Source organism: Sylvia atricapilla, chromosome 6 (genome assembly GCF_009819655.1).
Source record: "Sylvia atricapilla isolate bSylAtr1 chromosome 6, bSylAtr1.pri, whole genome shotgun sequence".
NCBI classification, from domain to species: domain Eukaryota; kingdom Metazoa; phylum Chordata; class Aves; order Passeriformes; family Sylviidae; genus Sylvia; species Sylvia atricapilla.
In genome coordinates, this window is record NC_089145.1 from 37,490,485 (window position 1) to 37,631,270 (window position 140,786).

Below are 140,786 nucleotides of genomic sequence, written 5' to 3' on the forward strand. Positions count from 1 at the left end.
TCAGTGTTTAGAACTGAGGATGAAAGACTGCACCATGTGCTTGACTTCCCTGCCTGGGAGCATTTGGAGTGTCTGGACTGAATTTCCAGATAGGCCTATGAAGAAGTTGTAATAACATTTCCATTGTCCATGATCTTCCAGTTTTCATCAAGCTCTGGGGCTCTCCTGGCATGGACACCATGGAGAAAGCTGCCTGTGGCTGAGCCTTGTGGTTGGGCTCTTGCTCCATCCTGGCTCTTTCTGCGGCAGCTTTTCCCTTTGCTGGGCCCTGTTCCCTGTGGAGAAATCCTGGGATGCTGCAGCAGAGTTCAGTTCCTTGTGTTGGACCCAGGTCCCTTCCTGCAGCCTCTGCTAGCACCGTGCCAGCCCCTGGAGCTGTTGGAAAGGCCATGGAAAAGCTCCAAGGGTTGGAGCCCCTCTGCCCTGGAGCCAGGCTGGGAGAGCTGGGGCTGTTTCCCTGGAGAAGAGAAGCTCCAGGGAGAGCTGGGAGCCCCTTCCAGGAACTAAAGGGTCTCCAGGAGAGCTGGAGAGGGACTGGGGACAAGGGATGGAGGGACAGGACACAGGGAATGGCTTCCCACTGCCAGAGGGCAGGGAAAGATGGGATATTGGGATGAAATTCTTCCCTCTGAGGGGCAGTAAGGCCCTGGCACAGGGTGCCCAGAGAAGCTGTGGCTGTCCCTGGATCCCTGGAAGTGTCCAAGGCCAGGTTGGACAGGGCTTGGAGCAGCCTGGGATAGTGGAAGGTGTCCCTGCCCGTGGCAGGGGGTGGAATGAGGTGATCTTTAAGGTCTCTTCCAAGCCAAACCATTCTGGGATTTCACACCTGCACAAAACTGCACTGACAGATCCAGCCTCTGTCTCGATTCCCACTTCTTGCACGGTGGAAATGGTGCTGAAGCCTCATGCAGGGCTGTTTCTCCTTCCCACCTGCCTTTGGCTGGTCCAGGCAGTCCTGGTGCAGGGACAGGCGAGGGCACTGTCAGGCTGCTCTTGTGCCACAAACCAGAGTGGGCAGAGGACAGAAGCTGCTGCTGCTGGTCTTGCTTCAGCAGAAGTGGCCTGAGCATTGTCTGCACGGCCTGAGCCATGACCTGACTGTGCTGGGAGCGAGGCCGTGAACTGCCCCAGCTCTGTGTGCAGGAGCCTCAGCTGGCTGCTGCTCCCATTCCACAGTGTCCAACAGCCAGGAATCACAGGGCCATCGGTCCTGCCCCTCCAGTATGTCACAAAGAATGGAGTGGGAGAGACTGAGCCTGTGAACCACGGGCTGCCAGGCCACCAGGGCCTGTGGGCAGAGCCTGCTTGGCCCTTTTCCATCCCTGTCACTCCGACACTGCTTCACTTTAATAACTCCATCCTTCAAAATACACTTTTTTTGCATCCTGAAATGAGCTTGTAAGGTGGCTTTGCATGCAGAAGGAATCCACCACCTGCAGAAACATTCCCCAGCACAGGAGCAGCCCTGAGCCAGGCTCACCCAAGAGGTTTGTTCGTTTACATGTACATTACAGAGGGATGTGTGTGTGTGTGTTGTGCAGGACTCCACCCCCTGCTCCAATGGAGATGCAGTTATTTTATGTAAGAGTATTTTTTTAGAATGGGCATTGCTTATTCCACCACTGTACAACTATTGCACTGTAACAGGTCTGGTCCCTGTGATGCTTTGAAGGCTGGAAATTCTTGTGTACTTTGCCCAGCACGGTGAAAAACAAACCACACAGAAATAAGTCATAAATATACAACTTTAAAAAAAATTACTGTTAAAGATTTATTGCAATAATACAATAAAATTTAGAAGAAAAAAAAAACCAAAATGAAAAACCAAACCATTTGTGTTTAGTTACATCTTAAATCTGGAAGTTGCAAGGGAGGGGCCGTGAGTTTCTGCAGGTGACAAAGCCACCCCCGGGTGTCCCACCCGAGACCCTGCACAGGCACCTGATTTTCAGCACTGGGCTGGGCCCCCAATATCAGGCTCTTCCCTGGCAGCCCAAACTGGCCACTCCAGGTCACTGGTGATGACCAGAAGTCCCGGCCAGAACTGAAATTCCTGTGTTCATGCTACACAAAATGTTTTGTAAACTCTCAGCTGGCTGCCTTCAAATATCTCTAATTACAGATATTCCTGCCCTCCCTCCCCCCCTCCCCGCCCCCCCAACCAACCTGGGAAACGAATCCTGGTGATTGCACTCAAAGTTTGGACGCAGAAAATTCTTCCTCAGCTACACATGTGCAAAACACTTTTAAAAAAACCACCACAACCTTGTGTTCTGTTACAAAAAAACGTTCCATGAAAAGCCCCACCCAACACATCTGAACACCCTCATGGTGCCCTTGTGCACTCTCAAGAGTATGACAGGGTTGCAAATAAATTATTTTGGAAAACATGGATAGGAAGTATATGGCTTAGAAAAGTTAATTGTGTTGGATTTTCTTTCCCTAAGTTCAGTGACAGTGCACGAAGCTGAGTCATGGCCTGACCTTCCGGGGCTCAAAGCACAAAGGCAGCAATGAAAAAGTGACTGAAATGCCTATTAAAAAACAACAACAAAAAAAAGGGTATTTAGATGGTGGGGTCCAGTGCAAAATCCACGGAGAAGCAGAAGGGGCTGGGCTGTGAGCCCAGTTTCCAATACTGGCGTGTGCTGGTTGCTCAGAGCTGCAGGGATAAAGTGCTGTGAGCCAACAGAGCCCAAAGCCCAGACTGGGCCTGGCAGTGGGGCTGGGAGCACTGGCCCCCAACAGGCTGCAGCAGCCTGGGGGCCTGGGCTGTTCTAAAACAAACCCAACTCTTGGAGCAGAGGAGTGGCAGGATGAGGGGGGTGGTGTCCGACAATGTGCGCGGTGCTCGCGCAGAGTTAAGGGTCTTTGGTTTAAAAAAAAAAAGGAAAGAAAAAAAGGAAAATTAGAAGAAACTACTGACAACAGATGCCCAAGCTCAGGGCTAAGGAGAAGCAGCTGCCACAGAGGGGTGGGTGGCACAATGATTAGCCAGGCCCCTGGCATGGGGCACATGGGTGTCATTGCCACACCTCCCTTCCCACTCCTCCTGGGTGGGGACAGGCAGCACTGGGCAGCCTGGAGAGGAACAGAGAAATCCACCATAAAACACCCTGTGAGGTGCTGGGAGAGCCAGCCCTGGGGCTGGGATCGGGCAGGGATGTGGCCTCTGTCACTATGTCCTCGTCAGGAGCCATGTCCCCACAAGCTGCGGGGCAGTGGCAGAAATCCTCCCTCGTGGAGGGAGGGCAGGAGGCTCTTCCCTTGGCTGGGCCTGTGGAGGAACTGTCCCAGCCCTAAATGTAAACGTTGGAAGCTCTGCTGAGCAACCCCGCTGTGGGTGCCCCATCCTGCAAGGCAGGGGAAGAGGAGGAGCCCTTGCACACCAAGTCACCAGTCAGCACCCACGTCCTGGGGTTCCATGAGCCAGCTGTGCCAGGGAAACCAAACCAACTTCTTGGCAGTCAGTAAACAACAAACCCCACCATGAACATACAATAAAAATAGGCTTAAAAACACACGTAGTGTGGAGAGCGTGTGACTTTACCAAACTGGCTTGAAATGAGGTTTTTCTAATGCTCAAAAGTGGCAGCATGGTGTGGTAACCGATGGATATTATTGCAACAATGCAATTCTGTATCAGCATCAAATGTGGGTCTAGCAAGAGAATATCCAGTGTTTCTTTGGTGTATGGTATTAAAAGTACAGAGCCTGCGTGCCTCAGCACAACACAAAACTTCTACACCTATCAGTGGAAACAGCATGAAACAAGCCAGTTCTCTGTGGCAAAACTGGATAAAGATTCACAACCAAATCTAAACCGAGAGCAATTTGCTGTGTGAATTACCTGTCCATGCTGATCATTTGTATTAAAAATATGGCAACAGAGATTAGAAAACATGTTAAAAATGCATAATTTTCATGTCCTGAATGAAAAAAATTTAGAAATACACGTTTCTGCATTATGCAAGACAGATTTAAAACACACACACACACAAAGGAAAAACCCTGTAAGGAGTTAAGAAAGTGGGAACTGCATTTGCACCACTGTTCAGACTGCACCCTGAGCAGCCTTCCCCACGCTCAGCTCGATCCAAACACTCCAAAATCTGTTTCTTCTTCAAGAAAGTAGAGCTGGAGGTTGCTGGGTCCTTTTGCAATCCTTGATGGACAGAACCAAGACACAAAGAGCCCTCGCGGGATCCATCAGGGGCACGGAGCTAATTTACAAAACGGGGCCGTCACAGTCATCATGGGTAAATAAAAAGGTTTTTCTCCGGTTTACAAAACTCGAGTCTGACCTTTCCTTTGTTCCAGGCACTACTTAACTGAACAGGTAAAGGTTGACTACAGCACAGTCGGGGAGGGGTTCCTGGCACAGCCCCCTGTGCCCGCTAGCGGTGCCCGGTGTAGGCCTTGAGCCACGAGGTGACCGAGGCAGCGGCGGACGAGATCATCCCGCCCGCACTGCTGCTGGCGATGGGCTGGGACACCTGGGTGCTCTGGCTCTGCAGCATCTCCACCTGCTGCGAGGGGATGTCACAGAATCTGGGGCTGGGCAGGTTCTCCCAGTCCGTGCCCAGGTCCGTCTCCTCGTCACTCACGTGCTCGTCGCCGCTCTCGTCTGTTTCGCCCGCCGCGCTGGGCTCCACGAACTCCATAGAGTCCTCCAGGTCGGCGCTGATTTCAAAGGGGCCGGACCTGCGGGTAAGCACACGGTGCTATCAGTGCCTCTGTCCTCTGAGCCCACAGCAGCCTGCTCTGCCACGGCCACAGCAGACATCAGTCAGCTCTGGCAGCTGGCAGAGGAACTGCAGAGGGAACTTGGTGATACTTGGCCGAGGAAGGGACAGGGTTCCAGACCACAGAGCAGGAACGGTGGGAGAGCAGTTCTTCTCTGGCAGGGATAGAGAAACACACACACAACAGAGAAAGCTACTGGTGATAACTCAGGGCTCCACTGGTGGGAATCTTGGCTTGATGTGGAGCAGCTTTAACTTCCAACGCCAGCCCTGGCCAGGCCAAGAGAGCTCAGCTCTGCCAGGCTGTAGCCTACAACTCACAGGTCTGGCACAACTCACCAGTGGAGACTTCCACTCTGCCCCAGCAACACCTCAACCTCTTTCTCACTCTGAGCTTGGCCAGACACTGGAACAGGCTGCCCAGAGAGGCTGAGGGGTTGCCCCTGGAGACACTCCACCCCACCACACAGAATCACACAGTGGGTCAGGCTGGAAGTCACCACAGTGGCTTATCTGGTCCAATCTCCCTGCTGAGGCAGGGTTATCCCAGAGCACAGGGCATGGGACCGTGTCCAGATGGCTCTGGAATACCCCCAGTGAGGGAGACTCCACACCATCTCTGGTCTCTGTTCAGGGCTGGGTCACTGCACAGGGAAATTCTTCCTCATGTTCAGGTGGAACTTGAGAGCATGAGTTCCTCTCGTTCCTCTGGTGCCATTGCTGGTCTATCTCTGAGGATAGAGCCTGGTCTGTCTCTGAGCCCTTCCTGCAGACACTGACAAACAAGGATCAGGTCCCCCCTCGAGCCTGAACAGCCCCAGCTCCCCCAGCCTTTCCTGGGCAGGGAGGTGCTGCAGTCGTGGGCATGGGCTCTGCTCTGAGCAGGGCCATGGGCTGGATCTCCGTGGTTCTGCAGGGTCCCACTTGTGTTGTGTCTCAGAGTTCCCTGCTGCCACTGCCTGGTGGGAGAGGCGATTGCATCCTGCCCCACTGCTCTGGGCTGCCTGCATTTCATGGGAAAAGGCTGATTCCCCTCAGCAAGCAGTGTCCCTGAATGAGTTCACTCCAAGCCACAAAAATGCCCCGTGTACACGAGCAAGAATTTGATGGAATCATGGAACCATTTAGGTTGGAAAAAATCCCCCATGATCACTGAGTCCAACCATTAAACAGTGACCATTTAACACAGGCAAGAGTTTATCCAGCCTTAGTGGGAGAAGGAGCCCAAAGCAGTGATTTATCATGGGAAATATTAATGCAGACAATTAAAGCTTGGTAAAATTATAAGCATATGAAACCTGCAGCATATAAAGGAGATTGTCAGGCAACCACAGGCTTAGGTATCTAAAGGAAAATAAAGAGAGCTGGTTGCTGCAAGCTTTGCAGCCAGCTGAGAAATTAAAGGCAAACACTCCTCTTTCATAATCTGTAAAGGAATGGGAGCACTGCCTCCTGGCAAAGCCTTTTGCTTAACAAGGCAACACAAGAAGGGAGTCATCAGGGTTGAGGCCAGAAGGGACCATGAGATCATCTCAAGTGACCTCCTCTCTAACAAAGGCCACTTGGTCCCACCCGTTCTCCCTGTCTTGAGCCCAGCAACTACTGCCTGATGACAGCATCCATTCCAGTAACTCATCCAGCCTTGAGAAGATGACAGAAGGAAACAGAATCCCCACCTTCATTCCTGTGGGTAGTTAATGTCTCTGCTAAGTGCATGTGCTGCATTGCAACCAGCTCAGACTCTTTGCTCCCAGTGGTGTCTGTAAAGGCATTCAGCAGCCTGGTGGGTATTTCATCCAATCCTCCTGTAACCCTTCCTTTTACTTTCTGGACCCAGTTGATGCATGTGGAGCTCTGTGACACCTGCACAAGTGCCCTCTGCAGCCTCTGGACTTTCAGAGCAGCTGCTTTCCTTTGAGGACACAACTCTCCATTTCCAGCACTCTATTTTCAGGCAAGAGGCAGCAAGCGCAGGTTTTTGTCCAAAATCTTTTACAAAGATGTGACTCCCCATGTCTCTGGGCTGAATCAGCAGGGATACATCCAGAGAAAACAAGGAAGTGGGAACAGGCAGCTCCTCTCAGTGGCACTGCAGGTTTTTGAATAAAACCACACCCATACAAGAGAACAAAAAAGTAGAAAAGTAGATTTCAGAATATTACTGTGTTTAAGGGGGGGAATAAAACACCAGGCACATTAAACAAATATTTGCAGACTGTCTTGGGCACAAGTGACTTGTGTCTGGGTTATCCCAATGGGGAAATCAGTGTAGTTGGCTTTCTTATATTTAATTTGTAAATAAATAAATAAATTATTAAACCTGGTGCATGCAGGCCAGAAGTGACATTCTTTTCATCGTGTTGTAAGCTGAGAGAACAGTTGTCTTCAATCTTAATTTACATATAAATTAATATTATTTATAGGGTCAGCTTTGGTCTAGGCAGTTCATTGACTGGAAGTATTTTGGGAAAGGTTTGCCTGGGATTCTTTTCAGGGTTTGTATTACTGGATGCTGTCAGGTATTTGCATGTTGGCAAGGGCTGGGCAGGGTCACACTTGGAGCATGGCAAAGCTGCCTGGCATTTGTGCTGCTGTTCCCTGGAGGGAAGGAGTTCCTGCTCCTGGGTGTAGGGGAAATAAGTCTATCATCAGCTGCAAAGCCTCCAGCTGAACCTGCCACAGGCAGAAGCACAGCAAACACACATCTGTGAAATTTAATTCCCTACTCAGGAGCCCCTTTTCCTGTCCAGTCTTTCCTCCTCCTGGAACTACCCTGATTTCTGTGCTAAGGACTGATCTATAAGCACAGCAGAAGAGAATTTCCCTCACAAGTAACAAGGCAAAGGCATAAAATCTGAAGGGATTCAGCCACAGGCGAGTCCATATTTTGCTTTTCTTACCTGCCCAAGTTCTCGGTGTCTGGGCTGACCAGGTACATGAGGTTCCTGAGGGTATGCAGGGGGTGCAACAGATCTAAATTTACATGCTGACACGGGGAAGGGAAAAAAAAAAAACCATAATCAGGTCCTGAAGGAAAACCAGCAGGCACAGCTGATATTTAAAAAGCTATTTAGAGATATCAAATGTACATCCTCCCCTACCTGAGAGAAGCAGAGGTGAAGGATATTAGCATTCAGCTTCTTCACTGCCCGTGTGAACCTGTGTCTGCTGAGATTCTCTCCACAGAATTCACTGTTAAAACACCACACACACAAAAATACACAGAAAGCAAAATGCTGTGAAAATACACTTAACTGGAGGCATCTGCATTCCATGTCCTAGCTTCCTAACAAATCCTGGAGTAAAAATCATTGCAGCAAACACTTGTTCAAAGTCTACAGCTAGTTTTGGAGTGCTGAGATTAATTTTAAACCTGGCAGGACTGTGAGCATTTAATCAACAAGCTCTGGCCTCACCAGTTTCCACAGGACAGGTAGTGTGAAGTGTAAGGAACTCAGATCCACCAGAGCCAAACTGCTTCAGATCTCCTTTAAAATCTTGCATAATTTCCTGTTCCAAACCTTTTCCTTCAGTGAGGGCTCAACACCCCCAAAAAATCACCAAAAGAGAATGACAGAATGGTTTGGGTTGGAAGGGATCTTCAAGGTCATCTGGTCCCAACCCTCCAGCCACAGAGTGGGAGAAAGCTGAAACCCTACACAACTTTTGTGCCCTCACTTTGACAACCACTATTTTAAAACACTTAAAAGAATCTCAGCAGCACATCTGGGACCCCTGGGAGGGAGTCTGACGAGGTCTGCAGCTCCTTCTGTGCAGATCTCAGCTGCTCCATACAGACACCAAAATTCTTCATCCCAAATGAGGTTTATGCAGTCCCCTCCTGGTGTTTTATCCCACTGGGAATTACACTGCTGCCGTGCCATATTACAGGATTTGTCCTACAGCACAGGAGGCAGAAGAGCTGATCAAGAGCTGCTGGATTGGGCTGGCATTTTGTGAAGCACAGTGGGTTCCAATAAAATGAAAAGTGCCATTCATGCACTGCCATATTTCATCTCTCATTTGAGGATGCTGAATATGTCAATTAGAGAGGTGTTATTTTCAACTGTGATGGTTGATCTCCCCCTCAGGAAGTAAAAAAGGAGGGAAGGACTGTTAACTGTGGTCTAAAATCCTGCTAACCCTCCCCTCAAACAGTCCAAAAATCCACGAGCCAACTATGTTATCAAAAGCTGCTCCAATTCATGACTTTGTTCCTCAAACTTAACTGATCTGAGGTCACTCATTCCTCTACTGTGTTTTTACTTGCCTGTTGCAGAGCTTCTTGGGAAGATTTACATCAAGTATGAGAGACAAAGTGTTAACAAGCTGAGTTGCATAGCACAATGCAGCACTGATGGTATGAGCAGGGTTATTATGTTCCATATCTGAAAGAAATAAAAACAACATGAAATCTTTGTTTTAAATGAAGCCTCGGTGGGTGTGTTAATATGCTCCTGGAGTCTACTCTGGAATGTCATTTCTAAGTATGGAGAACAGCCTGAATCTAGCAATCAGTTCCAGTGAAATCTGTCAGAAGTTGGAAGAAAATAGTAATTCTTGGAATTCCTGTTAAGATGATGACATGTGAACTGTGTCAAAACTGTGAATAATTAACTTTCTCTATTTCACTGTGCTGCACTTCATGCAAAAGAAGATTTTGGGAATCTTCTCCTGACATTTATTTCTAGCTCAGGGTGAGAACAAACAGACCAGTCTACTGCTCCTCAGTGCCTTCTGTTGCCACCCAAAGCACCTGGAGTGTCCCAGCTGCCTTAAACCACGCCTTGCCCCTTACCAGGCCCCTGTGTAGTCTTCTTCTCCTCCACCCAGCTGTAGTAAGCTGAGTAGTCCCCGTTGTTGGGCAGGATGATCCAGGGCCCCGTGATGCTGATGCTGGTGTCTCCGTTGTGGTCGTCACACACCCACCTCCCAGACAGGTACGTGGTTCTCCGAGCTTCTGCCAGCTTGCTCACAGTGCTGGAGGTCATGGCATTGTCACTCTCAGAGGACACATCAGCAGGGTCCCTGCAGGACCCAGAAGGGGTTGGAAAGGAGTGGTTGGAAACAGAATCAAACCTGTGCTTGGCAGGTGCTCAGTCAGGTTTCACTCAGGGCAAAGCGCTGGTAGGAATGCTCCTGCAAAACTCCTCAGTCCCAGAACTGCTTTTATTTGTTCTGGGGTTTTTAATTGGCTATTTCTGTAGAATTCAGGAATGGTTTGGGTTGTAAAGGACCTAATAGACCACTTCTGCAAAACTCCTCATTCCCAAAACTACTTCCATTTTCTATGGGACTTTAGAATTACCTGTTTCTGTAGAATCCCAGAATGGTTTGGTTGGAAGGGGCCTTACAGACCATCACATTCCACCTCTGCCCATGGGCAGGGACACCTTCCACTAGACCAGGCTGCCCCAAGCCCTGTCCAGTCTGGCCTTGAACACTTCCAGGGATGAGGAACCCATATTTTAAGGAAGTTTAACACTGGACATGGAGCTCAGATCTCTTAGTGGGGAGATGCAAACACCTCCAGATTCAGATTCTTCTGTCCTGGACCTCTATCTGTGAGTGAGAACACAACTCCTCCTCCTCCCCACAGAGACCCTAAGGGAGCCAAGACCACCTACCTTAGAGCGACACAACTCCCTTCTGGCTGCCTACAGCCAAGCAAAACGATCCCAAAAGGACAAGGCTGCCATACCTCATGCTTGTCTTCACCTCCTCCATGGGGAAGATGACTGAGGTCAGCTCCAGGATGTGCGTCCGCCGCAGGTTCGCCAGGTGCTCGTACTGCGTCTTCAGGTCGTAGGTTTTCTTCTCCACCAGGTCTCCCAGCTTCCTGTTGTGCCTCTGGATTTTCTCCTTCTTCTCCTGGTGCCTCTGAGCTCTGCGATGCTGCTTCTGGTTCTCCTCTTTGATCCTCAGCAGGCCCTCTGTGTCTGTGAGAACAGTAGCAGATGTTATCCCATGGAAAAGGAGAGCTGGGAGGTGATGATAGGAAAAGCTTGAGAAAACCTTTATTAATATTTATGGAAAACAAGATCTACGGCAGCTTAAAACAGAAAACCCTGCTAAACTATTAACATCTTCCAGCTGCTCAGTGGTACAACTTTTTAATCTCCTCTCAAGATCTCCAAAGAGACTGCAACTGGGATTATTCTTTCCCCTTTACCCAGCTATTTTTGGATTTGGAGCACAAAAGCCAAGATTTCCCAGTTTAATTAAACTCCTGAGGTGATCATCCTGACAGAAATAGCCTGACTGTACATGTTTGCATCGTGCTGGCCAAAAAGGCCCTGCCCTGCTTGCAGCCAGAATCAAGTGCAGATAGCATCTTCATTCACCATTCCTGGCACCTCTGCTGCTGTTACTGTGGGTTATTTGGACTTCACTCATGGATGTGCTCTCACAGCACTTGGATCCCAACAGTGCAGGCTCCTTGTTCCCACAGGGAACACGATCTAGCTTTACACTCACAAAATGCGAATTGTGCTCATGTGCTGAAGTACTGCAACTGCCTGGATTCACTCCACAAATCAGGCACGCTGAGGCTTGGAAAAATACCCTAGAAGAGCATCTTGAAGCATCCAAGGTTGGCCTGATGATCTTAGAGGTCTTTTGCAACCTTGATGATTCTGTGATCTGCTGATTTTGCTATAAAATAACTGGCTGTGGTAATGCTCCCACAGACAGAGAGTCAGCCACCTCTGTCTTTTAAAAGCCCAGGGAAAGATTTCTCATGCTCTCCCCAAATACATGTTTAAAACTCTCCCTGTGCCCTAGTTTGAAATGTGCCTGCCCCTGCAGACACAGAGGCTGCTCTCTCTGAACATCAGGAATTATTTCCAGTCATCTGATCTGCTGCAATCCATGGTGTGTCTGGCAGGAAGGAAGATCTGGTATGTGGGAGATGCAAAGTCCCAAATTAAAGGAGGTGAGAAAAGCTCCTTCATGCAGATAAGAACTAATAATCTTCAGGTTTCTATAACGTAAATAAGTGACCACTGGTAGAGAAGCAGTAGAAAAATCCACTTTTCTCTGAGCAATACCAGAATCCCTATGTGTCAGCTGTAATTCCCTTTCCTTTAAGCAGTCCTGTAACATCAACAGAAAATCAATTAACACTTGCACTCATACTCCCTAACTTTCTCTTTGCCTAAAGAACAAGTGACACAGGAGGAGGAAAACGTCCATCTGTTCAATTTTCACATTCATATTCAACTTGAAAGGCTACTTTTTCAGAGTGAACTCCCTTCCCTTGTTGCAGATCCAACAGCAATTATTTGGGAGCAGGGGAGACACTTGCACTCATGTTTCCTCTTCAGCAGTCCCAGTGCACAAACAATTGTCCTGCTCTCTGCACAGCACCTCAGCTTTATGACCCAGTTTATGAGGTGATTAAAAACCTGTCCCCAGGAGTATTTCAGGACACCACTGTGTCCCACACACCTGCACTGCCTGACAAATGCAAGCCCAAGCACACTGATCTCTGCCCAGAGAACTCTGCCAGATATTTGCAAGCCTGTCTCCTTGAACTGCTCTGCACTGAAAGAAGGCAAACACACAGGTTTTAAAACATTATTTTAAGCACCACCAATTATTGAGGTCTCCAGGAGAGTCAACTCCAAAAGCAGAAACCCAGTGTTCTAGAAATGGTTTTTATTTCAGAAAATTAAACCATGCCACATCCAAGAGCAGAGAAACAACCTTTTCACGCTTTTTAATGTGGCCCCAAAGTGACCAAGTTGGATCCTGATCTGTTGGCTACTCACAGCTAGAATTCATTTCTGGTCTCTCTCCAAAAGCAACTGGGCTAACAAGAGGTAGTTGGGCAATAGTCAGCTCAGTTTTTAGGTTATATCTAATCAAATTCACTGTGAATCAAGAGAAGTTCCAAAAAGTTGCAGAAGTTAAATTCCACAGAAGAGTGGGAAAATGGAGAACTCCACTCCCTGGTTGGTCCTAACACTCTGCCACCTTCAGAGCAGAGCATTTTGAGAAAAGATGACTTATTCCTTAAAGTCACACTGATTCCCTCTTCGCCTTCCTTCACAGGCAAAAGACAAAAAGTCATAATCTAATCTCCATAACAATAATCTTCTACCTACTGAAAAGCTTGCTTTTCTTCAACTTCCTCCTCTTTAAACCACACATGAATTTTCTTGGCTGTTCTGTTTCATTTCCAGTACTCAGACTTCTCCCAGCTGATTTGTATCTTTCTTAAATTGTTTAAATTGGACACCAGACTTCTACTGAAGCAACAGCAATACCTGGCACAGCAGGATAACTGCTTCCATCTTAAACACAGCACTGCTATTAGTTAACCCAGAAAGAGGCCTGAACCTTTCTGGAGCAGCACGAGATTGATAATTTTTATTTAATTTGCAATTCCCCAGATCCCTTCCTGCCAAATCTCACCACCATCCCCCATCCCAGGTTCATGTTTCTCTTTACAATATGTACCTTGATTTTGTCCTTTTCAGATCATGCTGTCTGTTTAGCTGCAGGATTCTGAATTTGGTCCTGGTCTCCACAGAAGTCATTTCATGATCCAGCCTGCCTTCCTCCATTCCACCCTCTATTCTACTGAGCTATTATGGGAAATACTGAAGAGAACTGGGCCAGGAACTGGCTCCTGCTGAGCTCCACCTGTCTCACCTCCTCAGCTTGACCACTGTCACCACTCTTTGAATGCAGCTTTTCTAACCTTTTGTGATGACCTTGCAGGGGTTACACCCAGAGCAAATTTTGTTTGATCACAAGACAGTTTCAGGCAGTGCCCAAATCCAAGTTACATGCAGCTTCTGCTTCATCCTCCACTGCATCACTTGATCTCCAGACGAGGGGTTGATTTGACATGAATATCATAACATAAATAACAAACCATGGTTTTGACATGAATATCACAACCAAGTGATGCCTATTTTTAACCACCTTATCTGTCAGTTACCAGCAAAGCTCCCCAGGTCTGTAACAGGATGCCTGTGTCATCACTTTGAGGTTCTCCCTTCCTGCACCCTGTGAAAGCAGGTCCTGTTCTCAGCTTCCTCAGACACCCTTGCTCCCTCACATGTTCCCAAATGCTCCACAGGCCACTTCAGCTTATTCCTTGGGTTCCATAAAGCAAACTAATGTGTAGCTGTCTGTTTCCCTTCCTTAGCTTGCAGTGTCATGATGTCAAATTTAACCTGGCTAAGCAGCTGATCCCATTTTCTTTGCAGGAAGGTGAAGCAAAGGCAGCAGTGAATGAATGCTTCAGACTTCTCAGCACTGTTATTTGCTCTCTTTTCTGCTAACACACTTGTCTGCTCCTTCACCTTTTCTTTTTCATCCATTTATGATTCTTACTATCCATCCTCCTTTTTAATTGAAAATAATTTTGTATCTCAGCCTTTTTGATTTTCCACCCCAAGCCCATGCTAATGCTTTATGACTCTTCTCAGGTTATGACTCTGCTTCTACTCTCTGTATGGCTCCTCTTGAATTTCAAGCCATAAAAATATCCCAGATTCAATCAATAGGCTTCTGAATACGCTTCCTCTACTTCCCTTGCATGTAGATTGTAAGGAGAGCTGCATATTCTCTTCTGAAAAATGACCCTGCAAATTTAGTGTAAAACAATCTAATGGGTTTCAAAAACTGAAGTTTCTGAATGGAGCCTACACCATATTTCAGCGACTCTTGCTCAAGTTGGATTTTCAGACAGGTGTGGGTTAAAATTCAGCAGTTTCACAAAATCTGTGACAGCTGCAGAGCTGTTTGGTCCTCTTTATCAGGAGGAAGTGATCAGAAACACTACACTGAATAAAGCCATCTCTAGGGACAGCCAGAGTCACAGGCTGCTGAGCATTTGCTCTTAAAGCTGTTGCAAAATCATCTCCATCCAGCTGAATAATGTCTGTTGTTTGCTAATTAAAACCCAACCATAAAAAGGCAAAAATCCACTCAGTGATTTGCCTTCAAGTTGATTTTGGAAATCCACCATTTTTAAAAAAACTAACGCTCAAATTCACCTCAATTGATTTCTCACTCTAAGGCACAGGGAGTTTTTCCACATCACAAAAGCACAGGCATTACTCACGTCTTGTCATTTCATCATTTTCTTTGCAAATGGTCTGTTTCAGCTGCTCAATCCTCATCTTGCAAGACATTATTTTCCATCTCTGAAAAAGAACATTCAGCAACTCTAGGGCACAAACGACTTCAAACACACTGAAGTAATGATTAACAACAAAGACAGCAGCTTTAGTGCAAAAGTAGCAGAATGCTCTTGAATGGATCAAACAACTAAATATTTCATACAGTGTTTTGTGCACAGAAGAATGCCACAAACAAAATGAGTGCTTAGTATAAAGTCAATGGGTAAAATAAGTTATTGAACAGATATCTAGAGAGAAATGAAAAATTCAGACAGCTTGGAACACTCTGCTGGCAGAGCCCATTCCAGTTTTGCTTACAACAGGCTCTTTGGGAAAGCAACACAATGCCCTCAAGGTAAACTGTAACTTTAACTATGAGATCTAGGAATTCAGAGAGTTTAAAAACCATGGGACTCTTGGAGCAACTCACCAGCTGATCAGTTATTTCTTTCCCTTCCATGGCCTTCAAAACACTAGAGGAAAAAAACATGATTGAAAGTTTTATGACTATCTGGACTCTGTCTGTCTCCAGCAACAGTGTGTTAAAAGAGACTGTTTCCTTTTATGAGAACTCTTAGCTTTTATGTCAATTTAACAAACACAACTTACTGTTTTTGGAATTCTCTCTGTTTGGCTTTAAGATGCATCAGCCTTTCTTTCTTGTCTGAAAACCTGGAAGAGATTAAATTCTTTTATTGATATTTTGCACAATTACAGCACTGTAAGTTGTCTGAAAAAGATAATAAAATTGGAGCTTGGGGATTCTCCAAACCTCAGCTATCTGTCTTCATCTTGGGAAGTTAATGGCTAAATGTAAAACTCTTGCAGAATTCTAGAGCATGTGTCTCACTGGAATTGCAACAGAACCACTAAGCTGGAGAAACATCTGAGTGTGGAACTATCAAACAAATAGCAAATTACTGCTATTTCTAGATTTATAGCTTAGCAAGATCAGTATTTTATGTGTTACAAAAGACATTGAGTACTTTAAAAACCTTCAGTCACTGGAGAAATTAGCAGTACTATCTCACATAGCCCATGACCAAAATGTCTGCTTCAGCTCTGCTTCACTGGATTCCAGGATATGGGAACTGATCAGAAAGGAAGTTTTTCAGGTTTCATCATTCTGTGTTTTCACCCTTTGAGTATACAGAAGCTACATTCTGCCCCCCTTATTGTTCCACAATTAAATTTATTTTCCTCTGCAACACGTAGAATTGACAATTCCATCCTAACAGAGCTGTGATATTTGCAGATGCCCCATCCCTGGAAGATTTCAAGGCCAGGCAGGATGGGGCATGAAGGTGCCCCTGCCTATGGCAGAGGTTGGAACTACATGGTCCTTAAGGTCCTTTCCAACCCAAACCACGTGGTTTTATGATTTTACCTTTATTTCATGGATATTTAAGCTTTATTTAGAAAGAATGGTACATTAAGCCTTGACAGGATGACATCTTGCATTTCCCTCTCTGTTACTCTGTCGATTTGATTTCAGGTAAAACTTCAAAAGGCTTCACTTTTTACCTTCAAGGGCTGAAATGTGAAAGCTTGGTGACTACCTTTGGATTCAGAGCACGTGTAACCACCCTCCCAAGATGACATTAGCATTAAAACAACAAAACCACTGGCTGCTGCTTCTGTAGTCAAGCAAAAGAATCTGTTTTCCTTCCAAAACAAACCAAAACCAAACGCAGGTGCTTGGCACAAAAGCCAGAGGCCACACGTGAGCTGGAGGAATGTGGTGCAACTGGAGCCCAGCTCTTCCTGTGTGTCCTCACCCCAGGAGTCACCGTGGAAATGACAAAAGGCCCTGCATGAGTCCCTCCTGTTTACCACAGAGCAGTGCACACTACTGTACCCCCACCTTTGGCTGCCACCAAAAATCCCCTGGCCCAGAAACACAGAGCTCAGCAGCCACACAGGGACAACGCTGGGGTAATTCGGCAATTCTTGGTTTCAGAGCTGGGCACAGACTCTGACTGAACAGAATTACCCAATTCCTGTCCATCACATCAGCAGAAAGTTGAATGATCTGTCAAAGAATACTGGAAAAAATGAAGTTCTGACTGTGGAGGGAAGACAGAAATATTTGTAGAAATTCCAGCTCACCACGTGCTTCGGCAGTGATGTCAAACAGCTCCTACCAACTTCTCTAGCAGGTTTCTCCTAAGCAAACATTTCCACTTCTTTATATAGCTCTGATTTCAATTGCATTGCATCCTGCAACCCATTTCTCTTTATATATCTTTAGCCTTTCTATTTGGCAAAGAAACAAACCTTGGGATGAATTATTATAGGAACTCCCATAAAATGTAAACTGAGAGGAGAGAACATCTCAAATTACCCATGAAATGTTTCTCTTTCCTCAAGTCTTATCACATTAAGATGAGATTTTATGTAGTTGCCTGGCTTATTTCCACTTGTTCATGATTAGAGAGAAGCAACCAGAGAGAGGGAGCTCCTAATCTACAAGAGCTGAGGGCACTATATTCACTATAACTCCCTTGCTGGAAAAAGTCACTATTCCTAACCATAACCTGTAGCTTGGAGAAATTAGCCAGGCTCAGATGTCACAATTACACTGTCTTTGGCTTTTGCCATCTGCAGACACACAAAGCAAAGCAATTCAGTAGTCTGGGAAACACACTCTGAGAATTTATGCACATGAGAGGCTGAAGGACACTCCCAGGAGGAAGAAGAACCTCCGAGCTGAGACCAACATCAAGACGCCAGCTCGGCTTTTGAATACACAACACATTACTCATGGAAAGAAGGATGTCAGTGACTGTTTTACTGGAGGACTTCTGGACTACTCAGCCTTAATTGTAGCTCTTCTGAAGTAATTAATCTTAACAGCTCCTCAGTCTCTCCCCCTCACAGATACGGGGTGTGATTTTTGCCAGACAGATGAAAAACTTCCAGTTTTACACTAGCTCTTCTAAAAATTAGCACACAAAATAGTCCCATGAAATCTAAGATAATTGGAACATGAAATTGTTTCTCTTCACATAAGTAAGATTCACAGGAAAACTCTAAAAATAAAGCACTGTTGGATACAAGGAGTAATGCTTGGTTTCTTTATATTTAACCAGGAAGATAATGATCCTTTCTCCACATCTCTAACACTTCAAAAAGATAAACGGGAGGCCCGAGTGCCCCCAAACACTTCCACATTCTGAATTTCTCACATCGAGCCACTCAGCAAAGCCCTTGCCATGACACTGCCCCAGCACTGGCTGATCTAAAATTAACCCAGGTTGTACTAGAAGGCATAAAGTAAACAAATAAATAACGATGGCTGTAAACAGCAGCTGAAAGGCAGCCAGTGAACTACACCTGTCCCTGCATGGCTTTGCCCTGGTGGTGCTTGATCACCATTTCAAACATCTCCCCCTCTCCCACGGCTCACATCACAAGAAATTCAGAGACACCCACAAAGAGCAAACAAGGAAAACTGACCTCTTCCCCACTCTTACATCAGTCATTCCAAATACTAATTAGAGAATGCAGACAAAATATTTCAGGCACAGTTTAAACATAATCCCCTTATCCTCAAAACCCAAGCTTTTGTTCCTACACAGCGTTCCTGCAGCCACTGAGGATATTTAGGTTGTTAACATTGTGCTATTCATACAGGTGTGCTGGTCCTTTAATTCATTAAAATAAGTTTGCTATTTTTAATGAATTGCACTACTGCAGTTCATCCACGGGAAAGTTCTCAGCAGCAGGAGAAACAAATCCTGGGGAAATGGAGTATGCAAGGAGGCCCCAGGTTAATACAACAGCAGTGACCCCCAGAGATAGAACTGTGATGCCCAGGCAGAGGAGGGAAAAAGAAAAAAAAAGAAGGGAAAAAAAAAAAAAGAAAGAAAAAGAGATTTAATCCTTGCAGTTAAAAAACACACTGTAAATATACAGGAGCTTTTCCAGCCACAGACAAATGGGGCAGTGAAAGCTTCTCAGGAGGATGCAGTGACAACTGTCAGACAGAAAAGCTGATCCTGTCTCATGTGAGAAGATAAAGAGGGTTTTCTCTTACACTGCTGCTTCTGCTAGTTTGGCTAAAGCTGCTTCTTTATGACTTCATTTTGCTCATGGGCAGACACTTTTTAGGCCTTGGTTAATACAGAACAACAGTGCTTTAACTCAAACAAAGGCTACAATTGAATTTCTATAATTAAACCTGATGTTTAGCCAAAAACTTAAGGCTGCAAAAGAGACAGGGAAAAAATCCCCAAACTTGGTTTACGTTCCAAGCTCCCTAGACAATCTTTTAATAAAATCTGCAGAAAACCCCAAGCAGCCTCACACAACTACACGTTTCCCACCTATTTTAGAAAGGCTAAATCCAGTTTGTGGTTCTACAACACAGAACGGGTTTTTTTTTTTATTTTATTTAAAAAAAGAGTAAGCCATCCAGTGACAGACTAAAGTCTCAGTTCTGCAAGCTTACTCACGTCGGCTGACAGCATTTCCCCACTCCCGTGGATGCTGCTGGGTGAAAAGTAACACTGTCCCCTTGTTTCTGGGGACACAAGGAGCCTTTGGTGCGAGGACACCACCACCCCACACCTTCCCAAAATAGCTCCAGGAATCACTCTCAACAGCTGCAAACGAGGGGACCAAGAAGACGGTGCCAGCCAAGAGCCAGAGCCATTCCAGACATGGCACTGAGAGACTTTTGAAGAATCTGGGCTGGGCACGCTGTGAGCAACAGCAATGGAGGAGCCGGCTGAGTCAGATCATGAGAAAACTTGTTTATGGGCATAGCACTCATCCTGCCTCCCTCAGAGAGAGCCACTGCTCCAAAAGGAGCAGGACGGCACACGATTAACTCAAGTGGAGTATTTTTTGTCATGCTAAAGTAGGGAATGTCTACGTTTATGGGTATACACACAAGAAAATGTTTATTCTCTTTGTTACACGCCCTCCTAATTTACTTAACGACTTAGAAAACTCCCATTTCAAGGAGTGTTGACGAAAATAGGGAACCCATTTGAAATAACACTAAACGGACCTCTGGGCCCTGAACTGCCTGCAGCTTCTGTGGCTACATCGACACGGACACATCTGCACCTGACTAAAAGCCGGGGTGACTTCTTATTAAACTAAATCATATTAAAACTATTATAATTTCAAGGCTCGCACCGAGGCTCCTGCTGTGTCCGCCCCCGGCCCTGGGGTGGGCCCGGCCGCCCCCGGCGCGTTCCCCCGCCCACACCCCGAGCCCCCCGAGCCCCGGGACAGCGGGGAAGGGGCACAACCCGGCCCCACATCCCCCGGCCCTGAGACACAGCCCCAAGGGTCCCCCGAGGCGAGGCGACCCGCGGTAGGGCAGGGAGAGGCCGTCCCCTTCCCCTCAGCGCCGCCGGTACCTCTCAGAGTCGCGCCCGTCGAAGAAGACGAAGTCGCCGCTCTGCACGCACTTGGCGCAGGTGAGGCGGCGGCGCGTGGTGTTGCAGAGCGGGCACCGCTCCACCGCCACGTAGAGACCCTCGGCGTCCTCCTCGGCGCCCCGCAAAGCCCCGGGCCCGGCCCCGCTGCCCCCGCCCGGCCCCGCGGGCTGCGGCCGGCGGCCGCTGGGAGCCGCCATGTTGGGCGCCGCGGGTCACGTGGGACGCTGTTGCCGGGCAGGGCATTGTGGGAAGGGGCTGAGGCGGCGGGTGGCGGCCGGGGGAGGGCGCGAGGTTGGCTGCGCTCGGCCGGGAAAATCCCGGGTTTTTATATAAACTGCGTCCTTTTCCTTCTGCAGAAAGACAGGTATCACCCCCCTGCCCTGCTCTCAGAGGAATGTGGGTGTTGTATTGCGGTTCATGGGGCTTCACAGCGGGTAGCTGTAGCATAACCAGTCCGTAACGCTGCTGTGGGGACTACGGCTGCCAATCAAAGTACGGCGGTGTATTTTTTCAGCAACATCCAAATCGCTTTGTCCAAGCAGCAAATACCGATTGCGACGCGGCGGGGAGATTGCCTCAAGCCAGGCTCCATGGTGGAGAGACGATGAGGAGTTAAATACAGAAGATGAAGTAGGGTTGAGGAGAAAGGAGCAACTCCCGTGGATCAGGGAAGGGACCTTAAAAATCATTCAGTTGCAAGCTGCTGCGCTCAAAAGGGACATCCTCTACTAGGCCAGGCTGCTCCAAGCCCCGTCCACCTCGGACTTGGACACTTCCAGGGGTCCAGAGGCAGCCACAGTTTCTCTGGGGACCCTGTGCCAGGGCCTCACAACCCGCCTTCTGAGTAAAGAATTTTTTCCTGACAATTAATATTTCCTAATCTGAGCCTACTCTCAGTTTGAAGCCATCCCCTCTTCAGTCTCTAGGACAATTAGAGGAAGACAGAGTCCACAGAAGCCAGATAACTTAAGCAATATCCCCATATCCCCCTTCCCAAAAGAAATGCAACTCCAACAAAACATTTCCCTCTCTTATTTTTTTTTTAAAGCATTTCCCAGCCTATATTTTTTCCCCTTCCCAGTGTTATCAAACACTAAGCAGGACCAGCACGGTAGATGTACAACCAAGATTGTTGTTTTTAAGACAAGAGTTACCACAGCAAACATTAACTTAATCAGTAGCTCAGTGAAAAGGCACAGAGCCCATTACTTATCTCGAAGGCTTTATCTGTACTTCTAAAGAGCACTAATTTTACCACTGAAATCATGTGGCAAGCTCTTAAGCAAAATGTGATTTCTTGAAGAGGGCTCATCTTAGATAAACTTCCACCCCCCCCTCCCCCCCCCCCCCCCCCAACACCTCAATAAAACCAGGGTGTTTTTACTTACAAAAGATTATTTTAACTGGAGCTCATCAGCTGCTACTACAGCACAAATAAAAGTCCAGCCCATGGCTATGGAAAGTCTCCAGTGTTAGAAAGCAAACAGAAAAGTAAGCCTGTGTTTAAAATAGATTAGAGTGTGGAAATCCAGAGTTTGACAGAGAAACTGATAATAGCTAAGACCAGCTTATCATGAGGAAGTGCACAAAGTTTTTCAAACTCTTTTCCAGAGAAGAAGGGAGACCGATATAAAAACACTTGTGAGAGACACATAACAGATACAGAAGATTAAGTCATGCCCTCACCGAAATCAGAAATAAACTTTTGTGGCAGCAAAACTCAGCCCAGCAAGAGCCTGTTTTGAGCTGAGCCATAGCCCATCCCGAGTATTTCCAGCGAGGATAGAGGAGGATTTTGGCCTGCGTTACACTTAAGTCATCTAAGAGCAACCTCTAGTGGTGTTTCCAGACAGGTACCACACCTTCAGGAGGGGAGGACACACCACAAACTGTTCTGGCTTGCTTCCAGGGGCTTTCCAGAGCAGCCATGGGATTGGCTTTGCACTGTTCCTGCTCTCAGCAGCACTCGGAGCAGGACAGCTTCTGAAAAGAAAGGCTTGAGTTCAAACCAAGTACAGGAAACCCCATTGTTTTGCTCCAAAATTACCAAATGAAATGCCATTGGATGAACTCCGGTTAAATAATACAGATAATTAAGTCATGAGCATCCAAGACTTCATATTTTCCTCAAACCTATTTTTAACAAAGTTCCAAACCAACGTGTTTTGTCTGCACTGAACTCCCATCATCTGAGGGCACTTCAGTAATACAAGTGGGGGTACCATTTAGTTAAAATCGAACTTGCCCCATGTCAAATTACATAATTTAATTAGTTCCCATCCACCCATAGATTTTCTAGGTGCATCCCAAATGTCAGGACCCGGAATGTCTTTGTGAAAGAAAATCCTGTATCATCCCACATGAGAGTTTAGCCAGCCAGTGAGGATCAGAGTGATTTCAGTACATGTCTTCTAAACACCAAAACCATCTCATGCAGGATTTTGTAAGCCATGCTATAGACAATAATATTTGTTTGGCTTAAACGTGAAATTATAACACTGCAGGAGCAATTCAAGACACTTTGAGCTGAGGATTCTGATTAAGCCAGATTGAAGTGCAGTGTGGATTCACCTGTTCAGCAGGGAAAGAGACACATGGCTTCTATTACAAAGTATTTTTAAGTGCCACTTCAATATACATTCTATTAAATAAATGCACTCAAGTGCATTTATCAAGTGTTTTAACTTGACAAAAGTTGTCAGAACTCAGGTGGATTACAGACAGATCATCTGAAAGAAAAGGACGTCTCCAGGCTATAGGAGGGCATCAGCATATGTGGCATTCAGAAATCAATAACTTGCTGAATAATCCACAAATGGGTCCAGGAATCCTCTTGGCTTCTGTTCCATGCACAGCAGCACAAACCCAGGAGTTATTCTGGATTGCTTTGTGAGCCATGTCACGATGGTTTCTTGAAACTTCTTAAAATGGGGTAGATGTTCTCAAATGCCTCATAGATTTCAGAACGGTTTTTTGCTCCTAAATGGACATTTTAGAAAAAAAACCCAAAACAAATAAACAAACAAAACCACAAAACCCCCCGATAAGTTAACAGAGTGCTGAGGGTAACTGAATGCAGTTTAAACCCAATAAGATTACAAACCATGAAGAAATCCAGGAGATTGGAAGCACCTTACTATTAAAAGCAGAATTTCTATTTGCCACCTTAAGGAACAATTTCTAGCTTGCTTAGCTTTAAGACTAGTTTTGTTTAATCTGTGGAACTAAAAAAAGCAATTTTCTGCTCTTGACAGGTGCAAAATATTGGCTTTGAAGAAGGAAAAAAAGCAACTGAGCACCACCATGGTGTTATCCGCTTAAGCATAACAGCTCTGCCTGTTCACAAGGTGAGTGGAAAGGTAGAAACAGGAAGTGAAAGGCCTTTATTTCATACTGGGAGTTGTTCCACAGCTTGAGAACTCTCCTTCTCCAGCTCTGAGAAGCAATTTTAATTTTAAGCTGTGTGTAAGGACAGCTTTGATTTCAAATCTCTTTCCGTGGTACTGTAAAAAAAAGCTTTAATACCAAGTCTTGCACACCAACTGCATTGCAGTGGGCAGGAAATTCCCTGCCAGCAACAGTACTCACGCTGGTCCAACAAACATCAGCTAGAAGAAAACTGCATTTAAGTGAACTAAAAGTGGAATTAAGCACTGCTCACGTTGAGTGTGTAAACCTTTTCTCATGTCCTCACTTGGATGTGAATAATTCATCTGCCTTACCACAGCTTTTACTTTCAAAAGTAAAGTTACTTTCTTGATTAGGGAAAAAAATAAAAACCTCCTCACAGCTCAGCAAATTCAGTTTTGTCATTTCAGCTGGGCCCAGTACTCACAGAAAAGGACTGAGTGTGCAGCAGGTCCTGAAGCAAGGGTGTTACAATTCGTGTACTCCAAAAAAAAGCAAGCATCAGTGGAGTGGAACTGACAAGTACGATTTTACTGAGCAGTATCATTTTACTGGACCTAAGAAAATTGTGGACATTGGAGGGGAAAGCATTTCAGCTTTGTCCTGAGCGCCCTGTCCTTCAATTCACTGAGCTCATTCCTGATTTATGGTTGTGAGCATCTCTGGCTAAGGCAGGCACTTCTCTTGCCCTCCACATGTCTAAAAGCTGTGTTGTGAAGATGAATGCCACATTCAGAGCTTCTGGGAACAAGCACCACTTACCTTTCAGTACATTTGAATAGAAGCATTTCCATGAGCTTCAGAAAATGATGTGTCAGGAGCTCAGGAATTCACCTTTTTTGACCTAGGATCTGAGGTACAGGTACCTGCTGAGCACACTGACTCAGCAAGGCCTTTGCCTCATGATTTTTTTGCCAGTCTGAAACAAGCTCTTAGATCTCCACCCTTTCCTCTGATAATCCCTACTAAATGTTGTCAGTGAAGTGTTTTAAGAAGTCTGCTTCCTGTCCAAGCAATTTTAAATTGCTTATTGTGAGGTTCTTATTTAAGTGCCTGAGTAGTTGCTGGCATGTCAATATCCTGTTGGCATCCTCTGCATTGGCACGTGGCATCAGGCTTTGAATAAAAAAAAAATACTTAACATGGAAATCTGAGACTCTACATATGAAACAATACAAGATTCTAGTGCAACAATACTGATGTTATCTGCAGAAAACACAGATAAGCTGCAGCAGCCATTTAAAAACCTCCCTGAATGGCTTTACTGTGGCAAAAGGTACTGATTTTTAGTCAATGTTTAATTTAAATGCTCTCTCAGAAAGTGAAGTAGCAGTGGGCTACAGACATAGAGAGGCACCACTTACCAGTAAGTACAACTTTTCCAGACACAAAGATAAGCAGCACTATCCTTGGTTTGACCATCTTATAAACCAGGCCAGGGAAGAGTTCGGGCTCATAGCTGTTCAAAGCAAGCAGGTAAGATTAATAAAATGCAAATGCTGCTTCAGTGTTGTATGAAAAAAATGCTCTTTAATTACAGTAACAGTAGGGTAATTAACCACACATTTTATCTAGCTGCTTTGAGAAAGGCAGGTCGGGTTTTGGACACCTGGAAGAGAAACCTGTTAAACCCAGCTGGAGCTGGTGGGTGATCTTCATGCTGACTTTTAAAGCCTTGTGAGCCACTTCTGATTTGTCATAGCATTGGAACCTTTATTGTAACCTTCAAACCCAAAGTCCTGAAATCATGGAGCGGCCTGGGTTGGAAAGGGCCTTAAAAATCATTCAGTTTCATGCGCAGGGACACCTTCCACTATCCCAGGTTGCTCCAAGCTCCACATCCAACCTGGCCTTGGACACTTCCAAGGATGGGGCAGCCACAGCTTCCCTGAGCACCCTGTGCCAGGGCCTTCCCATGCTAACAGTAAATCCTTCCTAGTCTGCAAAGAGCCCTTGTCAGGAAGCATCTTGTACAACTAAGACAAAGTAACAGCCAAGATAAATATTTAATGTATATCTAATTCCTAAATGAAATGCAAACTATTAGATGCTGTGCTAATAAAAGATAACTGAAATTTAGTTTTGCCAGTGCTGAAATCATCCTTTCCTGATGGCAATGTCTAGTTTTGAACAAGCTGATCTCACAGGCACAACATGGCCATCACTCAGCTACAGCTTTACTTCCAGTTCTTGGCTAAAGAACATCCAAACAGAACCAAAACAATATCCCAGAAAAACACAACATAGCTGCAATTATGTATTTTGCAAATGCAGTTTGGCTTCATGCCTGAAGGTTGGAAACCTTATCCCTGCAGACAGGAATCAGCTTTGCTGAGAGTTAAGAGCCCACCTTGGTATAAAACATCCACAGTGGAGTAAAGGCATAGACCAGGCTGAAGTAGCTGCAGACCCTGCTGCAAGGTGCCTAGGGGCTACACCTGGTTTCCTCATACCTGCTGAACTGCTGGTGGGTGAGAACCAAGCCTTCCAACTGGATGGGGAACCGCACATCACAGCTCGCCACCATATTCTGGATCTTGAAGTCCAAGAACCTGGCAGGGAAGCCGAGCTTCTGCACCACCCGCGCATATTTCCTGGCTGCCAGCCTCGACTGATCTTCACTAAAGGAAGAAACCTTTATTGTAATCTCCAAACAGCCCTCAAGTCATACAATCCAAGATGGTTGGAGCTGGAAGGGACCTTAAGGCCCATCTTGTTCCACCCCCTGCCATGGGCAAGGACACCTTCCACCATTCCAGATTGCTCCAAGCCCCATCTGACCTGGCCTTGGACACTTCTAGGGATGGGGCTTTTCACTGAAGAAAGAGTAAATGGGAAAAAAATCAACTTTTATTAGTGCTTTCCTCTGCTCTTGAAGTAGAATTCAGTTTATAGCCACCACTGTGCTAATCTGCACTCCAGAAAAAGAGATCCTACCACTCGAAATAGCAAAGCTCCATCCCCAGAACTGCTGCAGGGAGCTAAAAGGAGTAAGGCACTTGTTGATTCACTTTCCTGTGGTCTGGTTGAACCCACTGGAGATGTTTCATCACTCAGAGGTTCCCCTTTTGGGAGGTTTTCAGTTCCTCAAAACAGCTTCTCAGTGCTGATCCAGGAGTTAGACTTCAGGCACTAGTACAGTCACCTACCTGGGGTGGTGGCAGGGGCTAGAGAAGAGGTCTCTTAAGCATGAGTTAGTAAATTCTAATTGACTACTTTGGGATATAAAACCCAAGGCAGTCTCTCCTGGAGTTCAGGAATAAACTTTTGCTTTCCCCAATTCCTCTAGAGGCAGATGTGTTGACTGATGAACACAGACACTGAAGAAAGACTTGACAGATACAAGTTACGTCCTAAACACTTTAAAAATCAGTGAGAAATGCAAACAATCCCTTAACTTCTGGGGATTTTAGCAGCTTTTCTACTGATGTCTGCTCAGCTCTATCTAAATTCAGGGACAGAAGTACACAGTTCAGAAATTGCTAAGGTGCCATCATGAAGAGAGCAAGATTTTCAATGTAATTGCTTCACTTTTTCTTGCAATTATCCCTTTGCTAGATGTTTTAAACTTGACTTTTCAGACATTCTCCATCAGAATATATGCATAGCTGCAAGACCCAAACCTTTAGAGGGAAGGGAAAAAACAGAAAAATACCTTTTTGCTCCTGTGCAGACTATTTTTCCCGAACTGAAGATGAGGGCTGTTGTTCGTGGTTCCCTGATTCTCATGATCACAGCAGCAAACCTCTACAAATTCAAAGGAGGACCTGACAGGAATTAAGCTGTGTTTCTGTTGTTTTGCAACAATTAACACTTCCAAAGCTTGTCACAACACATTCGCTTTTTAAGTGTTTCTTTACCACCCTAAAGTTATTTTCCACCCACCTAGGAGCAGGAAAGTTAAGACCACAGTCACGGGACCACTGGGATCCATCAACACTGGGAAAGGGAAATGAGGGTAAAGCTTTGAGTCCAAGATTTACCTTTGGGTTATACTCTGCATTTCTGGCATGCAGAGCTATGTTCTTCAGATCCAGTTTACAAGCCAGGTTTACAGTTGACACGATATTCCTGAGGAATGAGGGAGGAATTTTCTCATTGCCCAGTCCAGCCACTGCAGAGCCACCCCCCAGCAGTACTAGCTAAATGTGGAGTCACATTCCAATTAATAATTGCCATCAACTGATTTCCTGTCTCTTCCCCACTCTAACACTGAGCTGCTTCTGGCAAAATTTAAGTAATTCAACCCGAAACTGCACTTTGGGATGGTATGAAGTTATTTGTCTCTGAATTATAATTTTGCGCGTCTTCCAAAAACTGCATCACTGAAGCCTTTCACAGCTTTGGATTCAACCATTACTGACTATTTAGAGTTACTACAGCACCTAAGGGAGGTAGAGGGTGGGTCATTTTCTACAGGTATAAACTATTCCAGAGTTCCTCTATCCTAGACAGGACAGCATCTTTTAATGAGGCCAGAGTTTCTCACACTTAGTTCTGTTTCTGCTTTTGAAAAAGCAAAGTGACATCTTTAAACCCCTGGAGCCTGCTGTCATCCTTCACATTCTCCTTCCTGGAAGAAACTCTGCCTTTCAAGTGTCTTCATATTTTTATCCAATATTGTCACTTCATTTCCTCCACCTCTCCCCTTCAAGAGAAGCAACTGCTCCTGTCATTTTTTTTTTTTTTGCTTATTTAAGACATTGCTACATTCTCCAAGTGACAAGTCAGAGGATCACCTTGCAGTTTAAGCCAAACTCTGACTGTGGTGTGTGCTACATAAACAATACATAACTTACTGCAGCTGAGGGACTATTCCAGAGCTCTCTGGAGGTGTTGTTGGAGTCATCGGAGGACACTCAAGAAAAGATGGCTGAGCTGTACCTGGATGTGACAAGCTGCTTTCATCCATGAAAACACCACTGTCCTCGTTACTTGCTAGTGACCCATCAAGCTCTTTTTGTGTTCCATGACCATCCTCAGAGAGGTTTTGTTCTTTGTTGTCTTGGGTGACATCTGGGAGAAAGCTGAGATCCACCGAGGAGAAGTCTGTGTGGAGCTCCTTGGACTGACTTAACTGGGAAGCAAACACCCCATCTTCAGCTGTTTGAATTGGAAGTTCTATATCATAAGGGCTCATAGGGGTGGACAGATGAGGACTAGTGGAGAAGTCATCCTTGAATTAAGAAAAAAGTGCCATTAAGGGTCTTGTATTAAAACAGTTACTGTAACTGGGAGAGTAAAATAAGATTAATCTTCAATGAGGAAGTCTCAGTAATTTTCCCCAATATGTATCTTAGCAAAGACTAGTTTTAAGATTGAAAGTGTGTCCTTTGTTTCTCTGTGAGTGTATAAAAATCCAGATAGCTTGTATAATGCATTTTCCCACCACAGTCCATGGGCACTCTAGAGAGCTCCTGGGATATCACAAATTGAGAAATACAGGTACAACACTGGCACTTCACCTTTCACAGCCACCATCACACCTCAGCCATGCACACAATCACATTATCACACTCAAGATTTTTGCCAAGGAAAACAGACAGCATTTTCTGGCTGTCTTTATCTCCCATTCTGTATATTATTCCATTTCCTCTCTCTGCTAGCAGGGGACAGTGTCAGCGTTGCTTTGTGCAACAGAGGGCAGCAGCTCACAGAACCAGCAGCAGTTCATTCTTCAGCTCCTGGAGGGCACCAGCCTGATTGAAGCTATAGATGTGAAGATGGGACTAAAAAAAGTCTCACCAGTCAGGAGAACCAGCATCCTGCCCTGCACCAAGCACACAAGTAAGCTCTTTCATACTAATGTCCTTCTTTATCAACTATTTATTATTAAAAGCTGTCCAAAAGCATCATCGCATTGATGAGGCAAGAGTTTCAGGACAGGATTTATTCCCTCTCTATTGAGGCATAAGCCTCTGCTCAGTAGAAATCCTCTTCCTGAAGGTGCTTTCTGCCAACATCCACAGCAGGTGACAGCTTGGACTAAAGAATCCATACAAGAGGGTTTGTGTTTAATCAGGCATTTTTAGGTTCAAGAGCCAGGAGGACTTGAAAAGTCCAAGCACAAATCAGAGCACGGAACAGTGCATAAAACTGAGGCCTATGAGCTGGCAGCAACTGCCTGACTCCAGCAGGAGCAGGATTTCCAGATCAATGCTGCCCAGCCCTGAGCTAGTGCTGCTCTCTTCTAAGTCAGTTCACTTGGCAACCCAGCCATGCACACAGGGAGATCTCAGCTCCTACTTTGCAGTATATTTTCCTGCAGACACTTGGAAAACTCTGACAAAGGGACAAGTCCTCCCAGAGAACCCTCACTAACCTGAATACAGATGTAATCAAGAAAGTATTGCCAACACCTGCATTTAAAACTGCTTCTAAAGCTGAGTTCTAAATACAGAGCCCCACAGAAGATCTGGTGGGGCAGGGTGCTGTTGAGTAAGTCTAGATGCTTCTTTACTCTTTAGAAAAAAAGGGTCAAATATGTAATTAACATATATAATTAAGTTACAAAAGAGTCAATGTGTAATTAAGTTACAAATAAAATACTACAAAAATACATCTACTTTAAATAGATAGTTTTCAAGTCAGCAGCAAGGGAAGGAAGCCACAGTTTCTGCAAGAATTCCAGGATTAGTTGGACTAAGGATTAGCTGTACAGGAGCTCATTAAGAAGGTTTTGTATGGACCACAATGTAGAAAAAATGGTACAAAAAGCTCCCTGTAAGTCTACTCACGTCATACTAATGGGCACCAGAGAATGAACATAACAGTAAAAACAAAAACCCACTCACAAACAAATGACCAAGCCAGTTTGTGATACATCTTAAAGAAGCTGATGGAGAAATGAGTGGTACATGGGGCTAGAAGTATCACACAGCTGTAAAGTTTTCAAAAAGTAGAGTAAATTGCATAGAACAGGTAGGAACAGGAAGCAAATTTTCATTTCTGCTCAGGTTTGCACCTAAGAGGCCTGAGGAAAAGCTCTGATAGGGTTAAATCCTGGGGAATATTTCCTTCATGTCAGACAGATGCTCAGAGGCTGCAAAAGGGGCACAAGACCATGTTTACTTTGGGCTGGCTGCCAAGGGTTATTGCTTTAGACTCTGGGTTAATTAACTTCACCCAAGGCTCCACCAACTGCATAGCTTTGGGCATCTCCCAGCAGCTCCAGGCAGGAAATTTCATAAACAGATTCTGTCTGAGATCCTCTGGTTTGGGGCAGCTTGAGGGGAAACAGTCTTTTTCACTTCCACTGCAGAAATCCCTGCAACTCAGGTAGACACAAATCAAACCCAGCTGCCTTAAGCAACAGACTTGGATTATTTTTTTTCCCTTCCTGCAGTGATATCACACATCTGCTATTATCAAGTCTGCCAACAAATCTGAATATAAAAATCTCACTAGCATTTGTAAAAGCTGTATTACACCTTAACACTTTATATACTTTGTGAGGGCACATTCAGAGGGCTTTACCCACTGCCACAGGAAGGTCTCTGGATTTAAACAGCTTGTGCTAAGCCTGTTTTCTGAGCTGAAAAGTAGTTTATAACAGGATGGAAAGAAGTTTTGTTCCCTGAATAACGATGATGCTCAGCTGCAGAGTGCAACCCTCTCCCAGTCCTTCCTACAACGACCTGAGATCAGGATAACAATTCCAAATACCGAAACAATGAATTTTTGCAGACATTTGCCAACCCAGAACGAGGAGATGCAAGCCTCCTGCCCTCTCAGTGCCCAGCCACACCAGCAGCTGGGCTGATCCTTGCAAGCAGCATCCCATGGCAAGGGTTTAAACCTTGATGCAGTCGCATCATCTCTCTTACAGGGAGTAAAAGCGACCTGCCGCTCCAGAGAGCTCCTCCCTGCTCCCAGCAGCTCCAGAACAGGGAGGAATCCCCCAGGACCATGGAATTTCTGGCTCAGCCCGGCAGGGATGCGGTACTGATGCATTTGGGGAGCGGCTGCAAACTTACATCCAGCCCAGCGTTGGTGGTATAGTGGTGAGCATAGCTGCCTTCCAAGCAGTTGACCCGGGTTCGATTCCCGGCCAACGCAGCCTTGTTTTGCTTAGGTTTACTCTCTTTTTATTTTCCCCCTCACTTTATTGTTTCCTTGTACCCTCACCTGCCAACTGCAGCTCTCCAGGTACTGCTCCAGCGGCGATGCGCCTTCCATGGGTAAAGCCACTGGCACAAATCCCTCAACACTGCTGCGGTCCAGCTTTTAATCCCCAGGGACAGCACCGGGGCCAGGTGCGACTTGTCAGCGGGCAGAGCCCATCACAGCTGGGAGCTTTACCCTCATCGAGCAGCCTTGGAACCTCTTGCCTGCCTGCACGGCTGTCTGAGAGGGTTTGCCCCGTCCTGCAGGACCAGACAAATTGGGGTGCTCTTCTCGTGTGCTTTACAGGGACCTAGAAACACAACTTGTCCTTGAGCTCCTCTGAGCCTGCTTTCCTCTGCAGGGTTGAAGAGAAATGGAGTTGGACCTGTAGTTTAGACCTTGCACAGGTGATGCTTTTTAGCAAGTGTTATGTGCCCCTTAATTTCTCCCACCTGCCTCATCGAGTGCAATGAGGAACATCTGGTCCTTCGAGAGGAACCCCACCCACTCAAAAGTGTAAACCTCAAACCAAAGGCTTTGTGATGAACTGGTTTATTCTCAGTTGGGCTAACTCTTCTTAGGAGGGGTGGGGAGAAGCCTTTACTCTTTATATTCACTGTCCTCCCCGTACAGGTGTTTCTCCTCTGGAGCATATTTCTACCCTCTGTACGTGATGATTCAAGGCCATTCCCTTTTCCCCTGTCCTCTGTGTGAGGCAGCACGTTCCCAGGAAGGAGCTCATGTTGTACCTGGCTGATGGGTGCTGTGGGACTCTCATGCTGCTGACACAGTTTGGCTTGGGCGCTGCTTCAGTCGATGCCAGCACTTGCTGCCTGACTTGTTCCTTATCTCCTGTCCTGTTGCTGTGTGGTGATGGATGGATGGATGGATGAGTGGATTTCTGTGGAGGCACAGCTAGGGACATATCCCTGTGTCTGCCTGAGCTGGTGGATGTGCTGACTGTTGTGATCACTGCACCTGTTGCTCTGCCAGACGGAACTTTGCTGTGAGATTTACTTACAAACAGCCAGCTGAGCTGAAGAAACCCTTTGGAAGAAGATGTCAAAGCTCAGACATGCAGCAGGTCCTTGGGAGGTGCTGCAATGCTCTTCTTGCTGCCCCAGAGGTGCAAAGGCTTAGATTAGTGCCCTTTATCCAAGGAACAGAGCATACATGGCTGATGAGCATCTTTCCCTCCTCAGCCAGCCTGCTGGGCTTGTTTGTGGTATTTCTGGGACTCACCTTACAAGTGAGTAGTAAAAGGTGCCAAATCCTCCCAGCCCCAGAAAAATCCAGCCTCAAGCAGGTTGATTTACATCACACACCCTGTCCTGGAGCTCCTGGGAGGCAAATCAGGCAGCAAAGCAAGGAGAGGACTCAGAGGCTGTACTTTGGATTAGGGAGGCTGGTGGAGCTAGTTTGGGTCAGCTCAGGATGGTTAAATCCAAATATCCTATTTAGGGCTGGTAGGCGATTGGGGTGCTTGCAGACAGCTCCTTTGTGGGCACAACAGGATGGGGTACTGAGGGCTGTGGTGGGGGGTTCTGCTCCCACCAGCAGTGCAAGCCCAGCCCTCACAGCTGCTTCCTGGACAGGGCCTGCCCTGTCCACAGAAATCATTGAATTAAGCTCAGGGATTGTGCTGAGTGGTGCCCTTGCAGTGACATCTCAGGGGGGTAGGGGATTGTTGCTTTCCCAGTGTGTGACACTATTGCTGTATTTAAGTTGGGGTGCTGGAGGTTCTCCTAGAGCTCCTCTGCCTGTAGCATTGCAGCTGTAGCCCGGTGAATTTCCTCAGCTAATTAATCCTTCATTGCAGAACCCCCTGGAGAGGAGATATGTTCATCCTACAGCCCCTGGGAATTGATTTGTCTGCATTTTGTGAACCTGAGATACAGAAGGTCAAATTATGGTGCTTAAGTGAGTGAGGCTACATCAGAGAGGAACACAAAATACAAATATCTTGATACTGGTGTTGTTTCTTGCTTTGAATAAAGACAAATGGCAGGGGCACAAGGAAGTGTTGAGATTTTGGGTGAGTCATGGAGTTTGGCGTCTAAGGTTAAATGGGTGAAAAAGATTATTTACCCATTTGAAGAAGGGAAGATGGTTAGAGAGCTGAGAGAGCACTGAGGATCCAGGAGTCACACTGTGTGTGCAATTCAAGCTTTCAGGGTTGCTTTGCTGTAGGGAAAGGGTTTTCTGCCCACTCCCCAAAGGAGGGCAGGTATGGCTGTGCCTCAGGAGGGCTCTGTGCTCACAGCCTCCTCTTCCAAGCTGGGCCCAGTGGGAGAGGCTCCATGAGAGGAGTGTGTAGAGATGGGGAGCCCCAGAAGTGCAGTGTTCCAGCGAGCAGGAGGCACCGAATCCCAGGGCTTCTCCCCTCAGCCTCCCAACTCCTGTGTCTGTCCTTCTTAGTCAGCAGAGGCATCGTTCTCTCTGCTCCTTCCTTCTTCAGCAGGAGACTGACTCCTGTCGTGGGTTGGACAGGTGTTAATGCAAAATGTACCACTTAGAGCTCATGACACCTACCTGCTTAATTTCTGATCGTCCAAGTCAAATAATGTTAGAAAAGGTAACTATTTTTCCCATGCCGATTTTGAAAAAGATTATTTTTCTCTCAAGCTGCCTGGGGTTCTACCCACCCCCTTTCCCTCCCCTCTATCTCTGCCCCCTTTCCTCTTTTCTTTTCCTCCCCTTCTCTTTCCCCCCACCTTTTAAATTCCTTTGGAAAGCAGCGGCCTCCTGATCCCAGCCCCAGTGGATCATGGCAGGAGTTCTCAGAGCAGGGAAGGAGCCACTGGAGGAGCCCTTCCCCACGTCCCGGAGAGGAGCCTGTGACCGAGTGATGAATCACCGCAGTGCAGAGTTACTGTAATGATGAATTGTCATGAGCCTTAATTAGCAAATTGGTTAATTTTACTTAGAAAGTTGATGATTAGCACGACAATAAGTGCTTTGTGTATTCTTTGTAAGAGTCATTCAATATCACTCTTCCTTGGATAACTAACTGGGGAAGAGTGTTCCAGAGAGCTCCTGCTAGTATGCCTCGATCAGCCTTTAAAAAATTTCTGTAGCAGGCACTGCTGCATCACCTGGACTCTGTAATCTCATTAGGGGATGGGACTAATCACAGGAGACTTCCTGAAAACCTGGAAGGGACAAGGAGCAAGTCATTAAGGAACCTCTGCCTGTTTAATTCATCAATGCTCTGTACAGCTGCATTCTATTCTAGTATGCCCTAAATGCCTTGCTGCTTGCTTTGAAGTTGGTTAATCTGGTTTGGCTTTATCTTATCTTTTTGAGGAGCCAGTTTGAATGAAAAGCTTGTGACTTGATGGTGTTCTGCTTTCTGCTCTCCTGAGCTTTATGCTAAACCTTTATAGCTGCAATTGTCTCAAAACAGTGGAGCTTACCTCAGGTGTAGCTTCCAATTCCCGGTGTTCTCACTGCCTGCAGTGTTAAAGCTCTGCCTTTGGAGCACGTAGAAGAGCAACACACAGCTGGACTGTGTTCCAAGGAAAAAAATCAATGTATTATGCACAAGATATCTCCAAATTCAGCACCTTCTAATTAGTCCAGGAGCCAGCACTCCTCTTTCAACAGCAGAATCCAAGTCTTGTTCCTTCTGCGTGATTTAGCCTTGTTTTGGTCCCTATGCCTTGGTTGCCATTGTGTCAGAGATGTAAATAGAGTGAGGTGCTGAGGGGGACCCTGGAGAGGGTCAGGGAGAGAAGCAGGTGAGCTGCAGTCAAGTCAGTGGGAGCAAAGGATCTGCATGGAGCTGGAAAAGCTCTCGAGAAATGCCTGCAGCCCAAAAGGCAACTCAGAGAGATGCTGGAATGCCTTTGGTCTGACAACTGTGACCATCACCCTCATACTTATCTATCCCATAATACTCCATTCCAGACCTGATCAATGCCTGGCAGTATCAGCAGATACTGGATACTAGGGAAGGAAAGAAGTTGCCATGACTACTCACCAAGTAATAGTGAGTAATTTGACTTTTAATTGTGAATTATTTAGCACCATCATCAGGTTATGCTGGTATAAACATGAACAGAATCGGGTCTGTTCGAGTTGATATGTGGGTCTAACTTGCCCTGTGTGAATCAGGAATAACCCTCTGGGAGAGTTGAGGTTACAATGGTTGGAAGTTGAGGCAGAATCCAGTGTAATTTCCCAGGTTTGCTAGGTGATGGGAAGGGCTATAAGTTCATATTTTACCCCTAGTGCTGTGTGCCCTCCCTGAATGAGATGATCAGCCCAAATCGCACAGTGGTAAGGCTGCCTCTTTGCTCTGGTTAAACCTGGGCTCTCTTACTGCCTGAGAAGGGCAGTAATGGGGGAATTTGATACTTTTTGCAAACATTAGTGGACTCTGGGCATTTGTGTGCTAATGCCTGTGCCTGCCATGCTCACTGGCAGGGACCAGGGTGTGTTGGCTTTTGGATCAGGAAAGAAAATCACTTCTGTCATATGGTAAACTGGCTAGAAAAGAGCCATTTTTTTCTGGCTTCTACAGCTCTATTATGTGCAATGGAGACACTAACTGCCCCCATGTCAGAGGATTGCTGAGAACCAGACCCCTAGAGGATTGCCAAATTCTCCACTGAATGCCAGAGGAAGAAGCACTGTAAGAAGAAGTCATCTGTCTTAACTGAAAGGCAGAATGGTGATTTGAAAACTGTACAGTTAACGTCATTTAATTTTCCTATCTGTGTCAGACAACAAACTGACTAAAGGAAGGCATTCTGTGTGTTGTTTGCATAGAAATCCACTCATCCTGGCCCAGCCTCATGTGGGGCAGGGCACAGCAGTCTATTTTTCATTCTGTGTTGTATTTAAAATGTGGCTAGAGAATTGGGGAATAGGATGAGGAAGGTTTTAAACATTGGCTGCCACCTTAATTGCAGCCTAGCAATGAATGGCTGCATCCTTTCTTGGACAGCTCCTCCATGAATGTCACACACAAATCCATCTGACACCTGGGGTCAGAAGTATTCTTCCATGCTTTTTGTTAAGTCATCTTTCCCACTTCTGTGCCAAAGGGTCTGGCTAAATTGAATTGCATTTAAATGAGGTGAGTGTGTGATGGATCATCTGAGTGCTGCTGTTTCCCTCCAAGTTTTGTGACAAATCTCTCTAATGCAAACACCGTGTCTCATACCTTGAACTCACTGCTGCAATTAAATACTGATCCTTTAAGCCTTGTCTGGAAAAACAATATAGTAACAGCAGTCCTGCATGTTTGCACAGGAAAGGAGAGGTGTGCACACAGCAGATGCTGGCAGAGCTTTGGTATTTCAGTTTGCAGGGGTCACAGTCACATTGGAGACACCAGCGGGTGACAATAGCACGTCCAGACCTTCAGTGCAAGCTCTCCAGGAATTAGAGCATGTACTGTGATGCCTTCACTGCTGGGAGAGCTGAGCTGTGACACCATCACAGTTTTTATCAGCTTATTGTACAACTAAATGCAAATACAATGAGTCAAAGAAGGGTACTGACCAATCACCGAATTCCTCCTAAAACTGAGTTTTGTCTGAGTGATCAGCAAGATACAATGAGTGACACAGGAACGAGTCTGCAGGGCACACAGCTCTGTGATTAGTCAGTTCTCATTACCTCTTCCTGCAATTAACGTCAGCAAATCAGTGCTCCTGAATCAACGAGGACCTCAGGAGAAATGAAGCTTCCCCAAAACGCTGCCAGATGTCAGCAGAAGCTCCAATCCCCTCGCCTTGATGGGTCTGTACTTTTAACACACATAATTAACTGTTAACACCGTCCTGTTTCTGTCACTCCAGCCCTTCACCCGTGGTCTGCTGAGAAATGCTGTTAGTTTAGCTGTGATGGAGGAGTCTGTGCCCACCTCTGCTGCCTCATTCTCCTGTTCTTCATCTCATTTCCATGCTCATCCCAGTCAAGCAGGAACCCAGTCTGAGATCTTTTTTGTTACAGCCTCATCACTTCATTTGGATCTTCCTCCTGCATCCTTGCTGTCTTTGTCTTTTGGAGGGATTTGTCTTTCCCTCCAACAGGTTATGGCATTTGGCTTTTATGGTCAGTCTCTGGAAGTGGAATATGAGTTAATTTTTCCTATACTATCCAAGATACTATAGGGAATATTTATACATGTATTTTATATATTTTTGGTATCTGTAGGCTGCGGAGGAAGCTCACTTGTTACAGTGCCCTTCATTACAAAGGTGTGGTTTTTTTCCCTCTTTTTTTTTTCCCCCTGTGACTTGTCAGGAATAATTCAATGCTGTGATTACTTTGGCCTCCCTTCAATGAGCATTTACCCAACTCATAAATACAAGAGTAGCTCCCCTGAACTCTGCTTCCACTCTGTTTCCAATCAGGTAGGGTTGTGAAGGTTTGCTCAGTGATGCTCGGTGAAAAATGAGGAACCCAGATGGGCTCATGTTTTGGGAGGATCCAGAGTTGGTTGTTCTCTGAAACCCAAATAGTGTTGCTCGGATCAATTAAGATTTGCTTATTAGCATTAAAAATACATTCATCCCCTGGTATTTCCATTTGCTCCTAAATTGGCATGGGCAGTGCTGCTGTCCAAAATAAATGAAGTGTGTGAAGACTGACAGTTTAAAGGCATTGAAGAATTTCAGACCTTTTACATCTCACTCGGCTTTCACCTAATTTGTTAATGGGTATGCTTTTCCCTGTGGGAAAATAAAGCTTTTCTCTCTGACATTTTAAAAAGGACCTACTAAACCTTCTTTTGTCCCTTTGGGTAAAATCAGTTAAATTGGCTTTTCTGGTGCATTTCTGTTTTCCCTAGACAAACTGAGTTGGTTCTTAAACCTTTCTGCCCCCCAGGTCTTATGAACAGTATGACAGAAACCCTTAGATACCTCAGAAGTCTAGGCACAATGTGAGCAGCTGTAGGTTCACTAGGGAGAGGCTTATTACTATGTAAAAAAAAAATAAATTGGATATATAGGTGAAGAGAAGAATATTTGCTCATTTTAGGTGTGAACTGAAATAGAAGCTTGCAGAGGGATGCACGGTGACTTTGCGACATCACTGGGAGTTTCTGGATCTCCTGGGCCACCAGAGAACAGGATGTCACATGAGACATAAGGATTTGTGAACATTTCCAAGTCTCCAGCCACCCTTGGTATACAGGTGTGTGTCACCACCAGGGATGGCAAACTGGGGACCTTGATGTGACACTCATTGCTCCAGGCAGGTGGACACATCCCTTGTGAAGCCTCACACAAAATACTTCCATATTAACCTACTCTGTGGTGGCAACAGCAGCTGGGATGGCTCCTGTGCTCTTTGATTTATCCAGACAGGCCACCAGGGTGTTTGCTGTCCGTTTCCTTAGGAGTTTGTCACAGCCTGACACACGCTGTTCCCGTGATGCCTCACAGAGCTCAATCAATGTCCTTCCCTGGCTGCAGGAGGAAAACGTGCTGAGCCAGCCTTGCAAACTGCTCCAGCCCTGGGATACCTGATCCTCAGGCTGAAAGAGCCCTCAGAGTATGAGGTCTGCCTGAATCTCTGTTTCTTTTTTCTCTCCATCTGTCCTGGTTTGGAAAGACAGGTGTCTGCTATGGAAGGCAGGAGCCTCCCTTGAAATGGAGAATGTAAACCCCCTTCCTCCAAATTATTTTAATTTTGAAATTAAGAGGCTTTCAGTCAAAGATATGGGAACAGGAATAACAGTTCTGTACTAGGAAAATTAAAAGAAAAATGTAGTAGTACAAGAAACTAACCAAACAAAAAGAAAACATTGACTGAGTCAGAATACGACCTGATACCCCATTGGTCAGGGTGTTGGGAGCAGTCCAATCAAGTCCTCCTGCAGTGACAGATGTGGTTCTGTTGGAACAGAGATGATCCTGTAGAAGGGTGTAGTTTTCCTCTGATGGTCCAGTGGTGGTGAGATGAGTCCAGTCTTCCTCTGGGAATCCAGTGGAAACAGGCTTTCCTGGTGTTCTGAATCTCAGGTTTTATTCAGGTAGGAATTCTTGGCTCCTCCCCCTGGGTGGAGCATCTCCCAATGGGATAATATAATTTTATCAGTCATGCAGTGAGGCTGGATGGCCCATGAACAGCAGATATCCCCTGGAGGTAGGACGAGTCCTGGAAGAGATAAAGAACACTGCCCCACCTGGTTTGAACAGCCGGTGATAGAATACATTCTTTTGGTTACATCTTGCATTGCAACCTAAGACACCATCTGTCCCTTCATATTCTGTTTGCTGTCCATCCTGCTACGTGACAGGTGCTGAGGAGGGAGATGTTGTGTTGGCATTGAGAAGGTTTTTCTTTGCAAAGGAAAACATCTTTGTTCCACAGGTATTAATGAAGAAGAGTATTAATTTAAAACCTGCCCTAGATTAATGTAAAACAGCATAAATAACCAGCAGGTGCTGTGAATGATGAATGGGAGACAAGGGTTTGGACTGTCACTGCTCCACCACACAGGGAGTATTTTACAGGAGACAAGGTGTTTTCTGTGTCATTTCTTCATTTGCTTTACTTAACAATAACCATTAACTGCCCACTCTTAAAAAAATCATCTTCTGCTAGGATGCTACCAAGAAAGAAGAGGACAATTTGAAAATTGCTTTGAAATAGCACTCTCATGGGAATTCAAAGCATGGTTATTATTGTGCTGCTTGGAAAGCTGCTTTTCTGTTCAGCTTCCCTGTGATCCCTTTAGCTCTATCTGATACTGAAGGCTTGAGATCTCCAGATTAGAAATTAAATTCCACCTCTGTGGCCCAGACCTGATGACCTGCTGGAGTCACAGCAAATAGGTTTTCCTTTACAGTGCTGCTTCCAGCTAAAGCTGTTGCTTTTTGGTCAAAATAAAACTTTTTTTTTTGAAAAACAAAATTAAAGCCATGTGATGCAGGTGTAGGAACAATAATTGGCTTGAAATTGAGTAGGGATTATGCAGAGTGATGGCAGGCCCTGATCTTGCAGGGATTTAGGCGCTTGTTTTGTTCTGCTGGCATGTGTGAGTACACAGTACAGTTGGGAGGGCTCTGTCCTGGGGGCTTTAGGGGAGGCTGTGGCATGGTCAGGAGCTGTGCAGCTGGCACAGCTGGGTGGATGCAGCGCTTCCAGCATAAGGAAGCAATTCCTGCTGCTAAATTTGGTATAAACCACAGCATTTCAGGGGTGGACAGGTGTAGTTTGGGTGTCTGGTACAGGAACAGCAGCCTGGGGAGGGCAGGAGAGGGATTTTCCCATTGTGATTTCTGTTTTATTTTGCAAATGTAGAAACTGGGAGTGACTGGTGTCAGGCCTGTGCTGGGGGTGAGGACTGAAAAGCCTCAAGGGAAACTGGCAGAAATTATGGTTTAAATGTGATCACTCTGAAGATGTTAGTCACTGAGATGGGCACTCACCTGTATGGGGGCCTCTAATTGTCCTGCTCATAGTTGGTCATATTTTGAATGTGATAAAATTGAACAGTACAGTTTTAAATCAAATTTTGGGCTTTTCAGTGCTCTGTTACAATGATGAAATCCAGAAATGGAAGGTGAATGTAGTTTATAAAGATTTTTTTTTTCCAGTGAGTTCTGAAACAGTTTTGAACAATTCACTTAATTAGCTCGATTTCCAGCAGTACAAAATGTGACCATGTCAATTTTATTAACAGCATATCTACATTGTGATAGTCTGGGAATTATGTGGAGGCTGGTAGTAGCCTGATGGATTTTCCTCCTGCTCACATACAATGTCATGGTTTAGATTGTTGGGGTTTTTTTTATTAGGAGCTTTCACTCTTCTTGTAAGAGTTTCCAGTGTCATTTTTGCTGACAGATGCTGCTTAGGACAGATTTATTTTTATTCCCTTACAGTTGAATTGGATCAAACGTCTTTTTCCATATAGCTCAAGTTTCCACAATGGAGTTACTCCTAGTTAACTGCTCTGGGAAGAAAATTGTAGTCATTTTTGTGACCTTCTTTAGCAGCAGTTGAAATGTTTTTTGGCACTCGTGCATATAATCTATTGATTTCCACTTCCTGTCAATTGCAGGGATTCATGATTATAAATAGTATGAAAAAATTTAATGCAAATAAAGAGAGGGAGAGAGAGAGAAAATCCAGCATTTGGTCTTTTTCTTTTTTTTTCCTAGCTGGATTCAGTGAGGTGTTGAAACATGCAGGGCGTTTGTTTCAGGCTTTGATAAGGATCTCTCATATTCTTATATAAAATGCTAAATTAACAATAATCAGCCCCCACGACTTACAGCCCTGCTCAACGCACAGCTTGCCTTTCTCTCGGGCTTCCTCTGAATCCACAGATCTGAGGGCTTTTTCTCTGTGATCTCAGAAAGGAAAATTCCTGACAAAACTAATGACTTGGGGCTGCTGCGGCATTTTAAAACCTTTTCTTTTTCCCCATGAGTGGCTGCCTAATGTGAGTGGGATTTTAGTGGCTGTTTGCATTATTTCCTCCCTGCAGTGGGGACATTCGGCACCATTAGCCTGCCTGGCTGGTCGGCACAGCTCTGGCTCTCCGGTGAGGTTTTCCTCCAGGTTTCCCAATCCACACACCTGAGATAGTTTAGTGCCTTAAGTTTTGGGTAATGGTGTCTGACATGGGATTTTAAAGCATTTGCAGGTCCTTTATGCTGTGATGTTGTGGCAAATCTGTAAGATGTGCAGGACCAGAGACTTCTGAGCTGAAATCCTTCAGAGAAAACTATGACCACTCAGCAAGGAAGTCAACTCCAGATCCTGGAAGGAGGAAGAGTTCTGAATCACAGGATCAGAGAATATCCTGACTTGGAAGGGACACACAAGGATCATGAGTCTGACTGCTGGCCCTGCACAGACACCACAACAATCCCATGCTGTGCCTGAGAGCGTTGTCCAAACACTCCTGGAGCTCTGGCAGCTTTGGGCTGCGCCCATTCCCTGGGGAGCCTAGGCAGTGCCCAGCACCCTCTGGGGGAAGAACCTTCTCTTGATATCCAACCTAAACCTCCCCTGACACAGCTCGAGCCGTTCCGTCAGGTTCTGTCACTGTCACGGCACAGAAATCAGTGGATTTGCACTCTCTGCTCTTCCATTGCAGCTCCTCTCCTGTCAGGAGAAGCAGCTCTGCCCTTCCCAGGTTCGTGGCTCCAATCTTTCTCTCTCTGTTGGCAGGACCCTCACCCACTGTCTGTGAGGCAGCAAATCCCATTCCTGGGAAGCTGTGGTTTGTATCTGGTGCCAGCTGGAAAACTCTACTGGACAAAAGCAATGAAACATCTGCAGAATCTGCTGCTGCCGAGCCCTGCCACCACCAATCTTGGAACAGATAATATTAGGAAGACTTGGCCTTACATTTTCACCTTGGAAGCGCAGGGTGGGGATGCTGCCTTTAGCTGAATCATGTGCTGCTCTCAGCAGCGGAGTGACCGGCCAGGATGTGCTGAGCCAGGGAAGCTCCGGGATGAAGCAGCAAAACGCAGTCTGGCCAGCTGATGTACAGTCACGCATTCCAAGTGTCCGGCCGCCTCCACACCCCCGTGGCCGTCCCTCCAGCGAGGCCTCGCCTCCGAGCCCGCTTCACCTCCCAGGCAAAGGCACAGCTTCCGTCAGCATCAACCTCATGCTGCTGCCTTTGTCTGCTCCGGAAAGTTTGGGAATGCGGCGGGATTGCAGCTGAGTGACACGCATGGCTGGCCAGGAGGGGAATGCTGAGCTCTCCCCGCAGCTCCATGCAAATCCTCCTTTGATACCAAGCGGGTGATATCTCAAAGATGCTATGGGACAAATAAACAAATGGCTTGCTCTGAGCAACATGGCCTGGAGGTCAAACCAGGCTCCTTATTGCCAGAGGTCAGAAGAAATGAGGGGAGGATGTGTGCAAAGCCCTGGGGTGATGCCAGCCTCCCTGCTGTGCTGGGTTAACTCCCTTTTTCCTGCTGCAGCCGGACCCTGTGGATACCCGACCAGCACCAGAACCTCCCCACAGCCACCGCTGGCTCTGCCGTCCTGCTGAGCCAAAAATTGTGGTTTTTCAAATGTTTTCCCCAACATGCTTGGGATGCCGGGAAGCTGGGAGCTAATGGCAGTCTCCCAGCGATGGAGCTAGACGGGTGCCCTCGGTGGCTTCCTGGGCTATTTCGCTGTCTCCAAGTAATTGACAGAGCATCAGTTTCCATCCCGTGGGTACCCACAGATCCGTGGTCAGCCGCTGAGCTCAGACAGGGGAAAGCAATCTGCCCCGTGAGCGCTTTGGAAAGAATCCACGTCAGAGGGAAGAAGAACTCGGGGCTCTAAGAAGTCAGAGCTGAAAAAAATCCAGTTAATCTCCCTCTCTGCAGACTCCACAGCCTGCTGGGATGTCACCGAATGAGCCCCCTGTTCTGTCTGTGCTGCAGGCAGGGCTGCCGGGCAGTTTAAAGACATTTAAAGGAAATTGAAGGATAAACCCTATTCCTGGTCATGAGGAGGCGTCTGGTCTCTTTCATGTCCTGGAGGAAGCCTTGGGGTGTGCTCTGTCTGCTTGCCTTGCGTCTCTGGGAACCCACACCCGCCCATTGTGCCAGCTCCGAGAAAGGGGGTGGAGAGGGATATGGTGGAAACTGGCTGGAATTGCGGGACTGGATGGGTGATCCCTGTGCCCGGTGAGTTTGGGCAGTGGGATCCCTGCATCGGGCAGGTCTGGGGAGAATGATCCCCACACATGGGTGGGGAGATCCCTGGAGAGAGCTGCTTGCGGGAGGTGATTCCCACGCTTGGGTGGGGTTGGCGTGGATGTACCTGTGTTCCTTGCGTGTGGGAAACCTGGATGGGAGGATCGCTACCTCCGGGAGGTCGGGGAGGGGGATCCCTGTCATGGGTGGGGTATGGTGGGGAGATCTATGAGCATCCACATCTGGGGGAACTCGGGGTGGGTGATCCCTGGGGATCCCTGTCTGATGGAAGACTAGGGAGGTGATCCTCAGGAACAGGTGAGGGATTGCAGCATGGGGGAGCTTGGGGGTGGTGGGATCCCCGTGTGGGGAGAATCTGGCTGGGTGATCCCTGGGATCGCCGTGCGGGGAGAATCTGGGTGGGTGAACCTCAGGACCGTGTGAGGGATCCGCACGTGGGCAGCTCGGGGGGCGATCCCCCAGCGCACGGGCGGGCTCCGGGTGATGCACCCACACACGTGGCACAGCCGGGCGTGCTCTCCCCGCTGCCGGGGCTCCCCCACGGGTGGGCTGCGGCCGGGCTGGGTGCCGGGCAGGGCCGGGCGGTGCCCGGGGCTCCCGGCCGGGGCGGTGCCGGTGCCTTTAACGCGCGGGGGGGCGGCCGCAGGCGCGGCGGACGTGCGGGGCCGCCTCCTCCCCTTCCTGCCGCCCGCGCCGCGCAGCACCGGCCGCTCCCGCTCCGTCCCTGCAGCCCCGGCCCGGCACGGCCCTGCCCTGCCCGCCGCCGTCTCGGTGAGTGCCGCCCGGGGAGCGCCGCGGGTCGCAGCCGGGCCGGGCCCTCCCGGCGAGGGGCGGCGGGCCCAGGCCGCGGCGGGCCCAGGCCGCGGCGGGCCCGGGGCTGCGGCCCGGCCGGGGGAGGGGGGAGCGGGTGCGGCCCCTCGCCGGGGAGAGGCCGCTGCCGTGGGGCCGGCGGGCTTCGGGGGGCTCCGGCGCTTCCCAGCGCAGCTCCGCGGAGCCGGGTGGAGCGGGGCAAACGCGCCGTGTCCGCCGCGTTCCCGGAGCCCGCTGCGTTAAACCGCCCGCCGAGGGGCGGCTGGGCGAGAATTGACGCCCGAAATGTGGTTTCGGAGCGTTCCCCGTGGCTGTCGGAGCCCCGGGTGAGGTTTGGCCGGAGGCGGGTGCTGCAGCGCCCGGGTGGCCGTACGAGCTTTAATGAGCATTGCGCTTCATTACCGCGATCTGGGCCGCCTCGGGTGGCCGTGCTGGTGTCAGACGCTCACAAATGCTGCACTCCACCCTCGTAGGTGATGTTGGCAGTGGTGTTTCGTTTCTGAGGTTGCCCGTGCCCTTTGGTACCCCGGTACGAGCTGTGTGCGGCTCTGTTAACCCTGGAGGTGTTTATGCCCCTATCACCTCTCCTCTACTCAAAGCTGACTCCCTTCTTCCAGGCTGCAAGTTATGGAGAAGGAAAGAGGAGTTAAGGTGGCAAAGCTACACCTTTTGTACTTAGCTGCCTTCAATTGATGAAGCATTTTAATTGAGTAGGTGATTATTAAGAGTAGCATAGCTTATTATCTTTTAGTCACTGCATTAGACAGTGATAAGTTTTGCTCTCTAGTGATGTGCATCCACCCGTATGCTTTAGGTTTGTCATTTTAGAACCTTCCCCCCCCCCCCCCCCCCCCCCCCCCCCCAGGCTGTGCTGTGTATTTTGAGGTCCCTGTAAAAAAAACCTCAAAGTTAAATTCTTGCTTTATGGAAGAGCAGCTGAGCTGATGCCCTGCCATAGCTCTTTTCTTTTTAAAATTCTCCCTTTTTTCCCCCCCATTTCCTTTGGTGTTTCCGTTGCTGCCCCTGTCCACCAACACAAATGGCATTTAGTTGACATAACTATTCTATTTGACATCTCTTTACCTATGACAAGGCAAAAATCTCTTTCTGGGCAGTCCAAACTGGTTGCTGCAAAAGTTGAGAAGGGATTCAGTTTTTGTGTTCCACCTCCTTTCAAATGTTTTTCCTTGCCTTTTCTCTCGGTGGATCGCTATCATCCTCCTGTTTGGCTTGGGCTGGAAATATTTCTCTGCCTCGTGGACCTCTTGCCTCTAACTGTGCTGTAATTTCTGCCCATGAACAGGCCATGCAACTCGCTTTACCACATATTTTTTCTCTTACCTCATATGCTGATGCTGCTTTCTGCATACTGTGATTAAAATAACTTTTGTGTGTAACTGCAGCAGTGAAAGGTTGGGGATGGGAGAGAAACACTAATTCTTTGGTAGAGTTATTACCAAACACCTTTTTTGGTAGGTTTTTTTCTTACCACCCTCCCCCTTTTCTAGCTGCTCTCAAGAAGATGCTTTCTGCTCTCAGAAATAGAAGCAGTAGGATCTGAAGGACACAATGAAATATTAATTTTATCCTTTATCTGCCCCCTCCATCACAAAACCCCTGTCACAGACCTGATGACTACTTTGTTTTTGAAACCCCTTTAGGAAAAGGGAAAGACTTGCTCAAACCTGTGTGAAGCTGTGGTGTTGCTTGGTTAGCTCTGTAACAGCTTTCATTTGCGTCATCTGCTCTTGCTGTTGGACATTTGGTGGTTATGGCTCAAAAATGTCTAATCATTCTTGACCTTCGGCACTGTAAACCTAGGGCTAAAAAAAAAAAAATCCCTTAGAAACTGGAATTCCTTGTGAATTTCAGAGGTGATGACCAGGTCTGTGATTAAGCTACACCCAAGACCCTAAAGCGTGAGGACACAGGGGACAGGACATGTGTTTTATTTTAAGCCTCAAACTTGCTTACTCCTAATCCCTTCCCCTGCTGCTGCCAAGGCACCCACCTCTCACCATTGACTTGGTGAGGCTTCAGCTCCCAAGTTTAGTTCCCTGGTCATACCCCAGTGACGTGCCGGAGTAAATAGTGTGAATGCCCCCTGTGCTGTCCTGGAGGGACACGGAGGAAGCAGAAGGCAGGGTGGCAGGAGGAGGTAATTCTTCATGCCAGTTCTTCACTCCAAAAGCTGTGGCAGCAACCCAAATCAAGTTTACTTTCCCTGTTTTTAGCACCTATCCGTGCTGTGGATGCCTTTCATAACACAGCTAGTTCCAAGGTGAAACTTGATCAGTTTATTCTTTCTCCATTTCCGTGGGAGAGCTGTTGGAGAACCTCCTTGAAGTCTCGAGCAGTTGCTGGATTTCCACCGTGTTCATGGCCTGTTTGTGTAATTTGTTTTTGGTTCTACTGTTGCCATTTGGTTTAAATGATTGTTTTCCCTCCCTGATGTAATTAGAGCAATCGGATCCCCTCTTGACCCCTTGTTTTCATAGGTTAAACAAGTCGAAGTCTTTAAGTCTCTTTGAGTTGTTCTTTTATTGATATTCTCAGGATTTCCTTGTCAGTGACAACCTTTTGCATTTACCCATCAGAACCTTTTTAATATAAAGGGAATTTTATGCATCTGTGTTTAGCTCTTAAACTTCCTGCTCTGCATTGGCAAAGCAGCAGGATCGGGCTATTTTTAAAAGTAGGAATATTTTGGAGGGGGCTGATTGCTGCACTAAGCTCACAAACTTTTTGACATTCCTTGTGTGATTGTTTCTGGCTAATGAGACAGGGAGTTGCTGGGCTAAATCTGTCCCAGACAAATCACTTCTTGTTAATGACTGTGCATAAACTATGGAGATGATAAATTGGGAGAATTACCAGCCCATGACTCCTAGGAATCTGCTTCTCCTCTCATCATTATACAAGATGTCCAAGCAAATAAAGCACATGGGGACTTTAAAAAAAAGAAGTATTTATTTATGTTTTTAGAAATGTAAAAGCTTCTTCCTGTTCGCATGCCTGAACTACAGCTGGTGGCAGGAGAGAGGGTACTTGGGAGCTTTGAAAACTTCCCATTTCTTGCCAGAATGGAGCCTTTAAAGTATTTTCTTACAGTGTGGGCTCTCTGGCACATTTTCCAGGCTGATGCCTGTGGTCTACAGTTTGGGAATGCATCTGTGCTTGCTGGTGTGGGCACTGTCTTAGAGACTGATTCTTGCTTTTTATTTTTGCCCCCATTTCCCATGATTTCAGAGCAGGAGCAGCAGCCCTTTTATGGATAAGCACCATGCATTGATCTGGACTCTGCTGCTGCTGCTTCCAGTTGAGGAATTTTTTTTTCCCTGGTGGAGGGAAGAAGCAGGGTGGATGCAGGTGCTGCTTTGAGATAGTGCACGGGCATCTGCAATTCCTGCCATTCCTCTGCAAGGGTGTTGTTTTTTGTTTTTTTTTCCCCTCTGTGTGAGGACTAAGTAGCACGTGGGCTGGGTTCCCTGCGTTTGAACTTGTCCTCTCCTGGTCACTGCCATGCCTGTGTACAGGACTGCTGCATCTAATTAGATTATATTAGAATGAATAAGTGAATCTCGATAAATGAGCTTACAGGGGCACTGTTGGGTCAGCTCAGTCCCTAAATATAGGTCCTGGGCAGAGAGCAGGCTTGGTGCAGGATCTCTCCATAGAGCAGAATTGAATAGAGATCTCCTGGGAGTGCATGAATTCCTCTATCTTAGCCATCTTGTCAGTCTGGATGCTCCAGTGTCTTGGTAGGAGAAATACCGAAGTCCATCCAAATATGAAGTTTCTTTAATTGAAGCTTGGTGTGGAGTTGGAAGGGGAAGTCATGGCAGTGGAAACTAATAATCTGAGGTGCTAAAAAGTGCAAATTTCATGATCCTTTTTAATGCTTCCAATTTAACTAGAGGTGAATTTTGCTTTTTTTAGGTCTCTTAGATACTGTAGAAAACAGGGAAAAAGAGGAACGGTATCTGTTATGTGAAAACTCTGGAAACAATCTCTAACACAAATAAAGAACATTATCTCTTTGCCACTGTGTGGGGCAGAGAAATCGTTTGGGTGCTTCAGGGCTTGAGTTTTGCTGTGGAATGAGTGGGGTGGGAGGGAGAGGAGAGGGGTGGGAGCTGTAAGGTTTGTGAGTAATCAAGAAAGTTACTTCTTTGCAGCTCTCCTCCTTTGCTGCAATATTCTGTTTTTGTGAGTCCTTTGTGACCAACCTGCCTACCAAGATCTGCAGCTCTAAATTGCTGTTACTGAAGAGAAGTAAAAGTAACTTCTTCCCCTTTTCTTCCCATGAAGATTTATTTGGAAGAGTAGCATTTTTCTGTTTCAAATGAAAGCTCATTTTTGCTTGTGAATCACTGGGGCTGCATTGTTACTTGGAGAAAGTGTCTGTAAATCATTCATGTGGACAAGCTACTCATTCTGTTGCACTAATAATCCCTATTATAAATAGTGTTGTCCTCTGCTTGAATTTACAGCTCTTTGCTGTGGTTGCTCTCAGGTGTGCAGGATTTTCAGTGATAGTGGAACACTTGGAACAGCTCTTCTTGTAGGTTTTTTTTTTTCTATTTCCATTGGACACTCTTCCTTCTGGCTGATCCCTCTGCCTGGCTTCCCTGTCTGGATCTGCTCTCAGCCAGGCAATCCTGCAAATCACTGCTCTGCTGGAGCTGCTGCATCACAGCTCCCCTGCTGCAGGAAGCATCTTGTAGCCCTTTCATGCTGTGAAGTTGAGGAAATAGAGCAAAACTCCTGTTTTCCTTCAAGTTGCAGTTGAATGACTAATGGAGCATCAGGGAAGATGTTTTTCTCTCAGAAGGGATGTGTTGATGTTATCCAGCAAAACACAAGTTCTGATTTTGGGATTACACCTATTAATTGAGTAGGTGACCTTCTCAGCCTGCCTGTGTGGTGTCCAGCTCGCTGAGCATGTGTTGAATGACCCAGGGAAAATCAAGCTGGAGTTCAGAATTACATGGGTGTCAAAGGCTCTTAAAGCCTGGTATATTTATGCCCGTGATTCGTGGTGCTTCAAAAAACAATCCTGCTCTCATCCTGCAGAGGGGAAGTACCTCAGTCCAGTGTTATCAACTTTTGCTTAGCTGCCAGGGCAATATAAACTCAACCCCAGTTATTTTGGGCTCTTTATTCTTTTACTTCCAAATCCCACGCTGCAAGTTCCTTGTAGAAGAAATGCTGGCTTAATATTGTTTTACAGTCTCCTGTATGGACTGAAAATGGTAAGCAGGGTATTTTATTTCGGGGTTGGGACAAATTTTAGTACATCTCGTTCCTGTCTGTGGTGTGAAAAGGTGTCTTTTGTCTGCCTGCTACCACACAGGAAGGAAGTTGTTGAGTCTGGGAGATAAAAGCTTTATCTCCTCCTTTACTAGGGACAAGCTGCCCACTCCTAGGCTGGGACCAGTCTGCTCAGTCCTGCCTGTAGTAGGGCAGAGGGGAAAATTTTCATGGGAAAATTGAGTGGACTCAAAATCTGTTTGTAAGTGTGTAGCTGTCAAGGAAGATGATGACTAAGTTATTGCACAAGATGCAGCTCTTCAGGGAGCTTGCCGGGATTGGACCGGATCATGACTGACTCATAATAGAGCCTATGATACCTGTCAGCTCCTAATTTTAATTATTACTGGTTTGATCTGACCACTGGCCATGACTACGTTTCTTTCCCAGCCAGTTTGCTGTGGGGTTTTAAGTTGGAAAGTCTACACACTTGATGACAACAAATTAAAAACTCCAATTTATAGATTGATTGGTTCCCAGGCCTTGGGAGGGAAGTGCTATGTGGCAGGAGTGTTTAAGCTGATATCTTGCATTTATTTGCCTCACATGGGTGTTCCTCCATCAGACACCTGCCCTGTGCTGCTGCCAGGCTCTGGCATGGCACTTACCTGCCCATTTTACGGAAGGGAAAGCAGAGGCCAAGCACCTGCAGGTGAAGATGCCAGGAGGTCACCTGCAGAGCAGAGCAGCTGGTGCCTTTTTCTTGGTCTCATCTGTGACCTGAACCCCTGGCAGTCAGCTGGTGGGTGAGCTGCATGGTCAGATAGTGACAGGACAAGGGGGAATGGACTTAAACAAAGAGAGGAGAGATTTAGATTAGATATTAGGTAGGAATTGTTCCTTATGAGGGTGGTGAGGCCCTGGCACAGGGTGCCCAGAGAAACTGTGGCTTGCCCCACCCCTGGAAGTTTTCAAGGCCGGGTTGGACAGGGCTTGGAGCAATGTGGGATAGGTGCTCCATGGCAGGGGGTTGGAATGTAATGATCTTTAGGGGTCCTTTCCCAGATTTTTCTGTGATATGTGAAATTGCTTTCCTGCAGCAGCCAGGACTGTTCCCACGTGCCCCTTTCTTTCAGGATCTCTTCTCTGGTGTGGGTGGGAGGCCAGGCCTGGCCCCAGAAAGTGATGTTGCTCCTTGCCTGCCAGACTGGTTTGAAAGGCTACCTTGGTGTTTAGTGCTGCTTTGCCCTCTTAAGTCATCACTTAATGTTGCAAGTGGACATCCCAGCTTGGCTTTCATGTAGGCATTGCCTTTAATTCTGTGTGAGGACCTAAAAACAGGTACAGGAAACCAGGTACAGCATCTCTGCTGATCCTCTCTGCTTCAGATCCAGGTGTACCTGAAAACATCATCATGGCTACAGCAGCTGATAGCCACTGGAGCTTTTACAGGGCATTTTCAGATCTGGGAATTGATTGGAGTTTAGGGTGCTGAGCCAGGAAGAGCCCTTTTCCCCAGGACTAGATGGGAACTCTTTTGCCTCCTTTAGCTTGATGTTCTCCAGGGAGACTCAGTGTCCTGCCCTTGGAGCAGGCAGTGTCTGCAGTTCTCAGGGGGTGTGGTGCTGGGAACTGGCAGAAAATGGAGTTTACAGGTCAATGCTGTATCTCCTGTCACACCTACTGACCTTTGCTTGCTTCAACACCTGTTGGCAGCACATGTGGCTCCAAACGTGATGGAAGGACAAAGGACTGTGCTGCTTTTTTTCTTCATGCTGCCTGTTTTTGTGTTTATGGCACTGATGGTGGAGATCCATTGAGCTTTACTTCTCCAAGCTCATGGAGAATTGTTTGCCCTGAAGTGTGGTAAGAGGGTGCCTCCCAACCCTGTCCCCAGCCTGGACAATAAGCAGCATTGTCCAGAAGAGAGGTGGAGATGGCATCTCAAAACCTTGGAAACCACCGAGCTGCCTGGAGGGTTTATGGAGGTTTTGTTAGGATTTTATTGGGTTCTCTGGGCTTTCCCATGGCAGCTCAATGGGAATACTGAGAGTTTTTCCTTGTTACCTTCACCTAAGGTCACTTCCATATCTTCAGCCTGTGCTACACTGCCACTAGGATTGGGTTGCGTGCTAAATTTAGTGAACCCTTTTGCAGCTTCGTGTATGTAGGTAAAACCAGAGGGGTTTTTTAGCAGTTTTTAAGGGGTTAGAGCTTGGTTCAAAATGCCCAGCAAGGCCAGGCTTTCTTTTCACAGGTGGCGGCACCTCAGGCCAGGTGTGGGAGGGTTCTTCTCTGCCTCAGTGTACTTCCACACAGGGATTCGCTGAGGTGCAGAGCCCGTGGGTGGGAAGGAGGGCTGTGAAGGCACAATTAGAACTTGCATAACATGGTCTGCAGTCTGAGGCATGTGAGAAGTACTGGTGAAGGGGTTGGGTTTCAGAAGTTTTAAAGGCTTGTGAAAATTCTTGATCATATGTTTCCATTATAACCATGCCTTTTTCGGCCCTCCCCCAGTCTTCAAGTTTCTAGCTCTTTTCCTATGCTGTTTGTGTGCCAAAGGAAGAATTTTTTTGCTTCAAGTCTGGTGTACCTATTTCTAAGTAGATTTTTTAATCCCTGCATGGCATTACAGGCTACTGGAGTAATAGTTTGAGATGTAACTTAAGTTGGAGGCAAATGAGTTTAGATCTGTGTGGTTGCAATGAAGTGTTTGTTCAATTCTTGCATGGCGGAGCAGATTGTGGGACAGCAAAGCAAAGGGAGTAAGAACGCAGAGAAGCATGAGAGAAATTACCTCAATTACTCTGCATTTCTGTTGCTGAGCATTTTTAGGCCTTTTTAACAACCTGGCATGTTCTTGAGTGCAATCAGTGCTGAGTGTGTTGGGGCGAGTATGTGTGCTTGTGTTAGGCTGTTTTGGGGGCAGAGCTCTGGGATGTTGGGTTCTTGACTTGAACTCAAAACTATTCAAATATGCATTCCACTGCTTCCAGTTTCTTTAAGAGACTCCTGGAGTCTTGGTTCTTATGGTTACAAGTGGAAAGAACCAGGAAAACTTTAGAGATGTGCTTTGAACACGCCTTTTGCAAGGCTCTTGTGTGGTGTTGCTCAGCCCTCAGAATTGCACTGTATGTGGGGTTACACAGGGAACTGGATTGTGGAACTGGGATCAGTAAGGAGGGTTACAGAATCCCCTGGGATCCTGCTGCTCAGAGCATTAGCAACCCTCAGCATCACTCACCTGGGGCCTCAACAGCCGCATGAGGAAGGTGGTAAAAGAAAGCTCCTTCACCATGTGGCTCAGGTGTCATTCAAGCGTTAAGCAAGTCTGTGGAGGAGCTGGAGCATTTCCCCTGCTGCTGGAGGGGAGTCTGGGCCTCTCCTCCGGGTGTTTTAAGAAGCAAATACTGCCTCAGGGTCTGCTGAAACACTGCACTGATTCCTAAGAACATGTGACCTTCTTAAGCTGCCTGCCAGAGCCTAAAGGATACGGGTGATGACACCACGAGGTGACACCAGCTGTGTATCATTTCTTCAGCTGTGAGTGCCTTCAGCAGACTGGTCAATGAAGCACAGAGAGGTTAACAAGGTGAAAAGAAGCCTTGTGGGGAGCAATGTGTGGTGCTGCTGTTCAGGAGCACATCTCCTTGTTGTGGAAGCTGAAAGGATGAGATCTCAGTGGAGCTGTAGCCAGTGGAATTCTTGTTGAAGTGCAGGAGGTGTTTTGGATGGATGATGAGGTGAGCTGTTAGTGCTGCCCTCGATAAATGAGATATGTGCAGTGTCTCAAAGGAGAGTAGAGAAAGGCCTTAACACTTCACCTGCCTCAGCAGGGAAACGACCACAGTTCAGCAGCAATTTCTAAAACTTCATGTTGTGCTTTTAAGTAGAGTTAGAAGTTCCAGATCATGATGCAATTTCTACTTTGAAATGCACTGGTGTAACTTGTATGGTGCCAGTGCTGCAGGGATCGCTTTTAAAGCCTCTTTTGTTCCTAAACCATTTTGAAACTTTATTTCTAACAGTGTCAATAGCACCATATTCTACAACATGAGGGATGTGGCTTGGGTATAGGGGTGCTGTCTTTATGCCTTCATGATAATTGAGGACAAATGTTGAAGGACAGCTTTGCTATGGAGCAGTCAAACTAAGTCATACCTGCTGTGAAAGTTTTCAAGATAGAACTTTGTTCAGCCTTCAGCTGGTGCAAATTTCTGCTGGAGCAGAAAGTCATAATATCGGTGCTGTAGGAAGCCCTGTCACCAGCAGGACCTTCTGTGGTCCAAATTCAGTCCTGAGCATACCTCTAAACATTCCGTGTTCAGAGGGTTTGTAAGTAGAGTGTGAACAATGCTTTAATCTGGCAAATTATTTTGAATTTGATGCACAGTTGAAATAAAATCCAACCCTCTTTGGAGGTGCCGTTTCTAATGTGACTATGGATTAAAACTCATTGATTGCTACCAGCAAAAGACTGAGATGAAACACAGTGCCTCTGCTCCATGCAGAGGCTGCAGATTGACCATTACAGCCCTGAGCACCTTGTTGGATTGAGAGTGTTTTCCAGACTTGCAGCCAAAATGCAGCCATGGCCCATTGCTGCCCATTTGTTCCCACGCCAGCATTGTCCTCTGGCTTCAGCCCCTCCCTACAAGGTGGGAGCAGAGGAAGCTGGGCAGGGTCCTGTTCCTTGGGTGCAGTTCAGGGCAGCAGAGCTGTTCGTGCACAGAGGAAGGGAGGGTAGCAAGTAATGCCTGCTCAAGCTGTTTGCATTTTCCAGAGTTTTTGTTTCTTTTTGACCCACGACTGGTGTAGAGTACTAAAAGTAAAAATAGACCTGCTGATGCAGTGCTTACCAGGCTGCGTAGGCTGAAGAGGAGGCAATTCCAGCCTCGTAGTACTCCCTAAATTCTAGTTTGGTAGTGTGCGTGTTGGTGATAATTTCATTTATGGTGCCTCTGTCAGTTTAAAAGAATTTTGACTTCTCTGTGTTTAGTCTCTCTTCCTCCAGCCTAAACTGAAGCTGTTCTTTTAAAATCTCAGGGTTGAGAGACTAACTGCATACACCTGAGTTTTAAACTCTCGGCACATTTGAAAATTTATTATCACTCTGTGAACTTTGGTTGTTTAATTGATGGATACTTCCCTCCCCCCCCTTCTTTTATTGTGCTGTGTGTGATGACAAAGAAGAAAGGTCTTCCCTGTTGATTCCTCTCCATTTGCAGCTGAAGAATTAACAAGACTCAGTCTGATGATGTGGTACAGCAATGCTGTTTCACTTGCTGCCTTCTGATGCTCTCATTTAGCTACATCTGTGCCACGTTGACAGTAATTTTGATACAGCAGTCTCACGTTTTCTCTTTAGAGACAACTGAAATCACTCAGCTGCTGAGACATAATGTGTGCAATAAATAATGTCTTGAGACTCCAGGTAGTTAGAAGAAACCACATGAAAGCATCTAGATCTGATACGATTCACAATCACTGAAGTTTTGATTTCCCTCTGAGCTAACAACTCTCTGCCTTGCAGCCTGTTCCCAGTGCAGCTCAATTTCATTTTCCTCTAGGAATTCAGATAGATGAGAGCATCAGTCTGCTGCTGGCTTCTCCTTTTGTCCATTGCTGTTCAACAATAGGATTGTTGAGTCACTGAGAGGTTAACGAAGCTTTTTTTTTTTTTTTTTTTTTTTTTTGTCAGTGGTCCAACCTCTTTGTATAGCTGTGTGGAACAGCACACTGAACAGAAATAATGGGAAAATCTTGTTGCTAGAATGACTGGGGTTGTCATTTTGTGATACCAGGGTAAAGGCCTGTTTAAGCTTCAGGCTTCTAGCTGTGCTATGGGGTGGGTGAGCACAAATCCCTCTGCAAGAACATTAAATATTAGTTTCTCTGTGTCTCCTTGCATCCAGCAGTGTTGGAGTGAGGGGAGGAAATCTGAACGATTACAGTTGGTTCAGCAGTAACTCCCATTTAGTGTTTAGAATGGTTTTGTTACGAGCCTTTTGGGGTTTGGCATTGGAAAAAGGGTGAATTGTAGCCCTTAATTATGAAGTGTGGGAACAATTGGAGCCGAACAGACAGGCAGCAGTCCAGCTCCTCTTCCTGAGCGAGCAAAGCTTTTGTGCTGTGCCATCCCACTGCACAAATGACCGTGCCAGGCTGTTGCTGGATTGATTGGTTTTGATCCCTTTTAGGAAGGGGTTTGGAAGCTCTAATTTTGGGTTTATCACAGTAGTCAGGCTCCTGCTCTGTTGCTCTAAGCATGCCTGTTATCGTGGCTGCCCCAAAGAACTTCCCATGGAGGGGAGGATTAAAAATGAGTTGTTAAATCCAGTTGAACTGGGACATCAGTTGCTTGGCTCGTGTGGGTTCAGTGACAAAGTAACTGCAAGGGAAGATGAGAAGGTGCTGTATTTTTTGTTTTGCTTATGCAGGGAATGGAGAGCTTTGAGGGGGAATTAAACTTGGGATGGGTGGCATGTGGGTGAGCTGTGACTTGCTGGATGTCACTTGGGACACTTTTCTTGCCCTGTCTCTTATCAGCTTGTGGCTGAGGGCACTCAGCAGAGCAGGGTGGCAATGGGATTTACAGGAGTGCTTGCTGGTGGCAGTGCTCGGAGAAACCCTCACCTTTTCCCCCAGAGCACCTCTCCAGGCTGGGTTTTCCCTACAGTTCAGGCAGAGTACACCTGTTATCACTCAGGCCTTGCTGCTGGCCCCAGCCGTGATTCCTTTCCAGGCTCTCATTCCAGCAGAGCTCATGCTGAAAAATGGAAAATACAGAACTCCTCTTTGGGACACAACTTCACTTTTTTTTCTTTTTTTTTAATTTTCCTCTCCCGGGAGCTGCTGAGCCTCCATGGCGGCTAGTGTATCCATGGCCCTGCATTCTCCTGTTGGGAATGTTAAAAATACCAGCTACAATTTTCCCTTTCCACATACCAAAATATATTAATGTGCTGCTGCTTTGATTAGTCATTTCCTCTTCTTTTGTTCCTTTCGCAACAGGGTAAAGGACAGTGTGCGCACACTTGAGTAAAATCTTGTCTGGTTAAGAAGTCTGAAGCTAAATAGATTCTCTTGGTTAATACCTGTCTTTGTTGGCAGAACAGTTCTGTTCTCATCCCTTCAATATACTTTAAAAATAAGTCTGGATAAAGTCACTTTTATGGTGTTCAGACTAAGAATATCTTTGTGTGATTTATTTTTGTAGTGGAAAGAAATTCTAATATGAAGATTAATATTCTTGCCATGAATTTAATATATTCTTGCAGGAAGACTTTTGATGATACATTGCTGTAGGAAATTTTCCAAATTCACTTACTTTGAGGTTTCTTGTCTTCCTCCTGTGCCATCACCTCCCTGCTCACATTCCTCCTTCCCTGAGCTCCTGTGAGACCTCATTCAGTGTGGGTGGAAACTTGGTGAAAGCAGCAGTGTGACACTGTTGGGCTGTGCATGGCTCAGTTTGGATTAGTTCTGGCAGCCTCTGCACCTCGGGGTGTGGGGGTACAAAGGTTAATAAATCCAACTTACAAGGACCTGCTGAAGTTGCCCTGAGTGACTTGCTTGCCCTTGAAGGCTGGGTATTTTTTGCTTCTCTATTGCTTTGACTGCCTTAGTGAAAAATCTGGGAGAAAAGCTTTAGCACCAGGTGGTCTGGAGAGCTGCAGAACAAGTGGTAGGTTTAAAACTTTCTTGTGTGTGTGGAGGAATTCAAGTGAATAAGCTAAAAAGCTGCCTGGCGAGTATAGTTAAGGGCGCAGCTGAGTAGAGAATCAAGCAATAAATTAAGACTGATCTCTTCTCAGTTATGTCCAAACTTTAGAAACACAACCCATAAACAACATGCCATCCTCTTTAGCAATCTGTGGTTTTCCTGTCGCTCTGGCGCCGAGGGCGTCTGCTGTGCCCTGGATTCAGATGGAGGACAGCTTGTGCCTGCCCGGGGAGGTGAGGCTTGGGCCCTGAGGGAAAACTCTGCTGCTGGGGATGTGCAAAGCTTGCAGGAAGGGGATTTTACCTCACTTGGGATGAACAGGCAGGTAATACACTCGAGGCTTCTCCTTGGCTCTTTGCAGCTCTTGTATATAAAAACCTGGGTTGTTGTGTTTTTTTTTCATGAGCATTAGCCTCCCAGTAGTCGGATGCCATTCATACTTTCACAGAATCTGCTCAGGGAGGAATAATAAAAAAAAAAGCTGGACTAAAGGGCTTTGCTTCTTTTGTTTCTGTCTCCTCCTATTATTTTACGTCTATTTTTTTAAATATTAACAAGAATTCACAATACAGGGATGTATATTTATGTAGTTATATTTGCTATATACACCGGGAAAGGGAAAAATGTTTCATTCCAGCTGTTTTCTCTTTGCAGATTGCTGTGAAGGTATGAGAGGAATTTGAGTACTGAGAAGCTACTGCTCATACCTGCTTTATTCTGTTATAGAATCAGGGAATGATTTGGGTTTGGAAGGGACCTTAAAAACCATCTTATTTCCACCCCATGCCATGTGCAGGGACACCTTCCACTAGACCAGGCTGCTCTAAGCCCCATCCATAACTGTATTTGAACACTTCCAGAATGGGGCAACCACAGCTTCTCTGGGGTACCTCTGCCAGGCCCTCACCATCCTCACAGCCAGGAATTTCCTTCCACACTTGGAACTGGATGTAAGGAGATGAAAGGGATGTAGTAGCCCTAAATTCCTCAGGAGATGTTCTTATTTTTTTGTTGTTGTTTTACTTGGAAGCTGGGGCTCTGCCTTGTTTGTGAGCAGAGGGTGGTCGGCTGCATTATTCCCATGGGTGCTGCAGACTTCGTTTTGAGATAAAGTAATAGAGCATGGCAGGGGTAGGTGCTGAATGAACATGCTTACACTAATGCAACTTCTTCCTGCGTCAGAAAGGGATTACGCTGTGTTAGAGTGAGCAAACCCAGCTGGGCTCAGACCTGTATTGTACCTGCCCTGGCTTTTTAGGGACTGGTAGCTGCTCCCTGAGGCTTTCTATGGGTCCAAGGTCAAGATTAGACTGTGAATGTCTATTTATACCCTAGACCACAACAGCTGTCTTAAGGCCTTTGTTGAGGTGCACAGCGGCTTTAAAGCTGAGTAAATGGCTTTGTGTGTGGTAAAGCTGAGCTGCCGTGGAGTGTCACAGCAACCCAGATTGTACAAACCGCTGTGAACTTCCCAGACAGCTAATTAGAATAAAAACAGGTGTGGCCTGGTCCCTCCCTCCTGTCCAGATGCTGGGTAGAAGCAGATTTCAGGTGTGGCTGTGTGTGTTTAATACTTTTGCCTGTCTGGCCCAACAGTCCTGGCTCGAATCTGTACCTGGCTTGTGCTTTTGGATGGACTCGTGCTGCAGGAGCTCCCTTGATGCTGAAAAACTACATGACATGTGGAACTGCTGCTCAGACTGGAAACCTAAACTCAGCTTTGGTCACAAGTCTGCTAGATTTGGCTCTTACTTTTTAGTATTATTTTGAGAAAATTCTGTGATCTTTTTTTAATGCCTTCCTATTTTGAGAAGTATCTCTTCCCAGTTCCCTGTGCATGGAAGCAGGTGGTGATTGAAGAACAAATGTCTGATCTGGTTCCCGCCTGCGTGGAGAGCAGGGAAAGGGGAAATGCTTACCCAAAAGCCTGAGCTGGCTGCTTGGGTGTTTGAATACCTCTCAAATAGTTCATGGTGATGTGGGCAGAGCATGTCTGTACATGAATGCGTGAAGGAAGGAGCTGGGGAAGCCTCAGGGACTCCTTGGAAGTAGTGATGGGAAGACTTGCTGAGTAATTCCTGCTGGAAGAAAGAAACCTTTGATTCTTTACGGGCACTTTGGAAAAGAATAGTGTAAAGATAACAAATTATCTTCTGAGTCTGGAGATAATGGGGGGGGGGGGTGTGTTAGCTGCTAGTGATTTAAAGGGGAAACTTGCAGTTTCTGGAGTCTGGTGGAGTCAAGGATGTTTTTCACTGGTCCTGATGCATGCTGGCTTTTATCCCATGTAACATCCTCTCACAAATACAAAAGAAATGTTTTGGTTTCCTAAGACTTTCCTGTGCTGAGCAATATAGATTCATTTAGGTTGGAAGAGCCCTGTGAGATCAAGTCTAACCATTCCCTCATTGCTGCCAAGGACACCACTAACCCATGTCCCCAAGTGCCACATCCTCATGGCTTTGAAATCCCTCCAGGGATGGGGACTCCATCACTGCTCTTGGCAGCCTGTGCCAGTGCCTGACCACCCTTTCAGGGAAGAAATTTTCCCTAATATCCAATCTAAACTTCCTCTGGTGCAACTTGAGGTCGTTTCCTCTTGTCCTGTCTGTTGTTCTGTGGGAGCAGAGCCTGAGCCCCTCTGGCTGCACTGTCCTGGCAGGGAGTTGTGGAGAGTGAGAAGGTCCCCCCTGAGCCTCCTTTTCTCCAGGCAAAGTCCCCTCAGCTGTCCCTGGTGCTCCAACCCCTTCCTCAGCTCTGTTCCCTTTTCTGGACAAACTCCAGCTCCTCAACATCTTTATTTTCTTGAGAGGCCCAAAACTGCCTCTAGGACTGGAGGTGTTGCAGCAGTGCCCAGCACAGGGGACAATCCCTGCCCTGGTCCTGCTGCAACACTATTCCCACCATCGGTGCATTTGTTGTGCCCATGTTTTGGTGAAACTAGTGGGGTGCTGCTGTGTCTGTGCAGTTTCAGGATGTTTGTGTGAGCTGCCAGGCAGAAATGAGGAGCTTGATTTTCCTGTGCCAACAGCAGGTGTGTGTGCATTTATCCCCGGCTAAACGCGAGGCTGCTCGCTCCACTTTCACTGATGCTAATTCCAGTCCTGGGCTTTATCCTACAGCCCAGGTGGTTTCAGGGCGTCAGCTGCTGCCTGGTGAATCCCTGCCCTGCCTTATCTTGTAGGAACTTGCCTGAACAGTCAGGCTGCGGTGGAACCTTAGGCAGGAGGTACCTGGGTGCTCCCTGCTGCTGGGACAAGATCAAGGACATCTGCTGTGTGCTGGTGACAAGGGGGTACAGCCATATTGTGCTCCCGGCTTCCTCTTGGTGCTGCTGCATTTTGTCAGGTGTTGGCTCTGAAGCCAAAACCCCCTCTGAAAGTAAAGGCTTTTGTTGAAGCAAAGCAACTCTTTCTGGAATTTAATAAAGAGCTTGTCTGTGTTAACTAACATCAAGCGACTGAGAGCAGACAGAGCCCAACAGATGGTACAAACAGCGGCATGTTTGGAATGGAAAATATTTACCTAGAGGGTATTTGAAGCACCAAGCTTGTGCTCTGCAAATGGCTTAATTGTATCAGTGAAATAAAGTGGGAGAGCGAGATTTATTGACAAGTTTTGCTCTGCTCTTGCTGTCAGCACCTTGGAGGGGGGTGTCAAGCATTGTTGAGCTTCCCTTGAAGAGGTCTCCTTCCTGGGAAGAGTAGTTTTAACACCTGAATGGTTCAGTTGGTGTTTTCGAGTGTCTATAGCTTTCTCCCGTGGCTGCACAAATCATGCTGTCAGGGCAAGTATTGAAATGAAAAATTCAGAGCTTGAAATGCTGTTTATTATGCTTCCACCCTCCAGTCTTAGGTTTGGGAGGATTGGTGTAAACAGAGCACAGAAATACAGATAGAAAACTAAAACTAAATTCTTTTAAAAAGAATACAAATAGGTAGGTTAAATTTTATCCTGAGTGATGTGTGCAGTTTGCATGCCACAATATAACAAGGTTATGAAGGTATTGGAGAGTACCGAAGGGCCATGGAAGTGGTGAAGGGTCTGCAGGGGAAGCCATGAGAGGACTGGCCAAGGTCACCTGGCATGTTCAGCCTGGAGGGGATGAGACTGAGGACAGAATTCATCCTGGTCTGCAACTTCCTGTAAGGGCAAGTGGAGGGGCAGATGCTGATCTCGTCTTGCTGGTGACCAGCAACAGGACCTGAGAGAGCAGCTGGAGCTCTGTCAGGGTAGTTATAGGTTGGATATTAGGAAAGGTTCTTCCCCCAGAGGGTGCTGGGCACTGCCCAGTCTCCCCAGGGAATGGGCACAGCCCCAAGGCTGCCAGAGCCCCAGGAGAGTTTGGACACCGGTTTCAGGCACGGGGTGGGAATGTTGAGGTGTCTGTGCAAGGCCAGGAGTTGGACTCATCCTTGCTGGGTCCCTTCCAACTGAGAACATTCTATGACTCTCTTCTGTAATTTTCTGATCTGCCACTGGGATCAAAACTCACAAAGTCGATTTAGACCTTCAGCTTTTCTGGCTGCTGAGTGCCTCATGCATGACTTTAAACTGTGCCGTTTGAAAAGTGACCCGTGAGAGGACTATGTGTGATCTTACTGGAAGCTGTGCCTTTTCTTTATGTAGGCGTCAGGTGAGGTTAATGTGCAATACCTTAATTCTCCTGTGAAAAAACTGCTCAGGTGCAGTCAGCTCCTTACTGGTGTTCTCTGGACTGGGTGTTTTTGGGAAGGCTGAGGACTGCAGGGGCTCCTTCCTTCCCAGTGTGGTTCATCTGCTGAAGTTAGCCAGGTGTTAATGAACTCAAGCAAGTTTGATGGGCTAAAATCCCTGCATGTTCCAACAGCTCTTTTGTGTTACACTGCAGCAGCTCTGCTGTCTTTTGTGTCTTGTCTTAGAGCGTGAAAAACCCATCTTGTTTTTTCAGTAACACACAGAGCTGCTTAAACCCCCCAAAACTAACTAATCTAAGCTGTAGTTTTGCAGTTTTCCCATAAATTGTACCAACAGTGATGTTAGATGAAGTTCCCTGAGGTTTTTCTGGCAGTCTCCCTTTCCTAAAGCTTGAGCCCAGCAGTGTTATAGTTGGGTAATACTCACGAACAAGTCAGAGAGCTGGTTGCTCTTGCTGTATGGATGTGGAATAGGCTTGGAGTGGCTGAACTTCTTATTTAATTTCATACCTTGCCTGTGGCAGATCTGGCTTTAGTTGCCCAAGTTGCTGGGCATCATCTCTGAAAAAGCTCTGGGGGAGGATGAGCTTGGGAGTGAAGCTGTTTTCAAGAGGATCCTCTTTGCAGCTGGCTGATACACAGTGTGCAGATTAGGGAGAACAAAAATAGTGTTATCTCTTTGAGGAATTTATTGAATCCAGATACTGCTCTGAGACTTCTTGCTGTGTTCCCTGTGACTGTTTGGTGTGAGTCTGCTTGCCAGCTTGAGAAAATCCCAAGAAAATATCCCAATTAAAGGAGCTGTTGCCTTGGCTAAATCATATGTGCTATCTCTTAAACTGCTTAGTCTTTCAAAAAAGGCACCTTGGTACCTGTATTTTCCCCCTTTAATGTTAGTTTTTCAAAGAGGCACAAATCCCTGAAGATTATGTGCATTTTGGGACCCAAGCATTTATAGAAGCTGTGCTTCTCGTGTGCTGGGGCTCAGCTATGAGTGACTCATTAGCCAGATGGAGCTATAATTTATTTCTATCTTCTCAAGTAAGTTAATCCCCTGGACCTAAACTGAATGAATATCCTGTGAAATGTGGTATCTGTGCAGGGTGAAACTTGAGATTTAAATTCAAAAAGGCAGAGTGTGGGTTAGAGAATCCAGGGCAGTGTGAACTGGCAGGGGAAGTCAGGTGCAGGCAGTAATAGCCCTCTGGAGTTCAGAAATTGTTATTTTTTTTCTGTGGCACGGGCTCTGTTCAGGGAACAAAAGTGCAATTCTTTTGTTAAAGGCGGGATGGGAACAGTAAGTGGGTCTGTGCACAGCCTGGGACAGATGCAGCTTGTTCCCCTTTTTCAGAATGACTAAAGGGGTGTTGTGAGGTCTGGAATTTACGGGTGAGACGGGAGCATGTCTGCAAGGGGGGAGCCTGGCACGGGTGCTGGGCTCTAAGGAACGTGATCAAAAGCAGGTTGAACATCAAATACGAAGTAAAAGTGAGTATTTAAGCAAATACTTTGAAATTTAAACATAGCTGAGGTCGCTGTGCCTCTGTAGGCAGGGGGAGTGCAGTGTGCTTGCTGCTGTGGGAGTGCCTTGCTGGGATTGTGGATTTGGGTGGGTGGGGAGCTGGTGCAGCCGCCCTGGAGAATTCACTGAAGGAGCTGTAAGTGATAGAAGTCCCATTGCAACACTTCTTAGGGGGAAATGCTGCCTCTTTTTTTTTTTTTTTTTTTTTTTTTGTGTGTGTGTGTGTGAGATTGTCTCCTAACCAGGATGGTGAAACTAAATGGAGCAGTTAAGCTGGTAGGTGAAGGTGTGTCAATGCAGCATTTGCTTTTTTCCACTTCAATATGATGAGTTTCTTCATCCTGTTTCTTTCTGCATGGCGTAGAATTTTTTTTCCCCTGTAGATTGGTTCTGTTTTTTCCTACGTTGCTTGTCAGTGTAATACAGAAAAATAAATGGAAATGATGGAACTGTTTCAGTAATTGTAGATTGTCAGACAACAACTGGAAATTGTGTGTGAGCCAAAACACTGCCAATTTACTCCATGGCAAGGATGCCACTTCATAAAGACATTTTGACAGGGGGTGGTGTGATGGATGTTGTTTTGTTATTCTGCATGGAGCCAGCAGCAGTGGGACCCTCCTAGAGTGAGTTTTAAATACCCTTGTTGGGCTGAGATGAGAAATTAGTGTATGGCCATCAGATCAAAACTTCTGCTTGCTGTTCCTGTGTGCTTAATCAACTTTAGTTACACTCTGAGACTTTTATTTAGATTTGGGGGGGGGGTTTGAACTATGCTTCCATGTGAAAAGCTGGATTTGTGTATGGAGTTCAGAGACCAGCTTTACGTTCCCCTGATCAGTCTTTGGGGTGGGAGCGTCCATGTGGCTCTTGTTTGTCTTTGCCCTGATGAGCAGGAGGGGGACAGGAGCAGGAATAGAGCCTGGGGAGGCTCTGGACCTCATCACTGCAGTGTCATGCTCCAGATCTGGGAGATGATCCCATTTTTGGTGGGGAGCAGGGAAGGGGACAGAAGCTTGGCAGAGCTTGTCCAGCTCTGAGATCAGACCTCAGCCAGTCCAGCACACATTCCCCACCCTGGCTAGCTGCTGTAATTCTGCTGTAATTATGTATTTATGGCTCCTCTGGAAGCAACTGTAGCTTTTAAGTGTCTCTCCTCTCTCAACAATCACTTTGTGGAGCATGTCCTGCCTCAATGGCCATTGTGGTGCCCTCCTGACCCACGAGCCTTGAACTTCTTTATCAGCACATATTACCCTGAGCCTGTGGTTTGCCCTGAGCATCTGATGTCAGATGCTGGGAAATGTGTAGGGACTGACAGGGTGTGACTGTCCATCCCATGAGTTCATGGCTGGCTCTGTGCTGGTGTCATCAGCTGGGCTGTGCCGGGCTCCTTGTGCTCGGGTATTTTAACTGTTGCAGTAATGTATTGTAATGATCAACTTAATTACACTTGTGAAAAAGCTGCTTAATTACATATTTACTTTGGGGATTAGCTTTTCCCCGTAAGCATTCAATATTGACTTTGGCTGAGACAAATTTTCAAGATCTGCTTCCTTCAAGAGATGACTAATATTAGATCACTTAGTGCAGGGAGCTGGATTTATCAAGTAGCTGTAATTAATCATTTTGAAAGCTCCAGCTTAGTTTTGAGCATCTGTGCTTTTTCTCCCCAAAAGACATGCTTTTCTTCCCATCCCTCTCAGCCCTTCCAAAACTTTCTGTGCTGGATGTAATTTTAGACCCTGTAATTTTCAGTGAGCTGTGTGCATGCAGAAAATAAATACAAACTGGGAGGAGACTTAATGTTAAGACAACTGATGAATAATTAGTGTATTGAAGTCTTAGTCTTTTATTTGGATAACTTAATAGGCAAATTAGAGTTCCCAAGCCTTGCTTTCTGTGCTGCTCAATGTGCTGTACAAATATATTATCACAGTAATCCCTCTCTGTCCAGAAATTATTCTATATAACAACTATTCCCTCTTGAACCAGAGCCAGACTCCACACCGAGCTCTCTGCAGTCTGGTAGGATGCCACAAGCCAGTTTGTGACAGCAGCTTCCAAAACAGTCAGGAATTGAGGTAAAACAACTTTAAATGAGTAAATCCTCTGCCCAGAGGCAAGGAGAGCCTGTCCTCTGCCTGCACCATGCAGCTTCTGCGTGGACTTTATTCCCTGTGCCCTCGGTAGGCACATCTGTTTTCATTTTTCAAGCAGCAGTGGAAATATTCTGAGAAACCTGGGTTAAATCCCTTGCCTTTCATTCCCAAGAGGATGGGCGTCCCAAGGGACACTCGAGTTGAAGAGTCATTTTTCTCGTGTGTAGAGGAAAATGTAGTTGTGGTATGTGCTTCCCATGATGGCTTTTAAACTGAGTTGGATTGGGAATTGCACTTGCCTAATTAGTTTGGATTATGTCTGGATTTTTTTTCAATATTAGGTGGTGGCTGGGGTTTTTTGGGTTTATTTTCCTTCTTAGAACAAACAGTCTGGAGAAGATTTGGATTCTTCCTGCAAAAATTCAGGTCTGTTCATAGCAGTCAGTTGTGAAATGGGAAAATCTGGCTTGCTTTAACCCCAAAGTTTTTTTTTTTAAACATAGTTTTGACTTTTTCTTTAACTCTGTGGTTCCTGCTTTTTTAAAAAGAAAATAAACACAATGTTTGGGACAAAAATATTGTTTTCAGCAAATTATCCTGGAATCATCTGGTCTGTGTAAGTGCCCTGGAAGTTTTATCTTTTGAACATCACATGTTCAAAATAAGTATCAGATCTCCCTGTTTCCCCATAAATGTGTGGAATTTTTGTGAGTGTAAAGCTGGGTTTTAGACTTCAAAAAGCAGTTTTGAAAATACCTGATTCTTTATGGGTGACTACAGTTCAGGGCTCTCTCCTGTCCTTATTCCACTTCTGAAGCTGTCATAAATCTGGGAACAAAAGGAAGGTGAAATTTAACTCCCACTTGCCCGGATAAGAATCTTAATTCATTATGTTTGATTCATGGAGGTGAAAAAAAAAAAAAAAAAAAAAAGTGGTGTTCTGCATATACTAGTGCTTTACTTCACAGCCTCTGGAAGTGCTGTCTCATGTATTTCTGAAACCAAAAACTTTAACTTTATGAAAGTGACATGAGAAGAGTGAGGAAGATGAAGAAAAGGAGGGAAGGGAATTATTCTCTCCCTAGATCAGCAGTCTGGCAAACTGCACTTCCTCCTATCCAGGCCAACAACTTTGAAGCGAGTGGTAAATGATTCCAGAAGCTGTTCCATGGCTGATGTAGTTTGGTAATTTTATTAAAGCTACTTTGAGGCTACTCTGTAACAATGAGAAATCTTCTTTTATTATTGTAATTGGTGGAGGAAATAACGCTGAGGGGGAAAAACTGTTCAAAACCTAATTTTTCTCCTTTTTTTTTCCTCCTTTCTCCTGTAGGTTTTTTTTAAAGAAATCATAGCTAAGAAAAAGCACAATGGAGTTTTATGAGTCTACCTACTTCATCATCCTCATTCCTTCTGTGGTTATCACAGTCATCTTCCTCTTCTTCTGGCTTTTCATGAAAGAGACTTTGTACGATGAGGTCCTCGCCAAGCAGAAACGGGACCTAAAGTTCCCGCCGACCAAGGCCGACAAGAAGAAAACCGAGAAGAAGAAGAACAAGAAGAAAGAGGCTCAGAACGGGAACATCCACGAGTCTGACTCGGAGAGTGCCCCTCGGGACTTTAAGCTGTCTGATGCCCTGAGCACGGATGAGGAGCACGTTGCTGCTGTCCCCTCGGGCGTCCCCGAGGCCCCCGCCGGCCTCAGGGAGCGGAAGAAGAAGGAGAAGAAGCATAAGGCCAACCAAGACGATCATGTAACTAAGGACTCGGAAGGATCCAAGTCTTCAGGCAAGAAAGTAGATCCAGTCCCTGTTACAAAACAGCCCACTCCACCATGTGAACCAGCAGCAGCTAAGAAGAAGTCTGGGCAGAAGAAGCAGAAAAATGGAATGGGTATCTGATGTTGCATATGCTTCTTGCACAGAACGCCAAAACTGTGTTCTGCTTTTTGCAAGGCCACAGAGTGTCTCTCACAACTGTTCTGCCTGATCTCTACGGGGCAAAGCTCCTTTCTAACCTTCTCCTTTTTTCATGAGCTACTGCTTTTTTTTCCCCCCTGTTTTTCATCTGGCAGCAGTGCTCTGGTTTTCCTCCTCCCTTCCTTGCTTTCTTCTGCTAAAGATGAAGTGAAACAGAGTAGCTTGTTCCTCTGCTTTGCTCTGTGGTTTAGCTGCTTTGCTCTCAAATCAAAAGTTTGATTACCTGAGATGTTTTTGCTGTGTGCATTCTGAGCCAGGCTGTGAAAAAGTGGAATCCTAAGAGTGGTTGCTCTGATAAGGGAGGACATCTCAAGAAACCTCATAGCAGTCTGCAAAATAAATCACTATTTGAGTGCAGGCTTAGTGCACAGAGAGGTGTTTGGTGGCTGATTCATGGATTGGTGGTTGATCCATTGCTGTCCACTTGCTACACCTCTTTAACTGAATGGAACTCATGGTAAAACTGGTCTGACTGTTGTGACTGAAATATCCAACCTAGAACAGACCAAAAACGCATCAGAATCACTTCTGACTGTCTTTACCGTGTCCTCGGCAGATGACATGTCTCACTGTGGTTGTCTTGACTAGGAATAGAAGTGAAAAAAGAATAAAAATACCCAGTTCTAGAAATAAATGAAACCCAAGATATTTACAGATCCTCTTGTGAGATGCAGGCACAGCAGGTTTGCATAGGGAGTGAGGAAAAAGAATGACATTGCTGCTTGATGTGGTAATTTTTTTTCTTTTTTGGAAAAAAAAAAGGAGAAAAAAGACCCACCCACTACCAACAGAGAGAGTATCCAATCTTGTTTGTGGGTGTTCTCCAAAAATCTCTGTGGCACAGTTAAAATGTGGTCTGCAAGCACAGTTCGGAGGGCAGCCACAACGAACTCTTATCCTTGATTACAGGAGCTGACACCAGAGCCCTGTGCTGTGCGTGTCACCTCTGACAAGAATCTTAATATAGCACAGGCTGTCCAAAATGATAAAAAAAAATTCTCACTAGAAACTGCTTTTAAAAAGAACAGTTCCCTAATGGGGAAACACTTATTTTCTGCTTCTCACAGTCCCAGTAGCTATTGGGGGTGTGTGTTTAAAGTGCCCAAGTGGGTTCATGGAGGGGTAAAGTGCACTTCTAAATAAAAAACTAGTATGGGTAATACGTGCTGTCTGTCACAGTGAAATCTGGATTGGAGTTGTTAAACTGTTCCTTGCATTGCCGTGTGTTCTGCTTGCACGTGAGATTTCTGTCCTAAAAATCACTGGGTGCTGTGGCTCTTGACTCTGCTAAACCTTCCTGTTGCAATCTCTCACCTGATTGAGAACTGTGTGTGTATGTGAGTCTGTGTATGTATGTATATGTGGATAAATTTGTGTTCTGATTTAAAAGATGTGTGTTTGTTTCCCTGGGAGTGGCCAATTTGGTTATTACAGATCTGCTGGTTGAAAAGTAATGCTGCGTATATACAGAAGAGCATATATTGTCTTAATTGTCTGTTGCAGATGATCAAGACAGTAGGACTGATTCTGTTGTATCTCCTGCCAAAAAGCAAGAACCAGTGCTGCTCCACCAGGAGATAAAACAAGAAAATGTGTCGGGGAAGAAGAAGGTCTCTGCAAAGAAGCAGAAAGTTGATAATGGTAAGAATTCAGTCTGTGACATTGCTCTGATAAACCTGACTGTTAAACCTTTTTGCCATCCATGCTTCAGTTTCTCTTTCTTTGGAAAAGGAACTCGTAGAATAGTAACTCTTTTGATTTGAAAAGCAGGAATTCCACATAGGGAAGATTGCTGAGCCTGAGATCCTGTTGAATTTTATGAACATCTGGTACCACTGGAGCATAAGATAATGAATGTTGTGAACCTTTTTGAGCTCTCTTGGATGCTTGAATGAGGAGTAATGTGCAGACTTAAGAGTATAAGCTGAACAGGCTCTGAGCAAGGCATGTCTGGAACTGCTGCAGTCATCTGCCCCAAACAAGATTGCAGTTTTTTCAGCCAGTTGCTTTGACCACATTCCTCTCTTATTGTCCTTTTGTTGGCTGGCTCTTGCTCCAACATAAACTGTTCATCTTTGCTGTCAAGGCCTTCAGTGTTCGTCATCCCTTGTTCTCTGCCAAGATGCTGCTTCTTGTGTCCTCTTGGCTCACTGTGCCTGTGTGCGTGTGTGTGTGTTTTTCTCTGTTTTTTTCATTTTTTACAATGAGTGCTGTTGTGTCTGGCTTTTGGACACAGTGTGACCATGAAGCTCTGTGAGGCCACCTTGTTAGCTTCTCAAGACTCTTCTCTGCTGGGGCAGCTATGAAACTGAGGGGCTGCTTCTGGAGGACACGCTGTTTGCCCACTGTTCCCTTTATACTTTGGTCAGGTTATCAGGGTGCAGATCTGTTGTGGGCCCTGTTCAGTCCAGGTTGGAGTTCCAAGCACTGTAGGGTTCCTGTATAATTGAAAAACTCCTGTATGGTTCCTGTAAAAAGCCTACTGATGAGGAACTTAGCATATAATCACCCTTTATGGATGTTCTTTTGCTTTTTCTGATGGAAATGGGTGCATTGTACTTTTTTATAGGCCACATACTTATCTGTACGGCAATAAATATCAGTACTAGCTCAACCAGCAGCAAAGCTGAGCTGTCAGTGCTATAGGGCAGTGATTTGAATGCAAACTGTCTTCTTTTCAAGCCACCTCTCCCAAAATGATGGAGTAAAAATCCTGGTGGCCACCAGGATTGGCCAAGACATGACTGTGGGTATTTCATACTGCAAAATGTCTCATTGATGCAAAAAAAGGTTTTGAAAGAAGGGGAAGTTAATAAGGAAAGGAAGAAAAATATGAGCAGAGCAACTGCAGTAGCTGCTGGCTGTTTCTGTTGGAGGAGAGCTCTCCTCTCTTCCGAGCTTGCAGTGTACCTGCAGGTGTTTGCTGGCTGCTTAACTGGAGAGACAGCAGGTGACACAGAAAGGTCCATCTGGCCCATTCTCCTCCTTTGACAGCAACCAGAATTTAAGAGTGTTTTATAACTGGCTCTCAGGCAGCCTACACTGATGCCCAAAACATTGCATCCCACCCAGTTCCTCCCCTCTCTCTGCTGCAGCCTGGCATCTGTTGTCCATCAGCCCTGCAGTCTGGGCTGGCTGGGGCAGTGATTTTCCTGTTGGCCCATGCACAGCCTCTGGCGTCCTGCAGGCAGTGTGGAGCAGGAGCTGGACAAGCAGCAGCTGCAGCTCTGGCTGTGCCCCTTGCCCTAAGTCTGTCACTCCTGCTCTCCCCTTGCCTGCTTTTGTCTCTGCTGAAGAGCTCTTTGGGCAGAGGCTGCTCCTCACCATGGTGATCCAGTGGTGTGGGAGTGGAGACCTGGGGCTGGGCAGTACCTCTGGGTAGCTCTCTGCATGTTAATGATGCCCAAAGCCTGCTCTGACAGCTGAGAGATCTTCATTAAGTACAGTGGAGTCTGCATGCAAAATAAGCTCGATTGCTGCCCTTGCTGCATGTTCTGCCTAAGTGGTTGTGTTCACAAGTGATGTAATCCATGAAAATGCTGGCAGTGAAGTGCCAGCTTTTAACAGAATAGGGACAAAAGGCTTTACTCATATTTTAGGGATGCTGAATGATTTCTTGCACAGCCACAAGTAAAACCATGACATTGATGCCACGTGCAACTTTCTTACTAAAATGAAATGAAAGTCAAACGCGAAGGTTCTTCTCTTCTTCTTGTTAAAATGCTGAAAGACAGCTTTGGAAGTAGAAATTTAATTGAAGCTATTAAATTGCTATGCATCAGAGACCTTTATTTAATGGACTTTAATGAGTTAAAAGACCTTTAATGAGTTAAACTGTGAAGGATAATAGAAATGGAGAGTATAACTAGCTATTGAGGTTAGAGATGCTTTACTTCAGCTCTTAATATGTTAGGCACCTTTTCTAAAAATGTTGGTGTCAGTTATTAAAAAGCTTTAACCCATCCTGTGGACTTATGATTACAGTTTTGGTGGATGAACCTCTTATTCAAGCAACTACTTATATTCCTTTGATGGATAATTCTGACTCAGGCCCTTTGGAAAAGCGTGAGCCAGTTGAAGTTGTAAAACACAATGTGAATGAGGGCATCCAGAAGAGCAGTGGCAAGAAACTGAAGAATGAAACAGATAAAGGTAAGAAACTGATCATTCAGTCTGTTTCTGGCACAGCTTGCTTGCAAACTTCAATAGGGAAAAGGGGAGGGGGATCCTCACTGATGTAATGCAAGGAGAGGATTTGAGGAAAACATTGTGGCTGCAGGATGCTCTTCTTGTGTGTGCTCATTTCTGCCTTGTCTTTGGCACTGTGGAAAGGGCTCTGTGCCATCTGAATCTTTTCAGCTCTGACTGGGCTTTTGTGTCCCCAGTGAGCAAAGGGGTGATCACAGACCACACAGATGCAGCGAAAGAGTTCACAGAGGAGAGTTCAGACACTGCTCACAGGGATGGACTCCAAACCCAGGGCCTTCAGCACAAGCTCTTGGAGTCTGCTGGAGGCTGGAAGGGCAGCCTGCATGCTCTAGGGCTGTTCATGGAGCTATCTGAGGCTGACCCAGTGCAATACAGAGTGACCTGAAACAGATTGTCAGTGGAGAGAGTCTGGCAATTTCTAGGGAGACTCCGAATTTTCCCTGCAGTGCAGCTGGAATTGGTTGGGGCAGGGGAACTTCCTTCATACTCTCCCACAAATGCCTGGAGTGATTAATGAGTATTGTGTTCTCCTCTGAAGCTTTAAATAGGCCTCTGACCATCTCATGGCCTGACAAACTTACTGAGCCATGAGGTGAGACCTCAAATTTGTGAGCAGCCAGAGAGAAGCTGGGCAGCTGAGCAGTGACACCCAGCTCAGGTTTGGGCAGAAGGCTGATTATTCAGCATTGCCTGGTCACTCACTTCACTCTTTGGAACCTCTCTTTTTTAGTCTTTTCTCCTAAAATGCCCCCTCGAAAGCTTCCTGGCAGCTCTTTAATTGGATTCCCACATTCCTGAGGCTCCTCATGTGCTTCTGGCCCAGTGGCTGCACGTTACTGTCCTGCAGCATCAAAGCCTCTCACGTGCAGCCGTCTCTTCTCATTTTCTCTGCACACTGTGACCTTCTCCATGAACTCCTAATTCTCCTGTGTCAGCTGGGATTTGCCCTCCCGATATAGAAATCTTGCCCTGCTCTAGTTGTAAGCTCCTTGGATGCAAGGGCAAGGTCTGTGCCTTCAGGGAACACAGGGCTGGGGCAGGTCCTGGCCCAGCTGTGATCAGTTCCAGCTCACCGGGCTGTGGTCTCAGGATCTTGGCATATTCCTGGTAACAGCATCACTGATGATGTCAATGCAGCACTGATGTGAGCTGAAGTGAGGACTAAGTTGGGTTTAGGACTAGGAGAGAGGGTGCTAGAATTCCTCAGCACTCCCTCCTCATGCTCTGTTGTTCAGTGATTTTATGCTTGATAATTTCTTTTAGGACGTAGTGTCACTGCTGCTTCTTCGTTCTTTGCTTCTTTTTCTGACAGATCTTTGGGTTTGATGTGTAACTTGATTTCAGGGGCATGTTTAGCATCTGTGGTGAGAAACCCAGACCTCTCTCCATGTTCTGTGGGATAATTTCTGACCAAGCATCACTTTTAAGCTTGTGCTTTTTTTAATTCTGCCCATCCCTTCACATGCTTTTTGGGCACTGATGAATATTTGGCAGGGATATAGGGTGCCTTGGTCTTGTGCTCCCATTTCCTGGAGTCAGAGGGCCACCTAATGACCTGTCTGTGAGCAGCCTGTTTGTGAGCAGTGTTTTTTTGTTAGAGAACAGTTCAGTTGAATTGTCTTTCCTTGTGTGTGTCTTTTTAAACACTTGGTCAGCCGTTAAGAGGGATCTTAACAGATTTATCTTCTTACTGCTGAACTCTTCTTGCAGCAGTTCCCTCAATCTAAATTTGGAAGTTAATATTTTTGCCTTCCATATATTGTAATCAAAAATGTGCCAGTTTTTAAATTAATTAACTTGTCATGTGCATATTGCTTGTGCAGCCAGGCTGTCCTCCAAATTGAGAGCTCAGTTTAAATTACTGTCATGATACACTGGAAAGGACTCCTCAATTTTTCACATTTATGCTATTTTTTTTCCTCCAAAAATCTGTGTTATGCTTTGTCTTCTTGTGAGCAGCACTATAAACGTTACCAACTGTGCAAACAAAGTGGTGGGATTTTCTCTTTTCCCAAAACTATCAGCTGGCAGATTGTTATCGGGTTTAAATTGGAGAGATGTTGTTTTTGCTGAGTGTTCATGACCTCTTGCTTCTTGGCATTTCAGACTGGAATTAAACATAATGCATAATGATACCCCATCACATGCTGTTTCAAGGCAAAATAAATAATTCTGTATGGAGTCCAAAGTAAATAAATCCTCCCTTCTGTGTTGCAGAGAATGCTGAAGTAAAATTCAAGGATTTTGTAACATCCATGAAGAATATGATCTTCTCTGAAGACGAGGCCCGTTGTGTAGTAGAGGTGTTAAAGGAAAAATCTGGTGCAATTCATGATTTCTTGCAAAAGGTGAATGACTGTGGAGTGTCGGGGGGAAGATGAAACTTATTAAACAAACAGAAATTGGAAGAGGTGCTGTCAGATCAGCTCTGTCAGCATTCTGTTGTGATCTGGGGACTCTGTCTTTGGAAGACACTCCTCTCCAGCTGCCCTGTGCTTGCCTTGCATGCAGGAATGAGCTGTCAGATGCCTTTGTGCTGCCATCTGCCATGCCAGGGGTGGCTCTGGCCACTTGGAAAGAGCAGGTATGGCCATGGAGAGCAGGGAATAAAGCAGGAATGCTGCTGCTGATGCATGTGTTTTGGCACAGGGAAGGATGGCCAGTGACTTTTGAGAGAAATCTTTCCCAAATGTGTAAATAGGATAAAGCTATGGGAGGAATTCAGAACAAGCTGCTGTGGCTGTGCACTTCATCAGCAAGTTCTGTGTTTTGCAAGTCTATACAATGTAGTTTGACTTCTTTGGATATTTTTCATAGGATTGTAGGGCAATTCAGGTTTGGGATCCAGCCTCATAACTTCAAGCAGGGCCAGCGCTGAGGTCAGCCCACACTGCTCAGGACTTTATCCAGTCTGGATATCTTGAAGCCTTCAGGGAATGGGACTGCAAAACCCCCCTGGGCAACCTGTGCCAGTGCTTGGCAGTTCTTTTTAACTCTTGTAGTCAAGACAGAAGAGAATGGTGTCCACCAGTATCTTATCAATGCAGGATCACACAATCCTTGGGGTTGCAAGGGAGCTCTGGAGGCCATCCAGTCCAAGCCACTGGCCAAGGCAGGGTCATCTGGAGCGGGTGACACAGGAATGTGGGCAGGTGGATTTGGCATGTCTCCAGAGAGGGAAACTCCACCCCTTCCCTAGACAGCTGTTCCAGGTCTCTGCCATCCTCCAGGGAAAGCAGCTCTTCCTCATGTTGAGGTGAAATTTGTGTTTTAGTTTGTGGCCATTGCTCCTCAGCCTGTTGCTGGGCACGCACCTACTCCTCCCTGCCATGACTCACTGTGGGTGTCACTTTGTGCTTGTCACATCCCGTGTGTCACACTTGGACTCTTGCAATCCTGTGTTCTTCTGCAGATGTCGTACCAGAGCAGAAATGCAGAACTGGCCTGTGTCAGTCCAGTTAATGCAATATACAATCATAACAACAATTTGGACAGGGAGGGGTGTTGGGAGTCTGTGCAGTCCAGCTGCCTGCCCGGAACAGGTACAACGCTGAATTCTGAGCAAGTTGCTCAGGGATTTGTCCAGTTGCATCTTGAAAACCTCCAAGGACCAAACGCAGTAGTGCTACCCTTGGAATGGTGTTGTCTGTTCAAGCAACCACCCAGCTTGCTGTGGTTTTTTTCTTTCTTTTAAAGGAAGGTTTGGTGTGAAAGCTGAACCTAACCTTTAGGATGAAAACGAGTTCCTGGTTTTGTACACAACAAAAAAAATGTGGGTTTCTGTAGGTGGAAGTGTGAATTGTGTTCTCTCTATAGCTTATGCAAGTTACTGACTGTGTGTTTGTACTGCAGGGTGTGCACATTACCACTAAAGGAGAATTTCCAAACAAATTCAGTGTCCATTTATAGGACTGACACTTCTTTCCTTCTTCAGTTATCAGACTTCAGTGAGGGAAGTCCAAGTAGTCCAACCTCCTCCTCAAAGCAGCACCAACTCTGAGGTTAGCACAGGCTGCTCAGGGCTTTATCCAGTCTGGGCTTGAAACCTTCAAGGGCTGAGACTGCACACCCACTCTGGGCAGCCATCACACTTCACTGAGTCCAATCCGAGCACAAACACCTGGAATTTGTGCTCTTTATTACATTTATTTTATTTGTAGGGCTAGTATGCAAGTAGCAGGACCATGGGGTTGTTCCTCTAGGTTTATTCCCTGGAATATCTCTGAAACTTTGTGCCAGCAGAAATGTAATTACATCAGCTGGAGGCTCTCCTGGGAAGTGGAAGGAGACACCAGATCAGTGTTTTCTTTTCCCTTCGTGGTGAGATATTTCAAGCCATTACATTTGTTGGATTATACCTGCTCTGAGCATGCACCAACTGATCTTGGAAGTCCTTCCAACCGCAGCTATTGACTGATTCAGCATCCCTGCATCTTTTCCCACTGTTTCTCTTAATGGCTGTTCTTTATTTGCCCCACTGCCACCACAGCAGCTCTCTTCCAATGGGAAGCACCTTAAGAGCCCATTTACTCTCTTAATTGGTTTCTATGCTTTGAAAATGCCTTTCTTTGCCTGGTGAAGTGGGATCCATTAGTGGCAGAGCTGGGTACCGTGGTGCAGATGGAAAATTTGGGGGCAGGAGGGGGTGTTTCCTCCTCTCAGGTTTGCTCTGCTGCCTTTTAGTGTGCTGTGCCATTACTTGTGGTTATTTTTATGTCATCCTGCTGCAGGCCAGCAAGGCTGAGACAGCTGCAGCTCTGCACCAGCTCCAGGACAAGGAGAAGATGCTCGCAGCGATGAAGGAGGAGGCAGCTGTTGCGAAGGAGCAGTGCAAGCAGCTCTCCCAGGTAAATATTGAGGTGTTCATGGGTATAGAGAGGAGCAGGGGTTTGTAGGACCAGCAGCCAGAAAATGTGGTTTACTGAATTTAGTATAAGCCAAAAAGTGCAATATTTTTACTGGAAAAGTTTACCAAGACACTACGTTTGATTTTACAATGTATTTATGCAATTTCTTTCCAGTAGTTTTTCCAGGGAGTTCATTTACTGAGACTTGTGTACTGAGCTTGTTTTTCTTGTCAAATGGTTACTTTTAAAGCACTTCCTTCACTGCAATGAGACTGTTCTGTGGATGCAAATATTAAATGTCTTTCCTGCAGTGGAGTTTTAATTTGGTCCATATTGTAGCATTCACGTGGCTGTGTGCTTCTAGGCACAACAATCATTGGTTTTCTTCAAGAAGGAAGATACAGAAAGTGCAGACTGCTTTCTTAGCACCTGGAGGTCCAGCTCTGATTGCTTTGGACTTGGAGGCTGATGCATCACTGTCAAAACCAGTTTATGAAAATTTACCTTTTTATGAACGTTTCAGAGGAAAACAGTTACGGTAGACCAAATAATGAGGCAGATACAGACTGAATTTTGGAGTATTGGGAAGAAAGATTTATGTGTTTTGGCTGACCTGGAAACACATGAGCATTAGATTTGGGAAGGCCATGTTGTGGGACAAAATTTGGGCACAGGAAAGCTGGGTGGCCAAAGGTTGGGAGCAGAGTGGCCAGAGGATACAGGAGTTGGGAGCCTTGGGAGATGAGAAGGGAAGAAGGGAAGTGGGTATTGTGGGAGGTCCTGGCAGGGCACAGGTGTTTACAAGTGGTATCAAGAGCTTTGGGATAGTCAATGTGTAACTGTATGGAGAAGGGCATGGTGATGTGTTTGGAGGGGAAAAAAAGAAACTGGCTCAGGACTGCAGAATCAAACTGGAGAGGGATCTGCTGCCAAAGTAGCAGAGGGAATGGATGAAGGAATCAGAGTGTGGGAAATGCAGATGTGGTTGGGGAAAAAACATCTGCAAAGTAGTGCTTGTAAAGGAGAGGCAGGAGCTGTTGAGAGGTAGGAGTCATAGGGGGTTTTTCCCATCTGGATTGGGGAAGGGAAAAGCTGGGAGAAAATGGATAAAAGCAAAGTTGCTGCATTGCTGAAGTATCAGGATAAACAAGGGATAAACCTCAGCTTGACTGATAAAAGCTCTTATCTTCCAGTTAATGTGTTTCTCTGAAAACACTGTCAAAAGCTAAAGGTGCTTTAAGGTGCAGAACAATTCCTGCAGGGATCTTGATAAAGATAATACCTGGAGAGGATAAATGAGAGCAAGACCTGAGTACCTCAAGACTCAGAGGTATTTGGCAAAACACAAACTGAGGAGAAATTAATCTTCCTGGGATCTCTGGTTCTGCCCTGACGGGGTAGCTGAGTTACTGAAAGCTGCAAGTGAATGGTGGGATTGGTGTAGGATAGAGGAGGCCGCAGTGTGTCTTGGTGCCTTTCTTTTAATTGCATCTTAGTTAAAAAACAAAACACAGAGAAAGATTTGTTTCAAGCTGTCTGTATTGTATTTGCAGAAGTGGCTTAAAACTTGTTTGATCTACAGGACAGACTAGCTTTTATTTAAACTAAAAGGTGAAAAAGTCTATAATTACTACAAGGAGATGGAGGGTATTCAGGCTAATAATTTAGAGTGCCTAAATTGTGTCAGGGCTCCCTGGCAATGTTAGGAGCTGTGTGGCTGGAAACACCTGAAGCTCGGGTGGTACAAATTCCGATTTGTGTGATGGGAGCTGCTGAAAGCTGCACTTAATGTTTTTGCTTACTGCAGCAAGTGCATTTATATTGCAGAGGAGCAGCTCTGTGGATTTCTCAGGTGTCTGAGTTGAATTACTGGCTAATAAAAGATTAAAAAGCAATGTGTATTTTCATCTGAAAGCTCTGATATGGCATCATGCTGGTGGGATTCAGGGCTTCTCTGGCCTTTGTAGTGTACTAATAGCCCATCTCCTGTGGCAAAGCTGTTGGCTTTGCAACCTCCTACAAAGCAATTATTTTGTTCTAAAGTGCTCTATTTTGCCATGGTGCTTTACCTGTGTTCTTCCATTTTGTTAAACTTGGGATGAAAATCTAAGCTTTGTCCTCTGTCATATCAGTTGTTTTAGTTGTTAGGACCCTGATTTGGCCAGACCTCATAGAAATAAGACTCCCATCTCTTCTGTGACAATGCAAGATCAGTGTTTAAACTGGCAAACTTTTTAATAAATGAGAGATTTGTGGTCATACAGGATCAGGTAAGGTTTGGGAAGTTTGGTCTGATTCTGTAAATTTGCTGAAGGAAGATTTGATGCTGACTTCGGTTTGATGGACACTTGCTGTGTTTCTAGTTCTCTTAAAGACTGAGCCTTCAGAAAGCAGCAGTGGGTGACTTGTTTCCCTTTTCCTGTCGCTCCCCACCCCAGGAGCTGGTTGCAGAGAAGGAGAGGAATGGTTTGCTCACGGCCAAGATGCGTGAGCGCATCAACGCGCTGGAGAAGGAACACGGCACCTTCCAGAGCAAAATCCACGTCAGCTACCAAGAGTCTCAGCAGATGAAGATAAAGGTAAATGCTTTGCCAAAACTGCTGGATGCTCATGCACAAGCAGATAGATGGGTGCTGGGAAGTCACCACAAAACTTTGTGGCAGCTTCCTGATTTGAAAGAAAGGCAGGGTGTTCTCACAGGTGACTTCTGTGGTGTGTAAAGCCCAGTGCTAGCTTAGTTACTTTTCCTTCCTGGTGTTCTGCTGAATTGTTATTCAATTAAAGTGTGAAGTCTAATTGAAATACTCAGCTTAAGGGAGCCACTAATGCTGATGATCATTTAGCAGCAGATAAATGTCTCTGAGATTATAGTACAGGATGACAACATAGCTAATACACATGAAATATCATTGCCTGAGGGAGTGCTTTGCTGGAAATATTTGAAGAGCAGCCACTTGTATTTTTTTAAGACTCTTGTTACTTTGTATTGTAATTGCTTTATGGAATGACCTTAGGAGGGTTTGTTTCATCAGATTAAAGAGTTTAGCTTAGAATTTTTGAAGGAAAATGGCCCATCTTATGTTTAGATTTCATTCTAGTCATTCTTTCCTGTGTGGATGTCACAGCATTAAGCCCAACATGTGAACTTCTCAACTTCAAAATTGTATTTTCTGTCTTGGCCTTTTGGAGAGTAGCATCTCTGCAGTTTTGGAGCAGAGGAAACCTCATTGAAAGCTGTGTAGATAACTGGACAAGGGGAGGGTCGTGCAGCTGGCTGGGGAAGTGGAAGGAGACCTGGTTACACCTGGGAGACTTCAGCAAGTGCTACTGTCCCAGACTGAGCTGGAGAAATACAAAAGATCCAGTTTGGTCCTGCTCCCTCTGCTGATGTGCTGCAGCATGGCAGAGGAACTAAAAAAGGTCACAGCTTCCAGATGGATGGGGTTTGCTTCTCTTGGGATCTTGTTGGCATTAAAAAACAAAACAGGTGAGGAAAAGAACCCTCCAGTAAATGTCCAAGGCCCAGCTTCTTACGTTTGTTGGGGCAGAACTGGAGGTGACTGCTCTACAAGGGACTGCTCCCTGCTGCTGTGGTTTTTACACTAACATTTATTTGGATTTTCCAATGTAAGAAGTGGTCACTGATGAAGCTGGGGTTTGGATTTGTGTCAGCCATATCTACAAACTGGCACTGATAAAGGAAGAGTGCTGTGTGTGCTTGAGGATTTTCAGAGCAGACTTTTGGGCTCCAAGAGCAGCTCTGCTATGTTTGCATATGCACAGTCCATTTTTTCTCTTTGAATCCTGTCTTCTGATTTTGTTCACACTCTTCTGAACCTTGGGTTATCAAGGCTTCTTCCTGCCTCAGTTTGGAACCTTGCTGAAAATCAGAATATGAGATGAGGACTAGCCTTTTGCAATTTGCCTGCTAAAATCTGTGTATTCTTAGTTATTTGTTACTTTTCCTGGTTTGTAGAAAGGAACAGCAAACGATGTTTATCTGATGATAATTCACAGCATGTTTGTTTTATTTCCCTTTGGAAAAATAATATATTGGTATTCAGTTATTGATAGATATCCCAGGTTATGTAGCTGAGCAATTGGTATTCTGAATAACATTTATGCAGTCTTTTTAAATGATAAAAAAAAGGTTGCCTTCATAAGGTTGATGCACTGGTATTAAAGGAAACCTGTGCTTTGATTTGAGTATGAGGGTCTCAGCAGCACAGTTTAATTTAAGAATTGGTGTGTGAGGAAGGAACAAAATTATTGTGATACCTTACCTACTTCTACAAGCTGCCTTTTTTTTTTTTTTTTCCTAATTGCTCCTTAGCTTAATTTTTTATGGAGTTGATCTTTCTTTTCCCATCAGTTCCAGCAGCTCCGTGAGCAGATGGAGGCAGAAATAAGCCACCTGAAGCAGGAAAATGGTATCCTGAGAGATGCTGTCAGCACTTCCACCAATCAAATGGAGAGCAAGTATGTTGGCTGCTATTTGGAGCTCTGTGTTTTTGAGCCTCCCCTGAAGAGTTGTTCTGGCTTCTGCTTCTTTTGTTTCCAAGTCCTTGGCTGTCTCTGAATTAGTAGTTAAGATGGGAACACAGATATTTTGGGCTGGACAGGTAGCTGGTGGTGTTTGCATTGAGCCAGGGCTTTCAGAACAAATAATTACCTTTTTTTCCACCTTGAAGCCTGAGCTTTTAGGCTGTGGTGCTGAGGCTTTAAGAGAAAAAAGTACAGGAGTGCACAGGCACTTCTGGTGTTTTTGGCAGGCTGTGTATCCTTCCCCTGGGGCTTTAGGAGATGTGCTGGTTGTTGCCTCTTGGAAGAACTAAACTTGAAATATCAATACCCTGCAGTTACCGATGCTGCTGGGGTGGCACTTGGATTTATCTGCTGGTGGTGCAAGTGTTTGGAGAAACAAAAACTGTCTTTTGTAAGTTCTGACTTGGGCTGCCCATTAGCTGGCAGGGAGGATTTTGTGCCTTGTGCAGGTAAAAGATGAGCACCCTGGTTAAGCTGTGTAGAAGACAAAACTGACACAATATACTCTCTCATATATTTGTTACTGAATGTCAAGTGCTCAGAGAAGGGTGTGGAATCCTCATTTTAGGTGTCCTGTTCATTTAAATGAAGCGCCATTGTCTTTCAGATAGTTATCCTGCAAAGGCTTTAACTCCAGCAAACTTGAGATAAAAATGAAATGCTTTTTCCTTGCTTAGACACAAGGGGAACCTCTTAAAATTCTCCTCTTGGGCTGAATGACTGCATCATCTCTCTCAGCTGAGAAAGTGCATCAGATACCTCTATAAGTTAGTAGTCAGACCAAGGCCAGGAGGCAACAAGTATTCTGAAGAAATGTGTGCAGTTATTATTCCAGGAGAAGTAGTCCTCAGCAAGCCTGAGATCAATAATCCTGTGTGGCAAGAGGAAAAGGATGCAAATCTCGATTCAAGACCTTTCCTTATGCTGAGCCTCTTTAGTTTACATCAGCCTGCCCAAATCTTGCCAGGCAGCTTGCAGACCTCTTCAAGGAGCTGGTGCCTGTGGCTTGTTGCTGACCTTTTGTTCCTGACCCTGCCCTGTAACTACTGACTTGTGCTGATGACCGGGAGTGATGGTTTTGCTGCTGTGGCCCGGAGTACCTGACCCTCATCCCTCTCCTAGAATAAGATAGCTTTGGGAGGGGAGAAACGCCCCAAACCCACCCTGTGCAGCCCTTTGGTTGTAAATACAGAACTTGGTGTTGACATTTGAGTAGCAAACCCCTGTGGGAATGTTTGTTTCCAGGCAGTCGGCAGAGCTGAACAAGCTGCGCCAGGACTATGCGAGGCTGATGAACGAGCTGGGGGAGAAGAGCAGCAAACTGCAGCAAGAGGAGCTCCAGAAGAAGAATGCAGAGCAGGCAGTGGCTCAGCTGAAGGTGCCTGGGGTTTTCTGTGCCTGTCAGGTTGTGCTCAGGGTTTTATCTGAGCCAGGATGTGAGGCATGTGGGAATTGCTTTAGCTGCTTGTTTCAGATGGGCTCAGCCAGCCTTGGGGTTTGTTTAATGTTTTTATTCAGTCCACTGGGTTTTGAGTGATTACAGACCTCCCTGTGAAGTGAAACTTACCTTCCAGGTAAATATCTTTTCAACATCTCCAGTTAAGCTTTTTATTTTGCTTTCTGTGAGAGTACATTTCCAACAGGAGTTGATACTTCAGAGCCATTCATCCCAGATGGCATTGTCCTTGTGTGGTTTTTATTTGAAGCTACATGCTTTTGCTGAAATATGTGCTTAATTTTTAATACAAATATACTTTTTAAAGAGTTAAAATGTAAGTGGACAAGCTTCTGGATAAATCTCTTCCTGTTTCTTTGGAAGAAAGCATTTTGATTTTTTTTTTTTTTGAGAAGAGAGGGTGTTCTTCCTTGATTCTGGATGAACCTCTTTCTGTTTCTGCGAAAGAAAAAGTCTTTTTTTTTTTTTAAGAAGAGAAAGTATTTTCAGCTGAGAATGTCAACCCAGAACTCATGATTTCTTTAATATTTGCGATTAAATCTTACATGCCGGAAGTTCTCCCTGCCTTTTGCCCTGACAGGTGGAGAATTGGTATCTAGAGTTGAGATGTTTTAATTACTGAGTGCAGATTCATGTGATGCTTGCCTGGTCTGGCTTCTGGTGTTAATTCTGAACTGTCAGGGCAAAGATGCTACATTTTCATATTACAGAAACCATTCTGTTAAGAGCCTATTATGAAATCCTGTTCACAATTTGCCTTTCAAATTAATAGGCTAAACTAGTCTAGGAGGAGGATTACAGAGCACTCTGTCTCTCTGATGTGCCCTAATGGAAACAAGAAACAATTTCACTTCATTGCCATATGTTTTGGGAATAGCACTGAGGAGATGCACTCTGAATGCTTCAAAAAGAAATTAAAGGTTAGACATTTTTTCATCAACTCTTTCTTCAATGTGAAGGTCCAGCAGCAGGATGCAGAGAGAAGATGGGAAGAAATCCAGGCTTATCTCAGGAAAAGAACAGCAGAACATGAAGCTGCACAACAAGGCAAGTATCACAGAATTCCCAAATAATGTTTACTGCAGTGAGCTGGCTGTTCCATCTGTTAAAAAAAAAAAAAAAAAAAAAAAAAAAGGCATTATTGAGTAAGTGTCTTAAACATAAAGCTCAGGTGAAGTCAGCCCTGCTTCAGCACCCTTGGGGAAAGTGTTTTGGGATCCCAGGTAGTCTGAATGCTGATGGGGGAGCTGAACCTTGTTAGAGTGAGGCTCTGAATCAGCCTTCCTGTTTACAGTGAAATTTTTTTCCTCCAAAGTTAATGATTGACTTCTGAATTAAAATCCTGACATTTCTGCTACAGATGTGCAGAATAAGCTTGTGGCCAAAGACAATGAAATCCAGAGCTTGCACAGTAAACTTACTGATACAATGGTGTCAAAACAGCAGCTGGAGCAGAGGATGCTGCAGTTGTTGGAGGCTGAGCAAAAGAGAGCTACTGAGGAGGACTCCTTGCAAATGCAGGTGCAGGTAGTACTTCTCAAATGTTTTTTTAAGGGTTTGAGGTTCTTCCTTTCATTTTGTGTCTGTGGAAACACAGAAATATCCCTGAAATGCTGCTTTAGTAAAGCTTTCCCACTGAATAAAGGATGAAAAAAACCCCTGTTTATGAAGTGAGACTTTGTGTGTGGTGCTTTGAGGAGGTGTGGGGCCACCTCACACCTTGAGAAGCAGTTGGGGCAAATCAGGAAAAGGTGCTGACCCCATTTCCCAAGCTGTGAAATGATCCATGGTGTGGGGAACACCCTGAGAGAGCAGCCAGGAACCCCTGATGTTTGTGATCTCCCTGCTCCTGGCATCAGGTCGTGAGAGGCAGCAGCATGGACATAACTCTTGAGGGCTTTAGGGAAACCAAATGGATTATGATGGAGCAGGGAATATTTTTCCTTTATACAGAACAGGTTCTGGTGCTTCCACTCCCAACTGGTTGGTTGTAGTGGGGAGAAAAAAAACATAGCATCTTTTGTAAAGTGTCTGACATGTAAATGCTGAACTGTTCTTACTAACATAATCATGGCTAAAAGCTAATCCTAGCAAAAGTCGAGTAGCTGCAGATCTCAGCCTGCTTTTCTTTCTGTGCTCTCTTACAAGGAGCTGATAGAGCAGAATGATGCTTTGAATGCTCAGCTTCAGAAGTTTCATTCACAAATGGCAGCCCAGGTACAGCATGTTCTCAGACTTTCTTTTGTAGTCATGACTTGTGAACTTTCATTAAAAGTAAGACTTTTTGTAGCTGGGTATGAGATGTAGTGCTGAAAGCAGAGACTTGTTAGCATCCTCTTTTCTAATGTTCCTTCAACTATTTTAAAACCTTAAGCTTCTTTTTTTGGGGGGGCAAAATCCACTTATTTCCTCCCATAGTGGCTTTCATTTGTAACTAAAGGTTATAGTACCTTATTCAATGTTTGTGGTGTTTTTGGGGGTTTTTTTTTATTTTTTTATTTTTTTTTATTATTTTTTGGGGGTTTTTTTGGTTTTGTTTTTTTCTTTGTGTTTTTTTTTTTTTTTTCTCTGTAGCTTTGCATGTCTACAATTCTGTCTTTTGGTTCTTTTGGTCTTTCTGCAGTCCTCCTGTGAACCACTTGATTGTGCTTTTTCCCTTGTGGTAGCTCCTGTGTGTCAAGCTGTCTGTTCATTTTAGTGCTGATTTCTGTGCGGAAGCAAAAAAAACCCCAAACAAACAAAAAAACCACCAACATCCCCCCCTCCCCCCCCCCCCCCCAAAAAAAACCCACCAAAAAACCCCACCACACCAAAACCCCACCAAACCTGCACAATGCCTTTCTCAGTTATTTTAGTCTTTAAAATTTTGGTTTGATTAGTTTGTTGGAGGCATTATTTCTGTTGTAAACACTGTGTAAAGCCTCTGGATAACCGGGGTTGCCTCCATGTAGAGGAAGGTCACAGAAATCAGCTCAGAAAGGCTTTGGGGGCACAAGTGGAGGCTGTTCCTATGCAGTTGGGTGCTGCCTTTTAATCATAGATGTGCTTGATGGAATTTGATTAAATTCGACATCAGGCTGAAAATCTGGCTTTGCTTCAAGTGCTTTAACCCGTTGGGTAAGGAGAGTAGTGAGGGAAGAGCCACTCTAGATTCACAGCATCTTTGTGGTCTGCTCCCCTCATCCCTTTAAGGGCTTCAGAAATAAATTCCTAGGGAAATTTTACATTATAGCTCTGAGTCACATAGGGAAATTTTACTTTTTAGCTCTGAGTTATAAAGGGAGGATGTCAGAGATATGTGCTTTCCCCAGGTAGCCTCAATTTGCCATGAAAATTCAGGGATGTATTTTCCACCATGGCCAGTGGGTGTGAAAATAACACTTTGGAGAAGTGAGCTGGGGCTGTATCCTGCTCTGGATGTCAGGGGTGATGAAACTTTTAGTTATTAAGACGGACCGGAATTGTGAACATGGAAGTTCTGTCACAGTCTGCAGAGGTCCCTTGAGGCCTTCCAAACCTATGTGGTGGATCCCTCTTCCCCTGTTGTGTGTGACAGCCTAGGGACAGGCTTTTTCCAGAGGGGAAAAATGCCACTTACTGATTTTGTGGTGCTGTTTCTGTTCACAGCACAACTCTTGATGCACTGGGCAGGGTTTGTTTGTTTATTTATTTTATTTTATTTTAAATTTGAATTTGGTTTGGCAGCAGGATGTCCTATAAAGCACTTAGTTCCTGGGAGGGAAGTGCTGGTGAGCCCCATGGATTGTTTGGATCTAGTGAAGGGCAAATAAGAGAGGTCTTTTTTCCCTTCATGTTGCATCAGGCCAGAGGGGAAGGGACATTGGTATGTGCTGGTATTCCATCAATGCTCCTTAGCCAGGAAATAGTTGGAAGCAACCTGTGCCAGTTTAAAATAACCAGCCAAATGCTATTCCTGGCTCAGTGGAGATGAGGATTCTTTGACTTGCTTTACTTCCAGTTATTTGTTTTTATTTTTCTTTTCTTTCCTCCTGCAGACCTCGGCTTCAGTCCTGGCAGAAGAACTTCACAAAGTGTGAGCATCCATTTCCTCTGGGATTTGGGAGGTGTTGCTGCCTTTCAGTGCTGCCACATTCCCTCCCCTCATGTGCAGAGCGTTTGGGAGGGACTGGTGAAGGAAATGTCACTGCCTGTGCTTTTAACTTCTCATGAAATCAGCTTGGGAGCTGGGAAACCTCTTCCTACGGATTTCCCTTCCATGTCTGGCCTCAGTTTTGGGGTCTGTTGTGGCTCTGAGCTGCAGAGAAAGCAGCACCTCCTCTGTTGTTTATTCCTGCCTGTGTGCAGGGTCGGTGCAGCGTGCAGGAATGTGCGTGACCATGAGAGTTGTTGTCATTTGGGCTGTGGGGCTGTGCCAGGAGGTTTCTCCCTCTGGGAGATGGACTGGCAGTTGTGTTTCAGAGCTAGGGAATGTCTCATAAATTTTTTGGCAAGCAGACAGCATTTAAAATGGAAAAGCTTTTGTACCCAAAGTGTACAGTCAGCAGGATTTGGAGTAGGAGCTGGATTAAAGGGCCAAGGGTGTATTTTGGGTTTAGCCTGATGCTCCCTGCACCTCTTCCACCCACATCTTCTGTGCTGATCTGTCACTGTTTCCCTCTTGTGCAGGATTGCAGAGAAGGACAAACAGATAAAGCAGATGGAGGACTCATTAGGGAATGAACGTGCTAACTTAACCAGCAAGGAGGAAGAGCTCAAGGTATGATAAAAGCCTGTGCAAATGCCAGCTGACCCAGTATTTGTGTCTGGTAGCAGCTTTTTCAGCTACAGGTCTGCTCTTCTAGGCAAGGCCAATGGTAGATGCTGGGAAAGCTGTTGATAAGAGAACTTGAGGATTTTCCTTCAAAAAATCCCCTGAAATTTCACCCTGGAAAGTGAAAGACTATCTGTGTATGAACTGCAAATACATTTCTTTTTTACCTTCCTTCAGGTTATGCAGAATATGAACCTCTCCCTGAAATCAGAAGTACAGAAGTTACAGGCTCTGACAAATGAACAGGTAAAGTTTTCATTTTCCTCCCTTCCCAGTACCTATTCTGTCATAAATGCAAATGCAGATCTGTTGGCTTTAAGCAAGCTCTGCTTAAGCACATTAATGGTGTGAGGCTTCCGGATTGGGCTAATATCTGATTCCCTGAAGTTCTTAGAGCTGGAGTGAGGCCTAATTCTTCCCCTTCCTTCACCAGCAAAGTCTTGTACTTGACTATCCAAGTCACTGCAGCATTTTGCTTGGTTGGTTTAGATTTTTCAGGCACTCGGGGTGCAGGACACTTCACGGCTGTGAATGTGCAGGCCTGGCATTTGCATACAAGATTCATAAACATCCCCCCAAAAAAACCCCAAATCCCATGACTCCCCCTGTCTCACCACAGAGATGTTTTAGAGCCTAACAAAATGCTGTCCCTGTGTTGCTGCTTATGTGGCCTGTTCATTACAGAAGTGGAAATGAAATGTTTAATTAAGAGATAATCCCAGTTGTCAAAGGAATCTCTTGGAGATGGTCTTGCCTTTGTATAATTGCATGCTTGTAGATTGGTGTTGTAAAAGTACATGAAGGCAAGCTTACCCCTTTCACTCTTGATTTCAGTCATGTGCTGGGAGGCCAAATGACTTGTTCTAGCTTTTTAATATTGTGGAATGAAAGGTTGATTGAGTCATGTGATGTATCCTAAGTCTGTGTTAATCCTCTTTATATCTAGGCTGCTGCTGCACATGAGCTGGAAAGGATGCAGAAAAGGTAAATAGCTCTGGGATTTGATAAACAATGTTTTATCAGTCGTTTATGTTCTTTTCAGTGATGCTTTTTGTAAGACTTGGATGGGGAAATGTGTTTTAACTGTTCTGTTTTGTCTCAGCATTCATGTAAAAGATGACAAAATAAGAACTCTTGAAGATCAGCTTCGAGAAGAACTCACTCAGATTTCAAACACAAAAGAAGAATTCAAGGTAAGATACAGAACAGGTGTTTGTGCTTGTTTTCAGTAAGTTTTCCAGTCTCCAGAGGTTGTGGAGCAACTGTAGAATAGTGAAATAAAACTGACCTTTGAGTGCTAAGGAAAATTTCAGTACTGTGCTTGTAAGGCAGGAGCAATGTGGGATGTCACAGTAGTAGCAGCAGACTGTGCAGCACAGTGAGAGGTGGGATAACACAAGTTAAGTGCTCTGTCTGCAGTTGTGGAGAGAGGGCTTTGAATTCTGCAAGAGGGGGTTGTACAGTAAAAACTGTTGTGATTTCCCTGCATTCCACCTGCAAATGTGCCTTTCAAGGCCTTGGTGCTGTTTTTTGGAGCCTTTGTTTGCCTGGATTATTATGCCAAGCCTCTGTTTTCTGTCAGACAGATGTAAAAATGCTTATTTTAACTCTGCCTCTTTCCATGATTTCTCAAAATGCTGCAGCTAAACTGCTGAAGCTTTTGTTCTGCCATCTGGGGTCTGCACAGCAAAGCTGCTGCTTGTTTCGGGGTGGTGTGTGCAGAGACAGCAGCTTAATTCCTCCTTGCCCTCTGCCACCTTGGCCTTTTTCTTCTGAACTTGGGCTGTTAGAAAGAGCCCTGCTTCCCAAGAGAGGTGCTGACTCCATCCCTTTAACTCCTTTAAAGCCTGTGGTGGGTGCTGCTGCTCCTCTGATGTTTCTGGTGTGAGGTCAGTCCCACTGTCACCTGGGTGAGTTTGCTAGTGAGGAACAGAGCGAGTGGGCAGTGGCAGAGGCAGGATGCTTTTGTAGGAGAAGCCTCTAGAGTCTCCTGGAGCTCTTTGAAGCAGGTAGTAAACTTGATTCTTGTATTAGAGTGACACTTTCAAAGAGGTTTTGATGAGTGTCCCTTGCCAAGGCTCTGTAGTTTCTTTAAGCTGTCAGAGGAGAAGAGGGAAGAAGTTTGTTCAATTAATGAAGTAGGAAACAAAGTACAATTTCAGTTCATTTTTTTGAATAAAGCTGATGGCTGAATCTTCAGTGAGGTGTGTGCTGGGTCACAGGTGCATAAACAATGTGGGAAGGGGAGTGGGAAGAGGTGGCTATCTGGGGTAAGTGGGCAGGTCTCAAGTTAGTGACACTCTCAGGGCTTTCAGTGTGGTGGAACATTATACAATAGTAGGTGAGGTGAAAATGAGTATGAGAAGGAAGATGAGCATCCTTTTAGTGTGATGGTTTCTGTAGTAACTGTTACCCAGGAAAAAGGCCTTACAAGTGTTGTGAATGGTTATGTGCTGTAATCAATTCAGTGCTAAGTAATGGCAAAAATCACCTGCAGGCAGTTCCAGCAGTTCTTGGGAAGTGAATAGAGAAATGAATGCAGATCATCATCATGGTGATGGTGCAGAAATCCACGGTGTGCTCTCAGCATGAATACTGCGTGCACTGCTCTCCTCTATTTGATCCCAAACAGAAACCAGACCAGTGCTGTCTAAATGGTTTCACCTAAGGAAATGCTGTTTTTTTCCCAGGCACATGAAAGAGGAAAAAGCCAGGTTCAAAAGAGTGCAATGCATCTAATCCTCACTTTTGCTATCCCTTCCTGCTTCTGTTTTCCCTGTAATGTTTTGGGGCTGCATCACAGAGCACACACAGGTCCTGCTTTTCACTTTTGTAAAGCACCAAGCAAGTCTTGAAAAACACAAAAAGCGATAACAGAAGAGGATTTTAAAATACTGTCTGTTAAGAGCTACTGTGACCATTGTATGGTGGAGAGGCTAAGTCTGTTTGTCCTTCCCAGCCTTCAGTGGGACCAAGTGTGGGAGCTGTGCTAACCTCTGTGCTGCTGGACTGCCAATTCCTTGCTGTGCATTGAGGCAGCTGAAGGGAGCTCAAAGAGGGGGTCTTGGACCATTTGCTTGACCAGATGAGTGTTTTGTAAGAGGCAGTTATCAAATCTTGACACGATGCTGATGCTGCTTTAGGAAGAAAATGCGTTTTTTTTTTTTTTTTTTTTTTTTTCTTTCTGAGCTGCTCACATTTGGTACTCTCTGATTCTCTGCCAGGGAATAAAGATGGTAACAGCTGAATTTCTCATGGGAACATAAGGACAATACTTTTGTTCTTAATACAGAAAAGCAAGACAGAGATGGAAAGGACTCTTTGTAGTCCTGTAGCTTCCAAAGAACTCCCTGTAATGACTTCTGTGCTATTTAATTGCCTCTTTGCCATTATGGAAAAGCTGTATTTAGGCTCTGCAGTTCTGAACTGATAAAGTGGCTCAATTTTCTTCCAGGTTCTGAAGGATCAAAACACCACTCTGCAGGCTGAAGTTCAGAAGCTTCAGACTCTCCTGTCTGAGCAGGTACAGCCAATGTTTGCTGAGCTTTTATCAAATATCTCCAGTGCGCATTTAATTTCTTCAGTATTTTTTGTTAACCCAGCTGTAGGCTGAGCTGGTTGATGTCAAAACCTGATGCTTTTTTAGGTGCCTTCTCTTCCATGGTGGGTCAAGTGAGGCAGTTGTGACTATCTTGTAGACCTAGTCAAGAGTGTCTGAATGAAATCTGGATTTATTTTTTTTTTCCACTCTTGAAGACTCATATAGCTTAAAACAAGCAAGAACTTATTTCTGCAACCACTCTAACCCTTGGAAATAGAAAACTCCTTACATTGTGATGTCTTTTGCCTCCTGTTCTGTATTTTTGCCCATGGCTCACCTGCTGCAGCCAGATGGGTGCTCACAGGATGCTGCAGGTTCAAAGCTGTTGTGTTGTTGAACTCCATCTCCTTTGGGATGTTCTCTGAGGGAGCCTGTGTGAACATCCCTGACTTTGCACCATTGTGAAATGAGAGAACTTCCTGAAACACTGGGAGAAGACTGACAGGACAGGGAACTTTCCCTGTACTCCTGCTAGTCAGGAGCTCCCTGTCTGGAACTGCTCCCTTTCCTCTGGTTGAGGACCAGATTTGCAGCCCTGGCTCTGGCTGATCTGGTGTCCTCATGTCTGAAAGACTGCAGGTGATTTTTCTTGGAAGCTGGTTAATGTTTCCCATCTGGTGTCTCTCTCACAATGTGGTGGTGTTGAGAAATCATAAGCGTTCTGCTGAGTGAGCCTCAGGTGGAGCTTGTGGTTCTGATAAAAACTTAAAAAGGCAGATTCTTCAGGTACTGAGCTGGCTGCAAGTTCATCAGTGTAAAACCATCAAGGCTTTGGGCTGGATCTGTTTCTCCCTTGAAACATTGACTTCTTTCCAACATCAGTTTTAGGCATGTATGCCATGAGGACTTTCTTCCCCTGCTTTGTTTTCCTTTCTGTATTAGTGTTGTAACCAAGCTTCTGATTAAGTTGGTGTTTTCCAGTTGTTTTTTAAATCCCAAACCATTATTCATCCAATTAATGAGGGCCCAATTTTTTTCTTCTTTATAGACAAACAAAGACTTGATAGAGCAGATGGAAAAAAGGTAAGAAACTTTGTCTTGAATCAGAGGCCAAAATAGAGATTTTGGTGGCAGGAAGGTTACTGTTGATAGCTAAACTGCCTTCAAAGTTAAACTCCATTTTTTCTTAATTTTTACTTTTTTCAGCATGAGAGAGAGGGATGATAAAATCAAGACAGTTGAAGAGCTGCTGGAGGCAGGACTCATCCAGGTGGCTACTAAAGAGGAGGAGCTGAAGGTAAAATCCCTCCTATTATCTTTTGATGGGGAAATAAAGATTAGGTGCTCTTGTGCAAAGTGAATGTTGGAGTGCTCATAGTTCAGTCTGAGTTCCTTCTGAATAGGAAAAGCACCTTGTGGAGATGAGGTGAAAAACTTTTTTGTAAGATGGACTAAGCATGGGCATCAGTGGGGTAGAATAAGTGCTTCTCTCAGCTTAGTCTTGGGCAGATTTTGCTAGGATGCCCTTTGGAATAATGAGAATATATTTCTAGAGCTGTAGATTTGGTTTAATCTCCACCAAATCTCCCTTTAGGAAAGGGTGTTTTGTAAAAACTTGGTATTATAAGACCTCCTGGGGTTTTTTTTGCTTAGCTGATAATCAGAAGGGTTAAGTGGTTTATAAACTAGCGACATTTCTGGAATGATGATAAATTTATTTCCTTCCTATTTATTTATAAAGAAGGTAGTGATGAGAAGCCTGGAGAGCCAGTGCAGAAATCCCTGTCTGTTTTGAGCTGGCTCTTGCTGGAAAGCTGTGTCCACCTGGGCCTAGCCCAAGACAATGTTCCCTTTCTTAAGTTGCCCAAATTCCAAAGGCATTGCTGACACCCCTGTCCTGGGGAGGGGTTGTAAACCCTGAGGTTACTGAGCAGCCAAAGCTGTGAGCACATCATAGACTCCTTAAGGCTGAAAAGGCCTCTGAGATCCAGTCCAGCCATTCCCTAGCACTGCCAAACCCATCACTAAACCACATCTCCAAATGGCTTTTCAATCCCTTCAGGGATGCTGGTGTTTTGCAAGTTATTTGTTTGAAATAATATTTTACAATTTTTAAATAATGCTGAGAGTGATGTTTATGTGTTTTTTATTCTTGAAGCACCTTTCTGTACAAAGGTAGCTTTGAATTCTTGTATATTTTTGTTGTTATTATTGAACTCCAGAGTAGGATCTAGACTGTTAAAGGCCATGGTGTTATATAACTTTTATTTGTATTCTCAAATTTGTGAGAAGCCTGTCAGTGGGAAAATCCCAATATTATGTAAATACATGCAAAGAAATGGGCTGTCCAGAAGATGGAGTGTAACACAATTGGTAACATTTGTTTTTCTGACCTCACAGCTCAGTTAGAGTGCTTGCTGTAGCTGGGCTCTAATTTCCTATAAATTGGTGTCCACTCCAAGTTATCCATGGTGAATAATTACTCTGCTGAATACTTTGGCTCCAACAGCTGCAGAGGGGGGTCTCTTTCAGACTTTCAAAGTCTTTCACTTATTCTAAAAGAAATAACTTTTCTGTCAAGCTTAATACTTTTTTCCCTCACAAATGAGGCTTTCATTATCTGTGTGTCTGCTTTCAAAGACCCTGCGAACAGAGAATTCATCTCTGAGAAAAGAACTTCAAAGCCTGCAAATTCAGCAATCGGAGCAGGTAGTACTTTTCATCTAAAACTTTTATTACACCTAAACTAAATCTGAAATAATATTGCTGTGGTTGCAAAACTCAAGGGAAAGAAGGTGTAGATGCCTTTGAAGCCTGTTGGCAAAGCATCCTGTTTGCTTTCAGCGTTGGTCTGGGAGCTGATGCTTCTGTCAAATATTTCCATTGCAGAAGTGTCAGAAGCAGGGCAGATGTACACGATGCAGTCAGTGCTGGCTGGGGGTTGGTTTGAGTTTGTCGTGCTCTGAAAGGGATGTGGATCTCCTTTTCCGAAAGCCTGGAGCAGCAGGCATGGCTGGCAGGCAACTTGTACTGCCTCAGCTTCATTGTGAATGTTGGAGCTTCCCAGTGTCAATCCACACTCTGCAGGTGTCACTTCTCCCCCTTCTCCTTGTGTCTGATCAGTGACACTGTCACAGTGTTGTCACTTGTGATGTGCTGATCAGGAAGTGCCTTTCCTTGACATCCAGCTCTGCTTGGACACCTCAGGAGGGCAATTAGTTTCTAGAAAATCATTTATGGAAGAGGGGAGGCACAATCACCCTGAAGAGATGTACAGTAGTGTCAGCATTAAAGGGTACCTGATGAAATGCTGCTCCTGAACCTTACCCTCTCCTGGTAAAGATAGTGTGGGTTTGCTTTTGTTTTCCTGGAACTTGCAGCAAGCTTAGTATTACTGGTTTGCCAGGAGCTGCAGACTGACAGCTAATTTTCTCAGGAGCAGCCAGATAAATAAAATCATTAGGCTGCTACATAGTTCATCCAGTGCCAGGGAGCTCCAGCTCTGTCCTCACCCCTCAACATTCACAGATTGTTTTGCTCTGTTCTGTTTTTCCTAAGATGAAGCTCTGTTTTTAACAGGTTTCCTTCCAGTCACTGGTGGAGGAACTGCAGAAAGTGTAAGTTCCTGCACATATTTCATTTGTTTGTTGATTATCTGTGTCTTTATTCCACGACTACAAGTGTATTGCTTCCCTGAAATGATTGGCTTTTAACTGGGTGAAGTGTATGTGCGGCAGGAAGCATTTTCATTTTTGAAACGTCATGCCAGATCAATACCTGCTGAAAATCCAGTTGCTTCTCTGCTAAGCAGTTAATTTCATAAACCTGCCTTTGACTAGCTGAGGAATTGCTCTGATTTGTCAGATAATCATTTTTGTTCAGTAGGCACTTTAAAAGGAGTGGGATTGTCCCCTGAGTGTGTGTTTTAAGTTGATAAATACTTTGCTGGAATGTTCAGTGAATGCTGATTTTAAGTGTGTGTCATTTCGGGCACTCTTGATATCTTAATTTGCATTTTTTTGACTGTGATAGTATTGTTTTAGCATGTGAACTACTATTTATGTAAAACAAGTTGGTTCTGCAGTAGTCCCGGTCTTATTCTTCCTGTTTGTTCCTCCTGCCTTGTCCCACTGTGGATCCCTGAGGCTGGTGATGGGATGTGTGATGTAATAGCAGAACCAAATTTTGTGTATTTGCTTGAGTAGCACGTTTTTATTCAGCCAGCTAATGTTGTTTATCTGCTCTTCTTAAGAATCCACGAGAAGGATGGAAAAATAAAATCAGTGGAAGAACTGCTACAAGCTGAAATCCTCAAAGTAGCAAGCAAGGAGAAGACTGTTCAGGTATCTCTGTGCAAGCCCTGCCTTCCTTTCTGTGTTGATGCCACGACCACATTTGTTTGTTACTGCCTGGCATTCTACAGTGATCAATTTGTAGCATCCATTTTTTTGTGGTGTTTTTGTGTTTCCATTGTCCAACCCTGTCTTGTTTTGTCATTGAAAAGGCTTTGACACAGGAAATAGAGGCTCTGAAAGAAGAAGTAGGAAATTCCCAGCTTGAGATGGAGAAACAGGTAAAATACTTTAGTGCCAGCAGTGTGAACCAGCCTTGCCTTGGATGTGCTGCTCACTTGTTTCTGTTCTGGTGTGTTCTTTTTCACTGGTGAATGTCATTGGGCAAGGAACTTTTTGATGCTGGAGCTACAGTGTTCTTGGCTGTAAAGCCATGGAAATGTGGGATAACTAGTGCTGTCCTTCAGAAACCACACACCTCTGGAAGCCTGAGCTTTTTGGACTATTAATATGAAATTGGGCAAGAATTGCTGTAGCTTAATGCATTGCAACATTAGCTCTGCCTGGGCACACCGTCCCTGCAGTAAACATGAAACCCTGGGACATCCTTGGGGGCTGGCAACTTGGAAATTTCAAGTGTTGAAGTTACTGCTCCTGTTGTTGGCCTTTCTGTATTGCTGGAGCAATACTACAGGCTCAGATAGTATCTGGTTTCCAGGTAAACCCAAGAGTGTTTTTTTCCCAGTGCCCAAGAAGAGTTCAGTCTTGGCACAGTGAGTTTTCCTTTAGCTGTCAGGAATGCAGGGATGGAGGAGTAAGGACTTTTTTGGCATGATTGCTGTCTGGCATCCCACGTTTCCTTAGGGAGGCCATTCTGCAGGCAGCTTAATCCATCGTGCTGTCAGGAAGTTTGCTTGTTTGTGTGGGTTGTGTTTTTGGTCTGCACTCTTTTCAGCCCCTTTTAGCTACATTGCGACATGTCACCCCCTTCTCGGTTTCAAGAGTTCTGTCCTTTTTAGGCAAAGCTTCACAGAATGTGTTTCCGTCTTGGGCTTTTCCTCCAAAGCAAATTTCCAGGAGCTGAGGGAGTTATTTGTGTGTATTTCCTTCCCTGGAACTGTCAGAGCCCAGAAAAAAAGAAGCAGTTTAGATTTGCTGTTTCTGGAATGCTCTGTGAGGCATTCTTTCTCCAAAGGTGATGTATCTGTGCACCTTTTGGTCTCCTGAAAGCAGAAGAGAGATTTTTGGGAACATTTGAAACTCCTGCCATGTTGTGGTAGAGGATTGACAAATAACCACTGTCAGGCTTTCACACAGCATTCAAAAGTAACATTCCCACTAAATCTTATGTCTTCAATCCATATTCAAGCCTTAGAATGGGAATCTAAGGGAGTGCTGACTTTTCAGAGAGCTCCCAAAAAGCCCTTCCTTATGCAAAGGTCTCAATGGCTAGGGATGATCTCTGTGGTTGGAGCTGTAGTTGCCAGTGAGATGATGGTCACAGCCATTCTCTGCTTATTCCTCTGTGTCTCCTGTGGGCCTGCTTGTTGTTCCCATTTGCACTGTTTCCTTTGCTGCTCTGGAAGTCACAGTTTAAATGTGGGGAATGTCAATAGCTGGAGACACTTGGTGCCTTGTAATTTAAAAAAAAAGTGCATTTGTGCTCCTTGCAATAAACGGTGCCTATTTTGATAAAGTGTGATAGCTTTTCCCTGTGTTTCTTCATAGAGCAATTGTTAGCATTTATGTGCCTTTTCCCTGTGCATTGAACTGAAGTGCTGATTATTTTCTCTAGGTGACGATAACATCACAAGTCAAAGAGCTTCAGACGCTGTAAGTGCAGTTGTTAGATCTGCCCTGGGCACCCCTTACTGACCCCTTAAATCCAAGTCAGGATGGAGGGATGTACACAAGGCATAGTTTAAAACCTGCTTTGGTAATACCTGAGCTGTAGGGGTGGGGTGGGGTGGGGATTGGTCAGTCCCTTGTATCCCCAGGTGGGGAGGGGCAAGGAAGTATTTTTGGATGAGGAGAGCACACATTTGTGAAACCCCTGCAGTGTGTCAGCACAGAGTTTGCTTTCACCTAATGAGCAGTGCCATTGATCAAGGGCATCTCCTGCTAACCCAAGCTGAAGTGGAAGTGTTCACACATTGATTTTTAGTAGGTGAATTGTGCTTGTACCTTTGATCACAGATGCTGTTTTTGTTAGGTGCTGCAAAGCATGGGATGTTTTATTTTCAGATGGATGAAAGAGCAGGGGGTTTATGCTATGTGTCTATGTTCAATGGCACAGGTTGAAGGGGAAGGAAAAACAGGTGAAAACCATGGAGGCCTTACTGGAAGAGAAGGAGAAAGAGATTGTTAAGAAAGGAGAATGTGTGCAGGTAAGTTACTTTAATATTCTGAAGGGAAACAAGTTCTGTTGCAGCATTTCTGGCTGGGAAAAATAAATTCACACTTCTAACCTTGCTTTTTATCTATCCGAAGGGTCAGAAGGATACAATTGCCCAATTAACCAGTAAAGTTCAGGAGCTGGAGCAACAGAACCTGCAACAGCACCAACAGGTACAACCTGCAGAGTGGATGTAGTTTGGGAATGCTGCTTGCTTGAACAGGAAGCTGTTTGTTCTCCTCTGCCTTGCACAGAGGATTTGCATTGGCTTCAACTTAGAGATGTTTTAAATCCTACTTGACAAAGCTGTTTATAATGCAGAGAGCCCACTAGTTCAGCTGTGTTCATCCAAAACAGGTTTGACATGGACAGCAAGTTCTGGGAGGTTTTAACTGGGGTGATACTGTGCATAAAGAGGAGCTTTGGTGGTCTGAAAGCCTTGGAGCTCACAGACAGTCCCGGCTGTGTCCCAGCCACCTCCTTGCCGGGCTGAAGTAGCATCTCTGCAGGGCTCTGGTCATGCAGGAACTTTGGCTATAACTGAATGTAGCAGCATCTCTTGAAGTGGTCAGGCTGTGCTGTGATTCCTTCCTGCCTTGCCCTGGGGCTGGAATATCTTGGCTTTTGATTTCCTGCACTGGACTTGAGAGCAGACAACTGGACAACCTCGAAGCCAGGTGTTACTTAATAGAAGAATTTTTCCGATGAGGTGGTATTCTGGCTCAGTTTGGGGTTTTGTTGATGGTAAAAGGAAGAGACTGAGTTGAACTTTTGTTTTGGGTGGCTGTCTAGACACAGGCATTTGTCCCAGGGGGAAGATGGAATGGAGAGCAATTGGCTGGTGTGAAGCTTGGGATGCTTGGTGTAAGCTCTGTTTCTGAAATCCATTATGTGTTTAGCTATTCTTGGAGCAATGCCTGATGCAAATTCCCTGGTATTTCTTTGGCGAGTGTCTTGCCCCTTCTCGTGCAAAGAGCTGCTGTTAATTTGAAAACCATGCCATCAAAATGAGACCAGGAATTACTTTTTCAGGTACCTGCTGCATCCCAAGTCCAGGATGTGGAGAACCTGTGAGTATGCAGAGTACAGTTCCTCAAGTGCCTGCTGGGAATATGCACTGAGTTTATCTTCAGTTGGAATGTTTGATTTGGTGGCAGGAATTTCATGGGCTTTGCTAAAATAAGCTGTTAGTGCCGGCAGCTGCTGCCATGCCTGGCGTCTCTGCCCTGAGCTGTGCTGCTCCCACACTGGGAATGTGCACCCAGGGCTCTATTAACCAGTGGAACTGCTGCTGCTTCTCGTGTCTAGTGCTAATTTCTCCTTCTGTTCAGCATGTTTAAGGGTTGCAGTGCCTGTGGCTTCAGTTGGTAGCAGCAGTGAACAGATCTGGTTTGTGCCGTTTTCAGGCTGAGATGCAATAGCCAATTCTCCAGCTCCTGTTTGATGGAGAAATGCTGCCAGGCTTTTCCTCCGTTTTGACTCTGTTTTGTCTGGCTGCCCCAAGTCAGAGGAAGGTTGTGTGAGGCTGCCAGAAAGGGCTCTGTCTTCAAAGCAGCTCCTATGATGTGCTGCTCTCCCAGCAGAGCTCCGGTACAGCTGGTGTGTGGCACCTGAAGCAGCCTCAACATACAAAATGTATTTAACTTCTGCTGCACGAACTCTCACAGTTTGAGTGTCTGTCCCTTTTTAGCATAAATTCTTTAACGTCTTTTTTTTTTTTTTCTTACTTTAACCCTTTCTCCTTAATTTCTAAACCATCTTTGCAGGTTGAAAGGGGAAGAACAACTGAAGAAGTTGAAAGCTATGGTGGAAGAAAAAGAGAGAGAAATTGCAAATCAAGTAAAACAGTTACAGGTAAAGTTTTGATAGAAACACCTTGTGTTGAGTGTGTATCTCTATTTATACATGAGTATATATTGCCTTTTTTTCTCTCTACAGGATGTGCAAAAAGAAAATGAATCTTTCAAAGCTCAAATACAAGAATTGAAGCAGGAGAACTGCAAACAGGTACAGATTCCAACTGCAGTGTTACTGAGTGAAGTCAAAAGTGAGTGGTGGTAGCTTGCATGGATGACATGGAAAACCAGGACTTGTACTGCCCATGGAAATCCAGGGGCACCTTTGGGGTTGGGTTGCACTGCGCCAGCTTTTCTAGCTGTTGCATTATCTGTTCCTGCTTTCTTTTATCATGTGGATTTGCAGCCTTGTGCTCTTTCTTCTGCCTGCTGTGTTCCTGGCCAGAGGAGGCTGCACAGGATTCCTTCAAAGGCCCAGAGTGCAGCTTTCTGCTGTTGCAGCAGTGCCTGGTTAACAAGGCAGATCCTGGTCTTTGCTGCTGCTCTGCTCCTAACACATCTCTGATCTCTTTGTAGGCATCTCTGGCTGTCCAAAGTGAAGAACTTCTGCAAGTGTGAGTACTGCCAGGAGCTGAATGGATTAGAGAATTGATTGAGTTCACTTAATTGCTCAGGAAATTTAGAAATAAATGCCAAATGTACAATATCAGAGTATGTGAATTGGCCAGTTTAAAAAAAAATTAAATTACTGTCTAATAAAAGTTGAGCATGGGAGATTTTGCTCACACTGCTAATCCTCAGGTGTAATCTCCTGCAGACAGACAGTGCTGGCAATATGTTGTGCCCACCAGAGAAGCAAGCCTTGATTGATGTTATTTTGAATGCATGCCAGCTCAGCTGTATGGCTGAAGATTTAAATGTTGGTGTTTCAAGCAGAAGTGACAGGCTTTTTTTCTTGGAACTTCAGCTTAGCAGAGGGTTGTTTGTATTATAAAATCATCTGGAAATCTCTTCCAGGGAAAATCTCGGGTAAAAGTGTATTATAATGGAGGCTGAAGCACATTAAGTAACTATATGGAAGCTAATGCTATATTGTGCAAAGCAAATTGCCACTGTCATACATTTTTGGCTTGCTGAATTATTTGTCTTTCAAGTTAAATGACTTACAAATTGTGGATTAGGTGAGTGAAAGGGAACTGCTCTCCTCCAGCAGGCAGTGCCTGTTCTGTGGTGTTGTACTGGCGTGGGCTGGCTGACTCTACCCTCAGCTAATGTGTTGCCTTCCCATGGCCTTGATAAATGTGTGCAGATGCCTGTAGTAGGCAAACAACAGCTTTACAATGGCTTTACTCAGGCAGAGTGGCTCAGGGAGCAGTGGGAAGCAGGCAATGCTGCCAAGTCAGTGAAAACAGCTTTTCAGAGAGAGCGTGGTGCTGGAAGGGGAAGGCAGCTTAGTGTGTGGGAAAGGGTGTCAGTGCTTCACTGGAAATTTCTTCAATGTCTTCTGACTTGTTTGTGGTTCCCTTTGTTCATTCAGGGTTGCAGGCAAGGAGAAGGAGATCGCCAGTCTCCAGAATGAGCTTGCCTCCCAGAGAAATGCTTTTGAGCAGCAGAGGAAAAAGAACAACGTAAGGAAATTCTTCCTGCACCACCCCAGAAACGTCCCCCCTCCCCAAAACAACCAAAGCTGTGTTCCCAGCACTCCCTGAGGCCTGGGGCATTTTACAGAGAGCATTTCTGACAGCTGTCTGCTGTATTGTGCCCCTGGGCACTCCTTTCCTCTTGGGAGTGACTCAGCACACCTAACCTCACTGCTCAGAGTTGTCAGCTCCTGGACAACTTGTTGGTTGGATGAGACTTGCTAGGGGACACATCCCACAGCAAGTTCTTGGATTTGGATTCAAACCTGGTTAGCCCTGTTCAGAAACATGTCCTTTGCCAAGGGGAGGGAGGCTGGGAGGAGGAAGGGTGCTGTGCTCTGGCAGAGTTCTGGTCCTTGTGTGTGGATGTGGGGGCAGGGATTACCTTCAGGGTGCTCAGATGTGGCTCTTCCCACTCCTAAGAGTGACTAATCCTGATCTTCCAGAGGAAGTGAAGAACTAAGCCTCACAACAGCTGCTGATGGTGCAATCTAGGTTGTTTATAGATAGAATTAAAGATTGTATCTTCCATCACAGAGCTGTGGAGTTACTTCCTTGTAATGTGTTACCTGTACAGGGCAGGGGAGTGTTATCTTTTAAGTTATAGGGAAGAAAAGTTGAAGTACAGAGTGTTTATCTCGCCTCTCTCCTTGATACCCTGTAAAATCCAATGAATACCAGGCAATAAGCTTTATTTCTTAATAGTCAGACAATCTAAGGAAAATGCACAAGGAAAATATTGAGAACTTTAGAGCAAGGAGTGCTGTTTAAGAGCTGAAATAAAGTAGAGAGGAAGAGGTTGAGTAGTCTCAGGAGACAGAGGAGCTGGAAAGGTAGAACAGAAGGTCTGTTTCCTGCAGATTCTCAAGGTCTGAATACCGTTTGTGCTGCAGGCAGAAATCTGGCTGCTGCTAAAGGCAGACGAGACCTGTAGGTCCCAGCTTTTTCTCAGTTTTATCCAATGTTGTGTTTATATCCTATGAACAGCCCTTCGGATTGTGGGCAAATAGAAGTGGTAAAGTAAAACTAGTGGAGGTGCTTGCTGGGCTTATGATGAATTTAAAATGCAACCTTTCCAAAACAGCCCTTTGCTAAAGGAGATTTGCTCTGAGGGTTAGAAAAAATTAAATCCCAAGCACTGTAATCTCCTCACTGCAAGGCCCCACCATCCTTCCTAGAGAAGAGCTGTGAGGCTGCTCTTAGCAGAGTTCTCAGCCTCTCACTGAGTTGTGTTGACATCTTGTGGAATACATGTTTGATGACCTTGCCAAGAAAGACACAGGAGCACGGCACCGTGACCTTCCCAGGTGGATCTGGGATGTGCTCACCCCTGCTGAAATCCCAGAGCCTCCCAGGAGGGCTGATGAACACCAAACCGGTTGTCTGTGGGTGCAGTGGAGAGAGCTGCAAACCCTGAGCTGTGTGTTCCCAAAATCTGCAGCAGGTTTGGGCTGAGTGAGAGCTGGTTGTGGGATTGGGGCGTAAATGTGCACACCTCCATGTCTCCTGGGTCCATGCTGGGTTCTGCACTGCGACATTCCTAACACTCTGTTGTGTAATCTGTGGTTTGGTGTCTGTGTTCCTCACTACTTTTGAAAACTTCCCTCTTTCTTCTTACAAGTGCAGTCAAAGTGTGGGGTCGCTGTAGTGATAATGCTCTGCAGTAACACTTGCATCAGTTTTGGACACGGGAGCAGGTTGGGCAGAAATTGGCATTTTTTCCCCCCTACTTTTCATTCAGGCTCTTCGAACATCACACTTGTTTCTGCTAGTGTATGTCATAGTCCCCAGCAAAATCACCCTGCAGTAACCAGCATTTAAATGCAAATGGTGGAATGTAATGCGAAATATTTCTCTGAAGTAAAAGCGAAAACAGTTTGAGTATTGGCTGAACTGAAATCATTCTTTCTAAAAATGATTAGGACCTTCGGGAGAAAAACTGGGAAGCAATGGAAGCATTGGCATCAACTGAAAAATTGCTGCAGGACAAAGTGAACAAGACTGCCAAGGTTGTAATGTTGACTGCTAGAAATGATGCGTTAAGCTAGAAGCAGATCTGCAGCTGGTTTTTTAAGTGAAATGGAGACATTTAACTTTTACTGCAGTTTAAATATAATCTCTTCTGAGTGATCATTCATATACTTTCACCTATGCTTCTTCCTGTTGTCTTTAGGTTGTTTGGTGGTGTTTTTGGTGGTTGTTTTTTTGTTTGTTTGTTTTTTTAATGGTTAGTTTGTGGGCATGCTGACTTTTGATTTCTGTTTGCATAATTGTTAGAGCTGTTGTGAATTGTTTCTGATTTGTGGGGAGCTCCAGATTAAAAGCTGTGCTAGTGAGCAGCCTACTTTCTTCTACTGGGCTTTGGCTGTGCTTGAACAAATCTGTTGGATCTAGAAAGAACCAGGACTAAATTATTATTATTATTTAAAAGCCTGGGAGCTTCTCAGAAAAATGGTGTGATCACAGCTGTGAATTGCCTCCTTGAAGGCATGTGAAGCTTGACAGGGATTATTGGACCAATGTTCAAAATGATATGGGGGTGTGAATTGCCCTGAAAGGAGCTTGTGTTTGCTGTGGGCTTGATTCAGTGTTCATTGCCACTGTCCTGAACTCAAAAAAACCCCAAAAACCAAAGCATCCAGCTGAGTCTAAGAGCACCAGGCAGGCAGGCAGGAGCAGAGGAGCTCTGGTTTGGGGTTGTGTGTCTGTCTCCACTCTGCTCTGGCCCTGCTAAAGCTTGCCCGCTTTCTCTTGCAGCTGGAAAACTTCAGCAAAAAGAGCCTTTTGCCACTTCATGATGGCTCCCACATTGCTGCCAACTAATGCACTTAGCACAGCCTCACCACCTACTGAACCTGCTCATGCCACCAATCCCTTGCAGCAGAGGAACTCTGAGCAGCCAGGCAGTAGCACTGATGTCAAAGGGAAAAACAATCCCAAATAGCAGTGAGGGATTTGGGCTGAAAGCTGCCCCTTCTGTGCAGTGTTTCAGGCTTTCTACATTTAAGTTTAAATGAGAGCCTGAGTTTTGTATGGCTAAACTAACCCAATCTGCCACAAGCACGTGTCCTGTGGCTGCTCTGCTTTTAATGTTAAATACAAGTAAAGACAGATCTATGGTGCCTATGGCTCTGGGTATTTATATTTGCTAAGCACTAACAAAGAAATCCTGGAAATTGTCACACAGCTCTAATAATTATCTCCCATTGCATCCAGGGTTGGGAGAAGAGGATGTAAGTGGCTTCCTCTTAAGTATGTAAAAGTAATGTTTAAAAGTCTTACTTTCTTGGCCTGGTTCAAATGTGCATTAACACAAAGTTTCCTTTTGACTTTAATTCTCTGTTTTTGATGTGATGTCATTACCTTACAGTGATTTTTTTCCACACCTAAAATGATTTTAAAAGTATGGATTAAAACAACCAAAAATTGACCAAACTATTTGATTTTTGAGCTCACTTAACTTGAGTGGCAGGGCTGGTGTGATCTGTGGATGCAGTTACTCAACACAGTGCAGTTTGTGTTGTGGACAAGTGAACAGTGGTGTAATTTCTCTACAAACAGGCTAGATTGGAGGAGAACTTCTGAAAATAAAAGCTTAACCAAGAACAAACACAAAGGCCAAATTATGAAGCGATTCAGTGCCCATTTCTGAAGCAATTTACTGGCAATTTTAGGGACTGTAGCACCTTTCTCACTTAGAAAAAGACTCCCTGGGTTAAGTAAATTGCTGTAGGCAGAGGAGAGGCTGTTGCCAGGTCGGTGGTGCCCAATCTCACCTGTGCTCTCCTCTTGCTTTAGGAGAAGCAGCAGCATTTGGAAGCTGCCGAGGTGGAGACGCGCCAGCTCCTCCAGAAGCTCTTCCCCAAAGTCTCTCTTCCTTCCAACATGGTAAGAGAAGTGGCTCTTCTTCACCTCCTGCTGGGAGTCAGGGAGCTCTGGTCCTGCTGTGCTGTCCTGGAGTGTTTCCTCACAGCCCCTATATCCCAAGGTTTTTGGAGTGGGGTGAGAGTGTTTCTTGCTGGTGATGCCTGTACTTGCACAGTGAAGCAAAGCTGCAGATAGGTTGCTTCAAGAAGTGTTAAAAGAGCAAAATAAAAGTTATTATCTTGTGATTTTTATGCCCCAACATCTGATTTACCTGTCTGTGTTATCTTGTGTCTCATGAGATAGTAAATTTTTAGGGATGGATAATGCCTTGCTGTGTTTGTGCACTGTCTGGCATGATGGGGATCTGTATATTCCCAAACTTTCCAGAGGAGCTGCAGTGTCTCAGTGACAGTTAATACAATTTAGGGGGTTTATTTTCTTCCCAGGCACCGATTTCCAATTTTATGTTTCTGGTGGCTTTCAGTGGTTTGCAGGGAAAATGCCTTTGGGTTCAGGTGGGGTGAATAGCATCAAGTGAGTCTGGAAAAATGGGTGCATTTCATTTATAACCTCTAGAGGTCTTGAATATTCATACTTAAAATTGTTCCTAAATGTTCTAAAGTAAAACTAGTCTTTAAAAAGACTTTCTGTAAGGTTATAAAACAACCCTCTTAGAGTTACGCAGCATCTGCTGGAAGTGCTCAGGGATTTTGGGAAAGGTTCCTTTGAATCTTTAAATGCTTATGCAGAGGCCTGACACTTGGAGGGAATCATCTGTCACCCAGCTGTATTTCAGCTCATCCAGGCCCCCCTGAACTGTGTGTGTATGTCACCATGTCGTGCTCCCGGGTTGCTGCCAGCTGTGTGGGGCACTGGCTGAACAACAACCATGGGGCTGTGTGTGAGTTCCAGAGACTTGGGGCACTGAGCCCCTGCTCCCTCAGCCTGCAGTGGGGAGGAAAGTGTCCTAAGGAGAGTTCTGCTGAGGCTATCCTCAGCCTTAACTGGGTGCTTTCCCAACAGAGCCACAGCGAATGGATATGTGGGTTTGAAAAGATGGCTAAAGAATACTTGAGAGAGGCTTCAGGATCTGAAGATGTCAAGGTAGGCACAAAAGATGGACAATTGGTGTGTGGCATAATGCATTTGTCCAGTATAAACCTTTCAATTTGTGCTGTGGGTTGGAAAGTTCAGGTTCACAGACAAGTCACAAGAAAATTGTTTTATATTAATTCTGGAGAGGTTTGGGTTAAAGATCATCCAGTTCTAATGCCCCTGCCTTGGCCAGGGGTGCCACTCATTAGACCAGGTTGTTCCAAGCCTCTTCCAGCCGGGGCTTGAACGCTTCAAGAGATGACTCAGCCACAGCTTCTCTGGGCAGCCTGCTGTTTAGCTATTTACAGAAATGTATTTGTATCTTTGATGAGTACCTTGTGAAACTGTAAGTTTATGAAATTGAAAATCCCATTCTCTTTTTTTTAAGTAATGGGGTTTTTTTTAGTAACTGAAAGTTTGTGATTGGTCATTGAGAGTAGGTGAACACTGCACTTGCTGTCGTCTTTTCATGGGTTGGAAAGACAGACCTGCCCAGGAGTGATACCAGCTTGTTGAAATAAGATGAATAGAACTGAAATCCATCCACTGAGATGTGACTCTTGTGGTGCCTTTCCTCCTTTGCCAGACTATGGAGCAGAAGTTGAAGGAGGCTGAGGAAATGCACATCCTGCTGCAGCTGGAGTGTGAGAAATACAAATCTGTTCTGGCAGAGACAGTAAGTGGGATGCCTGGTCACCTCTGTGATGTTCCAGCTTCCTTTCTTCTGCTGTGAGCTTTCAAATCCTCTCTCTTTTTAGGAGGGGATTTTACAAAGGCTACAGAGGAGTGTGGAAGAAGAAGAAAGCAAATGGAAGATAAAAGTTGAAGAATCACAGAAGGAACTTAAACAGGTATTTCTGAAGTTGTTTTTTTTTTTTTTTTTTTTTTCCTCAGCAGCCAGGCAGGTTCTGCTTGAAGTCACAGAGGGTGTCTGAGCTCTCTGAAGGCAGGTGTGGAACAGCCCTGGCTGCCTGGTTTGATGTGTGCATGACCAGAGGATGAAAAAGGTGAAGCTTGCAACACATATAATGGGAATGATTCCTCATAGCAATGGTATTTTGGTACTCTGATACTTAACTTCATGTAAAGGCTAGGTTTTCATTTTTGAAGGAATGTATTTCCACTAAAGAGACTGAAGAATGGAGGATTTGTTGATATGTTTAGGTTCATGCCACTATTTCTGTTGCCATTTTTACAGAAGCAAGAAAAATAAACAGCACAGGTATAAAGTCTTTGACCATTATGATATATCTTTATCACAGTCACAGAATCACAGTTTGGTTTGAGTTGGAAGGAACTTAACGCTGATCCAGTTCCATCTCCTGCCATGGGCAGGGACACCTTCCACTATCCCACGTTGCTCCAAACCCCATCCAACCTGGCCTTGGACACTTCCAAGGATGGGGAGTCCTTTGCAGATGCTGCAGGAAGCAGCCAAATAATAAGTAATAATATAAATGCTGATGGGATAGGAAGCCAAAGATTGAGTGTACAAATGTCCCATTAATGTGGCTAGGAATATATATTTTTCTGATCTTGGTATGTTTGACTATTTTTATTGAGCACATAGGTTTTTTCCCAAGTATATTTGTCAGCAGATATGGACTCTTTGTGCTAAAATTGAAGTATCATAGAATCATAACAGTTTTCTGAAAGCTGTTAAAGTACTGCTCAATCCATTATGGTCAACTAATTACACTTGAAATTGCCTGCAAAGCTTTCCTTTTAGGAAGGCTCTGTTGCTAGCAAAAGTGGGAAGAAAAAAGGCTTTTATGTTTCTTTTCTAATCTAGAATTAAAGTAGGTCAAACTGCTTTTTTGAAAAGTGATTTCTAAAGTATCTCTGCTTAGTAAGTTTGAGTGCCACTGTGTGAGCCTGGCAGCAAACAGATGATTTATAAACATCTTGTTTGAGGAGCTTAAAAAGACTGTCAGATCTGGAGCTATAGATGTGCTGCCATCTGCTGCACTTACACAGCCCCAAATAAGGCTAAAAATGCTGGGTTTGGGTACATGGATATGGTGACTATTCCCAGTCTGGGAAGGATATGTTCCTTACCATGGCTAATGGACAACTGGATTAGTGCTTATATTCCAAATCTTTCAGGCATGTGGGCTCTAAATATGTCAAAGAACTTGGGCTGGGAATAGCTAGGAATGGTGTAGACTCAGTATATTGAATTATTTGAGTCAACATTTTATTTTATTCGACCACTCTAATTTCATCCTTAGTATTCTTAGATCGTTTCTACAGTCTTGTTGTTTATGCAGAGTTTGTCTTAGACCAACCCAACCAAATATCTTTGTTTTTCCCCCCAACTGCAGATACGTTCTATGGTCACATCTTTGCAGCACGAGGTGGAGAGGTTAAAGGAAGAGAACAAAGAAGTTGAAACTGTACGTGCAGGTGGTTTTTTCTTCTTGTCCTTGAAGCTTTATGTTGTTCCAACACAATTTAGGCTTGTGCTGTAAACCTGAACTTCTCTCCTGCCAGTGGCACAGCCTGTGCTGCAGTTTGTTTGACCTGAGCCTTTTGGGGCAGTGTTTTTAAAGGGCAGAGAAGATGGGAAGTTGTTCTGGTTTTTACTTCTGTACTCACCCACTGGGGCTTTCTGTTGTGAGACTGTCTACAAGCAGTGAACTGCTCAGTCAAAGGCTTGATTCTTTCTCTTATCTTAGTTTTGAGGTTTAAATCTGCACGGTGCAATCACTGGGTTTGAAATGCTCTCTAAACGTCATGAAATATTTGAAAGAAATTTACAGCCAGTTATAAGTCAAGCAAATGATACTGCAAGAAAACACTGAAAACATCTGTTTTAACCCTGTTTTTCTGTTTCTAGCTTAAAAAAGAGAGAGAACATTTGGAAAGTGAACTAGAAAAGGCAGAAATAGAACGATCTACTTATGTTTCAGAAGTCAGAGAGGTAAACATTATTGTACAAGCTGTACTTTTTTTTTTTTTCCTCCCTTTTGGTTACCAGTTGGCTGGCAAACTAACCTAGTGCTTAGCCCCTGTGGCTGAGGAGTTTGTATGCTTGTGACCTTAGGGTAGAGCAGCACGCTAATAACTGAGCAGAAGAGAACGGGCATCCTAAGGAGACAAATCCTAAAACTCTAAACTTCATTTCAGCTCAAAGATCTCTTGACTGAATTGCAGAAAAAACTTGATGATTCATATTCTGAAGCAGTAAGACAGAATGAAGAGTTAAATTTGGTAAGAAGCTTGTTCTCCGTTGGGCACAAACCAGGCTCCCAGCATACGTATGAAGCGGAGACTTATTTCAAATCCTGTCTGTTCTGCTAACCTCTTCAGCTTGATATTTTTGTCCATTGAAATCATTTATGTAGTCTGACTTTTACAGTTTGTCTCTTTTCTCTGCTCCTAACAATAGCATGTCTGGTTCTTAAGACTTTTTCCCAAAGTCTGTAAGACTTTCATTCCTGAAACTTCTTGAGAAGATTTGCAGTGTAGGTATATGCAGCAGCAAATGTAATGTCCTTGGAGCAACAAAAATGGTGCTCTCATCGGTTTAACTGGAGGATTATTCTCTTGTGGAGTTTTTTTGTCTTCCTCAAAGCTTCTGAGGATGCAGCAGTGCTGTCCGTGCTCTGACTGTGCAGAGCCTGCTCTGTATGAACAGAAATTGGCCAGAGCCAAAGTTAGATTAATTCAGAGTATTCAGCCATTCAGCTGCTGACACCCTGCTGTGGCTGAATGGCTGTGCTGGCTCGGTGCTTGCATGTGTTACAGCGTGTTTGGCTAGAAATGCTTCCAGCCAATAATGCTCCTATAGCAGCTCTCTCAAGAAGGACTTGGATTAACAGCACAGACCTAAGGATGCATGGTTTTCCACCTTGAAGTCTTTCCTTTCTCACTTGTTTCAGTGACCTGTTTTTTAAGGCTGCAGGAGCAGTCGGAGCCTTCCTCTGCTTGTGTTTGGCCAATGCTCTCCTGCTTTTGGGCCAGAATTGGGGAGGGTTGTCTCTGTCACCATGTCTATGGGATGATGGGACAACCAGGCTACTGCCACTGATGTAACTGGGTTGAAATAGTTGATTTAGAAAAATAACCACCACCACAGTAACAATCTGCTCAAGTTAATAGCACACTAGCCTCAGCAAGCAAAGCCTCTCATTCTGAAAGCAAGGGAAATGGGAATTGAATGTGTCTCTTGGAGTTAATCAGTAAACGCCAACCTCTTTGAGGCAACAATTTGTTATGTCTGTGCACAAGAGCTTAAAAAGCTGAGCTCCCTGCTAGGGCAGCTTGAGTGCAATGTGATGGTGCTGTGCTGGTGGGAGTGTGAGGTGGTGTTAAACAAGCACCTCCATGCAGCTGGCTCAGGAATGCTATCCTGAGTGTGTGTGAGTGGCTTTTGCAGGAGGCTGAGGCATAGAAATAATTTGATTTCATAATAGGTTCCCCGCTATTTAAAAGGTAAGCAAGGAGAATCTGAAACTGCAGAGGAGCTTCCCCAAAATGTGTAAGCCCAGCATTCACCAGGCCAGGTGCTCTGAAGGGGGAAGCCTTCCAAGGGTGAGACAAATACAATGTGTAGGTTTGGAGTGGGTGAGAATTCAGGGCTCTGAGTAGCCCGTTGTTCCCTCCTTTAATCTCCTGCTGGCTTCCAGGAAGATTGACAGCAGGAACAGTGAACATTAGCACAGCACACTTCAGAGGCACAAATCCAACAAAATTGGCACTCAAGCTCCTTGTTAGCACTTCTGTTTGAGGCTCAAGCCTCAAGTGCTGTGGCTGGGTTCTGTGTGCTGTGTTGAAGAGCAATCAAAATATCCTGTAAAAAACTGTGTATCTTTTGGAAGGCTGCAGTTTAAGTACTGACTGCAGCCAGTACAAAGTATTCATCCCTCTTGACTGAAATAGTTTCAGTTTTTTGGATTGAATCTAAACACAATCGACAGCTTAATATCCCCCTGTCAGTGATTCATGCCTTGATGTGCCATTAACAGACTGGTTAAGTCAACATAGTTGTAGTAAGTGGTGCTTTATTAAGATGACAAGTAGAGCTTTTTAGTTTATTCAGCAGTAGAGAGACTGTTTAGCCTGCACTGGGAAGATGACAATCTTCATTTTTGCATATTTGCCGTGAATTAGGTTGGAGTCTGGGCTGACTCCCGTGATAAGGATGCTGGAGAGGCTGATGCTCTTCCTGGAATGGAGTTGCAAAGTTGAAACCACTCATAAGGAAGCCAATGCCAACCACGTTTTTGTCTTCTGTAGTTTCCATTCTTTACCTTTATCTTTACAGATGGAGCCTTTCTTCCTTGACTGTCCTTGTAAACCTCATCATACATGTCGACTAATCCAGTGTGTGCAGTAATTGTTAGTAAATCTTCCTCCCTTTGCAGTCCATGTGCACTGGGTTAATCCCTGGGACAGACAGATGATGTCTGTGTGTGTGAGGGAAACTGATCTGCTTTGTTACTGTTTTGCAGCTGAAAACGCAGCTAAATGAAACACTATCAAAACTCAAAGTTGATCAAAACGAGAGAGAAAAGGTAGCTGGTGACTTGCCCAAGGTAAGAAGAGACCCTTAGCCAGCTGCACATATAAATGTTAGCAAAACCCTTCAGTGTCTGTAGTTTTGCAGTGCTGAGAGTGATGATTTGAAGGAACTTGATTTGGGCTGCCTGCCTGTTATGGTGTGTCTTGCTCCACTGGCTGGGACTGTAAGAGCTCTACCTGCATGCCTGCAGAAATGATAAATCTGCAACTAAAACTTTAAACTGTTTGTTCAATCATTCCTCTTGAAAGACTCCCCTGTTCATGATCATTTTATGCCAGTAGGAACAAGTGGTGATTTGGGACTGACAAATAATGCTTTATTTAAAAGAAACCCCAGCCTAACAAAAAGCTCATTCCACAGTCCTCCACCCACACTACAGCCTGAGAGTTTTAAATCCAGTCTCAAATGGTGGAGGGTTGCAAACTGGTTTACACAGCATCTGTCCTTTTGCACGTGGTGACATATCCACTATAACCCAGGAGACTGCGAATCCCAAAAGTTAGATCAGTGTAAGTGTGATGGGACAAACAGGTGGGTTTCCTCTGCTTTTCCTCAAGGACTGCTCTTACAGTTGGAGTGGAAAATCTTGAAGCATGAGAGGTCTCAGTGCAGTCTGTCACTCCAGAAACAAAACTGTCATGGGAGAATTGATAAATGGAGATGGGAATAGCCTATGGAGTGGCTGGGCTCTGGCTCTAGACTCTGCAACACCTTGTTCCTTCAGCATCATAAGCAAATTGGGCTGAGTTCTTCTAGGATTGGAGTGGGAAATGCTGTTGGGGGAGCATATCATGTCCTGGACAGGGATAGATGATCACAAAAGCACTGGAGGAGGTGAGAAGCTAAAGGAAACTTGCTATAATAAAGAATTTAAAACATTTTTCTCTGGGCAGTTATGTTGGGTGTTGACATACAGTGCCAACTGTGCTGATGTCCATGGCTCATGGTATATTCTCCTTGTGCAAATACAGAGCTGGGGTTAGGATTTTGGAGACCTGCACTCCTGCTCTTGTGAAATTTACTGCATGATTTTTACCTGATAACTTGATGTGAGACTATTAAAGCTTCCCTGCAGGATTGCTCTCAGATGCAGACAGGCTGACATGCAACATGCTGATTGTGAGGAGACGTGTCAGTCTTAGCAAATGGATTGGTCCCTGGAGCAAATCTGGCGTAAAACAGATTTCCTCCTGAACACTGATTTCCTGTGTGCTCTCAGGGAAATGGGGGTTTGCTAATTGTTGTACCTTCCCTGTGTCTTCCTTTCTTTTTTTTTTTTTTTAATGACATCTTTCCCTTCTAGGCCCAGGAGTCTTTGGCAGCTCTCGAGAGAGAGATTGGGAAAGTTTTTGGGGATGCCAATGTTATTGAAAACAGCGACGTTTGCACAGACTCGGTAAGTGTTTCCTGCACCTCGTGCTCCACACAAATCTCAGGCAAAGTGGCAGCTTTGGGAAGTGAGGTCCAGCAAAGGAACAGGATGTTTGCTGCTGGTGGCTGATAGGGGCTTTATGAGGATTCCAGTGCTACAGCTTGTCAGGGTGTCAAGGATGCACTGGGAATTTTGCTGCTGTCTGGATCCTGACCTCCTTCCTGTGGCTCAGATTTGCAAGGAGGAAGGGGAGAGATTCTGGGCTTTTGATGGATTTTTGGTTTGGTTTGGACAAAAGTGGGGAGATCTCCAGACTTGTCCCTTCAAGAAGGGAAAAGGGTAGCTAAAACTAACTCTGCTGATGGCTGAGTGGGCTGAAAACGCTCTTGGGTTGGACCTTGCCGACGTCAGTAATGCCAAAGAAAGGCAGTCTTGCACAACCTGTAACACTCAGGCAGAGATTCTCTTGCCAGAACATGGTTCCTTCTGCTCCTCTGCAGCTGTGACCAAGAGCCAGGACTTGATTTCAGCTTATTCTGGCTCCTGGGAATTTGTGTTGACCTTGATGTGGCCCAGCAGTAAAATCTTGTTGAGATGAGCTTCAGCAGGGAGCAGCCCTGAGTGCTGTGGGTGGGTGACTCTGCAGACTGCTGGTGTTCTGTATCCTCCAGCAATAGCATTCCAGCTTTAGGGGCTGCAATTGGGTGGGCAGTTTCTCACAGTTTTAGGTGACTCACCTGAGCATGTGGGTTGCTGTTAGCACCTTGCTTGTGGAGCTGGTGGTCAGAGTGTTGCCCTAAAGACACCACCTGCACAAGAGGTTGGGTTGGGGCTTTGTCACTGGCTTTTTCCATCTCTGGGTAGAAGAACTTTCACACCAGCCTTCCAATAGCTTTCCAGAAGGCAGCTGGGAAGGGGAAGGCTGAAGGAGATTCTTTGCCAGCTCAGTAGTGTCAATGGAACTCAGTACCCATTTTCTTCTGAGGGACAGAGTGGAAGGAACTGCTGTCCTTTGAAGGGGGAGAGAAGCACTTGCTGACAGGACAAATAATTTGTATCTAAATCCTTTTAGTGCTGAACCTAAGTGGCTTTATCAGCTGCAAGAGGAAGCTCGGGGTCTTCTCAGGAAGGCTGCAGAACAGCCTTTGTAGTCATTAGCAGGAATGAAATGGCTTTTCCAGGCTAATCAGTCATGGATGCTGATGGACCCCTGCACTGGACTTGCCGAGTCTGAGCTGGAGGTGCAACTGGGCCTGTGAGACTCCAGATGTGCCAACCCTGGGTGATTCCTGGAGGATGGAGAGGGCTGCTGAGCCCTCCCTGTGTTCCCAGGGGGAGGCCAGGGGGTTCTGGTGCCAGTCAGGTGCTGTGTGTCTCTGTCTGCAGCAGGCTGGAGAAAGCCAATGCCCAGCTCTCTCTGCTGTGCCCTCATGGCTTGTTCTTGTAGTATATGGGGACAGTGATAGCATCAGCCATGGCATTGGTGGCTGCTGGCTCTGGTCACCCCTCCTAAGCTGGGCTGTCATTAGGTGTGCCCTGTGGTGGCCCAAATGAGCTTGTTTGTTAATTGCCTTAACTCCCAAAACCCCTCTGGCTTCACATTGCTCTGCTCTTGCTGCATGTGGTGGAGCCCAGGTTTCTGCCAGAATATCCATGGCTTTATTCTGAAGAGGACTGTGGAAAAACAGTCCTAATAAACCTGCAATTAAGCTTTCATTAGTAAAAATACATTAATTGTCTAAGCAGTGCTCTTGACAGGTAGCCATTGGCAGAGGCTGGAATTAGAACATTATCTTTTCTCCAAGCCTTTTCTGCTGCCTTTTTTTTTCCTCATTTTGAGGGGAGAAAAGGAAACTGTCTCCCCAGAAGCCTAAAAACCCAGCTCAAAATAGCTCTCAGATCAAGAAAGAAAGTCTTCCAGCCACTTCCACCTAGCAACAGTGCCTTTTTTTTTTTTTTTTTCAATGAAGGACCTGAAAACACATGCTCAAAAATGAACATATTTGTTCCTTCTGGGTGCTGGAACCAGCCCACAAAATAGAGAAATGATACTTGCATAAACCCTCAAACACACTCAGAATGTTTTCTTTAGACTCCTTTTCTTTCTATTTAAAAATAGAGCATTTGGGGTTTCTAATCAGCTGCTTTGTCACTTATGGGACCAGCTGATGACTAAAGGGGGCTTTTTAGTATGCTCTAAGGAAGTCATTTATATTCAGCTGCTTGCTTAGGCACTGAGCTTATTTTGAGGCTTATGTGAAATCTAATGTGCTTTCCCCCCAAATCTCAGTGCAGAACTCTCCATCACTGGAAACATATGTGTGAAACAGCAGAGGGGAATCTGTCCAGACGGTTCAGCTCCTGTTTTAGCTGCTGGGTCTGAAATCGCAGGGACTTCCTCACTGCCATCCTCTTCCTCTCTTCATCCTCATGTCCCAGACAAGTGGAGTCACAGAATCCCAGAATGGTTTGGGTTGGAAGGGACCTTAAAGATCATCCAGTTCCACATGTTTCTGAGGGTGGGGACACCCCCCACTATCCCAGGTTGCTCCAAGCCCCATCCAACCTGGCCTGGAACACTTCAGGGATGGAGTAGCCACAGCTTCTCTGGGCAACCTGTGCCAGGGCCTCACCACCCTCACAGGGAAGGATTTGTTCTGTATGTCTGACCTAAATTTCCCCCCTTTCCCCTGAGTCATGGAGAGCACAGGGCTGGGGCTCAGCAGTGCCTGTGTAAGGCAGCTGTGCATTCCTGGGTTAGCAGGAGCTGCTGGAGGACTGTGCTGAGCTAAAATCTGTTGGGATCTAGTCAGGATTGGCCCCGGGAGGATTTGGGGATGTGTCTATAATTCATGAGTGAGCACTGCCTGAGATTAGTGAGGTCACAAACCAGAAGGAAGACACAGTAAATGAGGGAGGGAGGAGGAGCTGTTCCCAGAGAGGGGGCTGGGAGTGGACTGGAAGGCTCCCTCCCTGCTCCTGCTGGTTCTGTGCTGCTGCCTTACTGCTGGTCAGTGCTGGATTAATTCATCTCCTGGGCTGCTAATTACCTTTGCCTCTGCCTTTCCACTTCCATCAGTCTGTATGAGACTGCTAAGCCAAGTCTCAGACTTGACAGACCTGATTTTCTACTTTAATAAGGGTAAAACAGGTTAAGACTATCCTAATACAGATCCAAATGATTTTTTTACAGTAGAAAAATGTTTACCAGTTGCACAGGAGTAAGAGCTTTGCTGGAGATTGTTTTGTTCTCTTGTCTGAGCCTGGAGTTGTTTCTGTAATGGTGCAGGTGCTTGAGTTTGATTTACTGCTCATTCTGCATTTCCAGCCAAATGGGAGCAGGGAAAATGGCCCTCCAAGAACTCCCTCTAATTTCCCTGGAGCTCTGGGGAGAGATTTGCACCCGCATTATGCATCAGTCTCATTCTGTGGGTAACACCAGAGTGGGGCTGATGGATGCTGAGCGCCTGCAAACACCTCTGTGCTCCTGTGGAGAATTGGCTACTTCTGCATTGCTGACACCATGGCAGAGTTGCTTATTTTTAGCTGTTCAATTTCAAGGAAAAGCTCTCCTGCAGGTGATCTGCATGTCTGTGTTCTGAGCTGAATAAGGAGCAGTGAGGGGTGTGTTAGATGTGGAGTGCTTTGTGTGTCTCTGGAGGAGTTAATCAATAAAGATAATAAAACAGGGATTACACAGCACTGTTAGCCCAGCAAGGCTGACAGGCAGGGAGGCAGGAGGGGGAGAGTCCATCTTCAGCTGTGACACTTCCTGATTACTAAACTGTTGAATTCCTAGAAAACAACGACAAAAAAAGGTATTTATTTTTATTTCAAAACACACGCTCAGCATTTTCATTTCAGCACAGGAAACTTTGTAGCTTGTGGTAGCTCGCATTTTTCCTTTTCTCTGTGTTTCCTGGTGCTTGGACTGCTTTGTGAAGCCCTCATCCAAGTCCAGGTGTTGCTGGGAAGTGGGAATTTCCCAGGGGTTTAGAGCAGAGGGTGAATCCATGGGATGGCTGTGGGTGGGGAAGGCTGTGGATCTCCAGGCAGCTGTTCCAAATGCTGTTTCACAGCTGGAGCTGCCTTGGGCTGGGGTTTTTGGTACTGCTGTGGGCACCATCCCACAGATCCTCAGTCACACCCAGTCCTTGGTGGCCCAGGAGTTTTGCTGTTCCAGCTGTGAGGTCAGAATCATCCCTGTGCACCCCAACCTGTGTTATAAACCATGTCTGTGGGGGGGTTCAACCAGGCTGGTGGGGAAATAAACCTTGAGGTTGCATCAACTGTGGATACCAGCACAATTCCTGGAAGCAGGGAGTGCTGGAGTCCCAGGCAGGGAGGGCAGGAGCTGGATGTGCAGGTGATTCCCTGCAACAGGAAAGGGCTCCTTGACTTTGAACCATGTTCTCCTTAAACATGGCCATAACCCTCTGACTGACAAGAATTGTTCCCATCTGCACTATGAGTTGTAATTTTATACAGAGAATCTAATTCTAGGCTTTCTTGGTAATTAGATTGTAAATGAGTTTTTAATGATTTCCCTTTTTTTTTTTTTTTTTCCCCCTTATTCCAGGAGTTGAGTGATAAAAGGCGAAACGTGGGGGTGAATCTTACCCAGGATGTGGGTCATCTCAAGAAGCTGCTGGTGTCAATAAGCCAAATGCTGTCAAAGGGATGAGGACACTGCAGCCAGGTGGGTCTGCACAGTGGCCCCCCAGTTCAGCTGCTGGGAATGCCGCTGGTGTGTTATGGTGGGACTTTGTAGGAAATGGATTTGTAGAGTGATACTGTTGTACACCACAGTGACACAGACTCCAACCTTCAGAAGGCTGAAAATAACTCCTTTATTTTTGGGATGTGTCTCCCTTTTATACTATTCTACACAGACCAATTCGATTGGTGAAACAAAGACAAACCTCTTCAATTATATTGGTCAGAGCATAGGGACATCAAGAAGAAATCCTTCCTGGGATTGAACTGGGAGCTGTTTGTCTTGGGAAGCAGCTCTGAACAAGGAGTGTCAGAGCTCCCTTTCATCTGCTGAGGACGGGGACTTGTATTCCTGATTCAGGTGGTTTTTATGCTCCTGCCTCTGCAATACAGGGACAGCAGAGCTGGTAGGGAGTACCTGGGTGTGCAGGTGGGAGGGAGGTGCTGCTGCACCTTGGCCCCTGCTCTGGGAAGCTGCTCCTGCTCAACCTCCACCACCCAGGCTCGTTCCCCTGGGCTTCCTCATGAGCTGACACCAGGAAATGCAAGCAAGGTACTGGATTTTCCCTTGGGAGGCTGCTCCTCTGACCTGGTGCTTTTGTGTTTCTCTTGCAGAGTGAAGTCATGGGGGAATCGTTCATTTGAGGATAGCAGAAGGCATTGTATTATATTTTGCCAAATTAAAGCCTTATTTATGTTTTCACCCTTTCTACTTCGTCAGAAACACTGAACAGAGTTTTGTCTTTTCTAATCCTTGTTAGACTACTGATTTAAAGAAAAAACCCAACTCTCTAGACACCTCCAGAGTTTAGTTTTATAATAAAAACAAACCTGTTTGGATAATTAGACCTTTACATTCCTGGAGAGACAGTAAACACATAATCTTTTATCTTATTTTGCTCAATAAAACTTGTTCAGAAAACTCCAACGTGGTAAAGTCACCAGTGGGAAATGACATTTTAATACTGATGTTGTACACTGTTTTACTTAATTACATTTTTGGGATTAGCTGCCTCTGACTTCAACCTCAAGTAAACACTTTTTTTTTCTTTTTTTTTTTTTTTTTGGTTGCTAATGTAATCAGTTTTTGTAATGGTGTCAGCAAATAAAGGGATGCTATTATTCAAGGTGTTCCTGCTTTCTTCTTTCAAGTGAATTTGGATGACTCAGGTGAGGTTTCCACCTCTCCACTCCCTGAAATGAGCATCAGGCTGCACCCACTGTGTTTGTTTTTGGGCAGAGGAGGCACCAGCTTGAGAAGAGGCAAACTGGGGAGGTTTGGCAACTCCTGAATATGTTTTTGTTATGAAGAAAAGGCATTAAGGTTTTAAAAAATACAAGAAACCCCCATCAAAGTGCCATGTAAATTGTGGTTCTGTCATGTTTTGTCCTTGGGAAAGGTCAGGGGGAGGAACAGCTGGAGACACTGGATGTGGCAAAGCCAGTTGTGAGCAGAGTGTGTCCATTTGCCCCAGATCCACCCCTGGATGGGAGTCTGAGGTGGAAGGAGTTATAGGAGAGGGTTTGGTTGCTCTACTACCTTGTGCTTTGTTGGGAACAAGAGTGGGGATGGTCTTTGATGGGACAGGATTCTCCTGGGGGCATGGCGAGATCAGGTGCTCCCTCTTCTGTGTGTCTTAGAAGAACCTGTCAGTCCTGTGGGATTCTGCAGTTGGCAAGGTGAGGGTTGGTTCGGTTTTTTAGAACACTTGAAGACACGATTATCTGAGGGAAGGCAGTAAAGCAGAGGTCAGTCGTTAATTGGGGGTTAATCGCAGAGGTGAAACAGATCAAACGGCTCACCCTGAGCTGTTCACACTCCTCTCTGCGCTGTTTTTTAGTTAATATTTGGCCTTCACCAGGCAGGAGGTAAAGAAGCCTCTTCCTTACATGCTTCCAGTGATCTGGATCATGCCAGGTCCTGCTGAGAGCTGTGAAATAGCTCAGAAGAGGGAGAAAAAAAATGGAAAATGTGGTTTCCTCACAGCAGGAGCTACCCCTGGTCTCCAGCTGTGGTCACTGAAGTGTTGTGTTCCGTGGAGATGTTATTCCATGGAGTTAAAACCCAAATGCATTAGCCTGACTTGTTACAGGTGTTTGATGTAGAAAGCAGAAAGGCACTCCTGCAACTGTAGATCCAAGGAAAACCTGAACCCTGGAGGGTCTCCACACTTTCCCGGGTTAGGGTCAGAGGCTTTAGCAGGTGTCTAGACACCTATTTTTGGGTGTAAGTGGCAGTTTGATAGATCCATGCACGTTTGACTGGTTTAAGATGATTTAAGAGCATAACCCAGGAGCTTCAGTGATGATGGTTTGGGCTGGGGGGTGTCCCTGTGGCTCTGATTCCTGCCCCTTGGGGGAGTCCTCTTGGCCACCCACGCTGGGAAGCTCCTCTGAAGCATCATTCCAATGGGAACTGGGCTCTGCAGGTACAAGTGATGTCCTTTTTTCCTTAAAGAGGTGGGTTTGCAAATGCTGGAGGTGTCTCATTCAGTAAATAAATGCTTTTGGAAAGGACAGCAGTGCCTGGAGAGCCTCTGGAAGCAGCCCTTGGAAGCCTGGCTGTGTCTCCAGGCTCTTGACTTTGTTGAGCTGCAGAGCAGGGGGTGAAGGTGCTGCTGCAGTGCTCAGCTGAAAAGGAGAGAGATGTGCAGCATCATTCTCTTTCTCTCTTGGAAGGAATTCTCCCTGGAGAGGCCAGGAGATCTTTTAGTTTTGAAATTTTAGCACAGGTTTTTTTATTTGGCTTTAGGGGATGCGCAGAGGTGTTAAAGGCAGCTGTGGAAAGATCCCCTGGAAAGCTCAGCTGAGCAAAGACTGCTCCCCTCGCTGAAGGGTGAGGAGAGGTCAGGCTGGTTCCCCAGGAGCACTGGGATGAGGGAAGGATGCTGTTTCATCTTGTCCTCTCCAGCCCTGGATAAAACACCACTCGTCTCCAATTTGGAAAGCTTTGCCTCGCCGGTTCTGTCACGGAGATATCCCTCCTGCTCTGAGCATCTGCTGAGAGAAAATGGGATGAGAACAAAACGATTTACAAAGTGTGGGAAGCTGATTGGTCAGTGCAAAGGTAGAGCTGGTGCTTGGCGTGTTCCCAGGGCCGGGAGCCCCCGGATCTCGCAGGGCTCCAGCCCTGGTGCCCGGCTGGAGAGGAGGCAGCGAGGAGGCAGGATGGTGTCTGCCCGCGCTAGAGGGAGACAATAGCTAATGGATACACGGATGCTTTTCTTGGAAAAAAGCCCAAAGTGGGATGTTCAGATGCTGGCAAATGGATTTGTTTGTTTGGTTGTTGTTGTGGGGTTTTTTGTTGTTGTTTTTGTTTTGTTTTTGGAGGTGATTTGCACTGGGTGAACCCGCGCCGTGCGAGGCGGGGGCCGAATGCTTCACATGAGGTGCTGCCTCGTCGAGCCTGCACCATCCGGGCTCCTCTTGCTCTCAGTTCATCATCCCTCGAAATGGGAATGGGGGTGCAGGGGAAGGCTCTGAGCTGTCTCCCTGGAGTTGTGCTGCCTCTCCCGAGTCCCCCGGCACGGCCCTCCCACCCTTTTCCCGGCTGTATCCGGCACTCGGGAGCAGCAGGTTGTTTACCCGGGAGCTACTGCTGGGTTTTCTCAGGCAGTGACTCACTCAGCTATTTATTCCTGCGATTAAAAAAGGAAAGCTCGTGCAGCTTGAATTCAACCCCAGATAATTCAGCTGATTCTGCCATAAAAGCCCTCTGCAATGACACAGCTCTGTGTTCCCCCCGAGGGTCCCCGTGTCCCCCTTGCTCCCTGTGTGACCTTCTCCTGCAGCTCTCTCAGGGATGGTTTTTAGTCTGGTTCATGCCTTGGGAAGGCTGACCTGGAACAGAGACTGGACAGAGCTAGAGAATAAAGCAGATATTTATTGAAAGGCCTCCAGGATACACCTTGGGCAGGACAAGGTCTGACCAGCACTACACCCAACGTGGATCCAAAATGGTCACAAAATGGATGACAAGTCACAAGGTCTCACATTTTTATAAGTTTTGGTCCATTTGCATATTGGGGTTTAATTGTCCAATTACAGTTTCAGGTTGTGAGGTCTCATCCTTCTTGTTCCTCCCTTCAGTCCACCCTTGTCTGTGCTTTTGGGCCTGAAAGTTGTTCTTGGTCTCCAGCAGGAAAAGGATTTGTTTTGTCTCCCTACTCTGTGAAGAGAGCTGACTGATACTTAATATGAGGCTCAGAACAGCACCCCTGGGCAGGACAGAGTCTGAAAACATGAAAGCTAAAGCTTAAGGCATCATGGTGGTCACCAAGGATCTTGCAAGGCTGGTTCTGGCTGGGCTCTGCCAGAGGGGTTGTACTGGGGGGGCTCTTCTGTGGGTCCTGGTGGAAGCTGAGTGGGGGGAGCTTCTGCTGAGTGGGAATTCCTAAGGGAGCATCCAGAAGGTGAAAACCACCACATTTCTGCCAGACTTCAAGGTTAAACATCATCTTCCAGCAAAAATTCTCCTCCATGACCCCAGACTGTGCTTTGTGCCCTAGCTGGAGAGGAAAGGTTTTGGGGAGAAAGCCTCTGGTGATGCTAAGGGATGTAAAGTCTCCAAAAGCTTTAAGACAAATCGGAGATGACTGCTGCTTTTCCAGCATTCAGACTTTCTCTCCCATCCCCTTGGAGATCTGTCTTGCTCTCAGAAATCCTTGTGGATCCCCTGCCAGCCCTGGCTGGGCAGTGGCTGTGGGGGGAGCAATGGGCAAGGGGTGCTCCTTGGAGGGAGATTTAATCAAATATCTTCACAGAGGCTGTCTTCTCTCCCAAACTCGCTTAAAATAAGGCTGGACCAATTCCTGAAGGCACAGATTTGCTGGGAGCTCTGCCTGTCACAGGGGCAGGATTAGAGCCCGAGAGGAGACAACCTCTGGAGCTTCATCTGGGTATTTTTCTCTATGAGAAACCTGTCAGTAACAGCCTTGAGGAATTTCTCAAGCCTGTGTGAATGACCAGAAGCACAGGAGAACCCATGGGAATGCCAAGGCTTGTTCAGGTGCTCACTGGGGAAGGTTACCTGTGGTGTGTCCCCTTGCAAACCCCACCTCGCCTTATGCTGTGACACGAGGATGTACAGAATGTCTCATTTCTGTTTGAATTTCTGTGTTCCTATTTTTCCAAGGGCATGTCTGGGAGGGTGCTGAGGTGGCTGCTGGCAGTGCCCCTGTCCTGATGTCCCCTGTGCTCGGGATGGGTGGAAGTTCTGCTCTCAGCTCGTGCATCCACAGCACAACCTGCACGTGGCTCCTGGGTGGCTGTTTGCAGCTTCCTGTGGGGATGCTTCTATTCTTGGAGTGGTTGCACCTAAAAATACATCTTCAGGCTCCTGGGAAAGCTGGCTCTGCATCATTGAGGAGCTAATTAAACTGGGGGAAATGCAGGCCCTCGAGCAGGGATTATTCCATGTTGCTGAAAATGTTGTGGGTTTGTTTTTATTCATTTTTGCAGCAATCTGTGTTCTCTTGCACTGCATGGGCAAGGTCCAGAGGTTCATCCTCCTTCTCTGGGAAGGGCAGGTTTGCACCTGGGTGTTTGGCCATTAATGCTTTGTTTTTGTGCAGCTGTGACCCCCCCTCCCCCAGACCCTGAATTTCAGCCCCACTCTGACGACCCCCTGAGCAGCCCCTCAGTGGAGAAGGGATGGGGTCCTGGCAAACAGTTTTAAATTTCACCCTGTGAATTTCTGGAGATTTGAGGTTAATATCCAGCTCAGATGTGCTGAGGGGTCTCAGTGGGCTTTGGATCTCCAGCTTGGCCATCAGCAATTCTTTATATTAACAAAACCACTGTCAAATGTGGCTGTGGGTCCTGTTTGTGTCACTGTGGGACCCAAAAGCACGAGAGGATGGAGATTCTGAGGGTTCATGGCCTTTGTGATGTTCTCACGGGACTTATTTGGGTAAAACACCCCTCACCACCTCAACCAGGCTTAAAGCAGAGAAAAGAAGGACCCCAAGACCATTTCAACGCTCACATTCAGAGCCAGAGTGTCCCTGCAGCACATCAATGCTGCCCAGGGCCATTCTGGAAGAACCTGATCTCTTCCTTAAGCAAATGGGCTCATCCTAACCCAACCCTATTGAAAACAACCTGAGCTGCACCAGGCTCAGGATATAATTCTTTAAAATCAATAAATATTTCAGGAGCAGAGGGAGCTGGTCTGTATCAGCAATGCTGGTCCTGGCTGGTCATTATTAATTCAATGGATGCAGTTGTAAATTGGCTGAGGAAGCACAACAGCTGAAATTTTAAGTGCTGCTTCCAACCCCACATGGCTGAGGTGATTTTCTGGATCTTCAGTGACTCAGAATAGGGCTCCTAGCCTTCACCCAGGTGTTAAATACAGCAGAAAAAAGGTTATTTTGCACATGCCTCAGTCTGTGTCCTTGGTCCCTGGGTGTATGAAGCTGTGAAGCAGGACTTGGACTCCCAAACAATCATTTGTGCTTTCTAGGATGTCTGTCCTAAATCTCTTGCTTTTGGGGCCCTGTAATGGAGTGAAAATCTTGGATTAAGGAGGCTCCAAGATGATGGCTGTGCTGGCAGGGTGGAATCAGTCCCTGTTCCCAACCCAACGAGGCATTTTATTACCCAGCTGAAACAAAGAGAAACTGATACCTCTGTCCTCTCAAAGGGCTTCTGAAACCTGATGAGGAAAACCAGCAAGAGCAGCCTGTTTGTTGGCGTGTATGAGAACACAGTTGCTCTCTTGAGAATGAAGTGTTTGTAGGGAAAAAGCCTGAAAATGGGACACTCAGGAAACAGGAACCTCAACATCTCATGGAATCACAGAATCATTTGGGTTGGAAGGGACCTTGAACATTGTCCAGTTCAACCCCCTGCCGTGGGCAGGGACAACTTCCACTATCCCAGGCTGCTCCAAGCCCTGTCCAGCCTGGCCTTGGACACTTCCAGGGATCCAGGGGCAGCCACAGCTTCTCTGGGCACCCTGTGCCAGGGTCTCCCCACCCTCACAGACAGGAATTCCTTCCTAACATCTGATCTCTCTATATTTTGTATTTTTGTATGTGTAATAGAATGTAAATGTCACCTCCCCTTACCTTGCTGGGGTGGGGCAGGGGCAGCTGGGCTCTGTGCTGGTTTGGGGGGATGTTGGATTGCTCTGTGACTCTGCAGCCATGTTCCCTTGTGGCAGAGTGCCCTTGTTCTGGCCCTCTGCCCCCCTGGGAGGTGTCCTTTGAAGAGCTTTGCAGCACACAGTGTATTTATTTTAAATACGCATTTATGTGTTGCAGCTGGGCTGGGAGGCTGTGCAGGCAGAAACACAAACTCTCCACAAAACTAAGTTTTCTTTGCCCTGGGATTCCTGTTCTTGCTGGTCAGGGTGAATTAAATGCGAATCTTGGGGTGTGTGACAGGTGAAATATGTCTCTGAGGGGTCCTTTCGGCAGCTGAGGCAATTTCACCCCCTGTAGCTCAGTAAAGGGTGAATCCTTTGGGACTAAGAGCAGGAGAGGATCTCCCAAGAGTGTATGTTTAACATGTCTTGTGCCAATAATGGGGCTCTGATCCCATATAGACACCATATCCGTATGTTATAGATAGATATGTCTCCACTTGTGTATGTTTCACCAATAAGGGGAGAAGTTCTGTGGTTCCAGGCCAGGTTGGAGGGGGCTTGGAGCAACCTGGGATAGTGGAAGGTGTCCCTTGCCCATGGCAGGGGCTCAAATGAGATGATCTTTAACCAACCCAAACCATTCTATGACTCTGTAAATCCTAATTTCCAGTTAAATCTTGCCTGAGGATGGCTAAATCCAAACTTTTTTTTTTCTCACCTTTTGCTTAAAATCCATGTTCCAGGCTAATCTTTTACTAACTAAATCCACCTTTCAGCATTAGCCTTTGCCATCATCCTGGTTCCCCAGGCCCTGCAGCTGACAATAAGCTGCTGTAACAGCAACCAGCATTAACACAAGGGCTACTCTTAATTACAGGAGCTGCTGTTTATCTCCCCAGCTCTGTTTGTTGCTGACAAAAGCCTGCTCAGGAGGGGGGTCTCTTGTTAATAAGCTGCGTGTGCACCCCAGCAGCGATATATTGATGTATTTTTAATAAATATTCTCCTTTAAAGGGCCACATATGTATTCTGGGCTAATCCTCTCATTACAAGATCGCGGGGCGGCTGCGAGGTCGGTGAGAGTGTGCCTGGCAAAGCTGGATTTCCTATTCATGGCTGGTGCCTTAGATCTTGTGCTCTCCTGAAGGGGAGAGATGATGAGAGCAATAACGACTCACTGTGCTAATTATTAGGCATCCTTGAAGTTTAGAGGATGGAGGTGCATCGCCTCAATTAAGAAAAATGGGGAGCGATAACCTGATAATAGAGAAGCCTTTCATTAATCAGTCCCCCTGGAAATGGGAGGCTCTGCTGAGGCTTCTCCCTGTCCAAACGCCTCCTTTAGGATGGGATAATAGGGAGGGAAGTGGGGATTAAATGTTGGGATGGTGGCCGAGCCTTGTCCTTGGCAGGAACCCTTCTAGTGGGGGCTTCACTCTGTGCCAGGTGGGTGAAGGGTGCAGGGGCCGCGTCCCTTTGCTGCCTAAGCTGGAGCAAACCTGGAGTTAGTGGGATGGAAAGGCACATTTAAGCCTTCTCCTCTCTGCTGTTTACCTTGCTCTCCCACTCAGGTTGCAGGGGCTTTAATTTTGTTAAAATCCGATTAAAATATTCTGTTACCATTTGCTCAGTGGCCGTGTACCAGCGGCTCTGTGTACACTGGGCATCTCAGGAAAGGGAGAAAGGGCTCAGACTAAAGCTGCTAAGCCTGCACAGGCCAGCAACCACACAGGCTTTGAGCTGCTGCATCCTGATTTTAGCCAGCAGAAAACATTCACTTATGTCTTCCCTACTTTCATCCTTTTTCTCCCCTGGAAGAGTCTCCTTTTAATGTGAAATCTCCTAGTCTTTTCTTCTGCTGACTGGGGAGAATGAGGCATCCTGGAGGTAGGGAGACTTTAAAATCAGGCTGGTTCTTTGCAGGATAAAGCATTCCTGGCTCTGTAACAGTGGTCTTCCTTTCCATGGTGGCTTTGGATGGATCCCATCTGCAGGTCGATAAAACAGTACCACAAATGCACAATTTTCTACCTCTCTCCCCAAACTGGCGTGCAGAGTTCACTTAGTGAACAGCATCTTATTTAATTTCCTGAAATATTTACACCTTGCATGGAGCAATGGTAAGGCTGATGCGAGTCCCTCAACAGTTTTAAGAGGGTTTGGACAGTTCACATCTCTTCCTACTTGGGTTAAAACTCCTTTGCTACCAGACATGGGAGCAAGTGGTGAAGGCAGCCTTGGCTTTGCAGGAGCTTTCTGCCTGTGGAAAGTTCCCAGATGGGACAAGCATAAGCCTGGCAGGGAATTTAGGGAGGTGTGAGCTGTCCCTCACCACTCTGCCAAGGCAGGAGGGAGGAGTAGAACCCCTGGGGGAGGTGTGATGCAGCCTTTTGCCTTTTCCTGGTTGTTTCAGTAGTGAGATAGAGGTTTCCCTCACCATCAGCTGGAGATGCATCACATGGGGAACCTGTCTTGGGGGATGCTGCAGCACCCACACCTCCATGGAGCTCGTTTTGGGGATGGGGACAGGACACTCATGAGCAGAGTTGTTCCCACCATCCTCTTGGCTTGGGATGCTGTTGAGGGGGAAACCCTGGGCGGAGAAATCACATTTGTGTTTGCTGTCTGCACCCAAGGGTGCTGCTGTTGGGTGCCAGGGGTGCTCTGAGAGTATTTGCTCCACCGCTGCGGGGTCTGAGGGCACAAACATCCTGCAGGGACGGGCTTTGGGCAGCACTCCCGTGTTTTGTTTTTTTTTTTTCCCCTCTCACCGGCAGCGAGGGAGCCTGGAGGGGAAGCATTGCCTGCTGTTCTTTGCTGAGGGGGAGGAGGTGGCGATGGGAATGACTCACCCGTCTAGCGGGTCCCTTCTCCTCAGCGCTGCTCCCACGCGGGAAGGCGATGGTTCCCCTCCTTCCTCGTCAGGGGAACAATGGAGCTGTGGCAGCTGTTCCCTCTGCAGCCGGGGGCTTTCAGAAATGCCTTCAGGGGGAGCAGAGGGGAACTCTGGGCGGCCACCGTGGCCCCCCAGTGCTGTCACACAGCTCTCAGCCCCCCGGGGGATCTGTGGTTTTGTGAGTCACCGAAGGGAAAAGTAAAGGGGGTTTTGGGAAGGGTAAGGACAAAACTCTGCAAGCCCTCTCCAGGGCCGGGCTGGGTGTAGAGATGCTCTCCCAGCTGCTGGTGGTCTGCAGCACGGGATATCCTGAGCCACGTGTGCTTTCCATGTGTTTAAGAACCATCCATGAGCTTATCCTGTCCCTTCTGGAGCTCCCCTAACAGCAGTGTCCCGAGGCAAGGAGATCCCCTGATCAAACGCCCACACTTGTCGGGATCCACAGGGATCTGCTAAATCCTGCTGGCCCTGTGCTTGCAACCCCAAACGTGATCAAAGCTCTTAAAGCCTGCAGGATTTGTTCCAGAAATTCCTGGCGCGTTCCAGCAGCTCCTGGGAACTGATTTCATATTTTGTACAAATGTTTCCTCAGCCCCTGTGAGCAGAAGGCGAGCGAATGGCTCGTGCAGCAGCTGTTGGTGTCACAGCTGATTTTAGCCCAAATTTGGCAGCTCTAAGCTCAGGGCCTGCCTGAAGGCTTCAGCTTCTCCATCCCTCCCAGCAGCAGGGTTTGATTTTTCCATGGGTTCAGACACCAGAATGAGTCCCAGAAGTTTGGAGTGAGTTGTCACCAGCAGAGAAATCAGCTTCAGCCTCTCCTCAGGGCTCCCATGGGCTGCTCCAGTCAGCTGTCCCAGAGGTTACAGGTGGTGGGTGATGCACAGCATGGATGCTTTCCACAAGCTGTGGGAGAGCCCCCCAAAGCTCCGGGTATGGGGACAGATGCAACAGGATGGGCAGTCACAGCTGAGCAAGTGGTGCTTGGCCTTGGGAGAACCCACTTCCCCATGCTTCTGCATATCTGAACTCCCAACCAGTGCCAATGGTGGCTTCCGCCCTCCTCCAGTGTCTGCTGATGCCTTGGCAGCATCCAGGCCCCTTTTTAGCTCTAGAACTTTGCCAGGGATATTTTGGGTTTAGAGGGAAACTCCTGGCAGTGAACCCCATCAACATGGTGAGAACACGGGCCACAGTGATCTGCTTCCCACATCCATCCATCCATCCATCCATCCATCCATCCATCCATCCATCCATCCATCCATCTATCCAGCCATTCATCCTCCATCTATTCCCACATCCATCCATCATCCATCCATTCCCACATCCATCCATCCCTCCATCATCCATCCATCCATCCATCCATCCATCCATCCATCCATCCATCCATCCATCCATCCATCCATCCCTCCATCCCTCCATCCATCCATGTGCTCACAGCTCTTTCCACAGCCGCAGTACCCTCTGGCCTTTTGGCTGTGTCACGCTAAGGAAAGGTGAGCACCACTATTATTCTCCAGATTAATTTTTTGGAGGGAGGCTATTTATGAAGCTGGCTGGAACTCGAAAGCCTATTGTGGCAAATAGTAGGCTGTTTGTGTGCATCCCTGAACAGGAGGGGAGTTATCCTGTCCCTATGACAACCAGCATTTGAATTAAGAGCCGTCTACTCGGAACAATTTGCCCTCACATGGTTCAGAGGAAACACTTTGAAACCCTTGTAGTTCCTTTCAATAGCCTTGATTGTTAGTGACTCCCAAACTTAATCATTAACAGGGGCTCTGCAGCAGATAATTGCTGTGCTTTGCATTTTTCTGCCCTGCACGTGACCGGAACAGCCCCGGGACTCTCCCTGAGCTCCTTCTCCTGGAGGAGGTTGGATGAGAGAAGTGGGTGGTGGACTTTTGGCCAGCCTGAAAAATTCGGGCAGTGCTCAGGAATGGATGGTTTGGAGAGGGAAAGGCTGAGCCCTGCTCTGGGGTGACATCCCTGGAGTTGACCACGGGATGTTTGGAAGTTTCTGTCCTTCCCTGGAAATATCCAACACCCCTGCCCGCATTCCTTGACCACGCAGAGACATGAAAAAGGGGTTTAAAACAGATCCTGGTGCTTTGCCTGATTGTAGGATTTGGTGAAGGCCAGCTGGGTGCTGACTGTCCTGCTCAGTGCCTGAAGGAGCCAGCCCTGGCTGCTCCAACATCAGCAAGAAAAATAGAAATTGAATATATAAATATATAAACCATAAATATGTCCTTCTGGGGCTTTTTTTTTTATTTTTTTTTCATTTGGGGGTGGCTTTGTGGGTTTTGTTGTTGTTGTTTTGTTGGTTTTGTTTGTTTGGGGTTTTGGGGGGGGTTGTTTGGTTGTTTGGCTGGTTGGTTTGTTTTGGGTTTTTTCGGGATTTTCTGGGGGGATTTGCTTCTCAGTTATCCAGGTGAGGAGAAGACTCATTTTGCATCCCACCCGCGGGATGCTCCCAGCAGGACCCAGCATCCCTGAGTGCAGCGCTCTTCCCCCAGCCACGGTGGTGAACTGGGAGCACTGGTGTGGCTCTGGCTCAGCAGAAGGGCACCCGGCAGCAGGCTCCTTGTCCCGAATGAATGGGATCTGCATTGTGCAGGAGCAGGTGGCAACAGCCTCATTTGCAATTTCTGTGCCTGCCACATGTCCCTGCAGCGGCAGGTTTTAACAGCAGGTTAAAAGAGATGGGGCCTGGCTGGCAGGACAAAAAGAAACAGGTTTGAAAGGGCCTCCTACACCTTCAAAATCTGCTTGGGTGGATAAAACATTCCCGTCTTTCCCTTGGCCAATGTGAATGAAGCAGCCTGGACTCAGCAGGTCAATAAAGCAATTTGCACCCTCGTACAGGGCCATCCATCAAGTGACATGATTACATCTCCACTGGTGCCAGGGTTTAATGTAAATTATGTCACAGTGATAGAAGTACCCGAGGATTCATTTCTTCTTGCCCCTCCCTGCATTTATGGGGAGTCAAGGGTAGCATTATCCCATGCCAGTAGTATTTCTGTTTAACATTATTGTTTGATTAAGGAATATCTGTGGCTTGTTTTGCCTTTAGAAGGGAAGCCCTGATGGTTTTTGGGCTGGATGAGTGATGTGTGTCAGCAGGGTGAGCATCCTGTCCTGTACCAAGACTGCCACATCCTGCCCCTGCCTGCAACTGCTGTGAGATTTCCCTGGGTTATCATGGATTCATAGGACGATTTGGGTTGGAAGGGACCATTAAAGTCCAAACCCCACAACAAGAACAGCTCTAGATAAAATCTGTGTCCAGGAGAGGAGCTGGCAGGGAATTTGGTCCCTACTAATTCAGAGAATTTTCCTTGCTAAAAGATGTTGGTGCCTCCTCTCTCCTTTGTTTCTTGATCTCAGTTTCCAGAAAACCTGCTCCTGGTTTATATCTCACCCACACATCTGGGTTACTCAGCCTGACAGGATCAAGGAATTTACAGAAATTCTCTTCCCAGAAAGGTCCTGATGTCCTGACAGGTTTGTGTGTTGCTCCTTCCCAGAGCCCAGCTCAATTCAGTGTATTGGCTTGTAGGGCATTGGTGGGGTGAGTTTTTGCTTCCATCAGCTCTAGAGAAATCACAAGTTTTATTTTCTTGGTTCCTTTCATAGAATTATCGAATGGTTTGTGTTGGAAGGGACCTTAAAGCTCATTGAGTTCCACCCCCTGCCACGGGCAGGAACACCTTCCACTGTCCCAGGATGTTCCAAGCCCTGTCCAGCCTGACCTGGGACACTTTCAGGGATGGGACATTCTCAAATTGTCTGGGCAACCTTTAATCTTCTTCAGCACGTGCTTTCCTTCCCAGCTGGGGAAAGGGTCTCAAATACACACAGCAAAAGATTTGGAGATGAGACATCCATGGCTTCTTTTGGCTGAGCAGGTTGGGGTCTCCATGCCCTGGGAATGGGGTGGTCCTGGGATGACCCTGATGGTCCCCAGTGAGTGTCTCTGGGTATGGGCAGAGCTCCCAGTCTCCTGAAGGTACATCCTCCTGTTCCTGTCTCCTCCAGCCCTCCTGATGGGGAGGAGTGCAGCCAGATGAGCCAACTCTTCCTCTGGGTGTGTATTTTGGGGTGAGAAGGGGCACAGAAGTCTTTTCCCCTGCCCCAGAGCAATGTGTGGAACTGGAAGGAAGTTGTTGAGACCACTGGGAGAAGTCAGGCCTGCAAATCCTTCCATGGTTTTACCTGCAGTGGGGACTAGAGATGGTTTGGCTGGGGGAGAGGGGTCAGAAGGTCAGAACCTTGAACCTGTGTTTATCTCCATGCAGGAACTGCCTCCTCTGCTCCCCTGTGCTCTCCAGCAGGGATGGCATGGAGCGCCAGGCAGCAGGAGCAGGGGAAGCCTCCCTGCAGCCCAGCCTCTGGCTGGGTGGCTGCAGTGCAATTAAAAGATTTTGACAGTGAGAGGCTTAATTATCTCTGGATCTCTAGGGCTGTGCCCACACGTGTGTGCTCTGCAGCCAGGCCTTTCTGTTGGATGAGCTGGAGTTTTGCCCCAGCTGCAAGAAATTCCTCGTGGGACTTGTTTGGTTCACGGCACCTGGAGAAGGTTCTGGGCTGGCTGGGGAAATACAAACCCTGTGAATGAAGCAATTCCATGGGGAGAAGGTGAATGCAATGGCCGTGCAGTATTTTAGGGACTTGAGAACCCCAAACCACCAGGGATGGTGATCCCACCACCCCCTGGACAACCTGAACCAGTGGCTATCCTAAGGGAAGGTCTCAGATTGAGCCCTGGCTGTCCTACCCATCTCCTGTCAAGCTTTACTAAATATCTCCTTGTCTTGGGTTGCAATATATAACCGAAAGCATGTATTCCATTCCCAGTCTGTTGAAACCAGTTCAAAAGGTGTTTTTTTCTTTTCACTCCAGGGGTGATGGGGTGGGTGTCTTCTGTTAATGGCAGCTGTTAAACCAAGTGGGGCCGTGTTCTTTATCCCTTCCAGGACCCATCCTCCCTCCAGGGGATATCTGCTGTTCATGGGCCATCCAGGCTCACTGCATGGCTGATACAATTCCAGCATCCCATTGGGAGAGGCTCCAGCCACGGGGAGGAGCCCAGCATTCCTGCCTGGATCAAACCTGGCATTCAGAACACCAGCACAGCCTGTTTGCACTGGATTCCCAGAGGGAGACCGGACCCATCTCAGCACCACTGGACCCTTCCCCAGGATCATCTCTGCTCCAACAGAACCACATCTGCCACTCCAGAAGGATTTATTTGGACTGCTCCCAACACCCTGACCAACAGGGTGTCAGGTTGTATTCTGATTCTGTCAGGGTTTCTAGGATTTTATGATTGTTTATTTGCTTTACTACATTTTAGTTTTTCTATTTTCCTAGTACAGAACTGTTATTCCTATTCCCATATCTTTGCCTGAAGGCCCTTAATTGCAAAATTATAATAATACAGAGGGAGGGGGGTTACATTCTCCATTCCAAGGGAAGCTCCAGCTTTCCCTGGCAGACACCTGTGATTTCCAAACCAAGATACTCATTTACTCTTGGTCCTTCATGATTTTAGATAGCCAACCCCAGCCCTGCACTTTTCAGGGTGTTTGAAGGTGTCTGGTGGGAGGGAATGGATTTTGGGCTTCCTGTGGCAGCCTAACAGGAAAAAAAAAAAAAAAAAACAACAAACAACTTGTGGCGAGACTTGGGGTGATTAAAACATTTCTCTTGGTTTCACTTACAAGGCACTGACAGGGCTTTTCCTTGCCCATCCTGCTCTCCAGGCTGGTTAGGAGATCGCCTGCAGGAAGACTTTTGCCTCTTCAACCTGAGCCAATTTTGAGTTATTAGGGCCACAAAGCTGCCCCTGGAAACACGAGGCTCTCACTTTCACAGCACCCAATGTTTTTAACAGGCCCAGCTGAAAACAAACCCCCTTTCCCCCTCCAGTGTTGTTTTGTGGCATTGTGGGATGTTTTTCCTTTTTTGGGGGGATTGAAACAGATATCCTTGGGAAGAGCTGTAACCCACTGACCTGGAGGAGATGCAGTAACATCCATGGAGCACCCTGCTGTGGGAAGGAATTATCCAGGGTCAACAGCCTGTTATTTTCCTCCCCCTCTGCAGCTGATAAGAAAAAGGAAGTTGTTATTCGTGTCCCTGGGACAGCCTCGTTAAATAGGAAAATAACAAATGGAAAAAGAACACGTTTCTAATGGTACTCCACTTTCCTGAAGCTACAAAACACCAGCTTGGGCTGCCTCTCCTGTCATGCAAAAGTGAGTGCTGCTCATCTCTTTTGTAGGGATGTGGGATTTTCCTGGTGAACAGGCTCACCATGTGCTCTGGGAACACTCCAGTCTTGAGCTAAATGCACTTAAGTCTCTTTTTGTTGGCTTTTTGTGGTACCAGGTATAAGCTTTAATGAGATTCATGGTGTTCCCAGCCCATTGCTCTCTCTTCCCTCCATTCCTCAAGCCTTGGGCAGCTCCTCCAGCTCCTTCTTCCTGCATCAGTGATGCCAAACTGTCATTACCTCCAGGAGTGGTGCTCATGAGGGATGGTTGTGTGCTTCAGTCACTCTGGATTTACCCTACAGCGACTGAAAATTGACACTTAACTCCGGCCTCTGCAGCTGAAGAAACTTCTTTGCTCTTCGAATCACAGAATCCCAGAATGGTTTGGGCTGGAAGGGACCTTAAAGCTCACCCTGTTCCACCCTCTGCCATGGCAGGGACACCTTCCACTATCCCAGGGTGCTCCAAGCCCCCTCCAACCTGGCCTTGGACATTTTCAGAGATCATGGGGCAGCCACAGCTTCTCTGGGCAATCTGTGCCAGGGCCTCCCCACCTTCACAGGGAGCAATTCTTTCTCAATCTCCCAATCCATCCCTGCCCTCTGGCAGTGGGAAGCCATTCCCTGTGTCCTGCCCCTCCAGTCCCTTGTCCCAAGCCCCTCTCCAGCTCTCCTGGAGCCCCCTCAGGCCCTGGGAGGGGCTCTGAGCTCTCCCTTCAGCAGTGCTTGGGAAGATGCTTGGTAGTTGGCTCTGGGTGCCCAAATTCCCCCAAAACAAACCCTGGAAGCTGCTTTGCTTCCTGCCCCTGTGTGCTCTGGCAAGCAATGACTTGTGGTTGCCCTTCCCCAGGCAGCACAAGCCACCAGGGTTCTGTGTCTAAAATCTGCAGCCGTGTTGGAGAGAGAAATGAGAGTTCCCGCTGACACCAGCACGGGAGGGGGTTGTTAACATCCCCCAGGATTTATTCCAGCCACCTCCACACTCTCATCATTACCTGCACGTAACAGATAAATGAGCATTTCCACGTAGTCAAAGCAGGTATTGATCAGGGCCGGGCAGGGGCTGATCAATGGGATGCTGTTTTCCCTGGCTGGAGCCTGTCCCAGCCCCGGGGGACTTTGGCCATCATTAACAGTCATATGCACTCAGACAACAAGAGCCTGTTCTATTATCCTAATGCCAGGCCAATCTGGGAATTAATCGGGATATTTGGAAGCACCTTAACTGCCTGTGCTGATACCCTGAGTTTCCCTCTCCTGATCTCCCCCAGGCAGGCGGGATCTCCCGCAGGTCCCGGCGCTGGATAATGTGCCTAAGCTGGTTACAGTGAATTTGCATGAATTAACAGGCAGTTCTGCTCGGGCTGAAAGCAACTTCATTATGACCCTGCGATAATTTGAGCTTGCTTATTGCCTGTCCTTTGAACCCTAAAAAGGGAAGATTTTGAGCAACAATTGACTTTGTGTTGGGGGTCACAGGACCGCTCAGGCTCCCAGGCAGAATTTGCCTCTCTAGAAATGTCTTTTGCTCTTTGCTTTCCTCCACAATCACCCTGCCAAGGTGAATAATTGTCCTGGAATGCTCCGTTTCTGGAAAAAGGTTAACTGTGCTCAGGGATAACCAAGTGCTGGCTGGCTGAAAGGGGGCACACGGTGATTTACTGGAGGTTCTCAGCACAAGGGATCTGCCCAGCCAAACCCATGCCTGGAAAGCCAAATGGAGCCGGGATGGGGAGATTGCTGTGGGGAAAATTGTCGGATCGGGCTGGGGATGCAGGAGGTGGAAATGGGCCAGGGAATATTGGAAGGGAGGGGATGAACATCCGTGCCTGGGTGGGAGGTGAAGGGGAGCAAGCGGGACAAGGGATGTTCCTGGGAAAGCTTTCCCACCTTGCATTGTGCAACCACCAACACGAACAGTGCAACCACAGAAAATGAGAGGCGTTTTGGGGAGTGAAAGAGGAGGGGCAGGAGAGGGCGGAGACCCCCGAGGGATGGAGGGCACAGCGGGCAGGGTGAGGTCGGGGACACCGGGGACAAATTCAGCTCCCTGCTGCACGTTCCCTGGATTAATTAACTCTCACGGATGTGTGGGCTCTGCTGTTCCCCAGCTGTGCCAGGGCTGCCAGCTCGGGCTGGGTGCTGCCCAGACCCACCCTGTGCTCAAACAGGGCATGCACCCGGGCTGGGCAAACACTGGGATTGGGAGAGACTTCACTGGTTTATCTGGATACAAACAGCATTAGGTAAATAAAGCAGCGAATGCTGCCTGTTTTGGGAATTTTAACACGGGCTCATCCTTTCAGCAGGAAATTTATTACCCTGTGAACAAATTGGCCAGGCTTTGGTGGCTTTTAGCTTCAGATCCAGCTCTCCAAACCTCCAGCCAAGCAGCATCAGGGCAGTGTTCTGGCATGAGCAAGGACAGGAACATCCATTGAATTCCCAGGTGAAGCTCAGTCACTTAAGGAAAAGGTTCTCTTTTTAACTCCCAGGCTCTTGGGTGTGTGTTCCTGCACCCATTATGTGTATCAGCAACGCTTTTGGGCAAGTTCCTGCATTTAAGAGCAGGCACTGAGTCTCGTTTTTGGGGTTTTGAGATGACTCAGACCCCACCACATCCTAGTTTTGACCAGGTGCTGACAAAATGTCCATGAGGCAGGAGAGGTGGCTGTGCTTTCCCAGCTCTGGCCAAACAGATGTCCAAGACTCGTGAGGGCCATGGAAAAACCCCGAGCTCTGAGATGCGGCTCAGGTTTCTGGTTGAAGCCCCAGGTGTAGAGAGGCTGGGCAGTGTCACAGGGAGGGGACAATGAGGGGACAAGGAGTGTTCTGCTGCCCTTTGTGCCTGCTCAGCCCTGCCCGAGCCTGTGCACATCAATCCTGTCTCGAAACCAAAATCTGGGGCTGGGGCAGGGCCAGCACTGCCAGCAGGCGTTCTCCAGGCATGAGGAGGATCAGGAGACTGGCCCTGATCAGGGAAGAGCCAGAGGGATTGTTCAGGAGGAAGCGAGGATCTCGTGAGGGTCTGCCCTTGCAGCAGAAGCTGCTTACCCAGCTGTTTTGCACATCTGTAAGGCTCCACCGAGCGAAGAAGAAAGGCTCGAGTTTGTCCTCAATTACCCCGGCGTGATCCTGGGCTGGCAGCGGAGGCGTTCCCGTGGTTTTAAACATTTCAGCGGCTCCACGGGGTGGCCCCTGCCAGCAGGGGAAAAATCATCCTCATCCAGGGGAGAAACACCAGGTTTGGGTTGGGGTTGGCTGCGTGTCTTTGTTCCGGGGGTGCCCAGCAAAGCCCGGCAGCCGGGAGAGAGGAGGAGGAGGAGGAGGAGGAGGAGGAGGAGGAGGAGGAGGAGGGTGATGGCTGGGCTGTGCCGGGAGCCCAGCTCCCATCTGGCTCCCTTATCACGCCCGGCACAGCCTCGCGTGTCACATTGGGATGTAAATCGCATTAATTGAATTCACTTTGGCTGCGCTTTTGGGAGCAGACAATGACTGAGTCAAAATCTCATTTACATACTGATAAGACACAGTTGAAAAATGATGCCTTCTAATGAATAAAATGTGTGTAACTGGTCCAGCTTGATATTAGCATTAAAGTGTTAATCACTCTGGCATACAAGTTTATAGTGCTGAGTAAATTTGTCTTCAAAGGGTCCTGAAACAGAAATCTATGTTTCTGGACTGCCATAGCAACATATAGACGTCTTCATTGTATTTCTTGGTCAGAAAGCAGGTGCCAGCTTCTAATTAAAGCCTAATTTGCAATTTGTGTTCTATTCAGTGTTTTCATGGGAACTTTGATGGCTGATACAGTGGTAAGCAATAACCAGCAGCAGGACTTGAAAGCAGTGATGGAAATTCATCCTCCCTCGGGGTGGAGCCAGCACAGGAGGGTCAGGAGCAGGTTGTGGCTGTGTATCCCGGTCCAGGAGGCTGCTGGCAGAGAGGGGAGATGGAACTCATCCCACGAGCCAGCCTGGCAGGAGCTGGTGCTCGCCCTGCTCCAGCCTCCTCCAGGCAGCTCTGGCCCTCCTTCTTTCAAGACAGATGGAAAAGGCTCCTTCCAAACTCCCAATTAGAGGCTCCAGATGAACGATGCTCATGCAGGTCTCTTGTTGCACACGTTCTGCAGCCTGCCCGCTGACCTGGAGCAGCTCGTGCTTCCCAGTGTTCCCCCTGCCACCTCTCCATCTTCTCCTCCTTCTAACGACAGCCCTTGGAGCTCCTGGCAGCATCAGTACCGAGGGTAACTAGCAGCAGCAGCTCTGTGGGTGCCCGGGCCGTGGTGGAAAGGTGTCCTGTGGAGCTGGCTGCCCTGGGAGCTGCAGGTTGAGGGGCCAGCCTCAGCCTGTGGGAGTTGTTGCTCCTGATAAATGCCGTGTTTGCTTCTGCTGCCCGGGGGTTTGGGAAGGGCCCAGAGGGGAACAAGGCTCAGACCCCGGTGAAATTCAATCCTCCTTCAGATTCCATTCCCTATTGCAGCCTGGGGCACTGGCTGAGGAGCTGAGCCTCCCAACACCCTTCAGAGCCAGAGCCATGAGCTTTGCTGGACCCTGCCTGTGCTGGGCTTTTCCCTGTCCAGACCATGGGAGCCCAGCCCCACTCTTGCACCCCTGAAAGTGGGGCGTAAGTCCCTTGGTGTGTTTGGGCACCCCTCAGCTCCTTGCAGGGTTTGTCACGGATGATGGCTGGTTGGCAGCAGGTTCAGGGGTGGCTGAAGGACCACAGGGGTCTCTGCCCTGACAAAGGGACAGCTGGCAGGGTTTGGTCTGGATGTGCCAGTGTGCTGGGTGACATCCTGGGACAGCTGGGGACAAGCCAACAGGGAAAACGTGACACTTGAGTTCTTCAGGAGCAAACCAAGCACCTTGGATCAGGAATCACAGCAGTGCTGGAGGGAAGAATGTCTGAGGATCTGTGATCCCCTGCTCCGTGAAATGGGATTTTCCTGGTTCCTGTTGACTGAATGAGCCCTGAAAACCCCTGGAGACAGAGATGCCACTCTGGGCCTGTGCTCCAAAGCTCCTCCAGCAAGAAACTCTGTCCATGCCTCTCTGCTGCCTGCTCCTTCCCACCCTGGCTCAGATTTTCAGCTGCAATAAATCAGCACAGTTCCACCAAGGCAAATTTCATGTCAGTCAGTGCTCTGACTCCTGGTACTCAACCTTCCCACTGAATTTATTCCCTCCATAGGGCCCAGGTGCTTGTTTAAGCCCTATAATCCATCATGGAATATTCCTGTTTTTATAGCAGAAGAAAAAAAAAAAGAGTTAGTGTCCTAGCCCAGGTTTCAGTGTGTGCTGCTCCTGGAGAGGCTGATCCAAGTGCACCACACAAGTGGCTAAACAGCTTATAGGACAGCAAATATTGCATCCCTCTGCCCTCAGCCCTGCAATTCCCCCCTGCAGCCCCTCCTGGCTCAGGCACCACTTGGGTTGTTCAGCCTGAAGAAGAGAAGGTTCCAGGGAGAGCTCAGAGATGTTTCCAGGGCCTGAAGGGGCTCCAGGAGAGCTGGACAGGGACTGGAATGGGATGGAGGGACAGGACACAGGGAATGGCTTCCCACTGCCAGAGGGAAGGGATGGATGGGAGATTGAGAAAGAATTGCTCTCTGTGAAGGTGGTGAAGCCCTGGCACACGGTGCCCAGAGAAGCTGTGGCTGCCTCTGGATCTCTGGAAGTGTCCAAGGTTGGCTGGGGCAGGCTTGGAGAAACCTGGGATAGTGGAGGGTGTCCTTGCCATGGCAGAGGGTAGAATGAGATGGGCTTTGAGGACCCTTCCAACCATTTTATGACTCTGTGATTCTACAAAATGAAAATTTAAATCACTGCTGGACTATTTTATCAGCTGTGAATCTCCTTCCCTGAAGGATTTGGGACCCCAGGGCAGGCTCCAAGCACTGAATCCAGGGAGAG

General features: G+C 46.3%; 3 protein-coding genes and 1 non-coding gene across 15 annotated transcripts; 2 read left to right on the plus strand and 2 right to left on the minus strand.

The window, feature by feature from the left end:
• Positions 1–1,746: 1,746 nt before the first annotated feature.
• Positions 1,747–20,479, minus strand: ATG14 (autophagy related 14). Its single transcript, XM_066321571.1, has 10 exons — positions 20,260–20,479; positions 15,494–15,556; positions 15,315–15,357; positions 14,827–14,908; positions 10,447–10,684; positions 9,544–9,773; positions 9,016–9,133; positions 7,847–7,937; positions 7,646–7,731; positions 1,747–4,704 (listed from the first exon to the last, which is right to left on the minus strand). The coding sequence occupies exons 1-10, from the start codon at positions 20,475–20,477 to the stop codon at positions 4,398–4,400; spliced, it is 1,476 nt and encodes a 491-aa protein (XP_066177668.1). The 5' UTR covers positions 20,478–20,479; the 3' UTR covers positions 1,747–4,397.
• A 2,472-nt stretch (positions 20,480–22,951) lies between these two features.
• TBPL2 (TATA-box binding protein like 2) lies at positions 22,952–31,866 on the minus strand. Its single transcript, XM_066322281.1, has 7 exons — positions 31,816–31,866; positions 28,488–28,864; positions 27,672–27,759; positions 27,344–27,435; positions 26,142–26,309; positions 25,053–25,147; positions 22,952–23,259 (listed from the first exon to the last, which is right to left on the minus strand). The coding sequence occupies exons 1-7, from the start codon at positions 31,864–31,866 to the stop codon at positions 23,180–23,182; spliced, it is 951 nt and encodes a 316-aa protein (XP_066178378.1). The 3' UTR covers positions 22,952–23,179.
• Positions 31,675–31,746, plus strand: TRNAG-UCC (transfer RNA glycine (anticodon UCC)). The gene has a single exon. It is a non-coding gene; the product is annotated as a tRNA-Gly (tRNA).
• Positions 31,867–67,869: 36,003 nt separating the features above from the next.
• KTN1 (kinectin 1) lies at positions 67,870–119,721 on the plus strand. 12 transcript variants are annotated; one of them, XM_066321549.1, is made up of 43 exons: positions 67,870–68,423; positions 70,013–70,150; positions 72,494–72,661; positions 74,936–75,066; positions 77,449–77,565; positions 80,004–80,144; positions 81,938–82,044; positions 83,356–83,488; positions 84,526–84,613; positions 84,927–85,093; positions 85,715–85,783; positions 87,583–87,620; positions 88,214–88,304; positions 88,536–88,604; positions 89,305–89,342; positions 89,461–89,551; positions 91,813–91,881; positions 92,948–92,982; positions 93,106–93,196; positions 94,540–94,608; positions 95,479–95,516; positions 96,152–96,242; positions 96,404–96,472; positions 97,987–98,024; positions 98,488–98,578; positions 98,682–98,759; positions 99,619–99,656; positions 100,353–100,440; positions 100,525–100,593; positions 100,959–100,996; positions 101,920–102,010; positions 103,945–104,031; positions 105,821–105,910; positions 106,913–106,993; positions 107,571–107,660; positions 107,743–107,835; positions 109,309–109,380; positions 109,824–109,907; positions 110,114–110,197; positions 112,441–112,524; positions 113,815–113,907; positions 118,463–118,582; positions 119,215–119,721. In XM_066321549.1, exons 1-42 carry the CDS (start codon positions 67,901–67,903, stop codon positions 118,565–118,567), a joined length of 4,065 nt encoding a protein of 1,354 aa, XP_066177646.1. In that variant the 5' UTR covers positions 67,870–67,900; the 3' UTR covers positions 118,568–118,582; positions 119,215–119,721. The 12 variants fall into 12 exon arrangements, with proteins under 12 accessions (XP_066177646.1, XP_066177647.1, XP_066177650.1 ...); XM_066321550.1 differs by having other exon boundaries at positions 72,560–72,661; XM_066321553.1 differs by lacking the exon at positions 110,114–110,197.
• The last annotated feature ends 21,065 nt before the right edge of the window (positions 119,722–140,786 follow it).

Bases quoted from the DNA above. Each gene is read 5' to 3' on its own strand.
- ATG14 (XM_066321571.1), bottom strand. From the start codon at position 20,477: ATGGCGGCTCCCAGCGGCCGCCGGCCGCAGCCCGCGGGGCCGGGCGGG. The intron at 15,557-20,259 runs GTACCGGCGGCG...AATCTCTTCCAG, and splicing joins GACGGGCGCGACTCTGAGAG to GTTTTCAGACAAGAAAGAAA. The intron at 14,909-15,314 runs GTGAGTTGCTCC...GTTCTTTTTCAG, and splicing joins AAGAAATAACTGATCAGCTG to AGATGGAAAATAATGTCTTG.
- TBPL2 (XM_066322281.1), bottom strand. From the start codon at position 31,866: ATGGAAGGCGCATCGCCGCTGGAGCAGTACCTGGAGAGCTGCAGTTGG. The intron at 26,310-27,343 runs GTATTTTTCTGT...TTCTTCCTTTAG, and splicing joins GTCTGCACAGGAGCAAAAAG to TGAAGATCAGTCGAGGCTGG. The intron at 23,260-25,052 runs GTAAGTGGTGCC...ATGTCCATTTAG, and splicing joins TGGAAAAGTTGTACTTACTG to GAGCAAAAAACCGTTCTGAA.
- KTN1 (XM_066321549.1), top strand. From the start codon at position 67,901: ATGGAGTTTTATGAGTCTACCTACTTCATCATCCTCATTCCTTCTGTG. The intron at 72,662-74,935 runs GTAAGAAACTGA...TCTGTGTTGCAG, and splicing joins GAAGAATGAAACAGATAAAG to AGAATGCTGAAGTAAAATTC. The intron at 83,489-84,525 runs GTGCCTGGGGTT...TTCAATGTGAAG, and splicing joins AGGCAGTGGCTCAGCTGAAG to GTCCAGCAGCAGGATGCAGA.